Below are 110,784 nucleotides of genomic sequence, written 5' to 3'. Positions count from 1 at the left end.
AAGGAAAAGTTTGTTCGTGCTGCAGTACAGTTGAGTTGTGAGCGTAGATAGCTGTATCAATGTGGCTGTGGACTCATCTGCCGTGGGGAGTCGATGTCTGTACAGGGAGATGTCCACCGCGTCCTCGCTGCATGTGCACCATGCATGTGGACGTATGAATGCAGTCTGCATCTGTACCATATTTTTGTCGGTTGACAGACACCCGACTGTAGCAGCCTCGTTTATGCAGCCGCCGAGGCTGTGTGCTCACGTTCGTCCGCCTGAGTCCGTATGGACATCTCTTTTTTGAAAGTGGATTCAGGGGGCTTACGACACACCTTTTTATTCACATGCGCGTGTACAGTTATCGTTGCGCGTCTGTTTATGCGTCTGTGTCAGCCGCGTCGGCAGAAAATGCCGTCTTGTTCCATAGGCATTGTCGAGCGAAGCAGCCTCCACGGTCCTCTCCGCAGGTGTGCTGACCGTTAGACATGTGCGAGAGAGAATGTATCGTCGAATTTGAGGAAACACGGTCACCAGGCTCCGTTGGGAAGCCGGATGCACGGGGGGCGTTCGAAGACGCTCCAGCCGGGGCTGGCGCCAGGAAAAGGGCCTCACCTGATTCTTTTTGGTGCTCCGCGCCTCCCTCTCGCGGCTGCTTTTGTCCATTCGCTCTCGCTGAATAATCGCTTGCTGGGAGCGGTTTATACACAGCGGGCCGCCGTGTAGCTCCGGGAGAGGCCGGTTTCCTTTTCCTCCCGCCCCGTAGGTTTCAAGGAATTTTTTTTTGCTTTTTTGCGGGAAGGCAGGAACGGGGCGAGTAGTGTTGTGAACACACCCTGTTCCTATCAGATGCATTCTCTCGCTTTCCGCTTGCCTCCACGGGAGGCGCCTCGGGAGAAAGTTCTCGGTGGAAGGGGGAAAGACACACTTGGCAAGCGCCCCCACGCTTGCTTAGTCGCAGCTGGACTCCGATCCACAGTGGGCTGCTCAGCTAGGACGATCGAAATCGTGTAAATTTTATCTAAATACGATTTTCTCAGCGTGGAAGAACCACGGCGCCCCTCGGATTCAACCTCACGAGCCACAGATCCGCTCGCGACGTGAACTGGAAGCTGGAGCCGCCGCAACGGAGAAAGAAGCGTGCGGGAGGCGGGATGCACCGGTTTACCAGAATTTCTACAGAGCGCGGTATCGGCAGGTTGCCAGGAGCCCCGCTCGTCAGACCGCCCAGCAACATGCCTTCACGCTCCTCACAAGGTTGTAGAACTCGATTCACGACCGGACGTATCCAAGACATAGAGATGACCGTCCCAGAGATACCGGTTTTTCGTCCTCGGTGACAGACACGTGGGGGAGATCGAGAGGCAGTAAGACGTACCTTTTTGTGAGGCGTCGCGACGCACCACCAAGATTGAAAGAAGTCTCTCTCGCCGTTTCTACCAATATATATATATATATATATATATATATATATACATATATATATATATATATATACATATGTATTTATGAATCTGAAAAGGGGTACCGTGCAGGAGCTTAGGACAGAGGCGAAAGAGAAGGCGCACAGCGGAGTGTTCGGACGGAAAAAGCCCTGTCAATGGTTTTGTGGAAAGACAAACCTCGTAACCAAGGTTATATACGGGTTCGTTTCAATGCCCAAGGCAGAGCACGGGATTGGTTACTTAGAAAACTGTGCTCCCAGTGTTCACGGTGGGCCAGCTTATCACCGGTGTCCCTGTTTTCGTGCCGGCTGTCCTGGCCCCGGTAAGCCGACAGCGTGCGGTGCGGCCGGAGACAGCTTCGCAGTCTCTCTTTACGCCTCCGCGGGAAGAGGAATGCACACCGCTCGCCCGGATTCACGCAAAGTATGTGTTTGAACGCTCTCCAACTGCGCTGCTTCCCTCTGCGTTGCTTCGTGCCCAGACACCCTCGCAACCGTTGTACGACATAGCTTCGCACACAGGTAGACCTAAAAAACGGACGCTGGTCCTAACACACGAGCACCCCAGACGACAGATTTATTCCGCGAACTTGTCCTTATAAATGGATACGCGACCGAATCGGTTGCTCCATGCCCACGACGTCTTTTCTCAGGGGAGACATGCATATATATATATATATATATGTTGATGAACCGTCCGAAGCACGGCGAGTTAGACGCGTGGAATCTTCGGAGCTCCGGTGTAACAGCCTGGGAGACAGCGAGCGGCCGGTGGCTTTGGGTTCCTCCAGACTGAGCCGGAAAGCATGTGTTTTCTCTTTCCGCGATTTCACGGTTGACCCGGGATGAGCAGAGGAGCGGACGGCGGTCACCGCTGACTGCATGGGTTCTCCGGTGATGCTCACGAGGCCGAAGCTCTCGACACTTCTTCCACATGGAAGCACGAGGACTGCGGAAGCACAGCAGAAAGAGAGTCTCCCGCCCCTTCCTTCCCTCTGCCTTTGTGCCCCAGAGCGGCCTGGTGGCTGCGGAGGCCTTCGATCCAGTCGCGTGAGCACGCGTGGGAGGCTTCGAGCTGCGACAAAACAACGCAAGGCGACAGGACTCCGACCTGTATGCACACTGCGTGCGGCGATCCCGGGCAACATGCAAGCGCGTGCCAACCTGCCAGAGAGGCTTTTCGCCACATATGGCAGGCCTCGAGACCCGGGCACGCAAACCGACACCGCCTCCTGATCGACAAACTGCGACTCAGACGTGCGACTGCAGCGCAAGACCAACTATGCATTCGTCCCAGCCTACGGTGCATCAAGCACCGATCGCTGTGTGAGTGGCGGGTCCACGCCTGAACACGTGAAGGGAACCATCCATTTGGTCGTAAACGTGAGCACGCGTTACAGTGAAAACACATTTCCAGGCGGGCATCTCGAAAACCCAGAGAGCGCTACAAAGTTTCCTTCGTCTCGCACCTTGAGAAGAGCCTCTGCGATTGCCCGCTGGACGTGGAACGGGAATCCTTCTGCTTCGGTCGCGGCGCTTCCATCTGCATGCTGAAGTCGCCGGGAAACGGACGCGAGAACGCCTTCATGGCGGTAGTCGAGACCAGCCAGGCCTTGCAGGAGTCTGACGATGTCACAAGGATTGAACCGTTCCATCTGGAGACGGCAGCAGAGACGCGAATCAGAGGAACATCAAGGGAATACGCGGCATAAGAGCGCGCAGGGACGGACGTGTGTGGACGCCATCTTTGTGCAGACAAGAAACGACGGCGAAGAACCCCGGGGGGCAGAACCGCGCAAGCACCCGAGGAGGGAGACACGGACACACAGGAAGGACGAAGAAAAAGCAGGAAAGGAGAGAAGGCAAAAACCGAAAGCATGCACGACCCCGTGGAGGGACCTTGGCGTCGCCTGTGCGACGCAGTGGGGACGAAAAAGAAATAAAGACTCCCAAGGAGTCCGACGCAGCAGCTTGCGTGAAGGAAGAGCAGAAAGCGCGACGGACAAATGTGACAAAGCGGAAGGAAAGCACCGACGCATGCTGCGTTCGCAGTGTCTCGAGAAAAACGCCCCCGATGTGCGTCTCGCCCTTCTCTCTCGAGCTGCCTGCTTCCCCTCTTACTTCACGAGTGGCGAAGTCGCAAAGGTCTCTGATCAGCTGGCGCCTCGCGTGCCCGCCCGCTTCTGCGCTTCGTTTCTGCGAGACAGCCAGCGTAGTCTCTCCAGAAGACGACCGGAAAACAGAAGGATCAACTGGGTCTTCTCCGTGCTCTCCAGTCGTCTTGCCTAGAGCAAAGGTGAAGTTTGCGACGTCGCGCGGTGTCCATTGAGACTGATCTTGCGCCGCCATCGCCTGCAAAGGAAGCGGGGCACATCCGAGAAAGATGCACCAGCAAGACAGCCTCTTGTGAAACCGACGGGAAACACAGGAGACTCCACCTTAACGCGGAGACCAGGATCTGTCGACACGAGCCGGATATAAAAAACGGAGAACACAGGACGCCCGCTGAACAGGCAGAAACACACACACGACTCCTGAGAACGCCACGATACACCCCGTTCAAGTGTTCATCGTGGGCGCGCCTGCACTGTCTCATCGCTCGCGGCGAGAGACTCGCGAAGACCTCGATTGGCCATGGGATGGCGAGAAGTACCAGACAGACCGCCTCCACGTGTTTTGTTGCGCAGACACACTTTCGATCCTCCGGCTGTTTCTATCCTCTCGTTCTGCCGCTTCCTGCCTAGGAGAGAGGAGGTGAGTCGCTGGATGTGTGCAGCACCCGAGACTTCTGTGATCGACGAGCAAAGAATCTTCGGACGACACCAAGTGTCGCTCTAGCTCGCGACCCCTCGCGCTGATGCTGTCTCGCGTGTCCTGTTTTTCTCGCAGCGCGAGAGCAAAGAGAAGACGAACCGTGACGGCGACTTGGAAGAGAGGAGCGCGCCAATCGGGGTTCCCCACGACCCGGACCAGAGGAAGGACGGCATTTGCGATTTCTGCCGCGGACCCAGTAGATCGTAGCCTGTGGGAGACGCAGACCAACGGAGGCCGAGAAGACAGAGCGAGTGGCAGCGGCAGTTTTCGAGGCGAGATATCGAACCCGAAAAGAACCCGCACGGGGTGAGGCCTATAGTTCCGGACCCTTCACGGCAGATGCGAGAAAAAAGGAGGGACACGATGGCGACCTAACTCGGGGAAAGGCCGAGCGAAGCCACGGAGCCCCGCGAGCGAGCGAGGTCTGCGTGAACAGATAAACAGAAGGACAAAAAAACGAGCGAAACAACAAACGCGGCACACGCCCCGGACGCACTGAAAAGAGAGACCGAGGTGCTGGAGCCCAGCCCGTTAGCTGGCGCGGGGAGGGGGGTGGAGGGGGGTGGGGGACAAAAGGAGACAGCAAAAAGTGGAGCACACGTCGAAAAGTGGACGAAGGAAGGTGAAGTCTGCAGGAAATGAAGGCCGAGAGAAGCGACGGAAGACCAAAAGACACGCGAGACTCACGTGGCTGCGAGTCCTCCGCTGATGTCGCTCCAAAACGACGCCATGCCAAATGCCTCGAGGAGACCAGCAGCCTGCGTCACAGACCAGCATGCCTCAGCGCGGAAAAACCATTTCATGCGAGGGAGAGTTTGCATGCTCCTGCCCATAGTATGACTTGCATGCGTCCCTGAGTCTCTGGCCGCCTTCGGCGAGAAGCGGCAAGACGGGTGTTGAAACAAGCTAAAACAGACACCTGTCGTCTCCACTCGCGCAGACCGGCCATACACCCGACCTGGTTGAGCGCACGTGATAGACAACCCAAGAAAAGTTGGGCACTATACATGCCGGAGGCTCCGCCGGCTTCGCTGTATCACCCCGCGAGCTGAAGGAGGCGACGTTTTCAAGCAAACCCGGGGGCGAACTCGAAAAGGAACCTTCTTTCAGCCAGAGGCGCGAGAGGATCAAGCAAAGAAAGTTCGAGTTTTTAGCTAGGACATCACCCCGGCGAACAACCTCCACACCAGAGGCGTGCAGACTCTGCATGGGGCATTCTCTGCATCCGCGAAAGACAGAACTCGCTCAAATCCTCCGAAAACGCGAATCCTACCACTGCCAGGTGGAGCACATGGTGGCTGGGGGCGGCGATCGCATTTGTTGCCACTAGACGGCCAGCGTGCGTCAGGAGCTGGGACGCGACGGGAGAGTGTGAAACGCGAAACCCGAGACGGCTGAGCGCTAACAGGCAGAGAACGAGCTAAACGGATACACTTAACGTGGACAGGAAAGAGCCAGGTCCCCGGTACCCGGTGAGGGGGGACAACGAGAAGCAAACGCACACAGGAACGTTCTTGCGCGGGACATACGCGGAGACAGCCCTACACGTGAAGCGGATGACGATTGGCATCCCCACGCGCCGTTCGTGACATACATCTCGATACAGATACATGCACTTGCACGTATAGTTGTATCAGTGTGGATATATATGTATGTAAATGCGTCTGCCGGCATGCACACGAATGTATTCATTTGTACACGCATGGACACCAGGGAGATTGGACGGCGAGACCACAGGAGAAACCTTGGCGTGTGAGCTTCTGCTCTTTCGGCGGAAGTGGCAAGAGCACGCTTGGGGGGGGGGGGATGGGAATTCTTTGTCGAAGCGCACGCCGTCCACACGGTTTCCGTTTTCAGCAAACGCACCTGTACAAACCAGAATGGCATCTACGGGTTCGAATTTCTCGATATTTGGCTTCACCAGGACGTCGACGAGGAGTTTCACGCGCGGGTGCTCCACGCGGAGATTGCCGAGAGGTCCCAGCACGGAAGCGACGTAGTTGGCATGGATGACGCGCCTGTGTCGACAGGGTAAGAGATAAGGTGTGCGGGAGAGAAGAAGCGCTCTTTGTTTTTTGGGACTGGGCGGGTACGTGTAGACCCCACAGGTCTGGAAGCGCACGAGGAAACCTCCACTTTTGGGTGGCGAGATTGCATTTGACACCGGTTAGTCAGCTGGTAAATCCCATGCACCGGCTGGAGGCGACGCGAGAACAGGGTGACCCGAAAACGCGCAAGACGGACCTAAGGAAACCAAACTGGATGCGCGTCTTGGACGGCCGACGCCTCTCCCGAAAACACAAAAGGCGAGACACCAAGGCCGGCCAGGCAGCTTAGAATTTGAATTCACACAGGGACCGACGCAGGATTGGCAGTTCTCGGGGAAGAGAGGACTCCGAGACTGCAGAGAGAGAACCTCCAGCAGCCCTTTTCTGTTGTGAGAGATTCGACCGACGGCGAGAGCCACACACTTCGTGCCACAGCTCGAAGGGCCGAAGCATCTGCGACGCTGTGAAATGCACGTCGAGATGGTGCGGAAACCAGAAGGCAGCAAACTGGCGACCAGAGAGAAGAGCGGGGAACACGGTGTCGAGAGGACGCAAGCCGAATGTCACGGGAAAAAGCAAAGTGTGGCAACTTCAGAGACGCTGCTGCATGAAAGAACGCTCGGCTCACGAGTTGCTGATGCGCAGAAGCTGGTCGATGAACTCGCCAATCAGCGTCTGGTGGCGGACGCCAACTGCCCCGAAGGCCCACACTGCAAAGACAACCCACAAAAAGCGCTTTTGCACGAGTCCTCCATATTCCGCGAAAAAAAAGGTGAAGGAGTCAATCCCTACCTCGACATCTGCAGCGTCGGGGGAGGTGAAGAGCGAGCGGCGAGAGGCAAAAGGACGGATAAACCAACACCGAAACACGGTTTTCGCAGGCGCAGAACGGAAACGCCGAGGACATGTGCATGCAAGGATTTCCCAGCTCGCCGAGCTCGAGAGATACGCACAGGGGGCCACCACAGCAAACTGGTAAAGCACACAGCGGGGTTGCCTCGAGTCGCAGAGCGCGCGTGAAAGAGATGGCATTTCGCACAAATGCGGAGTTGTGGGTTCTACCACAGAGCACAGAGACCCAGCGCTTGCAGGCGCCGGAGAAACAGAGAGGGGGGAGGAAGCACCCCTCTTCAAGGCTCGATGTTTACACACTTGCAGACAAACTGTGTACCTTTGCGCATGTGCAAAGGTACATTTTGTGAGATACTCTCGGAACCATTGACCATTTCCATCTCCATTTTGTCGAAGCCCTTCGGAGCACGATCCACGTTACGTTCATGGAGTTTTGTCGTTCAGGATGAGGCTACAGATGCGCCATACACGAGCGTCGGAAAGAAAAAAACGGAGAGCGACACCAGAACAGTCGAGACCCGCACAAAGCCAGAGCAGCCAGAGAAGCAAGCGGGTAAAGGACCAGACGCCGGTACCATGAGAGAAGTGAGTCCACGCACAGAACGTTTCCCGAACCTCCGGCGATGTTTCTGTGTGAGGCGCGAAGAAGCAGAGTTTCGACTTACGAATCATCGACACATTGTGTTCGTTCATGCGAGAACACTGTCGAACTGCAGCGTCTCCCAGAATCGAGTAGAACTGGAGCTCTCGGTACCCCAGACGCGCTGCAGCGTTCACTGGGAAGCCACAAAACAACCGCAGGGTTTTCGCGTCAGGACTTCTTCCGTGGGAAACTCGACACACCACCGCGGCTTCCTGGTCCGGAAAAGAGAGAACAAGAGCGGGGAAAAAGGAGAGCGAAACAAGCACCGCCCACGAATGCGGTGGAATCGTTCTCGCTCGCCACGGCGGTGAAAGGGGTTAGGGTGATTGCCACCCTAACCCCTTTTTTTCGAGAAGCGGTGGGCTCTGAAGCCTCCCTCCTGCCACGAAATCGCCGTCGCTCCTTTGTGCCTCTCGTCCATCCGCCTCGTTTACCATCTTCTTGGGGCTCGTTTCGGGTGTTTCACATGGGCTGTTCTGTGTCGGCGCGTTTTGGTTCGCTGCCTCCGTCTGTCTTTATGTGTGCGTCTTCTTCGTTTCCATTCGTTAAGCAACAAAGCAGATAGCTAGCTATCGCTTCGGCTCTCTCCTTTCTCCGTTAGCCTTCCTGTTGCGTCTTCCTGCGGTGTCCTCCTCTTTTCTTTCTTCCAGTGTACCTTGCTCCTTCCTAGCTTACGAGCCATTGCGCAGTCGATATGGTTGAGGTTCTTCGCTTCACTCAGAAGACGGAGACAGCTGCGCTCGACGGCTTCGCTGTCTCGCATGTTCAGCCTCGCCATGGCGTTCACTGCAAACAAACAATGCGTCGGTGCATAACGCTGCTCAGCCCCATCTGCCTGGACGGGCGGCGAGGCCTCGTCAGGCACCACAGATTCACAAAACCACAGACGCATGCAGTCATCACCGCTACGCCACTGAGAAAGCGGGCCGTCCACGGTTTAGGGTTCAGGGCGCTGGTGGAGAGTTGCTTGGCACTCCGCAGGCACCACTGCAGGCGTGCGTGGACGTACAGATGACTGCCGTGTTGCGGAGGGAGTTGTGAGGAGCCCAGGCTGCTGTTTCGCGGCTGAGACACGCGAACAGCGTTTCGTGGTGGAAGACTTTGGCCGACGAAAAGGCATTCAAAATGAGGGAAATGTGCTGGCCATCCGCGTCGTGGAGAAGCTGAATGCATGCAGGAGGAGGGGAGCCGACGCCGAATAAGGGAAACAGCAGGCGACAAAGACACGCCAGAGAACCCACAGAGCGACGAGAAGGGGGAGACAGACGAGGAAGCGAAAGGACAAAGACGAGACGCACACTCTCGGAAGGTTCACCCGGATCCGGAGAGGGGAAACAGAGACGAATTCGACGCATGACGAGAAGAGGCGAGCGCAGGACGGCACGGAGAAGAGAACGTTCAGGTGCATACCAAAGGGAGACGAAGCAAAAGCGAGAGAAGGCGTTGAGAGAACGGGGCGAACGACAACCCGCGTTTCAGAGGTACTGGGAAAATCTAACGACTTTGGCAAACATGCACATGGAAACCGGATGAGGTATCCGTGAGGCGCGTACAAACGCTTCTTCACCAAGGAATGGCCGTAGCTCTGCGACAGGATATCTGCAAAAACCTGGCCAGGTTTTGCACACATGTGAGACAAGGAAGCAAGGCGCTCCCGAAACCCCTGCAGCGTCGGTGCGACCGACAGGCGAGCTTGGAAGAGCAAGCACGGGAGAGACAAGGCGAGGAAGGGGGGAGCAGAGATAGAGAGAAGCCGATCACGAGACGAGCTCTTCCACAACGCAGTCAACAACTCGAGAGACACCGCGGCTTGCCGAAACAGGTGGCAACGCGCGCGTGGTGCGGGCACACTGCACGGGCGTTGTCCAGCGACGCCGACAGCCGATAATAGACGAGAACGACCATGACCCTTGAGGAAGCATAACAGTCTACGTTTTCCCTGTCCCCTCCGCGGCGAAACGTGCGTCTCCTGTTTCGATGTAGCCCCTGCGCTCCGTGTCGCACACCGTGTCACCCGTTGAGTCTTACATGCGAGATCGCGTCTCCAAATACACCCCACCACCGCTTTGCGCGCCTTTCGGCTCCAGCATTTTCGGACTCGGAAACGAAGCCTGCCTCGCGCCTTCTGTCTTCTTTCCGCTGCGCAGAGAACCGCGGGGACTTGAGAGGGATCAGTCGACTCGCGTGGTTCGCGAGCATGGCGATTTCTGCCGGCCGCAGGCTGGGGACGAGGTGCAAGGCGTCGTCGAGGATCGAAGTGAGCTCTGGATATCTGAGGACGCCCAGGGAAGAAGCGAGGGACGGAGCGTCGAGAGACAAAGGCAAACGGGAGGAGAACGAGGCAGATACAAAGGTAAAAGAGAAGAAACAATGGCGGGGCAAGGAGGGCGAACGACACCCTAAAGGGAAGACAGGTAAGACGGGACACGGGTGTCTCAGGCAGTTGGGTGTTCCGGAGACAGGGAGAGTGCAACCTCTGGCGTCTTTGCACCCGCAGCTGCGGTGTATGTACACTTCGCGAGACGCCTCTGAGGTGCCGTCACGGCTCCACACAGACCACTGGGCAGCGAAAGGTTGGCTGGGGCATCAACTCAGCAAGACGAGGAGAAAAGACCGAGAAGCGAGCAGAGTAAAGAAGACGCGAGACACAACCCGGAGCGAACATCAAGCAGGGCGAACTGGAAAAGCACGGGAACAAAGAGAAAGGCAGGCACGTATGCACTCAAACGCGCGGTGCTCCTCTCTGCGCGTCCATTCGGGCATAGCTCCGGTGGATTCATTAACAGAGCACACAGAGCGGAGCTTAGCGATGCGGGCACCGGACGGAAGCATTCGAGACGGACAGAGAACCACCCCCGGAGAAGAAGACACCTCAGAGGGCCGCGCGCGGATGAATGTTAGAGCCCGGAGGAGCGACAGAGGTGACCCACAATCCGCGAGGCGAACCTTACCTTTTCTTCCGGTAGAGAAAGTGGAAACTTTCTGTCCACTGATCCACGACTTCCACCGTTATTTGCCGCGTGTGTCGGACCCACCAAAGCGCCTCCCTGACCAGCGCGTCCTCCTCGCCTCCGGCCTCTCGCTCGCCTTCCCTCGTGGTGCACCCCTGTGGATCGTGCGCAGCAAAGCTCGACGCCGGAAGAGAAGCGCGAGACGCAGGCGGCCCTCGACGCCACTCAGGGCGGGCTAACGCCTGGAAAGGAGACTTCAGCGTCGGATCAAACGGCGAGAACAAACGCGAGAAAGGCGCGTCTGAATGCCGCACCGACCCCTGCCGTGTGTTTTTTGGTGAAGACGCCCCCGGAGACGGAGACGCCCCATGGCTGTGCATGGCTCGGCTGCACCAAAGGAGACACCCCGAGGAAGAAGAGACACAGGCGAGAAGCGACAGCGAGGACAGAGGAGAGACAGAGGACGAAGGCGGGCAAGGAGGGGAAGGAAGACGGCGCGAGAGGCACCGAGGCAGACACGAAGGCTCAGCAGAAGAGACAGCGGCGAGTGGCCGACAGGCGCGAGTTTTCGCCGGGTTCACATACGGAGAGTCCCCGGAGGGAAGGCGTTCCTCACACACCAGAGAAGAGGCAGCCGGTCTCGAGAGATGCGGGGAAATCTGCTGGATCCTCCGGCGAGCGCAAGACGCCGGTACAGAAGAAGATGGGGAAGAATAAAGTGGACGGCTAGAGGAGACAGGAGAAGCGGCCGGGGAGCAAGGAAAGAGAGTGTGAAGCGAGAGGAGAGACGGGCGAGAGGAAGAAGGCGCGCGGGGCGCGCTGGTACAGTCGACGGAGCATGGCCACAGAGACGCACGATTGGCGAACGCAGAAAACGACACACAAGAGGAAGACAAGCACCTACGCGGCTGAGGGGAAGGAGAGAAGAAACCGACCAATGGGGCACTCGTGGGCGAACCAGAGAACGTGGGAACAGCGGAGAAAGGATAGGAACTGACGGGAGGAGAGCAGGCTGAAGAACACTCCCTTTTTCTCTGGTCTCGGACTTCCTCAGCGGACGTTCGCGTTACTGCCCTGTGACGGTTTGCTTCTCCCACCGCCGTGCGGAGGCAAGACTCGCGCTGACCTTGCCGCCACCGACTGTTTATGACTGGGCGTCCAGAGAGTCCTCTCCGCACTTTTCCCGCGATCTTTCGGAGAGGCGCTTGAGAAGAAAACTCCGAGGAAACGTTCGGCCTTCTCACCTCGCGGACCACGGCGCGGGGCAGACCAACGTCGGCCTTTCCTAATCGGACGAGGCCGTTAGCGCTTGCCATCTGGGGGCGAAAAAGGGTCGGGCGAGAGACCGGGAGGGAGGAAGGGACGACGTGGGCGGGAGGAGAGGTAGCAAAAGTGAAGAGGCGACTGGGGCTGAGGAGGAACGGGGCGAAGCAAAGGGGAAGGAAAAAGGCTACGCGGAGAGTCCAGTGCTGGAGGCGCGAGTGTACGCGAGGAGCAGAGAGCGTCTGTCCGTGGAGAATAGCGCGAGGGAAACACGAGAAACTGCCAGGAGAGAAAGGAGAGTGAGGAACAGCGAAGACGCGCCGACAACGGCAGAGGAGACAAAGGGGATCCGGGAAAGGTCAGCAGTCCTGGTTGGCTAAAATCCCCAGAGCACGCTCACGAGGCTTTCCGCTGCCCCGATTTGGAGAGAGAAACAAGAGAGCGAAAACCGACGAGGGAATACAGTAGAAAAAGCGACGGAATTGTTGGATACGCGCCGTTCGCTGGTGTATCGACAGCGATGCATTTCTCTGCGTGCGCGACTTGACCTGGCGCGGGGCAGCCCCAAGAAGACGAGTGTGCTGCTTCCAGCAGGGACCCTCCAACACCACCGCGTTCCTTCTTCGTCCCAGCAGAATGCAGAAAGACAAACGCGAATCAGAAGAGGCGACCGTCAGAAGGTTCTTCGCTGAAAGGAACGAGAGAGACGCGCACGCCCTGTTTTTTGGCCGGCGAGCCCCGATGGGGCCATTGCCACACACTGCATCGATAACGTGGGTTGACTAGCTCTGTCTGGTTGCGCTAGGCGAGAGAGAGGAGGCAGAGGAACGTGAAACCCGAGAGACCCGTGGAAGCAAGAGTGCTGTGCCTGTTCGTTTCCGCCTTTCCCGAGTGCGAAATCTCAGACAAAACGAAGGGAGATGTCGTGTGGAGGGTCGAACCTCGCTCGACAAGGCAGTCGAAGCGGCAACGCGCACACGCACAAGGTTGTGTCAACTTCTCTCCGGAAGCTGCGCCGCGCTGAGCACCGCAGAGTTGCGTGCGTCTTCCGCTGTATATAAGTCGAATCCGCCCGGTGAAGGGGGATTCTTTTCCCTCCCTTCCAGGGGGGTGTGTAGTGACAGAGAAGAACGAGAGAGCGGGGACGGGGCGCTTTAGCTGATTCACACATTGCGTGCGCTGGGAGACGTGGAGAGACAATCCGATTCAGAGGCGGGCTGGTGACACCCACCTGACGTCGATTTTTTCAGGAGGGAACTCGGCTGTTGCCTCTCTGGATTGGATATGGCGAGAGAGTCGAACGTCTTTTTTGGTGTCTTTTGCGCCGTTTCGAACCGTTTGTCGTAGAGCTCGTCCTTTTCTGCGGACTGGAGCGCAGCTGTTTCTTTTTGACGTGACAGTTCCCGGTTTAAAACTTTTCGCCAGCCGCCCGGCTCTCTCTCCCCGTCCATCCTCGCGACTCGCCTCTAGGTAGAGCGCGGCGGCAGTGCTTCCTGCGTTGCAAGGAATCGAGGAAGGTGAACGGCAGCTTTTTGCATGGAAGGGTTCGGGGTTGGGAATCCATCTCCTGGCCCATCTCCCGCTCTAGCGAAAGAATTCGTCTACAGCTCTCCTGTTGTTTCCTCCGCGAGAATGGGAGAACGGGGCGCCGAACCGCACGCCGGGGCATCGTACTCTCTCTTTTCTAGCACAGAGCAGCACGGCTGCGAAGGAGCGTGCAAAATTTTCAGACTTTTTCTTGCATGTTTAAACAGGCCTTTCCGCTTCTCACCTTCTCCTGTGACGACCTCGTGGCCTTGTGTTGTGGAAGATGAAAAGCGCTGTAATTAGTAGAGTGTGACCGTCGTGCCCTTCCGCCTAGTCGCTTGTCGCTTTCGGACAGGCTAGTAGTACGGCCACAACCGGGGCCGTCGTTGGAGAGAAAAAACTGGGGAATGCCGACTCTCCCGCGTCTTCGGAGTCCGACAACCCTCTTTTGGAGCACGGGCTGAAGAAGCTGGTTTTTTCTCAGGACTTTGCTTTTGCAGTTAGCCTGTGTGACCATGTGACGAGGCCGTCACCGGACGAGGCGGTTTCCCCCTGTGTGGCGCAGGGCGCGGCACAAGTGGCCAAGGATTTGTCCGGTTTTCCTTGCCTCTTTTTTTCCACATCCTCTCCTTTCCTCTCTCTTTTTCCCTTCCGTCGTCTCCTTCCCTTCCGCCGCCCAGTCCTTCGCTTTTGGGAGTGCCAGGCGCCAAGTTCACTTGCCGATTTGTTGGTTTTCCCGCTGCAGCCCGATGCTGTCTCAGCACCGTGTGCACGTGTTTCCGAATTCCGTTCACGATTCACGCGCGAAGGCGGCCAATTTCCCCGCTTTTTTTCTCAGTTATGCCGCACGGCACGGAGATTCCCATGGAAACTCCCACTGCGACGGGCAGCAAAACACGGACGGTCCCTCCCGAGAAGATGGCGAGCGCCCCGCGGTCAGCGACAACTCCCGCCTCCGGTGCGTCTTCGGCTGTTTCCTCTCTCGACTCTTCTCTGCACGAGACGTCGCCTTCTCGAATTTCCACGGCGCATTCTCGAAGTCGGCATTTCTCAGTGCAAATTTCTCCGCTGTCGGAGGCGTCTCCCGACAAAGACAGACAGGGCGATGGGAGGTCGGTTTTGCCACGCACCTTGGGAGAAACGCCCTTAGAAGCCGAGAGCGATTCTTCCGGAGAAACTCTGGAGCCGAAAGACGAGGAACGGAGAAACACGCGAAAACCTCGCCGAGGAAGCGCGACCGGAGAAGCGGTGCTCGATGAAATTTCTTCGTCTCTTTGCGAAGACGCCGTTTCTCCGCAGCACGTTTCAGCCGATGCAGAGAGTGGGTCGGCTTCTCCCGCCGGGTCCAAACGCGGAAGAGGAAATCCAGCCTTGTCAGAGGCCACAGAGACGCCTGAAAGCCGCCAGCAAGAAGGCGCGTGTGGGAATATGGATATGGAGGGAAAAGATGGGACTACGTCGCCCGAAACACTCCAGTCGGACAGTCCATCCGCCGCCGCGACTCCGAACCAGATGTCTGGAGGTAGCGTAAGCGAGGGAGGAAAGACTCGGGATGCCCAGGCCGATTTGACTGTTTCTGAAAAAGCAATGACACCGAATCGCTTTCGATCGCCGTCACCCGGTCCTCCGGCTCACGGAGACGCAGGCGGTTCCAGTGTACATGCAGCCAACTCAGGTCGCTCTTCGCCGAGACACGGCCCCGGCTCCGCGAAGCAAGAGGGCGGAGTCGCGGTGAAGATGGAAAACGAAGTGCAGGAGGATGAGGCGAGCTGCAGTCTGTCTTCGGACACGAGACCCGTGTCGCCTTCGCTCCATTCTGCCGCTGCATCGGCCTGTTCCTCTCCTCTCATGGGGTATCAGGCTCGCGCGCGGCGCGCCTGCCGGCGACCGGAAGCGTCGCCGCCGACTCTCAGCCCGTCGGGCGGCAGCTCTCGGGAGCCGTCCAGTCCTGGCGAGGCCGACCTCGTGAGTCAGTCCTACGTGGGCTCCGCATCTGCCCCACCCGATGGCGAGAAGCCGAAAGTCGCGCGTCCGATTGCGGCGGGAGACAAGCCGGGGGAGCCTGGCCGGCCGGGCGTGGCAAAGGGCGGCCGGAGTGTGGAGGCGGGCAAGGAGAAACGTGCCAACGGCGTGTCTTCTGGATCGCTCGAGGGGAGTCCGGCTGCCGACTCCCCTGCAGGCGAAAACGGCGTCTCAAAAGGAGAGCCCGCGGCAGACACACACAAAAAAGCCGTGTGTGATGGGGACGACGGCGACGGCTCCAAAGGCCCTGTCCTCGCTGAAAATCTCTCGCTCTCTGCAGAGGGCGTGCGCGGGAAGGTGGCCGACCACGTCAACGGAGTCGCTGACGGGCTGCTCCCGAACGCCAAGCGGAGGCGACACGGATCCAGGAACGCTCGGCAGAGCCCGTCAGCAACGTCGACTTCCCCTTCGTCGGCTCACCTCGGCGCCACGAAAGCGGAGGCTGCGTGTTCGCACACGAGCGCACCCGCGAGTGAGCGCCTCGCCTGGCCCCCCGAGGCGTCTGCAGCCAACCCGGCGGAGAAGGAGCAAGAAGACGGGAGGCCCCAGGCGACGACAAACCGTGATGCGTCGGCCGCACACACCGACGGAGTCAGCACTGGCGTGGCGCCGGCGGCCGCGTCTGTGGCCGGTGGACCTTCCGGGCCCCCTTCTGTCTCGTCTCTCTCTGCTGGGTCGCGTCCCACTCGAGAAGGCGCCGCGACTGCCGTCTATTCGGGGTCGGGCATGAGCACTCGAAAGCGGCGAGCCCAAAGCGCGGCAGCTGCCGCTGGCGCGGCGGCCGGTGAGACCTGTGAGGGCTCGTCTCCCGGCGGCGAGAAAGGCGGCGGGTCGGCCGTACGCGATGGAGCAGATCCGACCAGTCCCGGTCAAGTGTGTGTGGACGCGAAGGCGTCCTCGAAGAAAGTCTCGGGCCATGTGGCTGGCGGGAGTGCAGAGAAAGGCAGTGCAGGCGTGGGGGGCGTGGCAGCGTCCTCGAGTCTCGGCGGGACGGGGTGGAGCAGTGGCGACCCGACGGCGTCGCTTGGGGCCATCTCAGACCCTGGGGCAGCGGCGCGCTTCTCAGCTCGGCTTCGCCAGCGACCAGGAGATACACGAGCGGCGCTGGCCGCACGGGCTTACCACGTCCTGCCGGTGCCTTCTCCGTACGTGAACAACAAGGTCCGGTGTTGCTGCTGCGGATCTGGCGTCGGCTCTTCCACGGTTCTCTTGGGGGGTTCGGGGCTCGGGCCCGAAGAGCCGTCTCTGGCGGCGCATGGAGCGGGGACTTTCGCGGGGGGTGCGGGGCCCGAAGGACCAGCGGTCGGAGACCCGAGCGCGTCGTCCAGTCAAGCAGTTCCTCCAGACGGCGTCCTCATTCTGCCGCGACGTATCTCTGCAAGTGCGTATAACAACCTCGAGATTCGCGCGCGCTACGACATCTGCCAAAGACGGATACGGAAAGTCGAGGCGTGGCTTCAGATGATCGAGGAATGGTATTTCGGCGCGGCGGCGCCAAGGTGGCAGAGCCTGCACCAGCAAACCGTTCAGCAAGAGCTCGTCGCGGCTGTGAATTCGACTAAGCGAAGTCGACGAATCGAGGCTGTCAGGGGAGGCGGAGACGCCTCGGCGGGTCTCGTCGAGGCCCCCGCCCCCATGTCTCCTCCTCCCTGGGCCGGCTCTGGAAGTTCAGGGACAGGCAAAGGTTCGACGGACTGCGGGAAGTTTGGAAGTGGGGGTACGTCGGGTGGGAGCAGTAGTGGCATCTACGGGATCTACTCCGATGGAGGAGGCGCTTTAGGGGCAAGTGGCGGAGCGAGCGGGGCGGGCTCTTTGTCTTCAAGAGGGTCGACCTCGAACAACTCAGCTGATTCCGGCAATGTTGGGGTAGTCCGAGAGGGGCGTGTGAACCCAGAGGGAGGCCTGTCAACCACAGACAGCGTCATCTACGCCCTCATTGTCAGCAACAATGTTGGGCGGAGTACAGCCGCAGGTGTCTTCGGAGGAACCCATGGGATGGGAGGCGGGGGCGGAACTGGCGGAGACTCCGGGCGGGGAGACAGCAGGGATTCTGGTGCTTCGAGTGCAACAGGAACCACGGGTGGAGGGGGACGGAAAGGTGATGGCGGGTCTTCGCATGCAGCAAAGAATGCAACTGGCGGAGGGAAAGGAAGCCGAGGCGGAGGGGGGGGAGCGGCTGCAGCGCCACGGCTCGGAGCGGTAAAGTTAACGCCGTTAGAGCTCCTCACGTCGCCGTTAAGGAAGGACAATGTAATTGATCTCTGGGGACCGAAAGAAGTGGCGCTTTTCGAGGCGGGTATCTGTAAATACGGCAAAGATTTCAGCGCTCTTCAGAGGCTCATTCAGACCAAAACAACGTGCGAGATTGTCGACTTCTATTATCTGTGGAAACAAACGAACCGCTATCTGGCGTGGAAGCAACACCGGCACCTGTCCAAGACAATTCTTCACTCTGTGTTTGGATAAGACAGGCGACGGGGATGTGTGATCAAAAGCAGCGGCAAAAACCGGCCCGCTTTTCTCTTCCGTTTCTTGTCTCGTGAAACATCGTCCTACGGCACTCCTCCTTTCTCTCGAGTGACAGAAGGAGCGGCTTTTTGGTTGAAAGTGTCAACAGACAGCCGCGGTTCAACAAAGCAGGAAAAGAACAGATGGGGAGGAGGGTCCAGCAGGCAGTATCTTCGGTTGGTAAGTCGGCCAGGGGTGGGCGGGGGAGTGTAAGCGAGAAGGACTAGTGTTCTGCTATTATGTGCTGGTACTGTGGGACCAGGAGATTCAAGATGGTCCCGGTGTCAGCAAAGGACAAGGAAAGCTCTTTCTCCGGAACAGGGGAAAGGAGAATCGGGGGGAAAGGTCAAATTGAGCGTTTTTCGCGTGAACAAGGGACCGCTTCAGAGATCGTTAGACTAAGTGGAGACAGCACACGACGGGAACACAAGTGAAGGCAGTGAGGTGTGTCGAGATGGTGTGGCTAGCGAACGAAGCGAATTCATCGTGCGGGGACATAGCCTGGTGAATAGTGCAGGCGGAGTGCGTTTTACGTTGTCCGCAGCTTCGGGTTTTGTATGGTTTTTGAGCTCGCTTACGGAGAGGCAAGCAGAAAGAAATCTCGAAATGTTACCTTGACAAAAACGCTGCAGCGCCCACTGATACGGTGGCTGTCTACTTGTTGGTCCTGTTTTTCTCAAGACTACAAGAACCGTAATTATTGCTTTTTTTGTTTGACAGCTGACGTTTTCCCTTGGGCAGCAGTCAGTTCAATTCCCCTATGTACGTATGTGTAGAAAAAAGCGCGCATAAGGGGTTCGCTGCGGCTTATAGAGATGATATCGTGGGACGCATTTCTGATTTTTTGTAGGAAGCACAGGCAGAAGCGGGTTCACCTCCGTACAGAGCAAATAGCAAGGTCGAAACCAAACTGCTAGCGTTAACACCAGGGTGAAAGAGGGTGTTTGGAGACATTTTATTTGTAGGGGATTTCAGAGAGAAGCCAGCTCTGCGAAGAAATGTCTTATGTCGAGAACTCTTGAAAAAGTCTTTCCCGATGGCTCTTTCAGCACATCTCATCTTCTTTCATGCGTTGTTTCGAGTGGAGCGGGAGCGGCGGGTCCGCTTGCCGTGCACACATTCGGGTGTTTCAAACTCAAATCTCAGATAATAAACCTAGACTAATAAGGGAAGACGAATATTAACAAAGCACCGTGGCCTACCCTGACAGCTGCTGCTCTCGGACAATTTTTTCCTTCTCACGAGACCGTTAGTCACAGACACCAAATAACGTGGTAGCGCAAAACGATTCTTCAGAAGAGCTGTAATATAGCGAAACGCATTCTGTGTCCAACGGCGTGTATTCTCCAGCAAAGAAGTGCACTGTCTGATGTCAGACTTTTCTGAAACTGTAAAGTGCGAAAGGTGACGGAGACGGACTATCGGTCTCCCCGGTTTACAGCCTTCGATGCTCCTCGTGTGCTAACTGACAAAAGCACTGCCAAGTGCGCTCAATCGGCCCCATTCACCCTGGTGACGTGGCGAAAGAGCTCGAAATGTCCGCGGCTTTCGCCAACCACCGACAGTATTCCGAAACACTAAATCAAGGCAAAGTCCTCGTTCAGAGCGATTTGAGAGCGATGTGGGTTAGCTCCCTTGCTGCTGCTGCTGCATCTTTTCACATCGAAACGTTCTATCCCCCCACTTGCAAGAGACATTACCGGAACTGGCGCAGCGAACGCACTTCACTGTGGGAAAGTTCCTGGTACGCATCATGTAGTGGGCGGGTTTTACTGGGGGCGACCAGCTTCTGTTCTGGTGGAGCGTAACATGTCCTTGAGAAACAGTTGCAACTAACACCGAATCAAATATTCCACTATGCTGACATCGCTTTGGATCATTGTCAGAGGGATGCTGAACGTCATCAATCTTACTCAACTCGCTTCGTGGATGCAAGTCCCGCGGTAGGAAACCACAGATACATTGTGACGGTTGCCAGAAATTGCTCGTGCCCCTCAGTGCTCTGAGCAAGGTCATAAACTGAGAGTGTGCATTGACTCACCAAGTATAATTTCATGTCAGGGATTCTTTCTGGAGCCCCAGAGATATAGCTTGTGTCCTGTCAACGTCACTCGCCCGCGTTGCCCAATCTGTCCGCTGTGATAATGAGGTGAATACAGACAGGCGTTGGGGTTTCCACGCGAGGGAGCTCAAGGATCCTCCCACTTGCAGTCACATCTCCACAGGTACGCGGGGGCTCGAGGCACTTCAAAAACCACAATGGAAAAGACTGGCAGCAGTCACGTATGAGTGGCGTGGTACTTCATTTGGCCTCCGTATTAAGCCGGGAACCATTATTTCTACAGTATTCCCCAAATTGGACCGGCTACCTATAGATCGGTTCCTGGCGAGGAAAGGAGCCATACTGGCAAGATACATTATTTGCACGGCTTCAGTTCACCGATGAGGAGAATGCCGCCTGTGTACTCTTCACTGCTTTCCAGTGGCTTCGCAGAATCTGGAAAACTCTTGCAGCAAAAAGGAGATTCACAGTTGAACTGGCAAACCCTCCGGTGCCACAGCTGGGTACATCGCCCCCCTTGAGGTCACGCCAGCCATCGTCGAGAAGCGAAACGGATATACCTTGTACTTCCCTCTAAAAGTCAATGCATATCCTTGGACTGTAAGAACAAGCGTCTGATCAGCCGGTGCAGTTGACTTTTCTCATACATGCCCCGAAGCTAATTTGTTCGGGTATCACTGCCCTCCACCTCTGACTATGAACAACTGGAGGCGCTGCTTGTGTGAGCAGTCCATCTCTGCAGACGGTAAGGTTGCAAACTGTCAGCTAGAGGTAATCGACGCCTGCAACGGTCGGTAGTGCCCCTGTCCATTCAACGCTTATATGCCCACAGTCATACGCTACTATGCCTGCTCTTCAGCCCGTACGTGAAGCCATGACTACACTAGATACACCAATACAATCTTCTGTCCTTGAAAAACGTTTTCTCGCTTGCCGTCGCTGGGGAAGAAGCTCCAGACAAACAGATCAAAACATGACAAGCTTCGTCGCATCACGCGATCCTTCTGTGGGAAAAGAGAACCAGAAGCAGCCCCTCATGCAGCAAAAAGCCAGAACACCGAAGGCCCCATACAGTGTTGGGGCTGTTTCCCTCATGGTTTAGGTGCGGTCATCAAGCAGAGACCCGCAACTCGTACAGACCTTCCGCGGTGGCCCGGTGTGTTTCAACGAAGCGGGAAAACCTCGCAATTCTCCTGTGGTGTTCTCTCGTCGTGATTCTTTCCAGTGCACAAGGAACTCCGAGCTGTAGCTCACTTCCAAAGTGAAGTGACTTTCGCGTGCGTGTGACTAATTACAAGGAGGAAAAAGCACAGTGGTAACGGGGGTCCGCCAGAATGGGACCTCGGAAGTGAGGCCACGGCCCGGAAGAGTGCGGAATCTAAACGTGCTGGCGCATTGTTTAGTGGCGGAAAAAGAACCTCGGAGAGAACATTTTTCTGATTTCGTTTGTCCGTATCTCAAGGAACGGTATTCCCAATGGGCGAGACACAGGTTCTTTGTAGTTGCTTATACGTTTTCGTTCTCTTTTCACCACACCGTCATCAACGGATGTTCTCGGAAAAGAAACTGCTGCTGCCTTCGGAAGAAATGCTGATCCCACGAGAGAACCCTTGACGAATCTGCCTATACCACTGTGGGTATCGCTCTTCCTCGGCGTTACTCGACACTGTATGGAACACCGTTAATGTCTCACTCCTCAAAGTTCTGCTGGCACAGAAAGATCGAGGAGATTCTCTCGATTTTTTCTTTTTCCAGTAACATGCGGGGAAGAAGGGTGTGAAGGCAGAAGATGTGCACACAGGAAGGTATTTCCTAACTTTATGCGGCAGAGGGATCAAAAAGAATAAATCTTCTTCCCATCTACGACAAAAAGCAAGACATATGAGACTCAACCGGAGTGTGCTCCCACGCTCCCCCACTCTGCTTATCCTGTCCGTCCAAAAGCCTCAGTTTTTTTCCTAGCGGTTGAACAGATCAGACTACTGCGCTACACGTATTTGTGTGCGTTCTTCGAAGTGGTTGCTCCTTTTTCTGATGTCCGTGAAGTGAACAGTGTTAAGTGCTTTTTTTCATCTTCCTTGTGAAACATGGTTTCGATTGTTGCCTATCTTTCATGTTTTCCAGATTAAACGAGCTTTTTGCTCGTGCTCAGCGCTTTACCCCTTCTGCGTTTGAGTGCCCCCCATGGCAGTGAGAGCTATGGGAAGCAATCATGCAGAGATGATAAGCACAACCGTGTGCCGGTAGAAGCTCAGAACACGAGTGGAAGTTTCAGTAGTCAGAGGCACAATATCCTTTTGCTGGCACACGTGAATCGAAAGTCGGTGTGCTCCTGAAAAGTCCTCGTCCACCTGGACATGAGTCAGGAGGTAATCGCAGAAGCGGAAGAGCCACATAGGGAATAGCATACGTTATAGTTTTCCTTTTTAATCTCTCGACCCGGGTGTCTGATCCATCAGTTCATTGGACGCACCTGTACATGTACCCAAGTTCCAAGTGCTCATGTGACTGCTTGATTTGCCTTTTTTTCTCATCCATGATTCCTATTTTAGAAGGTGATGAACCCTGTTAGACTGCAACTCCACGCCAACAGTAACGAAAGACGTCAATGTGATTTTCTGTTCTCTACGGCACGGTTTGACGCAACAGAACATGACAACCTAACGCTGTGGGTTGGGACTGTTACATCTTTGTCGCCAGTTCTTTTCTGTTTTTTTTTTCGAGTTCAAGTGTTATCGCCCGAAAGTAGTGATCGGCGGGAATCAAGTAGCAGCAGGTGTGATAAGTTTTGTTCCGCAAGTGAATGTCCACAATTCTCTTCCTGCTATAATGACCGTTGCGGTAATCAAGCCTTCACAAATCACGCGTTCAGCCTTCGTTTATCGTGCGACCCAACAGTTGGAATATATGGGTGCGCTGAAATGCCGAAGAAAGGTTTCCGTTTTTTTGTGAATTTTTGGGGGAGTTGAAAAAGTCGCGCCTGGAGGGAAAACTGGGGACTGTGGAGTATCCTTGTGTGCAACACACCCGTGTCAACAAAAATATTTCTCTGCGAGTTGGTTCCAAAAACGGCTCGGATCCCCAGAAGTATATGCAGATCCCAGTAACACGTTCCATCACTTGATGAATCACGCCTTTCTCCCTGTGAACGGTAAAATTTCCCGTTGTGAATCAAGGCATATACGCTCGTGGAGCCCGAACCGTGTCGAGCTTGAATACAACGGAGGATCTGTTTTGCACCCAAGCAGGTTTGCGTTGAAGAAATTGACCACTTACTACCCACGTCGACATGCAGTTGCATAGAGTGGAAGTATACTGACTATGTGAACGATCTCGGACATTTGTTCGATCTTCTAAAACGAGTCATCAAAGGCTCCAGTGCCCAGCCGGTTCTGACGTGGACCAGCGCAGTTCGCATGTTTAGAGAAAAGGAGTATTGCAAAAATGTCTGACTCGCCTTCCTCTGTCCTCTCGACCCCTCTAAACCCAAACGTTTCTCGCTCTCCCCCCCTGTCTAACCTCACGCCGCCTTCTTCCCCTCTGCCTCAGTTGCCGTCCCGTCCACTCCTTGTAAAGTTAGCGCCGCTGTCGCCTCCTTCTCCGGCGCTTCATTCCAGTCGTCGGGCAACTGGAAGTGAGGATCCGCCACCAGTCGACGTCTTTGCTAACCGCGAAGCGAGTTCTTCGTATGCTCATCCGCGACGCCACAGTGATAGTTACATTCGCAAACCAGTCCGACGGCCGAGCAGCAAAGGCAACGGCAGCAACAGTGAGGCTATGCCCGACGAAACTACCGGCTCGGCTGCAGCCACTCTTCGTTCGTGTTGTCTCTCTCGTCAGGCTGCTGCCGCGTTCCATCGGCAACCGTTTCCCACCCCAGGGCGCCCGCCTGAGCCGGAAGGATCGTCTCCAGGCCAGCGGTACGTATCCGACGTTCGAGGTGTTTTTCCGGACATGAACTCTCTGACTGGCGACCTTTCCGGTGCGAATGCTGGCCCGAAGAGTTGGCGACCGCGTCATGAAGGGGGAGAGCAGTGGATAGAACCCACTGGCTCTTTCGTGCATTACCTTAAACACCCCAGTTCTGGGGCTGCGCCGGACAAGGATGGCAACCGACTTCACACACTTCCCCTCTTTCGTCTTCCGGGGGACGCACCTGCTCCTAACACTGCCGCCCCCTCGTCGGTGGGTAACTCAACAGGAGGCGGCGGAGGAACAACCGCAACAACCAGCTACTACAGTGGAAACAGTAGCAGCAGCAACATGATGACCGCAGACGAGGGTTCCGGTTGCGTATTCACGTCGCCAGCAGCTGCAGTGGCCGCGGTGGTGCACACGGGAACAGGTGAAGGCAGCATGGGATCGACCGGTGAATCGAAAGACGGCGAGGGACCTTTCAGCTGTCAGAGCATTGCTCAGAATGCGAATCGCAGGAGAGGCCGTAGCAAAACGTGTAGCGCAGTGCATCAGAAACTGCTGCAAGAAGCTGCAGGAACCATAGATGATGTGACCTCTGGAGATCCCCTACGGCGCGTACGCTTCAGTGTCGCGGATGAGTGGTGTGACGACGAAGGTCCCCGAAGAATCTTCCCAGGGGCTGGGCTCGGCATGACTGGGCCGCACTTTGGCGGGGACGGAGGCGCGTTGCTCGACTTCGCCAGTGGACAACTGACCATGTCCTTCGATGCAACCAGTGGCGGATTTGCCGCTGGCAGTAGCCTCGTACCGCCCAGCGACGCCTTCAGCAAGGGAGACTTCGCTTTCCTTCCCGACGCCCACACAAACATGTCCTGCTACTTCCACAGTTCCCACCCTTCCGTCAGTTACTGGTGCGCCCCTAAAGCGGCAGCCGCAGCAGCAGCGGCAGCGGCTGCTGCGTCTTACGAGGAAGGAGCTGGAGGGAGTCCGGACGATGAGGACGCAGGGGGTTCGAAGGGGATGTCCTACCGTTTACACACCGCTGGGGCACTGCCTTCGTCCGAAGCTTTTCGGCGTCCGAGCAGAAGTGGTTCCCGACGCAGTAGTGGTGTGAGCTACGCAGCCGCTTTGACCGCGGCTACGAACGGCGGCAGGAGAGGGTCCGAGCGTTTCGCGCCTTGTCTGTTTTGGGGACTTGAGAAGAGAGTGGACGCTGAAGGTGATGGGAGAAACGTTCAAGGAGACTTCCGGTCCGAAAGCGAGATGCAGAACACTTTTCCACGAAACGCAAAAGGCTTTCACCTGGTTGGTGACGCGTACTCGCCCGCGCAGTGCAGTCATATATATGGCTACGAAGACTGGCGCAGTCTTGTTGGGGCACCGTCGAGCGCATGCAAATCCTTGAAAGCCCAACAGCAACAACAGATTCTTCTGCACCAAACTCTTCTTCAGCGTCACCAAAAAGTAGGACGGGCTGGGGAAGTTTTTGGAAGGAGGAATAGTTGGTGCGCGTGTCGCCCTCTAGGCAGCTGCAGCTGTTGTCCGCAAACTGCCGCCGGCGGGCACGAAAAAGAAGAAACGAAGATAGAGAGACGTTGCGAAGGCGTGAGAAGAAGCGCTTCTGGAAGGGATCCGGCACTCTTCGACACGCGCCTGCTACATGGAGAAGACGATGAAGACGAAGAGGTCGACGCCTCAGCGGAAGGCGAAGCCTTCGTGGAAGAATCCACCAGTCGAGAAGAAGATGAAGCAGCGAGAGAAGATGAGGACCCGGATAGTCGGCTCTTCATCATGAGCCGTGTGAAGAGAAGCTGTAAGTTAGTGTGTTTCTTTCCATCAAAGCCAGAAGGAGCTCCCTAAACTATTTGCAGGGAGGCGGGAGAAAACGGGAGGGCAGGGTGCTGAGGCACACCCTCAGAGAGTCGCCAGTAGCGCACCCTCTCCGCATTATTTGCCGCTCAATTTGTATTTTGTCGTGTGAATGACCAAAGGAGAGCTCCCGGTCCCTTGCTGACGACGTGCCGCTATTACCGCCCCCGTACCGCACTTCGTTGCGCTCTCTTCTTTGTCCTGCAGCGTCGCCGCCGCACACGCCTTCGAGCCCGACGAACGGGCGGATCGCTCACCACTCATCCTTGCCTGCACGCCCTCACAGTAGTACGTGCTATATGCTGGGTGGAGGGGTGTCTCGGGCCGGAAGAGCCCCAGTTCTCTCAGCTACCCTTCGCGCTGGCCATCCGACGGAAAGGAGCGGACGCCCTTTCCTCTTATCGGGCACAGCAGCGACGGCTATGGTGCCTCCCTCGCTGTCGTCGCCGGGGGTTGCGGCGTCCCGTTCGCCTTCCGGGGGAGGAGCCCAGGAAGGAAATTGCGCGGGAAACAAGAAAGCGAGTTTGTGGACACCTTCGTCTCTGCTTAAGTCGCTGGCCAGAGGCAGTGGAAACTCGAGCGCCTCGAGCAGCGGAAGCACCACGGCCTCTTTCAAGAGTGGCGGCACAGCGAGTCATGGTGGAAATGCAAGAAGTGGAGCGTCGGGCGATTTTTCAGGCCCTGACCCAAGTCCTTCAAAATCCGGGAATTCGTCCCGTACTTCCTCTTCAGGGAGCGTATATACACAGCCTGGAAGCAAAGATGGAGCTGGCGTCGTTCTTTCGAGTAGTGGTATTGGCTGTGTGGCAGCTGGAAAAAAGAGTAGAACTGTTGGGGGAGGAGCATCCTCTTTCACGTCTACCTATGTCGGGTTTTCCTCCTTAGCTCGTGTCCTCCGTCCTCGACGTCATTCTCACCACCACGACAGCAAAGGCACCACCCTCCCAGATTCGGGCACTCCTCGTCAAGCTGTTCTTCCCCCGTCGTGTCCGACCCAAGGTCCAGCAACCTCAGCAGATGACCATCTTCCACATGATATTGGTAACACGGGAGCGGGACCTATGTCTGGGTCCTGCGAACCACTAGCTGTCTCACAGACGGGATCGCAGAAAGTGATTGAAAGTGTGTCTCTTCATCCAGCTTCGCTCTCCTCGGGGAAGACTCGAGCTGCCACAGAGTCTAACTGGGGAAATAACTCAGAAGAAGACAAGTCACCACCGCTTTCGTCGTGTGTCCGCACCTCTCAGGTGTCAGTACACTCTACGCGTGCAGGTGTTTGGAGTGGGAAGGATGACGCACGTGTCTCCGGTGGTCTTGCTTCCACACAGCGCTCTGTGCTTTCTCGAGACAAAAACGACGAAGAATGGGACATTCAAAAAGAGGGCAGTCAACCAGAAAAAGAAGAAAACCATGTTTCTGATGGTGGCAGAAATCCAAGCGCCTCTCTGTCAGTCGAGACTCGTAGAGGCCAACGAAGATACCACACGGCCCCCTCGAATTCGGATCTCCACGAATACCAAGCGACAGCTATTGCTGAGTACGAGGCAGCCTTAGCCGCTGGAGATGAGCAGAACAAGAAGGCGGCTGCTGCTGCCCGGGCAGCAGCAGCCGCAGGTTCCCTCCTCGGCTCTTCTTCCTCGTCCAAAGACTGTATCCTGGCAGACGAGAAAACCCCAGGATTGCCTGTTTTGTTGAACTTTCCCCATTCAGGAGACTCTTCTCTGCTAGAGCAAGGAGACGGCAGCAAGCCTAGCTCTTTCGGGGGAAAAAAAGCTGGCCTCATTCGGCAGCCGGGAGGCGGCCTCAGCATAACGTCAGGGCTTACTGGAGGGGTGGATGTCGAAGAAGGGAAGCCAGGATCTCCAGCTTCCCAGTCCGAGAAGATTAGCGGAAGCAAAACGCTCCCTTTCCGGCGTAGTCATAGGAGTAATAGCCAGGTCAACTCTTATGTGCGCCCGTCTCCTCCACAGGGAGGCTACGCATGCAGCCGTGATGGCAGAGCCGGCGGCGGAACTGCATTCTCTCTCACAAAACTATCTTCTCACCTCTCGGCTGGTCTTCAGGACATAAGTGCGCCACCCGTGCAAGCGCCTCAGCCAGGCGTTCTCCCCGGCATCATTCAAACGGTCTCTCAGCGTTCCTCAGACGAGATCCAGCTTCAGCGTGGCTCGAAGGTGACAAGTGGAGGAGCTGGCGACTGTGAAAAAGAAGAATATGACATCCAGTTCGGGGGGCTGCTCGTGCGGCTACACCGGAAATTGAGCGCAAAATGCCATTGCCAGTTCGATGTTTGGGAAGGGGAGGCCATCGGTGTGGTTGCGCAACAAGAACAAGCAGCCGCTGCCGTAGCAGCCGCTCAAGTCAAAGAGAACCCTGCGGGAAGTTCTGGATCTTCTCAGGCGCAGAAAGGCGAAACGAATGGAAAGAAGCCATGCAATTCAACGAGCACGGCGGCGGAAGAGGAAGAGGCTGCAATTGTTGATGACGGATTAGCTCTTGCGAATCTGCATACATCTATTGTAGGCATTGGAAAGCGTTTTGCGATCAAACTTCTCGAGATCGATGGCTGCGATGCGTCAAAACTGAAGTACAAGACGCACTCTGTACTGCAGGAGGGAAAACAGCTGAGAAGTCTGTGCCTCCAACTGTGGAGATCCCGGGCAGCCGCTGCCGCGCAAGGACCGAACAGTTCGCGGCTGACAGCGCAGCAACGCCTTTTGCTTCTCCAACTTCAGCAACAGCCCCAGCCTCTTCACCATCCGGAGGTGTACGTACAGCAGCTGGACCGCATGCTCTCTAACCAAGGCACCCTTGCACCCCAGAAGGGAGGGAGCAGTCGCAGTTCAGGGGGGTCTTCGACCGCTTCTCCAGGCGTCCAGCTTCCTCTGCTGCCCATCCCACGATATCTGTGGACAAGCAGAGGCATCAAGAAAGACGGAACGCGGGTTCTGGGAGTGAGTATGGAGAGAATTGAGGGTCGCTCTCTAACACAGATTCTACAACAAATGCGCGTGCCTACAAAGAAGAGTGCAGCGCTTCTCGCTGTCGAGATTGCAATCAAGCTTGTACGGGCTCAGGCACTACTCGCGTCGCCCTCTGCTCTTGAAAAACCCATCATAAACTGGGATACGAAGCCGGGGAATGTCCTTGTCGAACTCACTAGGAGCGTGTCCACACAACAACTACACTGTCTCCGGTGCGTCATCATCGATCTCGGAGATGCTCTTCCAGGTCCAAACTTCTCGTTCCCTACGCGTCACCAGCCCGGAGTGTCACCCTCGTACATCATCTGCACGAAGGTAGGCAGAACGGTTGCTGAAGCAAATCCCCAAAGGGTACACCGGGACGACGTTGACGGGAAAACGAAATCCACGAATAACAGAAGAAAAGCTGGGAAGGAATTCTCTGCGTCAGAAAGGCAATAGCATCTCACTGAAAAGAACTTTCTCTGCAAAGAAAAATTCACCCCCCCCCAGGAGTTGAGTGCGAAGTTGCAAAAAACCGGAGGGAGACAAAGGCGGCGGGTCTGCATGGCGGCCGCGGGAAACTTGGAGAAACAAACCAGAGCGTCTATGTTGAAGGCATGGCTCCTGACTCCTACGCTCAACTCTATGTGACTAGCGCAACGTTCCGTGCCCCTCGGCCGACCGTTTATCATTCCTGATGCATTGGGCCACCGCATAAAAGAAAGGCGAACCTAGAGTGATAGAAGAAGACCAAAAATAGCGAGCATTACAGCTATTCTCGTCTTCGGAGTAGTTGTGGACTGAGTCACGACTGAATCACCACAAGGGTCAGACGAGAATGGAGAACACTCGAACACCGGAATAGCCGGTGTAAGGAAAGCCAGACTCGCATGTTCACATATATATTATACAGCCTGTAGAACCCTCCTCTCTATTTACCGTTTCTCTCCCCTGTTTTTTTTGCTCTCTGCAGGGTTACTGTTCGCCCGAGTGTGCAATCCTGGTGTTCCTGCTGGCGGCTGGGAGCAAGAGCTCGGCATTCCGCAAAGTTTGGTACGGCCAGAAAATCACACCCGAGGAGATGCTGGTGGCGAAAAAGCAGCGCCTCGACTGTCGGTGGCAGTCGTGGATCCGAAACGGGTACCTCAAGAAAATCTCTGCGACTTCTCCACCTGCGGGCTCTGCTTCCGAAAATGGGGGCGGGAAAGACTCTGGAGCGGGGAAAGAGGAGGAGGCGCGCGGAACGAAAGGAAAGAAAGACTGTGGAACCCCTGAGGGGGCCGGAAAGGGTGATGCAGGCGGCCATGGGTCGTGTGGAGGAGGGGCGTCTAAAGCAGCTAGCAGCTACTGGGAAGTTCTGCTGAGTGAAAGCAGCGTCGTGTTCAGTACAGGGCTCGTCATCGGCCAGCTGTTTGGAGGCCCCAATCTCTTGCAGGTTGTGAGTCGAGACGAAGTTGCTGCCCTAGACGCGCTTTGTGAGTGGGGGTGTACAGACAGCCCAAACGTTCTTCTAGGAGGGAAAAACTTGCACCCCGATGTTCTGCTTCCTGCCCAGGGTGTCTTCGCCACCGAACCCTGGCGGGGGTACCTGAAAACCATGCTCAGACACACGTTGGCCTTCCTTCCGAGCGACAGGTGGAGTTTCGAGAAGCTCGAGGCATTCCTAATTCGCCTGCATGCAGAGCTTGCTGCCGCTCAACACGTGGTCGGGGTCTCATCGTACTCGAGCTCCACAGTCGCGGGCGGAACCGCAGCGCAGTCCAGCTCTGCTGGAAATGGAGCGCCGTCAGGGGAGATCGGTGGAACTGGCAGCAGCAGTGGAACCGGAGCGCAGAGAAACCCGCAGTGACACAGCAGATACGTTGGCACGCACAGCTCGGCCGAACAAGTTTAGGTATGCAGAGAGCGCTTGACGAGAGAGGCTAGTACGTTTCAGATGGGCAGAGTCTGGGCAGGACGGGAGACGCAACGCGTACGACGACAGGAAGTGAGGGGACGACGAAGAAGCAAAACAGACTGCGGTAAACAAGAAGAGACGAAAGCAGACAGAGGAAACCCGACAAAAACGCCCGTCGATGATGCCGTGTCCGTAACACGGAGAACAGGGCCGAGGAAATGGACGTTCACGAATCCGCGTGTGAAAGGCGCCTACAGGCTCGGAGAACAAGTGTTCGGAATGGTCTTTTTGGCGTGATGAGTCTGTTACCTATTGGAGAGGACGGAAACGCGAAGTTGATGCCGAGGCGTGGCTCTGAGGTCAACGGGCCTTCTGCTCGACGCGCACGGAAAGAGTGGACGAAAGATGACGCGGAATGACGCGGAAAGCGCACAAACCTTCAGGTTCTTTTGCCGGTTGGATGTTTTTATGGTCACGTTAAAATTCTTCAGATCTTGATGTAATCTTGGTCGCTCGCAGTCAATAAAGGCATACACCCAAATTTTTGTGAATACACCCAGAAGGTTCAGCGCACTGGCGGCACGCTAAGACAGGTTGTTCCATATTTGCTCTTTTTCTTTCGCGTGACGTTTTTTTCGTTTCTTCGCTTTTCGCTTCTGTTGGGCTTTGTATCCGAGATACACTGCTGATGCGCAGAAAGAATATCGCCAGTGCATGTCGCGTCTTTTGTGTCGAGTTCTCGGCAACCCATCTCCACACCGTGTTTACCGTTTCGCAACTGCAGCGCCTGACGCGTTTTTTGCTTGAACTGGGGCAAAGAACCCGCGAACCCGCAGATCGGTGCCTGTGTCAAAAACTGGTCTCTGCTTGCACATCCAGACACATGTACGACGTCAGCTGTCCAGGCGAAGGCGTCCCCAGAGAGGCGAGGCTCAATACGCTGCAGCCCCGGTGCTCTGGTATGAGTGCCGAATTACCATATTGTCTGAGCCAGAAGCGTTTCATTGGCGAAGTCGCGATTCACTTCCCGTTTTCGGAAATGGTCCTGGGAAATTTACCGACGGATTTTATTGACTCGGGAGAGAAAGGAATGACACCAACAACGCACCTATACATGTATCTGTTTAGGTGTGCATCGGTTTGTCTTACATAGTTGCGCCTCAGTAGATGAGATAAAACACAGCTGTGTCGTGTCCGTTTGGGTTGGGTTGGGCGGGCCCCGAAGAGAGAGAAAACACCTGTGTTCTTTTTTCCTCTCTAAGAAAAAGAACACGTCGAACGCGTCGCAACAGTGGGCTTCTTTTCTGCGTAACGAGAAGTGATAGTGGGAGGATCTCGAGTTGATTCTGTCGCTAGCGTAGAACGGAGACCTGTTGCCGCGTTTTCTCCACCTTAATGCCAGAAGTCTCGTGAACCCGAATTCTTTTTTAAACCGCTGAGCATTTCACAAATGACCGTTAACTAACCTTCCCCCACAGCTCGTTCACGCTCCCCACTGTGTAGGTTTTCAGGCTTATGCTTGCGGCGGCAGAGAGCCGTCGGTTCTCACAGTGGTAGAAGGAACCATAACTAGCACCCGCAAGCTTGAAAAGTCGTTACTCCGTACAGAAGCCAGATCCAGGGCGGACGCGGTAAAATTACCCCGAATTCCCCCCTGAAAAGGTTTCTCACAGTCTCCAGATTCTCTGCATTTCCATAGTGCCGTTGCACACCAGGACGATGCCAAACGGTTCTCGAAATGAAATCTGCTGTTTGATTCACGGAAGCGCAGAACGTGAGGGCACAAATTTGTCGAGCCAACGCAAAATTGACAGGGTTGTTCCACCTGAGGAAAACGGTCTCCCCTGACACAGGAACGCAGAGAGTTCTTTGTTCAAAAGTCAGATAGGCGAAAATCACGCAAGTGTAATGAATCACACGTCCCTAGTCTCATATATATACACGGGCATACACACGTATATAGGTTGAGTTGGACATGCAGCCGCACACACACCACACGCCCACCCCGAACAAACACGACAGCCTCCGCATCGTTGCACCGCTTCACAAAATGCGCCGTTGTGACATTCGTTTCAAGCTGTCTTGATGTCACAACTCGTTTCGGTACACACCGTCGACTGAGGACGCTCCTCTAGCCTTCTGCACTGAATGTCAGGCACAAATCACGCGTTTCCATCCGCTCCTCGAGCAAACTTCGTTGGAATCCATTTCATCTTCATTTGCAACGAAGCAGCGCTGGCCGTCTCCAGCCTACACCCCAAACAGCGTTTGGCCAAGTTGCTTTCCGACATCGAGATCCGACACCGCAAGAAGGAACTGCGGTGTCCGCGCACCCTCCACAGTGCCCCAACGCACTCGTCGGAGACACGGAATCCCGGATGAGATCCAAACGATCAATTCAACCTCTTCCCTCCGCTTCCGTTGCCCAGCCGCGCGACGCCCGACTCCCTCACCCTTCTAAACGCCTCTCTCGGACCTTGCTTTCTGCATGCCTTCCTCGGCACAGCTCGAGAGGCACCTGGAGGTGCGTGCGCCACACCACGAGCCCACCCGCCGCACAAGCCTTTGGCACGTCTCAGCACGCTTCCACTCCGTCGCTTCTCTGTACACACCCTCCGCTCTCTTTCTCTCACGGGTCTCAACGAGACGACTGACGCTACAAAACCTACGTGGGAAGGGCGTTAAAAAAGTGCCCCGCGACCTCCCCGTCTCCCCTCGAGCCAAACCGATCGCCAAAAAGGGACGACCCACTTGCAGATCAACAACATGTCTTCCACTCGCGAGACCGCATGCAATTGATTCCCGCTCGAGGGCGTTTCCTCCTAGATCCCATAACGAGTTGTGTCTAGCGTATATTAGAAAACCAACGTTTGCACTCGACCGCAGGTTCTCTACTTCCCGCGGCTCGGGTTGCTACGATCAGACGACAGCACAGTCGTGGTTTCCCGCTTCCAACGTCCACGATGTTCCCCGCGCTCCTCCGTCTCTCCAAAAGACTCTCTCCGAGACGCCCAACTCCGCATCGACGGGGAAGCGCGGGAGAGAGATGCTATGTAGAAAGGCCTGAGTCGGCGAACGTATCTGGTACGAAGAGCGAGACAGCGTGTGCGTACACAAAAGCCCGTCTTCTCACACGTGTACACACTTCCCTAGTTCCGCCCCACACGCGCGCAAGCGCTGCGGGTGTCTCGGCCGGCGGCATGGTGTAAACGGGCTCTCCTTTTGGCGAGGCTTGCCCCTGTTTTCGTGTGGACCGCGCCTAGCGGACTCCAGAAGGCCGCTCCGTGCACTCGCCAGCGGTAGTCCCGACCCTCTTTTGCGTCGCGAACCAGGTGAGTCGACCTTTAAAACAGTGTAACGGTTAAAGGCTCCTTTGCAGGGTGCACGGCAACAACGCCGTCCGCCGTCCGATACCCTCTCACCATCTCTCCATTCACCACGGCCGGTTGCACTTCCAGGTTGCCTGCAGAGGAACACCGCAGGAACGCGTCCGGGCCGCATTTGCAGAAAACCGCGGCCGGAATCGAGCGGGCGAAAACACGAAACACCTCGCGGTCGCTCGAAAGACAGTGACTCAAAGCAACGGCGTGGTCAGACACCCCACCTGGGACATACAACACTCACCGCCGCGACCACGCGGAATGGCCCGGCGCCACAGAGAGAGAGAGACAGAGGGAGCCATGCATTCCTTTTACGAAAGCAGAGGAACCCCGAACGCGTTGCTTCAGAGTCTGTTCTCCCAGCTCGGTTGCTTCCTCCAGAGACAGGGAGGACTGCTCAGGAGTCGTTTCCTCGGATACACAGCGCTCCTCGTGAGTTCCTCAGTCGCGTCGAGAAAGCGTTCGACCTCGCACATACCCATCTCGAGTTTTGATGGACACCGGAAACGTGAAGAGAAATCGACAGACGCGAGCACGCAGATCAATCGTAAGAGAAAAGGAACTGTCCTCACCAGACGCGTCGTAGTCAAATCTGCTGACCGTCGTCGTGGCTGACCGCAACTCCGCCAGACGAGCAATGATCACGCTGATGTTGTCTCCCGAGCCTACGCAAGAACCCACCAGGGAAGAAACACAACTCCGTCCGTGAACTATGTGGACAGCAAGACTCCGCTCAAATGCATTTAACGCAGCATATGAACAACACATCTTGATGCCTACGTATTTGTGTCTTACTCTATATCATCTCTACGTACACATATGTGAAGCACAATTTCGGTGCGGGACCGAGAGAAGTTCTGAAACGCTAGCCCGTCTGCTTGTCTCTTCTTTAAATAGATACACGTACACCGATATATACATCCATATCTCTATGCCACAGATTAATACAAGTTGAGATACATATACACTTATATACAGATAAGTATCTATGTATATATATATATATATATGACAAATATCCGCGTGGATTCACAGAGGAACAGATAGAGCTTAAAAAGAGAGAAGCTGGGTCTGGCCAGTTGAGCAGAGACTTGCAGAGGACGAGAGCCGGGTTGGTGGATTGATCTGGAGCCGCAGTTTCGAGACAGCGTGAGAAGGACAGAGGCACACGCAGCTGCTTAGCGTGAGACCTTAGTTGTATGGGCAGAAGAGCCTGTTTGCATGGATTTTCGCAGCAACTTGTGTGACTGTGAGATTGGTGGCGCAGCCGCAGTGGATTGGCTCTTTGCACACCTCTGGTGAACGCCGAGTCGAGCAGCTTGTACGCGACTTTTGGGAGGTCGCCTTGTGTCTCGTCCAAGCTCTCCTTCAGCAGACTCGCGACGCCTGACCACGTCATGCCCCGAGCCTCGAACATGCCTGCAAAGAGCGAGGAAGGAGACAAATCGCCACTTGATCGAAACCCGCTCCGTCGGTCGACGAGCGAGTGCGAAGAGAAAACGGATACTTTTGCCCGCTTGTCGCAGCCAGCGAGTTCTCAAATCGCCAAAAACGACAGCCCCGAGGGACCGCAAGCTTCCTCCTGCGCAGCGGCGGGGACAGGCGCCCCATGGGGCACTCAGAGAAAAGACAGCACGCGGCAGAGAAGAGACACGAGCGCGCGCGCATGTGCGTGCAGACAAATCTGAAGACGCACATCACCTGGTGCAAACACATCGAAAAAGGGAGAAAAGCAAGCTCCCACACACACGCACGGGGACGGACAAACGCGTCACGTTCGTAAACAGCCGCCCGTGACGCTTCGACCGAAGGCGTGTCGCGAGAAAGTCGAGTTTCAGAGAGAGAAAGGGAAAAAGAGAGCGAGGGAAAAACAGGGAGAACGGGAAAGAGAGAGAGGAAGGGAAACAGAGAGTGAGAGAAAAAAAAACAGGGAGGAAGGAAAAAGAGAGCGAGAGAAAAACAGAGAGAAAGGGAAAGAGTGAGAGAGGAAGGGTAAACGAGGGACGACAGAACACTGGACGGCTTCTCCTCTTCCTCCCAAACTCACCATCACATGCGAGGAAGAGAATGTCTCCGGGGTACGCGATGGTCTCCACCACATCGGGGACCGCCACGACTCTCTGGGCATCTGCCGGGAGCGAGGGCTCCTGCTTCAGTTTCTGAAAGGAGAGCTCAAGGTGACATCGCAGATGACAGACACTGCCTGGTGTGGACGGAGAACGTGGGGGAGGAGGCGCACGCAAGAAGCATTTTGAAGACGCATGGTTTGAAATCGATGCCCGCGCAGCGAGCGAACAGGAAAACAGGTCACCAAAAACGAGCTAACGCGCAAGCGCTGCTGGGGGAGAGAAATTAAAAAGCTGCGAAGCAACAACGCAGCAATCGACGAGAAACAGCGGGAGAGGCGGAGACAAAAGGAATACGAAGCGCGAGAGGGGCGTTGACACCCAAAGCGATCACACGTACACACTCCCCTACACAGAGAAACATCCCACGACCGTATGTATATCTAAGCAACCGTAGATACCTGAATGTAAATACGTATACAAATATATATATATATATATATATATTAGAACCTGGGGATAGGGGTGAGAGAGGAACCTACAAAATCTCCGAAAGCTCGAGAGAGAGCCAGAGAGCCGTCCAGTCTCCAGATACCGTTTCCCATTCTCTTGACGTGGCCACCGGCAGACTCGATTCTCTGCCGCTCGTCTGGGTCGTTCGGTTTGTGGTCTATCGAAAGCGCGAGAAAGGAGCCATCGCGGCGCAGGATGAAGGCGCGACTGTCCCCTGAAGGCCCAGAGCACCCGACAGGCGCACACACACGCTGACCAACTGCTCTTCGCCCATCGCGATGAAAGGGCAAAAACCCACACATACTCATTTATACGCCGAACAAGTACAAACACCCAAGAGAACATATGTACATATATATATATATATATATGTATATATATATGTATATATATGTATATGTGTATGTATATGTATATATATATATATATATATATATATACATGTGTATACACACGTATTCAACTTATTGATATAGAAGTGTAAAAGGATATGTAAAGAAATGGAGGAGAATCCCTGGAGGTAAGGGAGAGGATGGGAGTGCAGCTAACGTTCCCCAAGATGAGGTGCCGCGTCAGCGCTGCTGCATGCAGATTCGAAGCGAATCAGCGCCAGTTGAGCAGTTCAGAGAACCGAGAAAAACGGTGACGAAGAATCAGAGGAAGGACAGGCAGTGGACGGAAGAGGAACAGGTGGAGAACAGAAGAAGAAAGACACATCACGATGATTTACACTGACAGCGGGGCCGGAGGAACGCGGAGGCTGGATCGGCTCTGTGGGCGCGATTGGCAAGAGGGAGCGTTTTTCCGTGAAAATTCGCCATGGGACGCAAACACTAGAGACAGCACGAGCTAATGAAAGACTCCATCAGAGGCGTTTCGTTTCCCTCCTCACCGACGTTGGCCGCATGCACTCGGAAAAAAAGCCGGCCGGCCTGGGACCAATTTTGCTCGATGACCAGCATGATCCCTACGAACAAAAAAAAGGGATAAAGGACACCGCAAAGGTACGCCTCTCGCCAGAAAAAAAGAAAGCACCCGCCCTATCGCCCTAAGAAGCTGGACCATTCTCCACACAGATAAACGGATAATTGCCATGACGTCCTGCGTTCTCCGTTGATCCCCCTTGATCGCCGTACAAAACGACGTTTATCTTCCAATTACACTACATATTAAAATGAGCGCACTTCAGCCCTGTATTATTTAACCCAGTTTATTAGTGTTAAGCTTGATATTCTGTACCAACCGATCTAAAATCGTGATGTCTTTTTGTTACGTGACGAGCAGTGTAAATAAACACACACATGTACGCGTATATATGGAAATCTCCAGACACATACATGCAAGTAGCCCTTTCTCTAGGTTTGCCTGATTTCTAGTTCGATAAACCGGAGAAGTCAGTGCAGATACGCGTTCTGGAGCAGCTGGTGATTCGTTCTGGTGACTGCGGAAAACCCGGTGTTGCCTGAGAGACGACTCATTCCGAGAACGGAGCGGCAACCGATTTCCTCCCCGCGTCGCCTCATGACCCCACACCCGCTCTCGCCTGAGACGTGAGATGGTGTCTCCGACTCAAGCAGGCCCGCAGATGCGGCGGCCCTCGCCGCTGGTGCCAGCTTCTCTGGTGAGAGCCGCGAATACAGGTTTTTGTGGAGGCAGAGTGGCGAAATCGGACAGAAAAGGAGACTGCACGACTCAGGGGCCGAAGGCGAGAGAAAGCGAAGCCGGATCCGAAAACAGAGAGAAAACCGTCCATTCTCACCTGTAGACCCTGACCGGCGCAGAGGCCCCGAATGGTGGAAGGCTGCATCGTCCATTGCGAGACACGCCGCCTTGAAAGAGGCGGCCGAAAAATCCGCCATTGTACCTAAAGGAAAACACACAACGCACACGGGGCTCGTGCACCAGCAATTACGCATAAGCACACAAACATACACCTGTACATAAATACTATTTGCATATGTATAGGCAGATACGCGTACATGTCCACCCATGTGTACAGCTCTGTTGAGATATGCACATGGGCAACAAAAGGTTGTCTACTCGTAAAAAGGCCATGAGATATGCACGTGTGTGTACTGTCTTCCCGGCTGAGGAGCCAGCGACCCGCCGCCTGCCTTTTTCTCTGTTCCGGCAGGAGTGGCGAGTCAACGCTTCGTGACTCGAAAGCAGTGAATGATTTTGATTCGGGTACTCTATATGGAATGGGATCCTCTGACCCGACGGCTGGTTTCCATCTGGAATGGATTTGATTGGATCGGCCTTTGACTGTGTTAGCGTGGCTCGACAACTCTCAGGATAGATATGGGTCTATTCCGGGCACACCTTGTATGGGGTTCAAAAAAATCCAAATGAGATCCTCTCGGCTTTTTAGTTGCGGTTTACACTTACCTAAGAAATTCGAAGCGTGTGTGGCGCAGAACCGCGAAATCTCGTAACCGGCGTGGCCGTCAAAGAGGCCCACGAGTCGCGCGTGGGGAAAACCGGCCAGAGGCGAGTGGACGAGGAGGGCCTGGTGCAGTGGGGATGGCGACACGAATCAAAACACATGCAGAGGAAAGGAAGAATATTTTAGCAGGAGAGAACACGAAACGCCTGCCAAGCCGGTTGGAGAGAGCGACCGGCACACTGCGACGAGAGGAGTTCGAGACCGAGGGAAGAAGCGCCGACGGGATCGTGAGACTGCAGGCGAAAAAAGAAGCGTTTTCTCTGTGAAAGCAGCCGAGGCGCCCTCCAGAAAGGCTTGTGCTCTTCCGTCGGACGCCCGTCTCCGACGCTTTGTCTCCTCTCTCCGGACTCGGTTACCCATCGCGCCTGCCAGTCTTTCCCCCGCTTCTTCCCGCCCTCTCACCCCCTTGGTATGTGGAAAAAAGCTGCAGGGAAGCGAAGAACAGGCGCGTGTCTCTGTGAGTACATACACAGGACCCAGCTGCTTCTTTCACTCTCTCCAGCTGGAGAGCCCGAACGAGGGGGACGATACAGTCGGAACTTCCCGACCTCACACGAACCCGCGGGGGCCGAAAAGCCGCTTACATCTTCGTCGTCTTCGCGGCGGCCATTCATCGTTGCACCGAGGGAATGCAAGTACCACTCGCTGACGGTTACCATCTTTTTGCGGACCTGAGAGAACAGGATCACCGCGAAACAACCGGGGTCGGCCTGTGCAGGCTCCTGACCTCGTAGTGCCACAAACGTCGACACATACAGACGCATGAATATACACTATATATACACCGACTGTACTCGAAGAACGTGGTGTGAAACGTCAGCAGGCCGACAGAACCAGACACTCGGAAGACTATTGGAAGACGCACGCGAAGGTGGTTGTCTCTTCCCTGATTTCGTTCACTTTTCTCCATCATGGTACTGTACGCTGGACTCTCTCCTCTCATTCTCCATCGAGAAAAAGCTGCTCTCGGGATGACACGATAGATCTGCGTGTGGGGCTCCGCACTGACGGTCCCCCCTTTCTTCGCTCTCCTCTGTCCCCTGTGCTGTCGGTTTCCCTCTCGTTCACTCCCCAGTCTGCTTCCTTCTCGCCTTCTCTCTGGTTCGAGCATTTTGTCGTTTTCTTTCGCTCTGCAGCCTACGCATGCTCGCCCCAGTGTACAGACACCCGCACGCCTCTCTGTACCTGGACCTGGTAGGGAGGAGTTCTCCTTTTTCTCCTTTGCGGCGAAGGCGGGGGAGGAGACACGGGCTCGGCGTCCTCGAAGCCCAGGACCTCCTTCAATTTCTGAAGGGCGTGCATCCCGGTTGCGAACTCCTCCTCGAGGCCTAGACTCGCAAAGATCTCCGAACCGACTCCGCCTTGCCTGTTTTCTTTCTGGTGTTTGGCGCCGCTCTCGCCTCTTCCCTGCGCTTCGTCCCGATCGCTCCGGCGTGCTTGCGAGACCGAAAGGACGTGAGAGCCCGGGCTCTTGCTCGACTTCCTTGTCTCTGCGCTGAGAGACGCGCTGTCTCCCTCGCTAGGACGATCTGGAGAGAACAGCGAGTGTATCGCCATTGAAAGCGAGTTCAACCCTGGGTGGAGATACGCCTTCCGCATTTCTCCGGTTTTCCGCAGCACCGTCGCCTTCACTTCGCTCGCCAAGTCGGGAGATAGGACGGCCTCCAAAAACCCGCCCGGCCCAAAAGCAGATGCGAATGTGGGAGCTCTCCGCTTGCTTGCGTCGCGTGCTCCCTCGGCGAAATTCGAGAGAAGCCCTCCACTGTGTCGCTCGGGAGACTCTTTCTCACCTCTTCCGTCTGCGTGGACGGGAGGATAGATGTGGTCGTAGAATGAACTCGACTGAAGCGGAGAGAAGGCGTCGTGGCGCGGACTCAGAGGCAGGCCTTGGCGCCCAACCTGGGCCAGTCTCAGGCTGTCACTCGCAGGCGCCGACGCGGACGCGCCGGGTCTTCCAGCGAACCCCGAATCTCCGCGTGCCGAGTCCGATGCAGCCACGAGGAGAGCCGGCGGTTGACCCTCGGAGGGTGCATGCATGAAATAGGACGCATCGGATGGAGACTGTCCAGCTGGAGAAAAAGCGCCGCCCCCAGGAATTTGCACTGCAGAGAAATCGTCACTCCCCTGGTTCGCCGCGCGACCGAGAGGCAACTGGGAAGCGGCCACATGCTGAGGAAGGCTCTGCTGCGTCTGTGTCAGCTGGGACTTGAGTACTCCGCTCGACACGTCGCTCTCCTGAGATTCTCTGCTGTCTTGTGCGATTGGCTCGAATCTCGGCGTCTCCCACTGGCCGTAGTTCCGGCCGGCTCCCGCGCCGAACGACTCCTGCTTTCCGCGAGCGAGAAGCAGTGAAGGAGAAGGCTGCCCAGGCACAACGCGCGCTCCCTGCCGATGCTGGCCCCCGCGGTGCTGAGACACCAGAGGGCCAGGACCGGCAGCGTGGGTGTTCTCACTCTGGGAACCGGCTACAGACTGGGGCGGTTGTTGGGACTCGATGAATCTCGCCGAGATGGACGCTCCGTTTGTGTCTTTCGCCTTAGAACCGAACAGGGAAGGCGGAACGAATCTGCCCACCTCACCTGGTTCACGGTTGATGCGGACGTGCCATTCTTCGGGAAACACCGCGTGGTCTTCTGGAGAAGACTGCGGAGCGCTCGCTTGCGAGCGCTCCACAGTCTGGGAGTGTGCAGCGCCACCATGATTCTCCGGAATGGCAGAGGAAGACGAAGACTGGATTGTCTCTTGAGTCTGCGAGGCGACGGAGTCATCAGCGATCTCGGAGTCGGCAGTAAGCACGGCGCGGCTGGCAGCCACGGCCTGTGGTTGGTCGGAGAGCACAAAGAGAGGCGACAGGGAGGCTCGGATGACACAAGGCGAGAGAAAAGAGGCACAGAAACACAGGAAAGCGGCAAAAATACAGGTAAGACGGAGAGAAAGGAGTGGGAGAGGAACCGGCAACCGGTAGAGCCGCCGCGCCCCTGGAGGAGCCGGCGGCAAAAACACTGGCATGGCGGCGCTGAATGTTCCTAATATTCTCGATAACGCCTTGGCCGGGAGTGAGGACAACAAAAGGAGCCTCCACTGAGAGTAAAGCTACTGACACAGAACCAGTCCCTCACAAAAAGGCGAAAATCTTAAGGCGAGCCGAGCAGCTGTGGCGTGTGAACAAAACGAGTTTCTCTGCGAGCCGTTGCGCGCGAATGGGAGGTGTGCTGTTGCCGAAACTCGGGAGACGCTGCCACAAAAACACCGGGCGAAAGCACTTCAAATGACGCAGGACATCTGGACAGTGGTGCAAAGCAGCCTGGCCACAGGAACTCTAAGCCAACAATGAGAAAAGGCAAGAAGAAACGTGACAAATGGGGGACAGAGGGCGGTGGCGTCTTCCCGAGCAACTGGAGCAGCGTTGCTGCAGCGCACCGAAAAGATACCGACGAGCGCTGATAGGAAGAAAACCAGTAAGAAAGCGCACGGAAATGTCGAGGAAAGGCATGTCTGATGTGAATGCCTCCAAGCGATTCTTTCGTGTCTCGTTCATCGCGAGAGTGTCCCTCGAAGCGCGGAAGAAAGGGAGACAGCTGAGCAGAAGAGGCCGGAGCAGCACGAGGTCAAATATGCCCGCTCACCGCAACGGCCACAGCGGGAGAAGACTGGAGCAGGGGAAGGCAGAGAAGAGACTGTTGCCTCCCTTAATAAAACCGAAGCATGTGCAGAACCAAGCACCCAAGGCAGAGAGACTTCGGCGTATAGGGAATGGAACGGACAGAGCAGAAAACACTACCGAGTATTCTACGTGGGTAACGTGTTTCCAGGGGAGAACAGAAAAGGCGACTCCGTCGATCTGCCGTCCTGCTCAGGACTGCTTTTTTCTCTCAGACACGAAAGGGCAGTGGTCGTTTCGATTGGACAGAGCGACGCAGAAACTCGGTTTGTGTCAAGGGATCCCTGTCGAGAAGAGGCGGGCAAGTGGGGGCCAGGCGCTGACTCCGAACCCCTGCAAGACTGGTACGCCACGCAGAACGGCCCTACAAGGTACACATATTCAAGCCTGTATACAAGCTCTATGTCACTGAATTCATATACACATATATTTGCTCTATGCAAGCAAACGCGCAGGCGTTAAGCAAGACGAGCTAACGGACTCCTTCAACGCAAAGGACATCCGTTTGCCATAAACGATGTCCAGTTTGAGTCGGCGTGCACAGATGACGCGAAAGCGACACTTCAAACGCCTTTCCTTCTTCGGTTTGTAACTTTCTGAGTTGTGTCTGTTCGCCGCATATCAAGCGCGGTTCCTTTTAGGACCGATATGCGCCTGCGAAAATCTCACGTGCGGAGGCGTCAAATAGACGGCACGGTCCCGATCCCGTGGCACCATGTGGCAGTGGAACCTTTGCCAACACTGCTAGTGACTAGCTTACGTGGTCATCATAAGAACTACCTACGAACTAGAACGTGGAAGCCCTTACAAGGACGCCGGTGGACGCATGAACGGTACTGAAAGATCTAGTCGTATGCACGTCAGCTTCTGTTTGGGCACGCTCAAGATTTTGAATGTATCCGCTTCCACAGGCTGTTGCTTGGTCCCTCACTCGCTGCTGGCGGCTTGTGCTATTGAGAATGAAAACATCATGGAAAAACACCCTGAGAAAATGCTCGGGTGTATACCAGAGGTGTCACGTAGCTGGTGTCTGACTGTGGTAAGTATTGCAGGTAAGAGGTGTTATGATATCCGCAGAAGGGATCTGCGCTCCGAGGTGGAAAACCGCTCTAGCGACAGCAAATCGGTAATGGAGGGCGTGTGTACCAAGCTGCAAGTCTCGTCACAGCACACAAGTTCCATACCAGTTCCTTGTGTTTTTGGTTGCGCTGTTCCTGAAAGTTGGCTCCTGTTCCCTAGCCACGATGTGTCTTTGGTGGCAGCGAGTTGAGGAATTTCAACGAGAGCTGACAAGTTACGCTGGAAGGGAACCTGGGAAACAACGACTCTTTGTTTCCCTATCTCGCCTCTGCACAGAGACTCGTGGAGTGGGTCAAATGTACAGCAGAAATCATAGTCGAGGGCCACCGCCCTTTTTTCACTGTTAGTATAATCTGAAAGGGCTGAAGGAGTCGAAAGCCATGAAGCCGTTTTGGTGTAGTTCTGTGCACAAAGGGAGGCTTTTGTGATTATGCGTTGTCGAAGAAAATAGTGAAACCGGGATCAGCACCTGCTTTCTTTCACTGGCCGTAAGAGGACGACACTTGCTTTCCACAGAACTAACAAGTATTGCCACGCTTGCAAATAACTACGAAACGAATACCGTCTTTGAACCCCATAGGTCTTGCACATACATCCAACTCGTTCCTCAACCTGCATGGTCGCATTCCTGCGTTACTTTCTCCTATTTTTTTCTTCGAAGCCTCTCTTAAGAAACCCCGCCGCGAGCAATGGCTGCTTCGTTTCCATCCGGTCGGAAAACAAAAGCTGGCGACCTGCTGCTTCTACACGCAAGATTGGAGCTGAACCCGGACGTTGTAGCACTCTACTGTTGCTGTTTCTGGGCCTGACTACGAATGCAAAATCGGATGTCACTCTGAAAAGGTCGAGGATAGCGTTAGACCCGGAAAAAGGATTGAGGTGAGAAATCGCTTTAAATCCTGACCCTCTTCATCCACTTCTCGGAAGCACGAAAAGGAACCTCATTTGTGGAGCATGAATTGCACCTTCGGATTTGATGTGAAAGAGAGAGAGCCGCGTATATGATACACAGCGGACGCTTCTGAGACCAGCACAAAAGCTGACTGTTCCGTGCCGTGCAAGTTGACACGTATCGTCCGAGACGCAATGGCCTTTTCCTCTCGCATACAGTTGTTTGTAAGGGAACGATTTGCGGCTCTTCTAGTGCTGCTTTTCGTAGTACGATGGCTTTAATTTTACTAGTCTTTCAGGATGTTTTTATCAAAGAGAAGAAGGGTCAGGAACAGAAGAGGACAAAATGAAATATCATGGCAGGACACAAGAGAACACTACGGAAGGACGCATCCTCCAGCTGCCCCACAGCGGAAAAGTGCTCGCCGTCCTCCGCGTGTATGCCGTTTGGGAGAAAGTAGAGGAGACGTGAGAAAGCCTGTTTTGGAAGCAAGCAGAACGGTGAGGAGATTTCTGCGTTCCGTCGGCAGACCACATAGCGGAAGAGCACAAGATCACTGTGTTCCAGCGCAGCTACAAAACAATTAGAGCAACACACGATTCCTCGGGTACCTTCCAGACTACTCAAATTTTCACAGGGCCTTGACCCTTCAGCTTCCACTTCTCACTAGAGTGAGTCAACAGAAACAACTTTCTTTCTTGACTTGTCTCCGCAACTGGGCAGAAAGGCCGTGCGCTTCCGTGTTCCACTTTCGTTCTGTTTGACGAACGCTTTGCCCGTTCAATTTCTTTGGCTCTTACTCTCCTCTCTCTCCACTCCCTGTTGTTGCGCTGATCGCATCGATCCCTGCCCCTCTCTCCATGCTCTCGAGTCAATGCCCATGGGAAGGGTGCCATCGGTTCTTGCTTGCCGGAACGTCCGTCTCGACAAGCGAATCTTTTTTTTGTCGCTAGGTGAGAAGCAGTGAAAGTCGCACATTACATGTTCGGCAGGTTCACTAGAGAGGAGGAAGGAATGCGTGACGGATCTCTGTTCTCAGAACAAATAGGGCCGTTGAAGTCTACACTAGTGCCAGCGTCCCTGTCCCCGAGTGCAGACCCCTGCAGCTTTTCAAACCGCTCGATTGTCGAGAACGGGACTCAGGGTCTTGTCAGGTCTTGAACCAGTTCCTCTGATCGTCTCGGGGGACTGTGAGTGACTCTCTTCGTGGCCGGGGCATACGTTTGAGGACTGTGTCCTCCCTGGCTCCTGCGTTCCTTCTCGTCTTCCAACTGAACACTCTGAATCACCGCTGCTGATCGAGGTTGGACAGGATGGCCACTGTCGGCGCCACAGGCAGCACCTCACACGGAGGAGGTGGACCAGCCGCCTCTTCTCCGATGGGAGGCGGCGGAAACAGTCCCTCTGCGGTTGGAGGGGCTCCTGGGGGTGGCGACGAGACAGGGGCGAAAGGCAGAGGCCGCAGCCGAGGTGGAACTGGATCAAAGAGTAGGAGAGCTGCCCGCGTGGAACTCACTGAAGAGCAACGGAAAGATATCAAAGAGGCATTTGATCTGTTCGACACGGATGGAACAGGCAGCATTGATGCGAAAGAGTTGAAGGTTGCTTTACGCGCACTCGGGTTCGAGCCCACCAAGGAGGAAATGAAGAAGTTGCTAAACGAGATCGAAAAGAAGCGACGTGGACCAGACGTCGTCAAAATGATATCCTCCAACAACCCAAATGTAGCAGCGGCCGCTGTAGCAGCCTGTAAGTGTACCACCAAGCGTTCGCGTTGGTCAGTTCGTGCCGTTGTGAGATGAAAACATTCCCATGGCAAATCTTGCTCACACAGAATGTGCAGTGCCTTTAAGGTGGCTACCTCTGTCTTTAATTGCGGCGATGAATCCGTATTTCGGTATCCGGAAGCTGCAGTCGTGCCGGACTGCACGTGTGTCATTCCATGCTGTGTATGTACAGCTGCGACAGTGCCGCAAACCACAACGACTTCCCTGGGCCAGTTGGACTTCAACGAGTTTCAGGAGATTCTCACAATCAAAATCAACGAGAAGCCGACCAGGGAGCAGATATCTCGAGGCAAGGAATTGACATGGGGTCCTGGAGCTCGGCCGGTGAATGCTACGAAGTATAGAGTTGTAGCGAACACGACTGCATGGATTCAAGGCTGCGCCTCGTTTGTGCCACCGCCGCACACTTTCTGCATCTTCCCCAGAACATCGGCATGCAGACTTTCGTCTTGTCATAGAGTCGAGATACCGCTTTGCCAAAATGCGATGAACAACTCTATTCCTCACCCTCAGATCCCCCACCAGTTCATGCGCAAGTCTGCCAGCAGCACTTCTGACAGGGCCTGATCTCGTATCCACTTGTCGCCAGGACAGGAAGAGCTGGATTTCTCTATTGCTTGGGAACAGTAGAAAGAGACAGAGTCTGCATCCGATGGAGACTTATTTTTTCTTTCCGCGTTACCGGTGCTGTTCCGCAGGCTTCCGCATGTTAGCCGGACCCACGGGCGTCATTGGGTGGAAAGAGATGAAGAAGGTGGCAGTTGAACTAGGAGAGAAGCTCACAGACGAAGAGTTGCGAGAGATGCTCAACCACGCTTCACACTCACACAACAAGGGGGTCGTGACCGAAGAAGATTTTCTTCGCATCCTTCGAGCTTGAGAATTCATGCATTAAAGCAGCAAGTGACCTACTTATCATTTTGCCTTTCAGTCGAAACATGTTGGCGAAAAACGTTTACTGGCAGCCCCAGCGGATGTGGTCTGAACTACCCGCGAGACGTGTGGTTGAAACTTCTCAGGACAAACAAGAAACAACGGCGCACGCTGAGGGCAAACACTAGGGCGCCCCGGCTAAGCTACAACGAACAGTACAGCGTATAGTCAGCATATAGCGGTAAAGAAGCAGTTTCTCTCCAATTGACAAATAGTTTCAAGCGGGGTTTCCGCCACGGAAGTTGTGCCGTTTACGCTTTTGACTTCCTCCAAATCAACACCGCTACCCTATTTCCCTACAATTGGAAGCGTCCTCCATCGGTTCCTTCCGATTCTTGCAAAGTATGGATGGCACAATTTTTCGAACGGAAACCGTCCCGTGAGTGAGCGGGCGATAGCTACACTTGTCCGACTCTCCCACTCTGCCCTGCATCGATGACTCAGAGATAAGCTTTATTCTTTCACTGCCGTGGTATATTGTGGCAGTGGAATGCAACAGAAAACCTGCTTTTAGAAAAACCCAAGAAACGGCTAAAAAAACGTAGACGCGGAACAAGCAGTTCCGGCCGTTCAACAGAAGTCGATTCGGTGTCGGACACACTTTCTTGTACTTGTGTCTAGAAGCTACACACGGCCAGGTTTCAACTGTCCACGCATGCATACTTCGAGGCACAGTGTATGCTGGAATTATACCTATTTGGATTTCATGTTCCGGTAGGATGACTGGCAAAACGATGCTAGGGGGGTAGGTCGGAACGCAGCTCCCGGGGGCTGAAAGCACAACTTCTTCACTGCGCAAGTTGCGGGAACAGTTCGACACAGCAGACCTAAACACAGATAAGCCCTGTATCGGTAAGAAGCTAGCATAGGACTCGCCCCTGGAGTTGAAGAACGAAGACGGCGAAATGACCTTTCAGAGACCTCTCAAACCCAGATCGCTAGCTGCACGTGTGCCTTGCTCATTTTCAGATAGTGGGTGTGCCAGCGTGGACTTTCCCCGATTCTGTAGAGGCAATACTGAATCCATCAGCGTTGCGTCTTTCCATTGCATTTGTGAAGATATAGCGGAATTTCGAGTAGCGAGGTGGCTAAAAGGACGAGGAGCGAGATGATCCGGCGTTCAATACACTCCTTTCCTTGACGCGAGGGAAGGTGACCAGTCGAAGTCTCGAGACTTTTCGATACGCATCGCTTGTCTTCCTAGTTTCACTTTCTCTTGACGACCATGAATTTCGTCCCTCGACCCCCTTTCTCGGTCCGCTAATTTTTCTCATCACCTACACGTTGTTCGGTACACACTGTATCAGCGTCATTGTCTTTCCGCTGCCCGCATCTCTCGATTTCGCGGCTGTGTGTGCTGCTGGATTCCGTTTTTTCGTGGTGCGCGACCAACGCGTCTCTCCTGGGGAACCTCGCCTTTTCTGTCTGACCATGGATTTGACTTCGTTTCACTTTCCAGAATGGGGCGAGGCCACGGCTTTTTCGGCGGCGGGAAATGGAACTCGTACGGGGAGTATTTCCGCCATAAAAACCAAAAGATGCACCAGCAGATGCAAAACTCGCTGCGGCAGCATCCACAGTCACTTGGCGAAGAAGATGCGACTCCTTCTGATGAATTAAAACATGCTCCATCACGAAGACAAGGGAGGGAACACGAGCCGAGTAGTGGCACAGAGGGACCTCGAAAACGCGAGAAAAACGACACGGTAGTGGACGGCGGTTCAGCCGTGATTTCTTCTTGGGATTCTCACGCTTGCGTTGCATCGACCTCTGCGGCGTCTCCGCCCAACACAGGAGAATGCTTGTCCTTGATTCCAACCCCTGGAAAGGAGCTGCGACAACTAGGCAAGTCTCCCCCCGGCTTTATTCCTGGTCTCCACATATGCCCATCCTCCGCCTCATGTTCCGGTGTACATACAGCGTATGAGGAGAGCCGCTACGCTCGCCGGGTGCGCGAGTTACTTTTGAACGAGAGCCCGGAAGCGCGCAGCCTTCTCAATTCGTTCCTTTTCAAGAACTGTGTGTTCTATGTTGACGGAGACACTCTGGGGATGGACGACATTTGCTTCAAAAAGCTTCTGCTTCTTCTGGGAGGACGCATATGCATGCTGCCTGGCAAGGGATGCACGCACATCATTGCAGAGACAGTCGCGATGGGAAACCAGAGGTGGCGGCGCCTGCGGTAAGCTCTCAACATTTTTCTCTCGCTCCGCTTGCAGAAGGGGGGATCGTCTCGTAGACACACACGTGCAGACTAATCCATAGAAGGATATCTCCACAAACTGCCAGTACAACCCCATATGTAAATACACGTCAGTGCACACATGAGTATAGAGAGAGGAAGAAAAGGAAGAGACGAATGAGGCTGTACACTCGTTTTCTGTCCAGCTCCTTCTCAAAGCCTCTCAGTTTTCTCCCACAAGCAGACGCGCCAAATTGGTCGGCGTGTGAACTTACACCCACTCATGACATACGTAGAGCTGAAACCCGATGACCAAACAGTCACCGTAAAATCAGAGCGGGATAGAAAATGCATGCATGTCTTTAGGGAGAGACGGAGAAACTCCCAAAACTTCCCCTTCAAGGACCCAGCGTATGCATTTTCTGCGCCGCAGTTTGCTGCGTATTGGCAGCCCTCTTTAAGCTTTCTTTCGTTCACCTTTCTTCTCCCTTCCGTCGCCGTCATCCCTTCGTCCAGCCCTCTCATTGTCTTCACCGTAGTGTCACATCGTGAAAATGTCTTGTTAGTGACTGGATTTCTTTTTCCGCTGCATTTCTTCAGCGAGCAAGGAGGAGAAGGCAGAAAGTACGTGGTCGTGACTGTAAAGTGGGTGTTTGAGTGTATCAACAGAGGCAAGCTTCTACCAGCCTCCGAGTTCCGACCCGCAGAGCTGCAGACGAGACGACGCTACGCCAGTAAATCGATTGACTCCTTCTATGCCTGTCGCACGGGCGATGGAGAGACAGGAATACCAGCCAAATCGCCGCGTTTACTCGACGCGACTCGGCCGAGTGCCGACGCAGATGAAGATGCGCCAGGTACTGCAAAACGAGGTGCTGGCGACAGAGCAGAAGATAAAGGAGATCGGGGAGGAGAGGAAGAAGGAACCAGGGATGCGAAAACAAAGCACCTTGAAAGCGCTTTCGGTTTCGATGCACGAGTTTCCATTGTCTGCATAGACGACGTGGAGGATGTGACGGAAATGAGAGGGCGAGACGATCGACACACGGAAGAACAGGACGAAGGAGAGGGTGAAGAGAGCGACGGAGCAGGAGATTCAGACATGGTGGAGCTACAGTCACCAACTGGACAGCAGAGGGTGGGAATGTCTCCATGGTCAGCTACGAGCGTCAGCGCCGGTAGCAGGGCCGTTGTCACTTCCTCTTTCTCTGACCCCCTCTTTTCACGCCGTTCCCAGTCTTCCTTTTCTTCCATTCCTTCTTGCTCTCCGTCATCTTCCTCTTCCTCTGCTGCATCGCAGTTTGCCTCCCCTTACTCTGGTCTGACAGAGAACGTCGTCGCGAAGCGTTTCAACGGAGGTTTTTTAACGGATGCCACATCCCTCACTGCTTGTTCCTCGTCAGCCTCGTGGCGTCCTCCAGGTACTGTCTTTGCCTCCCATTTGTCTCCATTTCCTTCGTCTTCTGTTTCTTCATCGCTTCTAGCCGGTGAGAGGGGGGCGGCGTCTCCTGCAAGGACTTCCTCCAAGGAGAGCCCCAAGCGTTCAGAGAGACCAGACCGCAGAAGGGAGACTGCAGTGTCTCTTGTTTCACCTCTTTCTCGACCACGGCCAGACGGAGCCGCCTCTGCGGCGGCGACGGAGAGGCCACCGCGGATTCTGAGTCCTCAGCATCCTTCGTTTGTCTCCTCGTTCTTCGAAAATTCGCGTCTCCATTTCATCGGGAGATGGAGAACGCGATGCATGAATACGCTGGCGACGATTTTGAGCAAGGAGTGCCGAGACCAGCAACAGAGTGACACTCCCGCCTCTTCTTCTTCTTCTTCTTCTTCTTCTTCTTCTTCTTCTTCTTCTTCTTCTTCTTTGTTTCGACTAGAGGACCCTAGGGCGCGTCCAGGCGTGCTCCTACCCTTTGCACTGCCTCTGCTCTGTACGCCCCCGGCACACTTGGATGTAGCAGTATCGGCCGAAGCAGCCGCAGCTTTTCCGGCATCTCCTTCACTTTCTTCCTCTTCTTCTCCTTCCTTGTCTCGTGCGTTTTCTGGAGGAATGCTCGAGAGGCTTTTTCTCGCGCCGAAGGGGTCACCTTCCCGCTTTCCGCGTGGACAGGCCGCAACGAAGAGGCGCGGGGGAGCGAAGGAGAGGTCGCCAGGAGATGAGACAAAGAAGGACGAGAGCGGGGGAGAAAGAGCTCGTGGAGAGGAAGAAGATGAACGAGCGAGAGAGAATAAGCGAGAAGGTGATTGTAAACCTCATTTGCGATGGATCGTCCACGTCGACTTCGACGCCTTCTTCGTTGCTGTCGCTCTCAAGAAGAGACCCCACTTGAAGGACTTTCCAGTAAGGCCGAGGATGTAGTGCAGGAAGGACAGAGAGAGACTCAAACAGAGCACGGCAGGAAAATAGACGGAGCGACCGCAGTTGCGGGAAAAGAAAGGCACCAGAGACGAGCTGCGTGTGCAGCCGTGCGGAACAGAGAGGGTTCGCGGGATGATGCCTGTTAGGGGCCGAGGGGAAGGGACTGAAATCGCGAGCAGAGAGGGACACTGGAGGTCATGGAACCGTGGATCTCTCTTCTTGAATTCGGAAACCCCTCTTGTCTCCGTCTTGTGCCCCGCTCTCTCGCAGTGTCTCGAGCGCGCTCGAGCGTCAATTCCACTCTGGGGTGTCTGGACACGACACACTGGGAAGACAGCCGTAGAAGTGTCCCCCTTTTGCGGCCACGCCTGTCCTCTCTTCTTGTGATTTGTAGTCGCTCGCGTTGTCACCCTCAACGTACGTACTGTAAACGAACTTGATTCACGGCCTTCCAGAGGTTCTCGTCGTCCCCTGTCTCTCCTTCTGTTTTGTAGGTTGCTGTAGCCCATAGCCGCGGGTCGGGAATAGGGAAGGTTGCATCGTCGACAAGCGAGGTCGCGAGCTGTAACTACGTCGCGCGAGCTAGCGGTGTGTTCAAGGGGCAGTGGCTGGGCGAAGCGAGGGAACGGTGTCCGGGCCTGATTGCACTGCCTTACGACTTTGACGGCATCGAAGAAGCTAGCGAAGGACTCTTTGCATGCGTGCTCCAGATATCCCGTCGGATTCTCCCAGTGTCGTGCGACGAGGTAGGCTTGAAGGCGGAGCGACTCGATCTTCGCTGTGGTGGAGAGGAGAGGAAAAAAGCAGGAGGACGAAAACAGAGCAGCAGCGAAGAGACGAAACTGAGGGAGTCTCCGCTGCTCGTGCGATGCAGTGACATCGGGACAGCCATTGATGTTCACCGTTGATACCCCGAAGAAAAGGGAAAACTGAGGGAAAAGAAAAATAGGTGAACGGGGGAAACTCCTACGGAGTTCTGGTGTCGTGAGGCGAGGAAAGAAGAGACAGAGACGAAGAGAAGATTATCCCAAACGGAGAAACCACACAGGTCAGAAGAGGCCAGGCGACACAGAAGAGGTTACGGATTTGCGTATCGACAATGGTGCGTGCTCTTGGAGGACGTCCATCTTCACGCTTAAAACGCATGTATCAATTTCCTTTGGCTAGTTCGACGTCTCGGCTGACCTGCTGCACGAGAGACGTGTATTCTGTTGCACGCGCGCTCGTATCCTTTTCGTTCTGTTGCTCCCCGACAGACCTACGTCCAGCTTCTTCTCTCTCCAAAAGAGGACGGAGAGAGAGACGCGCAGACGCCGGGACTTGCCCCAGGATGCGCGCCCGACAGAGAAGCAGAGAGAGTCGTTCTCCACGCATGCACCCAACTCCGCCAAACCATTTTCGAGAGAACAAGGTGTTGGGTCTCCGTGGGCGCTGGCCCGAATTTGCTCGCTGCCAAACTCGCTGGTCTTCAAGCCAAACCTAAGGCAACTTCTCCGCAAACCGTCTGTCCATCTTCTCCGTCTTTTTTTTCTTCTTCTTCTTCCGCTTCGTCCTCTTCTTCCTCGTTTTTATCTTTTTCGCGAGGCCCAGTAACTTTGGAAGCTGATGGCGTTTGCGTGATTCAGTCCCACGAGAGCTCGCTTTTGTCTTTCATGGAACACGTGCCTCTTCGCAGGCTACCTGGAGTGGGGAGCGTTCTGGGAGACAAGGTGGAGCACGCGGGGCACTTGCGGAACTGCGGCCACGTCGTGGAGAAGGGAATGCACAGTCTGCGTCTTCTTCAGAATCTTCTCGGTAGGCGCAGCTCGGTGAAATCGATGTTGCCACATCGCGATGTCCTGTTACCTCAACCCATTTGCACGGCAGGCGTCTCGCAGGCTCAAGCGTTTTCGCGAGTTGGACTCACCTTTCTTCTCTCTCTGTATAGACGTAGTGTTGAGATCTTTGCGTCAGCAATCATGATTAGATCCACACGATCACCATGTGTTTCACCTCGTATCAAGTGCATTCACCTACTGATTGCTTTCTAGCTATCCATATATCTACCGATTATTATATATATATATATATGTATACATGTACCTTCAAGTCTTTGGAGGAATTTCAGAGTTGAGGGAAGTGGCGGTTTCTCCCGTTGCGGATTTTCGTTTCCCTCTTTTCTCCAGGAAGGAAACGTGGCGCTATGGTTTGGTGGATGGCGCATGGCTTTGACCCTCGTCCACTTCCCCCCTTCTGCCCTTCTGTCCTGACTCACTCTTCTTCTTCTTCCTCCAACTTGCGAGTTTCTTCGGACAAAGCCGGGCTCCGCCCCTGCAGCCTGTCTCCGCTGTCGTCGTCCCTCATGACCGACGACTCTCGATCGTCGGGCCAAGCATCAGGAGAGGCTGGATCTTCCGTTACCGTCGCTGCCTCTCCGGCCCTGGCCTCTGCTGTGTCGCCCGCTCTGGGGGTTTCCACATCGAGCACGTCTTCCTTCTTGGTGTCGCCGTCTTCTTTCTCTGGCGAAGAGACACTCGAAGCAGGTGCGACGGCGGTTCCCAGCTCGCGCAGTTTGACCATCAGCGTCAACTGGGGCATTCGACTGCACGAGGAGAAGGACGTCGTGGATCTGCTCAGACAGCTCGCCGGCGAAGCGCACACAAGGCTCCGCATGCATCGACTTGTTGCTCCGCGCCTGGGTTTAAAGGTAACTGCACACGCATAGAAACCTCACACCGCACAATGCATGGGCAGGCTCATATTTCTACGATAGGGTACATATATATATATATATATATATACCTGCGCATGAATGTTCATATATATATATATGTGGATATCGATTCCTGTGGACAGACAGGCGAGCTGCACGTCCCACTTCAAAGCGAATGCACATACCTCTGTATATGAACACACTCTCTCTATGTACACGTGCGTATGTGCACGTTCATGAAGAGTGCTTGAGAAGCTTCTTTTCCCTCCATGGTTGTGTCTGTGAGTCGCAGCCGCTCTGCTGAGCTCGACATTTCCCCCGGTGGTTTCTGAATCTCTGTGTAACGCGAGTGTTTCGCGGCGATGCCTTTTTGAGATGTGAATGCGCCAAAAGCAGAGTTGCCTGCGGCTGTCTTTACAGATTTATCACAGGCGCGCCGGCGTTCCGGTGGAAACTGAAAAATTTCTTGGCGCGGGAGTCTGCGATGTCCTCGCGGGGTACCGCCTCTGTTCGGAGTCTCTCCCCGCGAGCGTGGCGGCGCGGGTGGAGTGTCTAAACGTCCCTGTCCCTTCGGCTTCCGGCGACTGGTGCGTGGAAGGAGGCTCAACGGCAGCGGAGACACAACCTCCAGGGGAACAAGGGAGAGAGACGCGAGCAGAAGGGAGGAGCCGCACGGACGGAAAGACGCCGGCAGCCGTACAGGACCAGGCGGACGTCTTCAGAGAACTTGCCGCCCTCTGGTTCACGCAGTTCCAAGGGTAAGGTCGTCGCGGCAGTGTGCATGCCATTCACGCCTTTGTCCTCTAAGAAACCACTCTCAGAAGACAAGATACAGATGTCAGGTGGCGGAATGTCCTTCCTATATATATATATATATATATATATATATATGGTGAAATAGTAGGAAGTGTATGTACAGCCGCGAAGGTGTGTTTCACGGGCCGCCGGTCGGTGAAATTGACTGCTGTGGTGGGTCCATGGTCTCACGAGGCATTTCAGGTGCGCCGTTGTCACACGGTATCTCTGTTTTTCAACTCTAGAGCTTTCTGTGTGTTCTTCTTTCGTGATATGTGACTTCTTCGTTCTGTCCTGATCCCTCTGGTTCCCTCGATTCTCTCTCTGGCCTGCGGTCCTGCTCCGTAGCGCGTGTCCCATAGAAGATCTTCGAGGCTTCAACGTTCTTCTCCTGAGTCTGAGGACTGAGCGCGAACAAGCGGAAATGGAGGAGGCGGAGTCGCATCGCAGTCTTCAGCTGCGCCGCCAACGGGAAATCATGAGCAACTTTCTCTCTCTCGCCTCACCCGCGACAGCTTGTTCTGCAACCTCGCCGGGGGCTGTCGAAACCAGCAGTCGAGGTGAGGAGAGAGAAGTCGTGGTCGTCTCGTCTCAGGAATATAACGAAGACGCTTCGAGTCAACGCACACGCACTCTGCTCCCTACGGCAAATACAGACAACGCTACGGATGAGAAGGAAAAGGGTGGAGAGAGTGAAAAGGATGAAGACAACGAGAAGGAGGAGACGGGGAAAGTGACAGAGAAGAAGGAAGTCGGGGGAAACTCTCTGGTCGTCGAGAGTCAAACGCTTCTGGGAGGCGAGGCAGACAGCAACGGCGCCGAGGACGGGAAAGGAGCAGGAAAGGGAGAAGCAGGAAATTTAGAGGGAACGGAAAGAGATTTGGAGCGAGAGGAAACTGAAGCCAGGACGAAGCGCACGAGACGGTCGCAGTGCGGACAAGATGCGCCCCGTGGTGAATCTGAAAGCCAGAACTCGCCTGCCTTTCTAGAGCCCAAAATTATGTCTCCGCTACCTCGAAGGTCCGCTCTTCTTTCCTCGCCCACCTTTGCTCCTCCGCCTGTTCCTTCCTCTTCCTCTGCATCCTCCTCTTCCTCTTTCCCCTGTTTTTCTTCTTCTTCTTCACCAAGTTCTTCCTCGTCGTCTGCGCGTGCTGTTCAAGATCAGCAACGAGGAAGGTTCTTTTCCTCTTCTCAGCAGGCGACGCAGCTTTCCACTTACAAGTCGTCGCACTCTGTCACTCCTCAAAGACCGGAGAGAAGTGGAAGAAGAGGAAGCCCGAGCTCAGGGAAAGGGAGAGAAACGTCGCGGACGTGGCGGCGAGAGAGTCGCAAAAGCTTTCCTTCTTCATACGCATCCCTCGACCATTTTCTCCTCTCTTCTCTCCGCCCCAGCTCCTCTCCTCCGCATACACCGCCGCCACGCCGACAGTCCCAAGGCCACGAGGCAGGCGCGAGTATACACACACCGGAGACGTCCCTTCGCTGCCTCTCGGCTTCCTCTACGCCCGCCACGGTCGTGCTGTCTCCTCTGCGTAGTCGCCCGGAGGACCCTGGCCGTTCTGAACCGATTCGAGGGGGGACGTCAGAGACTCAAGAAGGGAGAAACGCGGCTCGAACTGGGTTCCTGTCTCGGGACAAGGAAGGCGGACGACGCACGCCAAGCAAAAGCCCAGCCTCACTGGTGCGCGCGACGAGGAGAGAGAAGAAAAGGGGGCGAGAAGACGGGAAACAGCAACTGCTCCCGCCGCTGCTGACGGACCAGGCCGAGGGGGGAAGAGAAAGAAGAAAGAGAACCTCTGTCGTTTTTCGAGAGGTTATCTCTCTCTTGAATGACGAGGAATCCCAGGAAGGCCCAGGGAATTCCGATCCTGTACCCAGTCGCTCGCCCCACTCGGAAGGCCGCGACCCCGCGTTTGGAGCCCAAGGCAACGGAGACACTTTCTGGAGGCCAACGGGGACCCGACACCAGGCACAGGGAAGCGACGGCAACGCGGTGTGCAGCACACTGGACAGCGACAGCGAGGACGAGAGTCCTGAGGGAGAATGCGGTAAAAGCGGACAGGAAGGAGACAGGCGCGAAGGGGTCGGCCGTCGACCAGCCTCGGTTTCGAAGACATCAATAGCGCCTAGAGAGCACGAGAGCGACGGCAGGGAAAGCGAAGAAGGAAGCTACGAAGGAGACAGAGAACATAGGGTTGACTCACCCGTCGTGCCGAAGCAGGTGATTGAACTGGGAGACGAGGGCGAGGCCCGTGGGGAGGAAAGGGGAGCGGAGGGAGCCGGCGGTGAATGTACAGCGGAAATGGAGCCGGAGGAGGGTGAAGTCTTTCTCTCCGCGCGAGAAGAAATGGAGGTCGAGGCTCTACCTCGGCAGGAAAATGCTGATCAAAAAGCAAGCGGCGGCGACAGGCTCGAAGGAAGAAGAGCATCGCGCCCCGCTTCGCCTCCTCTCGCTATTGGGAAAGCAGCCGGCTCACATCTCTCTTCGACGCCTCGCACCGCTCTGTCGATTTCGTCACCATCCGCGCCACGACTCGGGCCCGTCCCAAGCTCTCCCCAGACTTTCCGCTCGTCGACATCTCTGCCTCGGCAAGTGCCTTCCTCCACCATGCCCGTTCCATCTCCTGCGTCTTCCTCTCCTCGACGACGCGAACGGAGCAGACCAAGGGTGGGAAGGAGAGAGGGAGACGAGAGGAGACATTCGGCTGCCTCTCTCGTTCTTCGCGACTCCCTGCATGCCATCACGGAGCTGTGGAGAGAGAGCGATGGCCTGCAGCGTGCGTCGCCCCTCGCGTCTGGTCCGACGAAGCTGGCGCTTTCCCGCGTCGCCGCGCAAGTCCTCGTGGTGGGGTTCCTCCGGGCTGCTCTGTTTGCTGCGTCTGCATGCGCGACGGCTGGGGAAACCAGGCGCTCCGACAAGGGCCAGGGGCAGAGACCAAGCGGCGGACTCGAACGCGACGGTCTCGACGAGAGCCGAAGCGAAAAGAAAGACAGAGAAGGCAAACAACCTGAGAGAGTGATCATACTCGACCAGGTGACTGCCGACCGCAGCCCCACGCCCTCCTGTCCGCTTTCCCATCCGTTCTCTTCTTCAGCTTCCGTTTCTTCACCTTCCGCACGTGTTCCGTCCCTGTCTTCTTCGGCTGACCTTCGGTGGCGCTCTGCGTTCCTTCGGGGCTTCGACAGGGGAATTGCAGAGGCGCGGTCTTTCTGTCTCTCGAGCGCTGCGCCAGGATCCGGAGTCTCTCTCGCGTTTCTTTCTCGCGCAGTGCATCGACGGGCTCGTCGAGCTGTCTCGCTCGCTCTTGCTTCCAGAGAGGCCGCTCGCCAGATGAGGGCTTTCGACGAGCGCGGACGAAGCAGCCGAGAGGCGGTAGGAGGCGCACAGACGCTGTCGCAGGCGGAAGTGGGGAAGTGCGCAGCAGGCGAACAAGAGGGAGGAAACGGAGCAGAAGAGGGAGACGGCACATGCGGTGAAGGAGACATCGACGGACCAGAGAATAGAGAGGGGGGGAGAGAAGAGAAGGAAGAGGATGGAGCAGAGAATAGAGAGGCAGAGCGGCGAGAGAGAGTCAGGGCAGGCGCAGAGCAAGGCGGCCGTGTGCGCGACGCGGGGAGCGAGAGCGAGACGGGCACTTTATCGGGAGAGGAAGACGAAGAGGGAGACAGACTGGAGTGGGCGATGAGCCGCGAACTGCTCGCTTTTTTGGGTGGCGAAAGAAGGAACCAGCCAGAGAGAGACTTGTCCACGGAACGGAGGGAACGAGAAGACGAGGAGCATGCACAGGAATTCGAGAGCCCCTGGGAGGAAACGATCCAGTCACCCCACGATTCTCCAGCTCACCAGAGGTCCCCAGACACCGAAGCGGGACAGCACGGAGCGAAGGAGAAGGAATTCGCTGCGTTAGAGCAAGAGAGGGAGTGCGAACTGATGGGCCTAGCACAGGTGCTGCCGTCTCGTGTCAAGCTCCTCTTCAACTTTAACCTTTGCTGATCTGTTTAGTGTCACAGAGGCCCGGTGTCGAAGAGATCTTGCTTTCGTCGCTTCGCGAAAGTGTGCTGGGCGTGGCGCTTGCATCCCCCAACTACCAACTCCTCGGATTTCATGGGAGCGCTTTAAATCTCAAAGAGCCTCGTTAAAGGAGAGAAAAAGCTCTCCACACGGTCCTTCTAGCAACGGTTTCCTCGCTTTTCTCCCTTTGTCTTCCAAAGCTAGGGCACTACGCGTTTGCGTCCTGGTGATGCCTCTGCGGATAGTGCAGTGCCTCGCTACACCCGCAGCCACCACGTGGCAGGGATATGCGGAATTCTAATGAAGGTTTCCCGTGTCGCTTACCCTTCGGTGCGCCCTCAGACAAATGCATTCGTGTGCTTTCTTCGTAAATGAGGTCGTAGACGTAGCGTGGCGTCAACAAGACACGATGCGGACGTTGGTACGATATAGAGAAGAGTCGTTCCTTGGTGACAGAACGAGCAGAGAACTGTTGGAGTCTAGGTCGCGGGGCGTTCCCTGTCGAAAAGCTCAGGCAGTCCCAGCCGGTGGAAGCGAACGGAGAGATCGTCGTCCTTCACTCTGTTTTTTCTCTCCTCTCCCCGACTTGAGGGCAAAAAGAGTCACGAGAAGCACGCACATTGCTGGACCACAAAATGCGAACGTTTGCGCCTGCAAAACCTCAGATACACCGGCCGACAACCCCTCAACCCCCCCTTTGACACTCTCCCTCGTTGGGCAGTAGAGACGAGCAGCGCCTCGCGATGGATGCAGATTGCGAACACGGAAAATAGAAAAAGGAGATACTTGGACCCTCCTGGGCTGTTTCCGAATCTCTGAGACGACTCGCACGGACGCGTTCTTGGCGACTCCTGAGAGGTTTGCTCTCTGTCGGGAGCCTCGGCGGCGCCGATGGAGAGTTTACGGTTAGACACCTCTCGAGACGATAGAGTTCTAGAGAGGAAGAGGGACGCGGTAGTAGGCGCCAGGGACGAAGGGCATTTTGCACACTTCGACGTCTTTCGTCGGGCGGGGAGTGTCCAGCTGAACGCGCGTCTTTGGCTGCAGAACGGACAAAAACATGAAGCGGGAACCTCTCCAATCTCCTGTCTCTGCGACGGCTCGCGAAAGCCTCTATCGCCTCGCGCCTGCGACCGGATTCTTGAGCTCGGGCAACCACCCGAACGCCTGCAGAGGCAAGGGTTTTTTTTTTATCTTTTTTGAGAAAAAACGAGAACACCGCATGTAGTCACGAGACGGCGTTGGACGGACTCTGCCACACAGCAAGGACGTGTTTGGCTTCTGTCTTTTTTTTCCCTGAAAGGCGGTGCTCCTCCAGAGACAGCAGCGCAAGGAGTCGCAGAAACACTCCCTACGAGGTACCTCTCTACTACTACAACCGCACAATCCTCAACCCGAGAGCCACATCCGTCCATGCAAATGTCTCGCAGCTTCCTATATATATCTATGTATATACATTGTTGTAACACATGTACCGGCAAACACAAATATATATATATATATATATATATATATATTTCCATATATACTTGAATGTACTGGAAGCCTACCAGGGTGTACGGGAGATCTAGGTACGCCATGCCGATGGTTCGCTGCAGCGACGGGGCAAAGCAGCTGCTGGTCACCGCGCCAACTTTCTTTTCTCCCTCGAGGCTGAGGACGGCGACTCCTCCTGCAAATGGCCATGGGACGAAAAACCGAAAAAACCTGTCGAAAAATACCCTGAAGATTAGAGTCCAGACTTCACAAACCGCGCCGACGCAGGATCTCGTGATCTGTCCCGTCTCACGCTGTCCCCTCAATAACCTGCAGAAGGTTTGTTCTCTTCGGCTTTGAGTTCGTCGATGCCACTCCATCCTTTTTCCGTCGTATCCGGTCGTTTTCAAACACCTTTTCTCTCCACCGCAACGCCCCGAATCTCGCTGATTTCCTGCCAGGCCGTTCTTCTTCTCCTACTCCTTCGTCTCGCTTTCCCACGTATCTCCGCTGTGCGTCTCCCCAGTTCTTCTCTTGCTCACCCTTGGTTGTCGAGCCGCCCGCCGGGAGCGCGAGGCCGACGCGTTTGCGGCGGAGGCGGTCGACCTCGAAAATGCCTGCCTTCTCAGCCGCCTCGTCCAGCTGAGCTTGCAAGGTTTCCGCGTCGATATGGACCCGCGACTTCGCCTGGCTCTGCAGCAGCTGCAGCTGCACGAGCTGCGCGAGAATCCGCGACGCCCCCGGAAAGTTCGCTTCCTGGCGACGGCGGCGACCTGGCGCAGACAAGGCGGGAAGAACGAAAAAACCCGCGCATTTGCAGAGTGCAAAGAGCGAAACATCGAGTCAAAACCCACCGCGAAATCTACACACCAACTGTCCCTCACAAACGCATCCTGGAAATTCACAATATGCGCACGCGTGTGCATGCATACCAACTATGTACGAAGGCCTGGACCGACCTACCCACCATATCATATATATAGATGCATACATGGAGACAGCACACGACAACGATGTTATACAAATAAACAATATGCATATACATCCCGCATATATATATATATATATATATATATATATATATAGTTCCGTATAACCTAGATGTAAATATCGCAATATGGCTAGACGCAAGTTGAAATGCTGGCATATTTCGACACACACGCGAGCATACATTTATATATATATATATATGTAGATCACTGAATGCAAGTGACGGACTTATCTCAGTATCGACAGATCCTTCGAGATGGATTTGTATGTGCACAGGCGGAAAGGTGGAGACGGGAGTAGGCCCGTGAGACGGCCATGACATGAAAACAAAAACGCGAGTTTTTGCTCACCGACAGCCCATCCCAGGGAAGCCTCCACAGGGGTCGTTTCCTCGTCGATATCAGCCCCGTACAGGCAGAGACCCGCTTCTTGTCGCAGAGTCTCTCGCGTGCCGAATCCCGCTGGGCGCAGCAGCGATGATTTTTCCAGCAGAGCCGAGAAGACCATCGACGCCTCCTCCGAGAGCAATGAAATCTGCGACGTCGCCACAGACACCACCCACGCCCATCTGCATCTACATCTCTCTCTCTTCTTTCCATCTAGATCTTTCAACACCCCCATATATACATATATATGAACATGCCTCGGTCAGTCTGTAGAAGCCGCTATATAGAGAGAGGTGTATTCGAGGAGGCGATGAAACGGCTTATGCTGCGAGGAATGAGCAACTGAGTTCGAGAAGAGAAAATTGCCTGTTTTCGTCCTCGCTATGCGCGTTTCTCTTACCTCAAACCCGTCTTCCCCGGAGAAGCCGCACCGCGTCAAAACGCACTCGACACCCTCCACGGTGCACAGGTAACCTGGAATCCGCAGCGGATTCAGAATACACAAGGAGAAAAAAGTGTAATCTCCCCACGAGCAAGAAAGGAGAACCGAAGTGCACCGCAGCCTCCATGACAAACTGCGACAGGCGAGCGGCACACATCGGCACCACAGGAAAGGCGCGATCGTGCACGGTGAAACGCTTGCTAGAATCCGCGCCAGGGTAATAACCAGCCACGGGGCGACAAAACGCGAACACCGGGCGCGAAGACGGGAAGAAGGCGCCACCACCGTCCCTCGTCCTGCGTACTGCTCATAAAGGGCATTTTGACGAGATCGACGCTCGCGGCATCCACAACCTGGCCCATCACCTCCATCGCCTGTGCGCCCTGGACTCCCAACAGCGTGAAGTCGTCCAGAGCCTCCACCGTCACGCGTTCGCCTGAGGCCACAGCGGAAGAAATACCATCCAGGGCTAGGTTTCGCTTCACAAACCCCTGGGCGAAAGCCGCGGAGACACGAACACGCGGTTGAACGGACTTCTCTAAAAGGCGCCGTGGACACGCAATCACAAACGAGCGCGATTTCCACGAAAAAAGGCGAACATCTTACCTCAACTGAGCGTTCATTCCCACAGCGCGCGCGTGTGCATCCACGACAAACCGCACACCCACAGAGAATTAGCCACGGAAGAAGTACACCAGCTGAGAGATGTGTTTTGAAACCTCGTCGTGATGGTGGAGACCGTCAGACAAGAATGCACACCCGCAGACGCACGCGCGCAACATAAATAAATAAATATACATATACATATAACATTTGGGTATGCAAGGACGGGTGTATGTACCTCTTCCCCGCGCTATAGCAGCCTCTGCCTCAAGCCGTTCGAGAACTTTGGCTTTATTGCATGCATTGCCCATGACCAGCAGGAAGCCTGGATGCACTGCAACGATCACGTCGTCCAGAATGCCACCGTCGTCGTTGGTGAAGAGCGTGAAGCGGCTCTCGGTTTCGAGAAGGCCTGTCGCGGAACAGACAAACAGCGAGAACCACATTACGAGGGGAAAGAGAAATAGAACGACGAGAAGCATACCACGTCGACTCACAACCAGCCGCGAAGCAGTGACGGACTGACAGGAAACAGCGCAAACGCCGGCCTCGTGAAAAATGCAACAGCTGATAAGAGGCAACCGATATGAAAACACTCCAGCCCATCGATATACACCTCTCACTCTGACACTCCCCACCACACATATATGAGTAGTTGCGCAAACAATAGGAACACGCTTATATACAAATATATATATATATATATATATGCATGTATGCACGAATATGAAAATGCAAGTTTCAGGGTAAGAGCAGTTTTTTTGTTCATCTGTTTAGCGAGTAGATGCCATTGCGCATTCGTCCACGCACAAGTGACGACGAATGACTGGTCTGTTTCTGCAGCGATGAAAAGAGGGCGCGTGGGGCTCTTGCTAACTCCGCATGCCTTCACCAGAATTTTCTCTCTGGCCTTACTCTGGACATCACCGACCACTAGACGTTCGAGGAGCTGCGCGGCCTTCTCGCCCCAGATCCTTCAGCATACAAAAGCAGAGAGCACGACTTTCATGGGAGGTCGAGCCTTCTGATCCACGAGAATCCAAGTCAACGCCATTCTCTTGGCTTGGTGTAAGCGCTGGCTCTGCTGGGGCCACCCCTCATGTCTCTGTCTTTTGGTGTGGAATTTTATCCTTCCTTCTTTCTCTCTTCTGTCCATCCTCTCTCGCTTCTTGTGTTCGTCTCCATTCTTCCCCGTTCTTTCTCAAATTTGGTGTTGCGTGTGCTTTTCAGCTTGCTTTCGCTGCAGACCTCACCGATAGTGTTGGCGGTAAGAGAAGTCGAAAAGCGAGGCACAGGTCCGCGTGTGGAGGTGGGAGCTCATCACGCCCTCGCCCTCGTAGGCGAAAGGCAGGAGCACGCCCTGGAACCTAAGCGCATGGAACACGACCGCCAGAGACAGCGAAGAACATCAAAGACACAGAGCCGTGGCAGAAGCCGCGGACACGCGGTTCCGCCCGCCGCGCGAATGCAAGGCTCTTCCTTCGATTTGGACTGTGTTTTTCAGAACCGGAAAATAAAGCGTGCGAAGCACGCCTGCAGCAACAGGCTCACGCCAGTGCACAAAGAACAGCTCGGGGAAGAACAGACCCGTTCACCAGCGGGAGCGTCCTGTTTGATTTGTATGGGAAAGTGTACAGAGGGACCAGAACATATATTATAATATATATAATATGAATACGCGTTTATGGGCACACACGGGCTCCTTTTCACACACAGGGGTCTATAGCAACCGTCAGGAACATGCATGCATTTACATTTGCATGCGTTGGTGTATCGTAAGCCGCTACATAAGCATTCAGATGACGCTGAATTGATGAACGGATTGAGTGTGTATGAATGGATCGACGTCAGGCAGCGCATCGCGTTCCCCTCGCCCCTTTTCACTTTTCCTCTCACTTGCCGAACTTCGCCCCCAGCCCCGCATGCACTTCGTGCAGAGGTGAAAGGCGCACTGATGTCGCCGGAGGGGCTCGAGAGCCCGAGGGAGCGGAAGGAGAGGCAGACTCTTTTGCCTGAACAGAGGGAGGTGAAGAGGCTGCGGCGGGAGAGGGAAAGGTAGGCTGGGAAACTGCGTCTGGTGCTAGAGTCCGTTCAGCAACCACGACCGCCGGCCTGACGGTTTGAGGTGTATGCACAACCGGCTCCGACATAGAGGGGACGCGCCCAGAAGCGGGCATCCTTTCCAAGGGTTCCGAACTTTTCACTGCGGTTGCGTTGTCGCTACTCGGTGACTGTGGCGACAACGAACTCCTTGCCTGCCGGTCGTTAAGGGCTTTGCTCCCCGTTGTTGAGGTGTACATACACTGCAGACCTGCCCGTTCTGAAAATGTGGCACGAATCTCGCATTTCCATGGCCGAGGAGACGCCGAATCGCGCGCATAGGAAGAGATGAACACCCGGGATCCACAACTGGACTGCATCGCACTTCCTTGCCCGGAAGACTCCGCCCTTATCGCATGGAACAGGAACCTTGGCTTCCGAGTCTGTGTGCCGAAGACAGGCAGGCGCGAAGAGGCGCTGGAAAAGCTGGCGGAATCAGCAGATTGCAGCGACAGACCAGAGACAGAGCGCCGAGACACCACCCGAGACGAAGAAGAGACAAGGGACGAACAGTTGAAGACGAAGTTCTGCGAAGAGTGAGCTCGTGTGAGAGCAGGCGACGCACGCGCTAGGCCGTGCGTCCAGCAGACAGGCAAACAAGACAAGTAAGACAGCCCATGCGAGGACGCCCGTGGATGAGAGCAGAAAACTGAGGAGGAGGTCTGCGCCGAGCGCCTTGGACCTTCCTCGTTGAAACGCAAAGTTTCTGTTTCAGTGAAAACGGAAGTGCAGGGAGAAGCTCGAGCACGTCGGCTTCTCAGGAAAACTTGGGACGCATGCAGTTGCAGCCCCTGTGGGGGGGTCGAACGAGCGGCGGAGGAAGACAAAGAACGTGAAGGAAACGCACAGGCAGTAAACGAGGAAGGACGAGACGATGCAGGACACGCCAGCGACGCGGCTCGCGCCGGAATTTGGGGAAGATGGAAAGCGTCGAGGCCGGTTGGAAGGCGACACAGATTTGACCGAGGGAAGATGGGGCGGGAACAAAGGGAGGAACGAGGGGCCGGAGAACGAGCGGCGAGAAAACTGGCAACACCGTCGTGTCGAGGGCCGCCGAAGCGGCCGAGACGTCGCATTTTTGCTTCTCGGCTTTGAAACTGGAAAATAGAGGAGGGAGAGAACTCTGTGCGGATGATTATTCACTGAGGCCACGGAAGCCAACAGGCCTGCGTCGACTTGCATGGATACAAGCAGAGAGGGCACGGTACAGACACGCGCGCATACCTGGGGAGCATTTCATCGGGAACACAAGCTGTACACAAGAGAGAGTGATGTGCGTTCAATCAGCCACAGACCTCCAGGCAGACCGGCTAGGTTTCTGTCTGTTTTGCACGCGCATCCAGTGCCGGGCGAGTACAACGCGATGGGACTGGGTTTGACGCTCCTCCTGTCTGTGTCTCCGCTCCGCCCAGCCGCCTTTCTGCCGCTGAGTCAACCGTACAGCTTCGCTTTCGGACTGAAAAGGACACGTGGGGACCACAGCCGCCCTTTAATTGCGGCCAAACTGAGCCGCGTCCTTCGAATTCGCGCTTCAGTTTCCCAAGACGACCGAGCCTTCTCCGTCCAGCCGCGCCAAGACAGCCCGAACCGGACGCCTCGAACTCCACAGACAGAGCAGTTTGGAGGCGAAGAGGAACAAGTCCACCGCAATCATGTGTTTGAGAGAAGTTTCTGGAGCAGAAATGCACAGCACGCGAACGCGCAGGGGTGCGATCCTGACCCGCATGCATACGGGAAGCTCGCCAACGGCTGACGGTCCTCCTTTTTGCCACGTGAAGACCGGAAAAGAGAGACAGAGAAAACATGGAGGCGAAAATTAACGGGAGAGCGAAGGCCAGCCGTTAGAGACGCGTGAAACACCAAGTCATGCTGCTTCGGATTGCCACACCTCGCAAAGCGCTACCACCAAAAACATCTCGGGTGTAAAGACACCTGAAACTGGTAGTTGCCCGCTTGCACGCAGACGCGCTGTGCGGGCGATTGCGTCACCAGCACACCGTGGCGAAAGACCGGAATGGACAGAAAAGAGAGGTCCGGAAAATGGAGAACGCCACAGGCGTCTCCCAAACAGTCGTTCTCTCCTTCAGCTTGAAGATGGAACGAGCATGTTGCCCGAGACTGCGCGGGTGAGTCGGACGCAGCGTCGACGCTGCTTCTGCCCTCGAGCAAGACACTGTCTTTTTCTCTGCCAAGCGATGACGCGAATGGTTCCTCCATCAAGATGCACGTTGGCTCACCGACACTGCCTGACTCCCTTTTTTACCGCTTCTTCCCTTTTTTTTGCCCTGAGTCTCCCCGGTTTACGCTCTCGAGCTCTCCAGCTGTGAATGCCTCAAATGCCGGGGTGGTACGATGGGTTTTGAATGGACGCGGCAGCTGGCGTCTCGTGCTGGGATCTTGCATGCAGCCGCCGGTGTGCCGCAGTCGGGGTCAAGTTTCATTTTAGTCTTACCACCTCGTGCTGCCCATTTCGCGCAACTCTTTCCCGTCTCGCGCGTCGTTACGACACAGTCGACTTGCCGGACCCTCCGTGCGACATTTCTTCTGCTGAGGCCGCTGCCAGTTGCGCGCACTTCGCGGCCGCTGTCGTCAGTGGCCAGGCATGTCCCCCAACATCGTCGAGGAAGAGCCCCTCGAATCGTCAGCGCGAACAGAAAACTTTGTTTCCGGTGCCGGCTAGCAGCTGGTTGGCGGGGGACTCCCTCGTAGGTCTGAAGTTCGGCCCATCTGGCTTCCGCAGTTTCTCGGCTGGCGTCTTCCCCCTTCCGTCCTCGCAAATCTTTCTGCTGCCTTTCGTTTGCACGTTTTGTCTCCTCGACGCCCTGTTGTCTCTCAGTCCAACGAGGATCGCTCCTCTCTGCGTTGTGTCGATCCTCCCCTCAGTCTTTTCCCCCTGCAGCTTGTGTCGTTCTGGCTGATCCCCCGCTCTGTGTGGCTTTGTGCGTTTCCACTTTTTCGCCGATCTGTTTCTTCACCCTCCCACTTTTCCCGGCCACCGTTAACGACCTCGTCGCTTTCTCATCTCGTGCTGTGGCATTGACTCCTCGCGTGGCTTTCTCTCGGTGAATGACGCACGTCCTCCCCCCGCTTTGACAATGGAGGCCTTGACAGCCCACGCGGCTGTCCAGGCTCTCTCCCCTGAGTTTCCCCGTCACCTGGGGCATCCTTCTTCTCGTTGTTCTGCGTTGCCATCTTTGTCCGTTTCGGCGTCTTCCGTCGGTAACGAGGAGAAGGACGGCGATCTCTTTCCGTGTTCGGGGCCTCTTCAGTGTCTGCCTTCTCTGGCGCCGCCCTCCACCAAGCGTCGTCTTTTGTTCTCCGCCCCTCCGGATGCGAGCGCGAATTGTGCAACAGCAGCGACAAGCGGCTCGTCTTGCGCTGAGTCCTCTGTTCTTCCGTGCCGGGTGGCCGCCCTCTCTGTCTCTCTTGTCTCTTCCTCGTGCTGCCCTGCCCTGCGGCTCCTCGTCTCTGTCTTTCTCGTCCTCTCTCTGCTCCCCTCTCCTGCACAGTCTCACCTCATTCAGCTCTCCAGCGACGCCCATGCAGGCCCTCCGATCCAGCTGACTGCGTCGAGCGTACACCGGACCAGAGTCTCGTACACTCGCCCATCTCTCGCGCCCGTTGCGTCTCTACCATTTTTTCCTTCTTCCTCTTCCACTTGGAGGCGTTATGGTTCTCTTTTCTCTCTCGGCCACCCGCGAGCGACTTCGTTCTATGCTCGTGACAGCGAAGGCCTCAGTAGCAGTCCGGCCCTGCCTTCTCACCCGGCGACTCCATCGCCCTGTGTTACCACTGAAACCGCCTGGGAAACGGCCTCCCCTGCTTCCCCCGGTGATCCGCAGCCGCTGCCCTGCTCTTCGCTGTTTCCTTCCGATGAGGGAGAGGAGAGAGAACAGGCGAGCGATGCATATGAGGCTGATGACTCGCCTTTTCGCGTGTGTCCTGCCGGGGAATGCAAATCGGACGGCAGGTCTAGCGAAGCAGACGAGCGGCTCAGCTGGCTTTTTTCGCTGAGAGGAGGGGCAAGGGGTGGCCTTGCGTCTTCTTTCTCCAGACGAAAGATGCCAGCCTTCCGCAGACGGCTGGTGCTGAACAAAATCGGAGCGCGTGTGGCGACCGCAAAGACCCGAATCGTTCAGCCTCTCTCCCACCTCTCCTCCTTCTACTTCTCCGTGCCTCCCCTCACGAGGCTCTACTGTTCGGCGTCGCTGCTGCTGACTCTCCTTTCGTCTCCGACTCTCGCGACATTCCTGCGCACCAAAGTGCCTGGCCCCGCGCAGCCTCCATCGTTTTCTCAGGGCCCGAGACACCCGACGCAGTCTCCTGTTTCCTTGGCTCGCCCTTCAGCCGAGCCGGAGGGCCTTCTTCCACCCGAGCAGCTCGCCATGCACGCGCCTCGGGTGCTGCGGGCCTTCGAGTTCTGGAGGCCGTTCACGGCGGGGACGTTCTTCGGGGCGCCGTCTCTTGGGACGGTTCTCAGGATATACGGGGCGTACACAGCCCTGCGACACATGGAGGAGACTGTCGCCCTCTCTCCAGGCTCGTTGGGTTCCATCGACGATCCCGTGCTCCCGCGCCCGTCGGCTTCTCGCCGCTTGAAACCCGAAAGGCGGGTGTTGGGACTGGGAAGGTCGGCGAGTTCTGCCTGGCGCGCGTCTCGATCTCCGTCGTCGCCTCCTTCGCGCCCCCAATCCGAAACCGACAGAGAAGGCCATACTGCGAGGGGCCTCGCTGAGGCGTCCAGCGGCGCCGTCGCGGCCGCGCGGTCTGCTGAGACGCTCACGTTCCTTCTCTTCCAATTCGCCAGCCTGTCGTGCATTGCGGGCTGTCTCAAGCTGCCGTTCTTCGCTTCTTCGCTCTCCAGCGCGGCTCTCTACCACAACTGTCGGACGAATCCCGAAGCACCCGTATCGCTCATCATGGGCATAAAACTCCCGCAAAAATACCTCCCCTACGGCGCCTTAGCCGTCGACGTCTTGCATGCGCAGGCCCTCCGAGCGGCGGTCCCGGGCCTCCTGGGCATCTGCTCCGGCGAGCTCTACTGGTTTCTGACAAAGGTGAGGAGGCGCACGAAGCGTGGTAGACTGAGAGAGGAGACTTTACTGGCTAACTGTCAAGCAACCACGCGAACAGTAGGTTTTCCGCGACATCCAACCGGAAGAAGAGGTCAGGAAACGAGAGCCGGGGAACTTCCACAACGCAGAGAGCAAGGCGATGAAGAGATCGCGCAGGGAACAGGCAAGATCTTCAGTGCTGCGGGGTTCGCCTGAGGGGGCTAGCGTTCAGCCGCCGTCAGCAGCTGTGAACATGAGGTTGTGCAGCGGAAACAGACACCTAGGCTAGACAGAGTCTGAAGCGTGCTTAGGGTATATTTACACGTGTGGATATATATCGAGAGGGGTTCTGGGAGCAAGGACAGTCCTGCGATCGAGGAGTCACGCGGTGAAGTCATTCGGAAACGCTGGTCCGTTCGATCATCTGCAGGTTCCGCTGTCTGGCTACTCTTGTCTCTCCCGCCGACGACTCGCCAGTCTGCCTGCAGGTGTTGAAACGTGGTGCTCAAGCGCACTTTCCAGGACCGGTTCCATCTCTTCTTTTTGCCTCCGCTTTTTGCTTCAGACCCTTCCGATGCACTTCGCGGGCCCGCGCCCCCTCAAGACGCCGAGGGCTTTCCGGCGCTTCTTCATGCGACTGCGGAGCACATCTTCTCCAGGAACCTCGAAAGGCAAATGACCTTTGCCAGCGGTGTTTCCAGTCTTTCTCGAGCGAGTCCTGCTCGTCCAGCGTTGCCGTCAGATTTTTCATCTGTTTATTCAAGCGATTGAACCTGGCGCCGGGTCCAGGCTGTTTGCCGGCCGAGAACCGACAGGGGCAGTTCTGCATTCGGCATCGGATCGCCGTCGTCCCGGGAGGGGCCGCACACATGCGAGGCATTCTTCGCCTTTTCTTGTAGCCTTCTCTGTGCTACCACGGGCCTCTTCATCCTTCGAGGTGGAGAGCGGTCACTCTCTGGACCTGTCGTGTCAACCTGCTTGTCTACAAAGATTTTTGACTCTCGCTCTCCTTTTCAGATGCGGCGTTGCCACCTATCTGCAACGATCTATCTGTATTGACCTGTCCAGTTCCCGATCTGCCTGGGAAGCTCCCTAGAGTCGACTCTGTCTCCTTCGTATCCTCTCTCATCACTTTCGCTCCTTGCTGGTGTTCCCTGCCTGATCTTTTTCGCTGTTCTCTTGCGATCTGTCTCACTGTGAGTCCTGCCTCGCTCGACGTCTTTGCGGTCTTGGTCCGCTGCGATCCGCCTTTCTCGCGCGTTACACCTCGGCCGCTGTCTCGCAAGGCAAAGACGGCAGCAAGTCTGGCGGGTGAGCCGCCGGCGAGAGGCCAACACGAGAATGCAAACGCGCAAGAGAAGCGTTCTTTACTCCACGCTGGCGGTGGCCCATGGCCTGTGGCCAGGCCTCACATCAAATCGCGCCCGCCTTACTCTCCACAAAGATCCACGTTTCGTCCGCAGAGGCTAGGTCGAACGTCCTTGGTTTGACGCCACTGCTGTAAACATTTGTTCGCTTTGGTTTGGAGAGACGCGCAGCCGGGCAGGAACAACCAGCTGCCTGCTGATCGCACAAAGGTTAAGATCCGCCGACCAAAAAAAATGGTGTACGCAACACCATCGTATACATTTTCCTGCACCGAAGGATCTGTATTACTGTTGTTGATACACTTCGGCAGCCACTTTGGACATCGACCTATGTTCTGCGCTTCGCTTCGCTGCTGCAGCTATACCAGTATTTAAGGCGAAAAACGTTTGTTCCCGAGCTGGATGTGTGAATATGGGCACCGCCGTCAGAATCCAGCGACACATCGACGTAGGTCTGTGTCTCCTTGCGTTTGTTTGGAGGGCGTGGAACTCGTGCGAGAGCGAACTAGCTAACGCGGCACGTTTCAACGCGCTGCCCACCCCACTAGACGAGTCTCTTCATTTCCGTAACCCCTCCACTGTAGGACACAGTCACCTTGTAATACATACACCGTACCTACGCTGTACTCCTGGATACCTAGGTAGGCAAGAAAGCCGAATCGATAAAGGAAGAGAGGACGACTGATGCAGCCGGGCCAGAGACACACACAGACCGAGGCGAAAAGTCCACATCGCCATCCGGTTGGGTATCCTGGTAGACAGCTCGCCGTCGTGCACGTTAGAGCCACGGGAGGGTGGTGAAACCCCTCGAGAGGCGGCCACTCCAGACTTGGCAGTTTTACTACGGCACTAATCAGTACGCTGTCTTTCTCTCCCCGGGGAAAGTTTGTTAAAGAGTCTGTCGACTGAAAAGAGGGAGAAGGGAGAACTCACAGGGGCTGCACATTGTCGGGGCCTGTCGCGGTGGGTTCTTCAGCCCCGGGGGGTTCCTTTGTCCGCCGGCAGTTGGGCATTCGGCAGCCCTTTCGAAAATCGGACGGCACAGGAGAGCTCACGTCAGAGCAGAGCTCGGCGTCCTTTTCTCCCCCAGACAGAAAGGTGCGGGGAAGTGTTGCGAGAAGACATAAGCCGCTTTTGGGGGAGCTCTCTGGCCACTCCCTCCACCGAGACTTACACACTAAGCGGAACATCCCGACACGCTCGTGGGGCCCCGGACGTACACTGCGCTGGTTGCAGCGGATGGTCTCTCTGCCTTTGTTTTGTTTTTTTCTGGTTTCGAGGCCACCCATTCCACATGTTTTGTTTTTTTCGGCTGCAAGTGCTTTTCGCAGCAACCTGGCATTCTGCGGTGTCTGTTATTGGGAAGAAGAACGGCTCGTGTTCCGCATCTCCGCCCCAGTTACGTGCCCGCCGTTTTGCATACAACAGAATTGAGGAGAGGGCTGGCGGTGTAACCGACCCGTGCTGGAATGCGCAGTCGAGAGAAAACGGTCCAAGCATGCCTCGTAAGAGTTTGCAGCGGGGACTGTGAACCTCTCTGTAGGGGGGCGGACTTCTCTCCTCTGCAGGCAATGCAGCTCTCCCCGGCTGGCGGTTTTCGGGTAATCGGCTCGGGGCAATCCGAGACCGGGGCATCGACGCCACCCCGGTAAAAAGTCTGCATGAGGGTTCCTGTTTGCCGAAACTCGATGACGTTTGGGCCTCTTTCGTCTCGTTGGGGACCGCCACGAACTTGAGTTTCGCCCTTTTCCCGCTGGCGATCGGCAGCGGCTGCGAGTGCTTCGCGGTGCCGGTGGACAGAGAAGATATGGGCTTCGAGATTCGGTTTTCTTGTCTCGAGTCTTCACCTCCTTCCTCCGACTCCGCAGGGCTGTCCGCGGCTGTCTCCAGAGGAAACCCTGGAGCGGCCGCGCATTCCTCAGCGCTCTATTTCTAGAGTCGTCGCCCGTCCCGCCGTAAAAGCGCGAGGCGGGGCGCAGCACGATGGAGCGCCGCGTTCTCGAATCGCTAAATGGGGGGAGACCCGATTGGCCGTGGACGGTGAAGACGCAGCGTAAGAAGCCGCAAGGAGAACCCGAAAAGGCAGGTCGCAGCGCGGTTCGCCGTGTCTCGCCTCTGTCTGGAGACCCGATACCGCGTCCACTCGGCCACGGAACTGCTCTAGCGCCTCGACCTCTAGCCTCACGCAGCCCATCTTCGACCCTGCATGCTTCCTGTCTTGCTGGATCTCCCTTGCCTGCAACTTCGTTTTCTCCTTGCGCCTCCCCTTCTGTTCCTGCGCGTCCTCCCGGCCCCGCCCTTCTGTTGTCTCCCCGCCGTTACCTTGCCCGCCGCGACGCGCGCTCCCTCTCACCCCGTCGGCGACGCTCTCCCTGGGGCTTCTCGCAAGTCGCCTCTCTCTGCCTTTTCGTTTTCTTTCTTTCGCTCCTGAGGCCTCAGGCTCCTCGACCCTCCCCCGACCGGTGGGACTGTGGAACCCACGAGGCGACTGCGTGTGGCGTTGTTTCCCCGCTGGCACCACTCCGGGACGTCGCTGTCCCTTCCGGTGGGCGGCGTGAGGTCCGGCGCCACGTAGATTCTTTTGCACTATCGGGCTTCGCTCTCGCGGCTCCAATCCTCGCAGATGAGCCTGAGACCACTGGCCTTGCGACGCCGTCGACCTCGGAGCTCCCGGGCGAGGCCGTGTCTGTCCCTCAGGCTGCTGCGGGGGCATTAAGTCGCGTTGTTCGCGACGCGGAGGGCGACCGCGGTGGCCACGGCCAAAACCAGAGAGCGACAGAGACAGGAGGCGACCACCGCTTGTCTCCGCAGGCAGAACGCGTCTCGCCGTCGCCTTTGCATGTGGAACCGCAGTCAAACTTGCTGGACTTTTCCTCCATGCCAAGCAGCCACGAACCCGCCTTCACCCCCCAAACAGAAATGCGCCTGCGAAACCGACCCATGAGAAAGTACCTCCGGAGACGCCTCCGCCACCTTCCGCCTCCCACCCATCTCATTTCTGGCGCGGGTCAGCCGTCCGCGTCGGCGGAGCACTGGGTTGATGTCGAAGACGTCACAGACAGTGAGACGAGAGAGAACCTCAACATCTTCTCTCACAATGACGCACCATCACACCTGCTTATATATCAGATGCATATTTATCATTTTAGAGCTACCTACGTGTGAACTGCATATATACATATACATATACATAAGTTTATTTTATTACCTACTTGACGGGGTGGCTGCATTGGCGGCACTGGAAAAAGGCTGGTAAGATGTGTGGACCTGGGAACGCTTCAAGTGGAGACAAAATCTCTTCTTCTTCGCTATGCCTCGCCAAGTCCTGTTCAGACGTCGAGGTCGTCAAAATCGACGAGTCTGTCTTCATCACTTCTGCTCTTACTCTCTATAAATACGTACGTCGTCTACATGTGTATATATAAAGGTATATATGTTCATGCAAGGTCGTATGAACATGCATGTGATGTGGTTCAGTGAGCAGAGTCTCTGTGTGTCGCCCAGTAGAGTTTGCTGGTTGTTTCTCCGGTTCTTTCGTGTAAAAGGAAAATTCGCTGGCTTGCATCTTCCCCATTCTTTTCAGAGTGCCTGCGGTACATAAACTGGTACCGCCAAGAGGGCCTCGAACATCCTCTCGAACCGATCAAAGCTACGACGACCCTGCGAGAAGACGCGGCCGCACTCGTGCGGCGCCTGACGTTGACGCACTGCAGAGGAGCGTACCCTTTTCCCTCTCCGAGACCCCTCGTCCCCGGGGTAAGTCATGAAAGCCAGGCGCAAGCACGAAATTTTCGAGCAAGAGTCAGCTTGCACATATCCGAGAAGACTACATATCCATGTAACTTTATATATATATATATATATATATGTAGAGTGGCAATGTGCAGGCTTACCTGTGTGCACTTCCGCACCGTCAAGGGATCGTCGTGGAAGGTTTTGCGTCTGTACGAACACTTGCCGGTCACGCGGTCCCTCCAGCTCAAGCCATTTTTCGTTTTTCTGTCTCACGGGTGTTCGCGTTCAGGCTTTCGATGCGAACTGGTTTGGCGCCAAAGAGCCTGATTGCAGTTTCGCGGCTCTAACGTGGTTCTCTCAATTTCGTCACTTCGACGGGTAGGCTTCAGAAGACGAGAATCACCGTTTCCAAACGGGAGCGAAACGCCAAGCATGGGGAGTGCATGAAAAGGACGGAGCCCACGAGCACCAAAAAGAGCAGCGGCTGTGACATGTGTACAAAGCATCAGGGTGCACCTGCGCGTTGTGGTTCAGGCAATTTCCAGGTGCTCCAGTTGAGGAGCTGGCTTCCGGGTTTCGCGTCGGCGAATTTGCTCGAATGATGCACAGAAGAGCGACTGGCATCGGCTGCGCGCGGACCCGAAGCTGCGCGGGAGGCGTCAACTGGCTCGTGTGTCTCTACGGCTCGGTCCCTCACCGCCCGAACAACGCGGATTTGCGTGCAGAAGACGTGATTTTTGGGTGCGTTCACAAAAATCTCCCCGGCGTCCGCTCTGGAGCCCTGGAACATATATGCTGGTGGAAGCATGATGCGCACTTGCGCGCAGTTAAGACCGCATGCACATAAATAGATAAATGCATCCATGTATATCTTTAATGTTATCCATATTTCAAAACGTGCAGAGCTCGGTCCCCGTGTGCTTTTCCTGGTATCTGTAGTACGTTACTGGTGCGCAGACTGACGGAAGTTTGAGTGTGCAGCAACCGGAGCGTGGCCCCACGACGGAGAACTCGTCCTCCCTTTTTGAGTTCAGTGCCTTCTTGCTTCTACATACGCCTGTGTGTGTGCAGGTGTTTCTCCTGGTGTCGAAACCTGCCAACAACTTTGCTTTCCGATGAATCGACCGTGCTGTCTCCGCGTACGTGTTGATGAGGAAGCATGCGTGTGGGCTTCGAAGGCCAGCTTTCTCGTGAATGTTGATTTTGGGTGGTGTGTTTTCCTCTAGGCCGGAAGTGTGGGAATCGATTCTGCAACGCGAGGCCTCAGCACCCGGCGGCACGCAGGCGAAGGAAGTGCTATCGGCTTCCTCGGAGGAGGCAGACGTGTCTCTACACATTCGGTTGAGCGGCACAAGCGAAGACGCTTTGCGGGAAGGCGGTGGCGCCATTGAGCGTCCAGCCTCCGCATCTGAATCGAGTTTTTCGGAGGCCGGCCGCCAGTTTGCGACTCAGAGCAGCTCCATGGTGGGCGAGACATTCGAAGGTCACGACGAGCTGTGGCGGGTCTCCTGGCCCGGCCGCATGGATCTGAGGCCCCGCGGGATATCTGGCCTCGCCCCGCGGCCAAGGCTCGCTGAAGTGTGGGGTCAAGACATATCGGAGGAATCAGTCATGGACATAGCCAGGGGCGGCCGCCGGGGTGTGACGATCGATGAAAAGGGCGGGATCGATAAACTGTTCATGACGCTGACGGGACGCGACGGTCAGGACGAACTGCTGGTGGTGGAAGTCGACGAGCACAGTGCAGAGAGAGAGAATGAGGCAGAGCTCGACATTGCCAGCTCGAATCAGTTCCAGACAGCAGAACAGAGCGATGCTGACGAGCCGTGAGCCAGCACAGAGCAGCGAGGGGACGTCCCGCGCTGCAGATCTTGAGATGGAGAAGGGCGGTGAGAGAAGGAACGCATGCTCGAACACACCCCAGGAAGAAGGAAAGACTGGCATTCGGTGACGAATAGGCCAGTCGTTTTGTGTACATCCGAGAAGGTGTCCGTCGTCACGCAATCCGGTATGTGTATTTCTCATCCCGTACAAGTCTCTAAGTTGTCAAGTGTCGAGCCATGGTACGGATACCAATGTCGTTGAATAGAGTGCAGATGTGTGTCTCGTCACCTTCGACCCAAAATCCTTCAAAACGACAGGATAATCTGCCTTCGTTTTCCATCCAATAAATGCGGGCTTCCCGGGTTGTTAACTGGAACAGCCAAGTGTTTGCCTTGAAGCCGACCAAGCAGGCAAGCATTGTCTCTGCTGTCGCGATGGACGATTGTGCCTGGGGCACTTTGTGTTGCCAATTTTTTTTCGCGGTGCGTTCAACTGAGGAGAGCCGTGAGTGTTCCACTCCTTCCGTCTTGGCTGATCGATGTGGATCCAAATCGTCGCGTGGAAACCAAACGCGAGTTTTTCCGAGTTGAACATACACAAGCGCCACACCACCACTCGAGTGCATGCGTGTGGAAGCTGGGTAGAAATCACGGAGTCTCCAGCTGTGTGGGACGGCTTCGAAAGTGCCTCTTGGCCCCCAGCGGCCTAGGCAGAGCTACACCGGACACACACACGGGACAGCCCCCAGTAGAAGTTAAAACGGCAGGGAATCGAATGTACATACCGCTCGTCTCCCGCGTTGTGTTTATCTTGGCTGGTATCCCCACAGCGACGGTGCAAATAGACAAATCTAGAGATGATGGATGTGAACAAGCATACGTGCAATAACGTACCGCAGGATATGCACGTGATTTGTAGCCCGTCGTGTAGTCTTAAAGCTTCGCTCGTTGGAGAGAACCGCGGAGCAGGAGATAGGCGTTTTTCTGATCGAGAGAAACACTACAGGTGGTCGGTTCTGCCTAATAACGGATGGTGCGTTTCGTCAGTGCCAGGCACGGCAGGCATTTAAAGGAGGACGAGAGACAATCGAGCCAGTGCCTGTTTCGTACCTGGTTGGGACAAGAATGAGTACGTGACAGAAATGCACAAGAGAGGTCAGAGAATGGCAAGTGCATACGCGTGTATACGTTGACACTTACGTACCTGCATACTACTTTTTCCCATCCGTGTACCTTGATTTGTCCCCTCCTCCTCCCCCCCCCCCCCCCCTATACGTATATATAGCAAAACCCGCTTGTGTATTTACGTCTATACACGGGGTGATACAGCACTGTATTCTAGCACTATATTCTATTTTAGTGGATGTTTATGCTTCCGTCTCTCTGGCAGACGGCAAAGCTAATTGCCTGTGGAGTATAGCAGACGGCGGGAAGCCAGCTTTCCCGGTGAACTGTGCCCTGCAGCTGTTGCTTGACTTTTACCAAATACTCGTTGGAGGGCTTCTCCAGACCCCAGCCTAATACCCAGTCGTAAATAGGTGGAGCTTCTAAAGAGATAAACCCATCATTTCCTTCGGTTCCTTGGTTTTCCTCCTGCTCGTTGCTTTCTGTGGTATTTTCGCTCTGTTCATCCTTGGTAGTATCCTGCGTTCCTCGAGGTAGTTCTTCCTCTGCTTCTCGGTGTTCGTCCTGTTCTAGAGGGTTGGTGTCCCGTTGTTTATTTACCAGTTTTGTTCTTAAAGCATCTGCGCTGTGCCTTTCTGCAAAGTGTGTTTTTAGTCTTTCTCCGAAACTTCCTCCCGTCTCTGAGGGAGGGTTCGTCTTCTCCATCAAAGCAATGGACTGTGAATCTCGCGTTTCGATTCTGCGAGAGAAGAGTATCTGTTTCTCCTCTGTCTTAGTCGATGTAGATGATCCGCGTTTGATTCCTTCTGCGAGTGCTTCCAGTCCCTGTTCGGAATCTGCTCCGGAGTTTTGTGAGGGAGGCAGAGCACGGCCGAGCGGCAGACCTCCTTCGAGCACATTGTATTGCTCGTACTTTCTCTCCCGGCGAAGGATCGATCTCCATGTGTCTCTGCTGCGAATGGGAAAGCCATGACAAAAGGAAGCACGTGGTGCCTGTCTTTCAAAACGCTGATTAACGAGTGACAGTAGCTGGGGCGTCTCTCAGGTAAGTGGAGCCACCTCCAGCGCTCTCTGACGGAGAAACAATTATCGACATCGACAAAACCGGATACATACGTATACACCGCACCACCACGGACATAACTGGAGGAGGAAGGCATTGTCTATTGGAAGTGGGTTCACAAAAAACGGTGGCACTACAGTACATAGGATATTAAAACGATTCCAGTTATGAGGTACATGCATCACTCCAGCATTGAGTTGCAGACTATCAAGTGTCTTCTTCCAGATGTTCGTCTGTTTTGAATACTTAGATTGGATTTTTTGTCGCATTGGCACCTGTTTTGTAACCGGGTGAGGGCTTGTGACAACGGGCGATAACCACGTTCTTTAGGGATGCGTACAGCACCGCCCCACGGGACAGCTGAAGACAGCTAAACGCATCCACGTTTATCCACATTGGTGTTTACAGATGTGTACCTGTTAAAAGGTGCACGCCTGGGTATGAGTGTTTCGACAGTTTCAGAGAAGGAAAACGAAACTACGTCTTTAGAGCTTTTTCTCGACGTAGCAAAACAGAATTGTTCTAGAAAACGCATTTTTTCTGAGCGACGAACCTGAAAGGCGCTTGCTTGGCGATATTCCCCGAAGGCTTGTACAGACAGAACAATTGGTTATTGTCATTTGTACAGCCTCGAGTACGCGCACATGCCATATACCTCGCTGTGTGCCACATCATCTGGGTGAAGTGTCCAACCACCAGGTGAAACCAATCCGTCCAGTTTGTCCCAGGGTACGTTCTGTGGCAAAACAGCCAGGGGCAACTTGATAAAAACGAGTGGCGTGCATCCCGTATTTCATTCGCAAACAGGTATATATATATATATATTTATTTATTTATTTATATGTGTATATATACATATATATACATCCGTAGTTGTAACACATGAACCAGAAAAGAGACAAAGATATATATATATATATGTACTTCTGCTCAACTATATATAGAAACAAGAATCCATTCATTCCCCTGTCCACTCGGGATATGCAAGCACATCCGGAATCCTGAATCAGTAGACGGGTTGCCTTCATCTTGTGGCGCCGGTTTTGCCGATCTCAGGCTGCTACCGAATGTTTGCAGGCACAACACACACCGAGTCTTGTTGTTGTGTTTTTGCTTGCATTCAAGGATATATCATGAAAGTGCTCAGGCGACAAACGGTTTCGTCGCAGAGAAACGTACCCTTGAAATTCACGATATTCCTCGAACCACAGAAAGACGCCTCTTTCACACCGCGGAGGATCCTCGAAAGTGCCGTAGAGATTCTCTGCAGCCTGGACGCATATGTGCGTAAGGGCAAGATTGTTGGGGAAGGAAAGCAAGCACACCAGCCTGAATCGTGATCACCGATTCCTGATGTTTTCCTCGAAAGGTAAAAAGGACACTATTTCATGAGGCGAATCAAACACGAGGGAAGAATCGTCCACCAGCGGAAGAATCAAAATTACATGCGGTCAATACTCGCCACTGATCTGTCATATTCATAAGTGGGTACCTGAGGTACACACGAACGACAGCCTGTAGCCCCACAGCAGTTCTGAAACAGGGACACCGTTGACACCGAGGATCAATCAAGTGTTTTCTCTCTCTCTCTCGTCGGGACTGCACAATTGCGATCGCGCACTTACATGAAAATGGTACCAATCGTTGTGTAGAAGGTCTTGAAGTATGGGGACAGCAATTTTGAAGGATGCCACGGCCGAACAGCGTCCATTTCAGACACAAATCTTTCTCTATCCGTCTTCGTAATATGTTCAGACGTCACCGAACTATCTCAGCACCTTTTCCCCAACCCACGTCGTCTTACTTGTGCCACTCACCCCTGGGCGTAAAGAACGATCGGAGTGTCCCCATACATCGCAATTCCCATCTGCGCGTGCCTGCGCGATTTTCATCACCATATCCAGCAGCTCTTGACTGAACTCCAGAGGCTGAAGTGGGTGATCGAGCTCTTCGGACCGGTAGTAGTTGTGATAGGATAGGCAATCTGATACGATCGACGTAACCAAAGCAGAATACACGGACATAAAACTTTCTCGCAATTCTTCTCTGCAGGACGACGAGGAGCACCTGTCGTCTTCACAGGGGTGTGGGAAAATGAAAGTGAGCAAAATAAATATGCGCCGCTGCACACATGTGATACTCGAATACCATTGCACTAGGCCGAGAGCCTCGCGGCTTCCATTTACCGATGGAACACTGCAGGACAACCAAGGGAAAAGTGGAAAAAGAGATGAGTATTAGGGAGAGAAGAACGAGGAAAAACGAAGACGGAAACAGGCAGCGCTGTATGTGTGGAGAGAGAAGAAGGAACACGACAAACCAGGGAGAAGGAACGAAGAAAAGACATTAGACGGATTGAGAGACGGGAGGTAAAACGAAGAAAAAAGAGTTCGGTAGCATTTGTACAGACCGGTGTCTGAGGGGGGGAGTATATGGCACAGCCTCTGCAGACATTAATGCTCAGTTTGTATGGGTATATATGTGCATTGTATTAAAGTTTGAATATACCGAGATAAAGCTACGTATACATATATATTTACACCGGTATCCATGTTGATCTGATCATAAACGCATACATATTCGTATGTGAATTTGGATGAGAAGAGATGCTCACTGACCGTCTGTGACGTCTTCCGCGTATCTACGCCCCTCTTGCTGGGGTTGCTCTTCCGCAAGATCGAGTCGTGCCGCGTGTGGGGGTCCCTCCGCCGAAACGCCATTTCCTGTGGTGGCTTTTTGGTCGCCCCTTCCGTCTACCTCTATTCTTTCGCTAGAGAGTGTAGTAAACGTGGTATCTACACTAGAAGAGGGTGGACTGCGACTGTCTGTGCCATGTCTTTCGTTTGTTTCTTCCGCAGAAACAGGAGGAAGTACAGGCGTCCTGTTGTCGGTAGAAACACTGCAGCCCGGCGCTTCGTTTTGAACCTCTTTTGTGTCTTGGTGGCTCTTTTCTCCAACGCACGGCAGAACAGTTAAGGTGTTTTCAAGAGGTGCAAGAGCGCCGAGGCTCGACCAAAACGATGCAATAACACAGGGAAAACAAAGCTGGGCAAGCTGCATGTTTCTCACTTGAATGAAAACGGCTGGCGGAACAGCCAAGGGGGAGAGTGGAACAGAAAAAACAGACTGAGCCGGATGTGGCAGACGCAGACTTTTGGGATAGTGAGAGGGGGTGATAGGCCTACTCCTCTCGCCAGGTTCTGCTTGCGAACAACATCGTCCGGCACCCCCGTACCAGACAAGCGTGGATTTTCCGAGCGGGGTGTTTTGCTGGGACAGACGCTTCTTCGTTTCGACCAGGCAAGGGCGCAGATTTTACTCCTACGACGCATAGCAAAACGGCTGTCTCCGAGTCACGTTCGTGGGGAAGACACAACGAACTGAAGTAATAACCACGCTGCCTACGTTTTTGTAGAAAGGAATTCGACACGCCGGGGTTGTACGAACAATAGTTTGACGCTGCGATGGTCGACAATATTTTCCGCGTGGAATGCAGTTGTTGATGGAGGAGGTGTTATGTGTCAGTGACTTGTCTTGAAGACATAAGGACGGCGATGACGGGAAAAGCGATCCTGAGGTTGTTTGCGTGTGCATACTGGTGAGCCACAAAAGCTGCTGCGTCTTCGTGTTTCAACCGATGCTTTTTCAGATAGGTGATTAGGACGCGTTTTCTTCATGTTTCCATCCTATGCCACGCGTTGTTTTCGTCAGTGCAAATCTCATAATCACAGCGGCGAGAATATGGATTGTAGGTTGCCTGTTGGCCGGTGACAGCCGATACCAACCGATTAGGGTGTTGTTAAGCGTTTTCACAGCCAAAACGTGTTGGCTGCGTGGGTGGCTCGAGTGGCCGCAAAAGCATAGAGATAGCTTATATGAAAGTACTCATGGGAATTCGTCTTTCATGGTTCTTATTTACTCGGTCGGTCCTTTGGACCACATTATATCTCTGCAGCCTTCACATCACCTGAATGTTTCCCCTTTAAGCAAATATACGAATTATGTCTTTATTTATGGCATTATTTCTCCTCGAGAGACATCAACACGCAACAAAACGCGTTCATGATGTCACCCCATGATCGGCGTCTTTCTCTGTGGCGGACGTTCGCTCCTAAACACTGGTGTCAAAAAGGGTGCGTGCCTCAGAATCTAACAGAGATGGAGAATGCGGTGTATAGTGGATATAACGCAGCATGTAGAGGTGGGCGGCGAACGACAGGCCACGTGACGGCGATCTAGTGCAGTAAAATTTTGTTTAAAATTTGGTATCTCTTCGTCGTCGTGACATAAGTCTGGTTAAAGCCACCTGGTAGCGCCTGTCGTGAGCAACAATTGCTTTGCTGTAGCCGGCTCAGAGGACGGTCTCGAGTTGGATTTGAGATAGGGGGATTTGAGACAGCGAAGTCTCATCTAAATTATATGAGCCGGGCAGTTCAAAGACTGGACGGCTTTTTAGCGATCACAAGAGACCACAGGAGAAAACCCTTCACGGGTAAACTCTCTACCAAATGCTATGTGTTGTTTACCGATGCTCTGCGTTTGACGGTCAGCACGCGATGCGACAGCATGGAGGGCAGGGGCTAGGGGGGCACGAGTCCTCATCACTTCAATTATGGATAGGCAGAAAAATGCTAGTGGATCCGTGTATTCGTTCTACCAGGGTCCGTATCTACCGAGTTCCTCCTGTCAGGTTGCGACAGGTCTCGTCAAACATGCGACATACTTCGTTTTCAGAGATTTGCATTGACAGTTATTCTGGCACACGGTTGATGAAATGTCTCCATGCTTTAAGTCTGCTTTGTGTTTTGGGTTCTCTGGGAAAAGGAAAACCGATTCGTGGCGCGGAGGCACCTTTTCGAACGCAACACAATCTCGCAATAACAGTAGGAGAAAAGAGAGTGCCGTACGTCACAATGCCACTGGCGGTGGACGGGAACATATTGGAATAGTTCGGCCTTGCGCAATCAAGGATCCGGCCAGTCGTCCCGCAACAACCATCGAAAAGATATAAAAGAATGTTATAAAAACCCAGACTTAAAAAGATTAGGGAGTGGGACGTTGGCGCAGACGGCCCCAAGCACTCTTCGGTAGAACATGAGCAGCTCTGTTTGACTTGATAGCATGGACCTCATGTCTGGTGTCGCATCCGCCTCGTACGTGACGGCTGCTTACCACACACACAGGGGAAACGTCGAACCCAAAGACTCGATTGAATTCGAGTGTAGCGTTAACGGATAAGGAAAAAACCGAAAATCTCCTACAGTCCCGCAGTAATTATATGGCCTGAAACCGACATCGTCAGCGGCGTATCTTGTGGCCGTATTCAGGTCTTCCGCGGATGCAACCGCAACCGACGGACTCGGTAACAAGACCAAAACAGAGTTTTCCTTAAAATTATCGACATACACACGAGAATCGGATGTGCGGAGAACGTAGAGATGGAGGCACTCACTGGGTGCCCTTCTCCGGAAAAAGACATTTGGGAACCGCGATATATATACAGAACAGGTAGTAGGCGCTGTAATTTGCTGCGACCAAACGCCGAGCGGCATACACAAAGTTCCTCAACTCAGGGTGTGCGATCAAGACAAAACGTCCGGGAGAGAGAAAGCCACTCACCCCGTAGTCTGCCGATCGTGATTTAAGGCACGACAGTGTTATGTAGAACGCGACAGAGTTTATGCTGGCACAGGGACGAGTTGCGCATTAAGCGCTGCCGCGAATAAAGACAACACCAATGAGCTCCAGTGTTTCTCTTGCGGCGTGAACTAAGCTCGAGTCGAACAGAGAGAAACACCGGATGAAAAACAGCAAAAAGCCCTCAATGAGGCAGGCACAAACAGAGAACACACTATGCGGCAACGTAACGTCGGCTACTTGGCCTTACAGCCAATACCGGTTATGTCGTTCACGTACGATTCCACATGAAACGAGCTCTTTCCGACTCGGCTGACCGAACCGGACTGCTCAAGCAGATCTTGAGGGAGCAGCGCAGCTGGGAAACACATGCTGGACAATAACAAGGGCATGACCGACAAAAAGGCTGAACAAAGGAGCATCGCGAAGCTTTGCTCTGTCTGTCACTCTACTGAAGGGCTTGCGTACATGATTGGCGAATGAGAGGCGAAGGAAGTCAATAATATTAATCCACAGAGCATAAGATAGCAAAGGGAGGCAAAATATTTTCCTACTGCCAGCACACCTCAAAAGATACCGGCACCCCAAGGGACCCATTCACTTGGAATAGGTCTGGGATCAGAACATCTACCACACGCAAGCGGTGTGTGGAGTACGGTTTTCGATATCTTCCCTTGAACGGGTCAGATAGAGGATCCAGACGTTTACTGCTGTTCCGAGAAAATCAGCGTATTGCTCAGCAAAACGCGTACCGTGAGTTCAAGCGCTCAATTACCCTACGACCGTTAGTCTGTCTTTTCAGAGCTTAATGAGTACTCGCTGAGCTCAGAACACAGCATACTCAGCAAGCGGGGTTCACGGCCGTCCTTATTAACTCCGTATATTCGGCGAGGATTCGTTCTTCTTGTTCTCCATCCATCTTTTCATTTACTGTCTTGATACTAAATCGGGAGCCAATGTCCTGAAGCGTCGTCTTCCCTGCAACCACCCCAAGAAAATCCACATCGTGGCCTGGCGCTATTACTAACTAGGCTGCCGGTGCCAAATGGACGAGTCGACAAGCTCCTCTAACCTCGAATCGGCACGACCCTGCCCTTGGAGGTTTTCGGAAGACATGTCGTGCAGGTGCCGGGACTGTCGCTCCGGGTGCTCCACTGGACTGGCTGTGACGCACCGAGGAGGCAAGGCTTCACATCCTCTTTGTAGCAGTCGCGAAACTGTACACGGTCGAACGGATGCATCTTGGAAGACCCGCCTAGATAGCAATTCTTGATGTTCCTGACCTCGGCCTGAAAGCTCCCGAGATGCCTGTAGCCGCCGCTCGGTCCATTTCAGGTCACGGAAATCACCAATATCCTGCCGTTTTGAAGAGCTAACAAATGCGCATACACGATCGGCTGATGGTAAACAGTTGGTGTCTTCTTTCGAAGAGCCTACACCCGCGGAGACCCCATATGATCCTGAAGGCACACGTGGACATACTCATCATCGAGAAAGAGAAGTTGTCCTCACGTGTGTCAAGATCCTACGGGCTGCCCCCATTAGGTGGTTGGGACAAATCAGCGGAGTTGCCCGCTTATGCCAGAAAGGAATCATGGGCGCGTACCTGGTTTATACTGTGGTACTTCGTCATGTACCTCGCGGTGATTTCTCGATTCGATCGGAACAGAACACACAACAGTCACTGCATCGTACCCACCACTTCAGTAAACTGAGCAGCTGTTCCCAAACAATACCCAAGTTATCTAGAGTCTTTTGTACCTGTATGGCCCTGCGAGGGAGGCCCCAGCAGGTGTGTGAGAGCACCTCCGCCACAGTCCACAGATTGCCGTGGCCGCTTGATAGCTTGGTCGTCAACCGAGCCGCCATCCGTGAAGCAATCGATTGGCTGCATGCGTAACGTCCCCGATGACATATCTGGATCCGATCCGTTTCCGAGTGAGGCAGCTGAAATGGTCGAAGCGCATTCATATGAGCGACGACAGCCGAGGCGCGAAGGCGTCTCGGCCCCTGGGAACAACGCGTCTCCTAGGCTGGAGCATGTGTTGCTGTCCATCGTAGTGCAACCCCCTGAACGCAATCCTTGTCTGCTAGAAACCGCTTGAGAGCCCCAGGCAGGCCGGTCTGTCGTCGGTAATGCATCAAGTTCTATCCCCTTGTAATCGTTTGCCTCCTCCGTGGGGAGAAACATATCCTTACTGCCCGAGCACCCAACGTAGAAACCGCTTCCACAGCTGCTGTCCCGAAGCCCAGCCACGTCGGTCCCCGTGTTGTCTGCAGTCCCCTTTACCACCTGATGCTTTCTGTCTGTAGGTTGCCCGTCCGATATTTCCGGCTTAGCGTCAGTAACTGGGGATGGCCGCCTCGGTTGTTCATTCAATCCACTACACTCGGAGAAGGGAGATGGCTTGGGGATTTCTAATTCTGGAGATAAACTGTGCCGTGTTTCTGGCTCCCGTTGTTCTGCTGCCGCGTTTTTGATATTCAGTGCACTGTCAAAACTCTGTCCACGCTCCGGAGCTGGAATGCGGGTAAATGCACCTTCTGCGAAGCCGTACGGACTCGGCAACCTGTCTGCGCGAAACCCATTCACTGTTAGCTGCTCTGGAGGTCCTGCAGTAAACGAGTGGACCTGGCCAATCTCCGTGGCAGCTTCACCAGGCAGACGCGTGGGGAACGATCCCTCATTTTTGCCTTGGCAGTGCCCGGGTAAATACTTTTTTTCAGCTTCTCCCAACAGAGCGCCTGCTCGGTGCCGAGTGCCCAGTTCGAGTCCGAGTGCGTTTCCAATTGCGCTCGTCAAACTTCCGTCTGTCTCAGGTTCCCTTGCCGGATGCTCCCTAATTTCTCTCTCATACACTTCTGCCCATGAGCGGGTTCGCTGTTGACTTCCGGGACCGTCCCTTCTGTACCGTTCCAGGCCACTTCCAACACTCACAGAAGACTCCTGACTTGCTTTCGCCTGTGTTACGGGACTTGCAGGAGCTCCGCGCTTCCGCTTCTTTTGTACATCGCTGTCACCCCCCTGTATCGCCGGCAGTCTTGCCTCACCGCACAGGACCATTTGCCGGCAGGCTCCTCCAGGGTCAGCTCCAGCCCTGTTGCGCGGGTCGTAGCCAAAGCGCTCTTGCGCCTCCTTGATCAAATGAACAGGCACACAGTTCGCCTCGCAGAGGGCCCAAAGGCACATTGCCCGTGCGCGTTCTTCGCCGTGCTTGGGCGCTGCGTATTGTCTCGTCCTCCTCTGGCCGCTGGTCTTCTCATGCCACTCAGCTCTCCAGCACCGGACGCCTCTCACGAGAAGGGAGTAGATTCGTCCAGGTGTTCGCGTGCTGTGCCGGGTACTGCTTGTCCCGCTGCCGTGGCTACCTCGAGCACCACCTGAAGATGAACTGGCAAAAGGCGCTTTGGGGCCACATGAAAACGCACCGTTGGGCCGCAGTCCGGCCGAAGCCGAGAAATGTACGGAAGAAAGTGGCGCCAGAGGCACGTGCCCCTTCTTGACAGCCCCGCACAGGGTGCTGCTGGCTAGCGGCGGATGTTCACCTTTCTCGAGTTCCCTGTCGCCCAGATAGAGCAGCGAATACTGCCTATAAGGCACTCCAAGAGCATCAAGAGAGGCGTTCTGTGTGTGAATCCCTTCGGAAGAATACATCAGTTCAGGGGCAGCGTGAGAGAGAGATACAGGTGGAGCCGGCCGTGGCATTGCCTCATTGGGTGAAGCGATTCCGCTGGCGATTTCCTGAGGTTGGCCCTGTTGCTGAGCCAGCTGCAAACCTCTCGGCGAGGGAACACCCGACAGGGATGAGGGCCACGAGCTGGCCTGTGAGTGTACTCCAATATGTTGAGATGACAGCAAAGTATCTTCTCCCCGCAGTACATACTTCGGAGAAGAGTTGTCTTCGTCTGCTCTCCAGGCCGGCCTTCTAGCCGCGTGGGCGCCCCGTTTGTGAATCAGCACTGATGTCCGAGGAGAAGCCGCAGGGGTTCCCGCAAAGTTGTGTGTCCACGTCGACGACCTCGAAAAGGCCCCACACGTCTCCAATGATAGAGACAAGGAGGGAGCTTCCTGCCCTCCGAGAAGTCCAGCAGCATTATCAGTTGCAGAACGTGAGACAGACAGCGGAGGCACAGACGCAGTAGATGGAGTGACGAGCGCTGTAGGCGAGGAATCTAATCGGGGACCGTTTGGTACTTTCTTGAGAGGAACTGAGCAAATCGACTCTGACCCGCCCTCAGTCCCGCCAAGGGAAGAAGGGCCGCCGCGAGAGAGGGGCAACTCTCCTGGAGTTTGAGGGCTGAAGCCCACGTGGCTGACGACGGCCGGAGCTGCGTTGATAGACGGCAGGCCAGCTCTTCGATCCGAACACACGCTGGATTCGATCCGTGCAGGCGGGTTCCCCGCCTCCTGCTCAGGCTCCTTCACTACCTTGTTCTTGATCGATGCATTTGGGGAACCTAGGTGTAGATTCGTCGAGGAACCCATTTCATCCGTTTCTACGAAGGACTGGCCTAGCGGTTTCGCTGCCGGAGCAACTGTGCCGGCAAATTGTCTTCTCGAATGGACGGTCTCTTGAGACCGCAAGCAAAGCGCATGGCCACCGCCACCCTGACTATCTGAAACGGCAGGTTCGGTGCTCTGCACAACGGGCGAAGACGCCACGCCTACGCAGCCGGGTGCAAACCCTCTCGTGGCATTGGTCAACCTGACCGTGGATCCGCTGTTACTGACTGTTGTTGGGCCGCTTGGCTGTGCTGAGACAGTCGACGGAGAGTTCAACGCCTCAGGGGCACTCTGTTGACATTTCGCCTGGAGAGGTTCAAGTGGACGTGACAGGGGCGAGGCAGCCCGCGGAGTGGAATCGACAGGCAAACTCTCCGAGCGTTGCTCGCCTTTTATACTGCTGTTCATGGCCAGCTGCAGCAGTGCCTGAGAGAAAGCGGGGTCGTGCAGAGTGCGTGGAAGGTCGCGGGAGTACTCGGACAGAGAAGGTGGAAGCAGCTTTGAATGAAACTGATCCACACAGGAATTCGTGGACTGCGGGTGGCGGGAGGACCCCGGCGACGTCGCCCGAGAGTTGGCAGCCGTCGACGAAAGAAACGACGAGAGGGGAGACGCTGGAGCTGAGGCTCCGAAGTCTCTGTCTTCAGCAGAGGGGACCAACGGCGTGGCGCCGCTGATGGATGGGCAGATATCCGACACAGGTGGGGAAGCCTTATGCTCAGACGGGTAGTTCTCAGAAGACTGCGTACTCGCGCGCTGTTTCCTGGATCTGAAGTCCTGCGACCTGCTGTCGCCTTCGCCAACTACGTTCCGGCCACCATCTTTTTTCCCCTCCGCCGAAATCTCGGCGACCTCGAATCCAGATGACCGGCCGGATGCACCACACCCAGGTTCTCCGAAAGGCTGAGCGTCACGTCCTCCGCACGTGGATCCTTCCTGAGGCCGGCTGTCGCCTTCACCCGTAGATGTCCCATGCACGGTTCCTGAACTATCGCTTTCAGCCTTTCTCAGCGAAAAAACAGAGGGAGTTCCGCCTCCCAGCCTAATATCGTTCCAAAATAAAGAGATTCCCCCCCCGTCCTGACCAATCGGATGCAGCCGTCCCGGGGCTTCGTTTTCGCAGTTCAGCACGGCTTCCAGCTGGAGAACTCGGCCTGCGGCTCCAGATGAATGGCGCTGTGCGTGCAGCATGACATCGGCATTCGCCTGAGGTATCAGTGGAGGGCCGTGTGCGGCGTCTGGAGGCGCCCACTCTTGTGCGGTGCGGGCCAAGCCAGGAGCGGCTACCGGTTCGCCGCGACGAAATGCCGCCGGGACCGTCGACAAGAAAGACTCCGCCCGGTCTTCCTCTTCCCCGCATGCGGGCTCTCCTGGCATACAGGCGTGGAAAGCTGCCGACGACAGGCCACTTATCGGTGCAGCTGTCTCGTCTTCTTCCTTCGCGGAGGTCGCCTTACATAGTGAGTCGTCTCGTTGGTCCTGTTTAGGGGGAGAGAGGCGACCCGTCGCCTCACGCAAACCGTCGCTTGGCCCATCCCTCGGAAGTTGAGCGGGGCCGAGGCTACGCGGGGGAGTCTGATTGGTCGACTTCGCGTCGACGCAATCGGGCATCCCTTCTTGTTGCCGTCTTTCCTGTGAGTCTTCTCTCGGCTCGCTGTGCGCGACGTAGGCAAACTGGCAGCCCTCTGCTCCGCTTTGAACGTGCCCATAAGGCTTTTCTGACATGCGTTTCGCACCTCCGAAAGCGCCTGTCTCCCTGGTACGGTTCAAGTCTAAGAGGCACGCCGGAACGGTAGTCTGTCCTCTAGGAGCTGTGCTCCCGTCTCCACTTGGGTTCGCATTCTCACTGCTGGCTTCCGGGGGACTGTCAGCCACTTCTCCCGCCGGTGTCCAGGAAAAGGTGTTCCGCTCATAAGCCCCAGGCCTTTCTGAGAGCTCGACCGGTGTTGAGTCTGCAGCAGTCCACAGATTCCCTTCAGCCCCGGCAGCGGCACGCAGCTCTCTTTTGGGGACCCAGAGAGAGTCTCCTTTTGCTGTTACGCTTTTCGGCTCGTGCCGGCCCGCCAACCCTTCAGAGCGACCAGCGCTCTCGGCTGCCGGTACCGCCCTTGCGCACAATGGAAACGTGCCGGTGACGGCTGCTTCCTGGGTGTTAGGGCCTCCGTCGCAGTTCGTCTTTTCGCATTCGCACGTGTTACCAAGAAGCGCCCTGTGAAGAGCTGCCGTGTCACGGGTAAAGGCGCCGACCGTTTTCGGCTTGTCGGGCACGAGGGTTTCAGCCGCAGTCGCGGCAGACGTTACCACCTGCGGGCCGTCCACACAGGCACCAGCGGGCTCGTCGGTGAGTTGCAGCACGGGAGGCTTTTCTAAAACCGTTGGGTCATCTCCAAGAGCCCAAAACGTGCCCGGGGCTGGTGCACGCTCTGGATCCTCGGCTTCTGTTGCGTTCCACTCTGCTTTCCGTTCTGAAAGAGTGACGCTTCCCGCCACGTCTTCTGGATGGATGGCTCCACAGGAGCTTCGCTGCTCTCGTCTGGTTTGTTCCTCGCTTCGTTCACAGGCCGCAGCGATAGTCGATTGGCCTTGCTCCGTTTTCAAGGTTGGGGAAACTCTCGCATTCGAGCAGCCAGAGTACCCCTGCAAGCTGAGTGTATCTTCTTGCTTTGGCAAGAGATGAAGCGCGACCCGCCCCGGAGGCTCGTCGCCTGGAAAACAGCCTCGAGGGCCCGTGTCTACAGGCCCCGAACAGCAGCTACTCCCTCCGTCGGTTCCTCTTCCCCGCTCGCCAGCCGCTTGAACGCTCTCCGATTGCATCGTCGGGCTCACCACCACGTTGCCGTTCGCCGCATGCAATTGGGAAGTCCCCAGACGCGTCTGCAAGATGTTCACGTCCGAGTGTGGCTCAATAGTATCTGCTGGTACCACGCCAGAAATGCGCTTCTGTGCGTCGGGGGCGGCCACGGCTTCTGTTGAGCTCTGAAGGTGCCTTGGACGAGATGCTGGGAAGAAGCGGCTACCGCCTTGACAGTCGCGCAGCAAGGATGGCGTTTCCGGGGGAGCGGCCGGTTTCTGCGGCAACACAGCACCCCAGCGGTCATTGCAGCCTGAAACCGCTTCGGGGGTCGAATCGGATTGCTTCGTCGAGGATGGCTGCTGACTGCCTGAAACTCCACAACACCCCTGGATGGCGTCTTGCAAAACCAAGCCAGTTGAGCTTCTCATCTGAGAACTGTTGTACGCAGGAAACATCGACAAGCGCTTGGGAGACGGCTGGGCTTTGACCGGCGTCTGCCCAGTATCAATTTCCACGCAGTCATCCTGCGACACCCCCGGGGATCCCAAGAATCCCGGGGGCAGATGACCCGTTTGGAAGTTGCGAGAAGTCTTGAGTGCGCTCTGGTCATCACGTAGCTCACGCGAAGGTTTTGAAAGCTCTCTCAACCGAACATTACCTCCTTCACAAAGGGGAGCGTCCCATGTCCCACAGACAGTCTCAGCCTGTGCGTCCGACGAAGGATGTCCTGCGAAGCATTCACCCTCATTTTGTCTAGGTTCGTGGGACGCCAGACCCTCTCGAGCAGCTGCAGAAGGCTGCGGGCCACCTTGTTTGGGGGCCGGCTCTTGCAACGAAACATCCAAGTCGCCACCCCCACCTCCACTGGCGACCTCGTGGAGAATTCGATCCACCCCTTCCTCTCGGACCCTCCGCGTCACCTCCTGCAGCCCGGCCCACTCACCACGCTGAACGCCATCTACGGATCGTCTGCGGACTTCGTCCCAAAACTTCATTGCTACCTCGCGCGCTTGCTCTCCGCCACCGTACTTGTTCTCTCCAAAGTGCTTGTACACGCGACGGCCGGTATCCGGGCTGACCCATTCGACTCGCCAGTATCGGCGCGTACACATGACCACGTGGTAGACTCGGGGAGGGGACATTCGGCAGGAATTCGATGCGAGTGGCACAGAAGAGGGCGCCGATTGCCCGAAAGAAGCAGGCGGGGCACAGACATTGGGAGATAAGTCTGGACACGGGCGCGACATGAGGAGGGGGGCAGAACACAGACCAGATGCGCTTTGAGGCGACCCGGAGGGCTCAGGTTCCAGCGTCTCGGCTGCGTTGCGGCGAACGCTGAGGGACATGTGGGGCCCAGGAGGGAAAACGGGACGAAAAGCTGCGGACCTCATGGCGGCTCCACCAAACGGCGGCGCACCCCCTGAGACGCTGGTAAGCTCCCACAGGGGCGGGTGCTCGTCTCGAGTCCCCGGAATGCGGCGCGGAGGTCCAACGACCTCCAGGCAGCCGTTTCCGATGCCTGCGGGCCGAATCAGAGGAAATACCGGGCCGCGGTCACCCCGAGCAACAAAGGTGGAAGGCGCCTGGCCGCTGTCGACAAAAGGCAGAATTGCTGACGCCCCCAAAGGAGAAAACGGCGGCGTCGACGCAAGGGGCGCAGCAAGACATGGAAGTGTCTGCGGCACTGAGGCAAACGGTTGGAACCGGCTCTCGCCGACCATGCCAGAAAACGCTCCTGACGCCAGGATGGGAGGGAGGAGTTGCGGATTGGGAACTCCTGCTTGCACCCGTGCCGGCGAACCTCGCAACTCCATCGCACTGTTGAGGGGAACCACGTGGCGTCCTGCCCCAGTACCGTAGATGAAGGAGCTCTTCGTGGGTGCATGGTACGTCGCCTGGCCCTGTGCCTGGTTGAGAGGTTGTGTGCCTGCTGACAGCGGTTGGCGCCCAGCCGCCGGACTGTTCACACAGGACTCCGACTCGGCCTGTGCAGGCGCCGGGACCTCCGACATGGCGGGGCTTGGAAGAACACCCGGAGGTTGGCTGCGTGAGGCACGTATTTCCGAAGACAAGCAGGGGGGTGTGAAGGCTGTAGAATCGGCAGCGTCTGGGTCGCAACCAAGACTGTACTTGTGGGTCGGCGCCGGCTGTTCCTGATCCGAAAGAGCATCGAAACGAAGAGCTCCGCCACGTACGTCCGGCGCCGGAGCCACGCTTGGGTCAGGCTGATGCGCTGATCCAAGGGCAGCCGTGTCGAGCGAGAAGGCAGCCGCGCGTAGGTCCTGAGAAGAAGCAAAGTGTGAAAACGCTTCTTTTGCCGGGTTACCACCGCTAGAACCAGACCCCAAAACGCGTCGTCCTCGACAAGTGAGCCGGTGCCTTAGTGCTACCAATCTGCTTCACTTCAAGGTCTCTTCTCTCGGTTCGATGCACAGTCGGCTCTGACTAGAGGAACTGGAAACACACCAGCTACGCAAGAAACAGTCTCGTGGCGGCCGACCCTACACAGCTCAGGATACGGTCCGCGCTGAATTGCAGGGAGACAGAGCAGTAGAAAAGAAGATTATAGAGGGTGAGTTGCAAACATTTCAATTGGGACAGACGAGTGTGATGAATCGTATTCAGCTGACAGACGTACTGAAGCTTCCACCGTGGCGTTTGAGCCTGTGGAGGGGCCAGTGCCCAGGGGAACATCAGGCAACGGAGTCCGGGAGTCCCCGGTGTTTTCCGAAGACTTGAACAGGCATGCCTGAAGCGTACTGTAGCCTGGAGGGCATGCACTGGTGGAAGGCATGGAACCTGACAGAGGAGTCAAACCGTCGGGACGCGCAGAAGACGCCTTGGTAGCACCTCCCGGATGGCCGGAAGATTCTGCCAGCATTTTGCCACCAAATCGATCCCCCGTCTGTTTTTCTGTTGCTTCTGGTGCAGCATCATGGCAGGAGCTGGCCAACGCTGCGAGTGGCTGAAATCCGGTCAAGTCTTCCGGAGGACAAGGAGATTGGAGATCCGCCTCGCTGCTGGATAGGAATCCAAGGCCTCCTTGGCCCGTCGCTTGTGCGTCCGAACTTACGGAACAGCGCCCGGCTTTTTCCGAGACGGCTGTCGACGCGATCCCAGGCCGAGGCGCTGTGGCCGGCTTTGCCGTCAGCTCAGAGTGCAGGAAAGACGAAGGCGGCTGCTTCCCTCGTGACAGCGGCTGTGCTGCCGCTCCGATACTACTGTCGGTGCTTGTCAGATGACGGTGGACAGAAGCTTCCGAGCCTTCGTCACAAGACCGTCGCGAAGCCGCGTGAAGACCTAGAAACAGGGATGTCAGCACCGAGACTGAAACGTTATGGCGAGATCGGGACTTCGCGTAAACACGAACCACCGGTGGCCCTTTTCAGTCATTGAGTCAGTGTGGAGATACTGCATGTGTCCTAGAAAAGCTTCCATTCTGCACTGGGAGATTACCGCCGTTTGTTCTATTCATAGCCCGGCCTTTCAGGTCCTGGGAGACAACACAGCTAACACGACCCCATCGGAGACCTCCCGTGGGGTCTTGCGTCCCTTGGGATGCGCGAGCGACTCTCGCGGAAAACGGCAATAATGGCCGCAGGCATAGGAGTCCATGCAAGACAACCTCAGGTGGTTTGTTTTCGCGAAAACGATCAAAGTATATCCTGCACACTGCCCTTCCAGCTTTTCACGTCTGCCGCACCTGCCGGAAGCACATGGTTCTCTAAATCCCTGGTCAGTCCCTTGAGGCTCTTGTCAAGTGCACCGAGTTTGGTGCGTCCTAAAACAATGCACACTACAACCAACAATGTCCCGAGATGCAATACGCTCTCGTAGAATGGCCAACAGCAGCTCACGTACCAGGGAGGGGAATGCCTTCAAGAGCTAGAGCATACGCTGCTGGAACACTGCAAGCTTCCGGTTCGAGGCCACCAAGACATCGCCAACGCCTCGTTGATGCAGTCGGAGACACCGCTTGGCACGAAACACTCAGGGAGCCGAAAAGAGACGGTGCGGAATGGAAACTCGGCGGAGACGCCGAGTGCCATGGCGTCTCGCGACGCCACGTTGAATGCCCGGAAACGTCTGCCTTGACGCCGGAGGCTCCTGTACAGTCCGAGGCGACTGGAGTTTCGTCTCGCCGGAGAGGCGCGTTTACGCGGTAGACCAAGAAGGGTAGAGGGACGAAGGGAGAGCCGTCTGCCTGAGCACTGCTTGCAGCTGCGGGCAGGGTGCTTTGGGTCAGGCACGTGGAAGGCAACGGCTGAAGAGAAGGAGACTCCAGTGCCTAAGAGAAAGCAGACAGGATAACCAACGGGGACGAAGACGAGCCGTGAATCCATTGGGTAGACCGGCAGGCATGCGAGATGAACACACTGGAGGGGAACTAGACGCTCACGGACACCCTCGAGCGGCAGCTCCCAATCTGTGTCTTTGCTGGTCTTCATCTACGAGCCAGTGCAACTCTTTTTTTGTGGGAGGATGATCCGTCTTTTAGGTTTGGAGTATCTCTTCGCCGGTGTCGTTCCCTGATACTGTGTGTGAAGCCCCAAAACTTCCTGCCAACTTCGCTTCTCTTCTTCTCTTGGTAAACAGGTTTGGGAAGCAAGTCTCAGATTCGAAGAACCCACCACTGATTCCCAGCATTGAGAAGCAACGCTGGATCCTTCGTTCTTACTCCGTCAACGCAGAACAGCCCTGCGACAGACTCTGTGGCGGTTCGCCTCGGGGCCTCCAGAAGTAGCTCTCCTTGACAGCCTCTTAAAGCCAAGCTCTTCGTCGCGCCTTGATCTGCCTCGCCCTCTGCCCTCTTTTTTATCCGCGTCACGTCCTGTGGCGTCGTTCCATCCACCGAGCTGGGACAGTATTCATTGCCTATGCCTTCCTGTTTGGCCGCCCGTAGCGCAAACTCTGTTAGACATCGTGGGGACGCATGCAAACAGCTGAGGCCAATCTCTCGTGTGTCGCCCTTCGGGTACTCGGGCTCGTCCGATTTTCTGCTCTCGCCACGTGTATATTCAGCGCTGACCCGCCTCTCTGTTGGGCTGCCCGCCTTCCAACAATGAGGCGCTGGGGCACCTCTTTCGGTTGCATTCCCGCTTAAGACCTGTGGCTCTTCGCCTTCCTCTACGCGGTACGAGGCCGCGGGGTGGCTTCGGCCACCAGGCGGAGCTGTACCTCCTCTGGATTGCAGCATTCCAGCTCCACTGGAAGTTAAATCAGCCGCCGTCGGGAAAACGTCTTCCCGCCACGCGGTTCCCCCGTGTCCTTTATGCCCGTCGCTATCCCGGATCCAGGCCCCTCCGCCGAGTTCGAACGCTGGACGGTCTCCTGCGTCGTTCGGGTGTAACGACGGTCGCGCCGGCTGTGGAAGCAAGGCGGCAGTGTCTCTCGGTTTGCCTTTTTCTTGCCCCTCTGTCGAGAAGATGCCCGTCGCTTCGGTACTGGGGGTACTCTGGCTGCCAGCCCAGGTTGAATCCCCGGAGGGGCTCGCCGCACCGCAGCGATCCCCAGGTAGAAGCCCGGAGGCCTTTGAAGCTCCCACAGGCGCAGAACAAGGCGGCGTTCCCGACGAAGTGTCGTTGAGCGTTTTGGAGGAACGGAAGCGAGTAGAGGAGTCGGCCAGCGGGAGAAGCGTACAGCGAGACAGGTGCACGTTGTCCATGCAGACAGGGGTGCTTGGAAGTTCAAGGCGCGTCTTCTGTTCGTGCGTGGATGAAGCGACTATGGAAGGCTCACCGTGTTCTAACGGGCACGAAGGATAAGAGGAGGAAAGGCGGGGGCATCGAAGCTGACAGAGTTGCAGCTCATCACGGTGACAACTTGGGCTGCGCTGTCCTAGAACGTCAAACACGGGGGTTTCTCCTAGGTTTTCCAGCGGACAGCAGGACTTTTGGACCGTCTCAGGCATGGCAACAGTCTGGTCTCCCCCGTGCGGCTGCGCTTCTCGACTCCAGCGTGTCACGCAAGGAGCAGGGGATGCCTGCACAGACGGGGGACAGGAGAGAGGATCGACGACTGCCCATCGCGAGACGCAGTGAGAGTCACAAAACGGTAAACAGGAACACACAACTCCGAAGAAAGACGTTCCTTTCTCCCAGCCGGAAGCTCCTTCTTGGACCGGGACTGGGGCCACGGGGTGTAAGAGGTATGGCGACAAGCTGAAGGCGCCCGCCTGCCTCGTAGCGGAAGCCGCGGTGGGGGAGAAGGTGTGTTTCCTGATATGACCGGAAGGCGACAGAAACGCAAAGTGGTTTCCATCTCCAAAGATGTCCCCGTCACGACAAAAGTCTGCTGTCCTAGCTTCATCTCGAGACAAGCGGCGACACACTCCGGTGCGGACCGCTCGGAAGTGGGTATCCGTGCCGTCGGCTTCCTCGTCGCCTTCCCAGGACAGGGTGCCTGTGTCGGGGAGTACACCGCAGTCTGTCTCCTCGAGGGACAGGGCCCCTGCACTGAAGAACTTTGTCGCCTGAGAGGCTCCGAACAAAAACGACGGACGAACCTCCGAGGCCCCTACTGAGATGGGGCCTTCGTCCGTTTTGCTCCCGTTCGACGAACAAGGCGTGGACGGGCATCCTAGCTGGTTCCAAAGACCACTGTCCATCTTGTCAGATGATGTATGTAGAGACGGGGAAGAGAATGCCTGGAAGGCGAAGCCTGTTATCTCCTCGTCGCACACATCTTCAAAAGACAGAGACCTCGTCAAAGCCAGCTGTAAGCCAGGATAGACAGTGCACTGGCGTGCAATTTCCCCAACTCCTCCGTCATCACCTGGACCAACGGAGGCGCTGGTCAGGTTGGTAGCTGGCGTCGGTTGCTCACCCACTCCCCGCGACGTAGGCAGAGGGCAAGATGGACAACCGCGGTCGCTGGCGCCGTGCTTCTCTTCGCTGATTGCTTGCTGTGGAGTAGCTGCTAGCATCGCTGCATCGTCAGGCGATGCGTGTTTGGCTGACAAGTTCGACTGTAGACGGCCTGCGTCCAAGTTTGGAGCGCACCGCCGTTCCTCGGATTGAACGTCTGAGGCAACGCTGATCTCTGTCTGCTTCTCGAGATGAGCGTCACTCTGCTCTTCCGAAGACGCCGCAGCAGAAACACTGCGAGGGGCAACCACCTTGGCAGGGCGCCCCACGGCGGCGCGGGACACTGAACGGTTCTCATCGCAGGCATGTACTGCAACACAAGTGCGACACAGAGCACGAGGAAATACACATACCCGGTAGAAACCGACTGGCGAACACGCGCGGAAGACAACGAGGCACTCGAGTGACTGGCAGTAGACTGCATAGGCGGAGCCTCCCCGCTACGAGAGGGCCTCTTCACACGCGGCCGGGCAGAGCAGAAGGCACGGGACAGTATCGAGTCTGAGTCCGGATACGGAGGGACGGCAGAACCCAATCGACGAGATACACCGACAGATGCGGCAGACAGGTACAATGGGAGTTGGGCGCCCTGGCACCGACCGTCGGCCGATGATGTGTGTCCTGCTATGGAGAGTTTGTCAAGCGTACAGCTGGGCATTGCTGCACACCACTCTCATGCACGGGGGTTGAAATTTTTTTTTCTCCGGAACGCAACCCGTTGAAATAGATGTGCACAGCTGAAGAAGAACGTAGTCTCACAGCACTGGTTGGCACCCAGTGGAGGTTGCGCGCGTGACGCGTCCGCTTTCAGTACCTCCTCTTTTTGCATAATTCGAAACCACGGAGACATGCCTACTGGTGAGTCCCAGACTTCTTCCTAGCAGGTGTCCGCCGTCGATCAATGTTTCTTTTCCATCCACGGCGCAGGAGTGGGAAATGGCCAGGAAACACATAACCTGTTGAACTTGCAGCATTGTCCCAACGAGGACTCAAACGAGGGCACAGAGAAGAGAGGACATCGCGGAAGCAGAGACTTACCTTTCTGGCTTCCTGCCCATCCAACTTTTGGACTTTCGGAGAGCGCACAATGATTACCAACCGAAGGCTGATCACCCCGGCCGGTCTCCGAAGGCACAAATGGCGCGGCAGGCTCGTCTCCAAAGCCCGTAGACACTCGCGTTTTCCGAAGGAGGCACGTCGCGTTCCCAGGGGCTTCAGGTGGCGCTTTCTGCCCAGTTCCTTGGTGGGAGGGAACGGCCTGTATCATGGGCATGTTCTCTTTTGTGTGTCCACCTGGCTCTGTGTGTGTCGTCAGTTCTGGCGATTCGATCTTTGAGTGACTACCGGTTGCTTGCCCTCCGCTTTGGGGCAGGGAAGAAGACCGGATGTAGTCGGCGGCTTCCTCTGAACGAGAGAGAGACGCTGATTCGGCAGAGGAGTCGAACGATGAACAAGAGGCAGAACTAAGAGGACTGTGAAGAAGCCGAGTGTTGTTTAATGTCGGTGCGGCCGCAAGCGGCCAGTCTGGCACATGCCCTGACGGTACTCCAGCAAACTGGTCATCTTCGATGCTGACTCCTAGGTTGGTTATACGCCTGTTTTCCGGTTTCAAGGTGGCTTTTTCGCACATTTCTGCCTCAAACAAGGTGACGGGGACGAGCGTGGCACGCGAAGCAGACGAGACAGGAACGGGTTCTGTTTCCCGGGGCCCAGAACGGCCACCGTCGCTGCTGATGTGGGTGAGTCCTCCGTCGGCCACGACCTTCCAGGTGACCTGGCTCGACGTATCGCCCAGGGACGAGTCCGCGCAGGTAGGAGAGCCCTCAAGGTTTCGTGCGTCACAAGGGGAGGCCCTGGGCAGCGTCAAGTTCCCCCTTTGGGCCCGTACGTAGCTGGCTGCCGCACCCACGGACATTGTCGGTAGAGAAACCATCAGTCCCTCGCCCCAGCGACGAGGCACTCAGATTCGCCAGAAAGGGTTCTTCGTTCCAGTTGATCCCAGAGACTACAGCTCGAATCCGCCTAGGAGTCAGGAGAACAGCTGTCGGCGGCAGACTGTGTCCACCGTCGAAGGAACCCAGAGGGACGGGACAGGAAAGACACAGTGTTGCAGGTGCTGCACAGAACTGTGCCGAAAAAACGTGTTCGGTTCCACACGCCGAGGTGGATCGTCCGACCAGGGTGGATGTTTGAGCGCTTCGAACACAAATGAAACTCCTAAAATTGAACCGGCAAGAGCAAAACACGTTTTTTGCAGGCGCTGCGAAATGAAAAGCAAGGTTCATAATAGGACTGTTTGAGGAAGCAGGCGTTCGCGCAGGCTGGGAGCCTTCAGCGGACACAGCCCCTCTTGCGACGACACGAGAAGAGACACTTTTCATTTTAGAAACCGACAGCACCGGAAGTGAGTATGTGCGCAAAGGTCACGCAACCGAAGGACACCAGCGACGAGGCGCCGAAGCAAAGGGCTGCAGTGAAGCAGGAAGTGGACACAAGGACAAGAGACAGAGAGGAAGAGAGGGATGTCGAAGAAAAGTAGAGTCGGAGAAAGAAGAAAGGGAACATCAGTGTTGGCGCCTCGCATCGTCACTCGTCTCTGCACATTTTTTGCCATGAATGAGAGCTGGGAACGACAGCACCTGCACCGATGCATAGACGAAAAAATGGTACAGAACTGTTCTGTGCAAACGAGATTCGCCCACTACCGGAGCGGTTTCGTCGTGCCAACAACCCCAGGCGAGCCATGAGGTCGAGGGAGTCGCCACGTTAGTTTTGTGTGGCGTCTTCCCTCCCACGTCCAAATTCCGCGGTATCTGAGGGAAAGTTAGAATCGATATCTCAGGTGCTTGGACATTCAGCGCCCGATAGAGGGCAAGTGACCGAAAAAAGGCAATGACGGTAATTTAAAGTGCAGGAGCTGGATCCGGCGGGGCAAAAACGCCACGTTGTCCATTTACAGATCCAGTCTCAGAGCCTGGCAGAACACACAAAGTGCCGGAGACACACGGCGAGCGCACGGCAAAAAACAAGCATTCGGAAACGCGTACCGGCACAGCCGCTTTGGATCGTTCTGTGTGTATACGCTGGAGCAGAAAGGAACGACAAAGAGAACATGGCAGAAAAGGGTAACAGCCAGAACATGCCAAAAAGGCGATTTGCGTCGTGTTGCCCTGTCGTGCTTTTTTGGAAATCCATCAAGGGCCAGGAACGAGAAGGCAAGTTGGCAGCACGTAACAACCAAGAACGTCTGTTCAATGGAACACTGCTGTTGCTCCACGCGACTCCGTTCACATTGTTTCCCAAATGATCTGAGACATCCGAATAGATTTCAGTCCGCGTCCTTCGGTGCTGTTTCGCCTCTGAACAGCTGCCAGCTGCGAGGCTTGGCGGCTCGTCCAAGGCATGCTGTCTCCGAGCACGAGACAATGTTCTCTGAAGGCCTCGACCCTTTTCGGGAGAAGGCGAACAACCAAAGGTTGGCACAAGCCGCCACAAGGCGCAGAAAAACTGTCGCCTGGGCTGAAGAATCTGTCCCAGTCAAATGCTGCCGCCGTTTCTTTTGGTGCGCGAAACGGACCGTTTCCACTTGCAAACCCGGGACAGCGTCGAAAACGAGAGCGGCGGATTCGTCACGCTGGATTTTTTCGCCCAACCGACCGCACCGAGAGACAGCGCAATGCTGTTCTCCACGAGAGACGGCTGTCTCGCCGACCAGCCGCGGGGGACACACAGCGACAGCTCAAGAGAAGTTGCAACTGTGTGCCAGGGAAGCAACTCTTTTTTTTCGTTTGAATCGTAAATACGGCAAAAGTGCCTCTCAAGCACTTCACAGAGTCGCCTCCCATGCTGGCCAACCCTACAAGCGAGCAACGACCTTGGCGGGCAGATCGATGGGCAATCCACGAGACCACATAGCCGGTGATTTCCGGCTGTGGTGCATGTTCCACAGCAACTGTACTACGATCGACGATCGACCTCGCTGTGCCTGAGCTCACTCACCGTATAAACAATGAGCATTTTCCCGAGCCTGTTTCCGCCCACAAGGGCGCCGTGTTTCGCAGGAGATGAGACGACGCGCTGCAGTGTTCAGGCACAGCCTAACGACTCCCCGTATATTGCTGACCCCAGTCCTATTCTGCGAGCGAGGAATGATTTTTAGGGAATTGTCGTGAATCGTGGAACGTGAATCGTTTCCAGTGTCGAGGAAGCAAGTCTCGACAGAACACAGCAGCACTCGTGCAGCACCCCGGGAGAGACTGGAGCCGATTTTAAGAGCTTCACTACTATCCAGCACTCCAAAGTCCAGCTGCATCTATCAGAGGCGACAGGCAATGTTGGTAGATTTAGGGCTCTTGCCAACCCCCTGTCACGAAATTGTAGTTGCCTACCCCCCAAATACCATGCATTATGATTGTAAGTCCCTAACGCGGCCGACACCTTACCGGGGCAGCACTGCCGCCGACGGTTTGTGATCCGAGCTGGTCGCGCTGCCCGGCAGTGTCAGAGCACGCCCCTGCATGTGCGTCTAAGCAAAAGTAGTAAACGCTGCAAGTTATCGGACCAGTCCGTAGCGTGCAACTGAAGCGGCCAAGCGGAGTTGGCAGGAGTGGGAATGTTTCTCACGACGGAAAGCATCCACCATGACGAAGTCGTCAGCTTCCACAGACAGGAGAAAATATGTCGCCTTCGCTTTTCAAAACTGGTGTCGACGATCGCTGAACTAGCTTGCAAAACTGGCCCTCTGGCATAGGTGGTACGATACAGAAGTGCATCCCCACAATCACTTACGGCCTTTATTGCACGTTCCTTCTCGAGGCGGAAGGCGTCACTTCGAATCTTTGAAGTACGCGCGACGCTCGCATGATCGTGCGGAATTCGCATTAGATCAGAGAGTCAGATATTGGGAAGGAAGCTCTTACGAACGCACTGAAGTGTCTGGCAACAGCCGTCAAGCTGTTCGCGGGGGAAGAAGAGAGATTGAGCCCTGAGCACTGGGAATCTCGTTCAGGGACGTCTGCGTAGTGCGTCAGTTTTGTGAGGGACCCGCGCGGCTGTAGGTAAGAGTCAGAGGGACGACACGAAATAGGAGAGGCGCCGCGAGCCGGCACTGTAAGACGCACGTTGGTTGTCGCTGGAAGGAGGTAATTTGTCGAAATTAGAGCCAGAAATGCCAACAAGCATTGCCGGTCCATTGGGGAATGGGTATGTTCATATGTGTCCTTGAGAATATCACGTTCGACCGCGCGGGTGCCCCTGCGTGGTTCACTGGGCCGTGTGGAAAAAGAAGTGCGAGACAACTCATGCTGGAGCCTTAGGGCCGACCCGTTACGTCCACTGATTGAGAAACTTCGACGGTTGCGGAGTCTGTAGTATTTTGGGCTTCACAAGATGTCGCAGCTGTGCTCCTCCTAAACTGTACTGGCTGTTCTCTGTACTTTGGACGCCCGCCGTTTACCTGCATCTCACGGCTGGCGGGCAGCAATAGGTTTGAATCCCAGAAAGCCACTGCTTTCGGCAGCAACGAGGCACAATCCGTTAGATGGCACCAACAAGAATTCACGGTGACTCCTGACTTTCATAGATCGTCTTGTCCCGGTTCGCTTTTCAACGCGCCCGCCACAGTGTGGGGCCACGCTTGCTGGTTGAAAAAACGGCCTTCGCCCGGGCCGTCGAGTTTCCCACAGCGTCGATTTTTATTCGTGTGTATCGTTATTTATCAACTACAGCAACTGCATGAGCAAGTTCCACCTTGACAAGACCACTCCCCCGTAATGTTGGAGTATTTTGCGGTGTGCAGACACACCGCCTCCGCCACGCACCGTTTGCGGACTTACGGTCTCAGCTTATTCTGGACCGGTCCTTATGGTGATAAAAGCACAACGCCCTTCCGCTTTCCCTGTACAACTAGTCTACAAGGGGTGGTATCTGCGCACTAATCTTCTGATTTGCCTGCGGCGAAGAAAGGCGGTCGACACCACGACCGTCAAAGAGCACCGGGGCTCGAAAAAAGAGTTGGTGTTCCGCCGGCGCGCAGCTTTGCTCTCGTGTTTACCTGGAGAACACGAATCACCTGTGGTAGCTGGCGAACACCGTCTGTGACCGTTTTTTGAGGATTCTGAAAACCATCCCCGTCGGCTGAGGCAGAGGCACCAAGGGTGTCGAGATGTGCTCGGCATGTAGTGGCGTTTCGGATTCGCGTCCGTCACTGGCGCTGGTCCATAGCATGCACGCGTGAGCGCCGGAAAAGACACACACAGAGTGCTGGCCTTCCTCGTCAGGAAAAGATTCGAGCGGATGCAAGGCGAATCAGTCAGGAGGGAACCTGTTTATTACACTTGGACATGCATGTCTACTTCAATTTTCCGTAGGTGCTGGCCCCGTGACACGCGTGGTGCAAGACTACGTCAAGTTTTCGACTGGAGCTGTCAGCTTATTAGGCTCTGTTTGGCTGAACTGTTCTGGACGGCAGTCCTTCGGTGAAGGCCTTTGAGCTTTACTCGACTCTCTTTTTCTGATTCTCCTTTTCTCTTCTCAGCCCAAATGAAGCTTGCCGGTTGACTGTGAACGGGGCTGCCGACACGGCCTCCATCTCACGCTGCGTGCCAACCTTACGTTCCCCGGTGCGTTTTCGTCTCCCATGAGTAAAGTTGCCTTCGTCTTTTCTCCCTCCTAACTCACTCTCCACCGTTTACACGGAATCACTTGTCGGGTCCCTCAGTTCAATTTCCGCACCTGACTGTGTCGTGAGTTTTGTTCACGAAAGTTGCCAACTCAGCGACTCTCGAACAGTTCCAGACGTGGGACTTTTCTCTTGCCCTCTTTCCAGTCTCTCAAAGAAGAGGAACAGTCTGGCCTTTCATCCAACAAAGCTACCCATTTGGTGCTCCGGACTGAACTACGATGGGCGTCTTGTGCTGGGGAAACGCAATCGTAGTCGGCAATGCACGTCGTGCACACGAACATGCCGCATTTCCGTAAACACGCAGCAGCGCCAGAACGGCGGCCTTCTTTTCTGCGGGTGGAGTGTGTCACGATGCAACATTGCCATCTCGATTGTCGATCTTTTCCTTTTTTCGTCAATAGACTTTCCCTGCCTTGGCCGCGGTGTCTTGCCGTCTTGTCTTTCCACCCTTGACGTGTTTTCCACCCGTCGCCCATCCTCTACGATTCTTGCCGCCAAAACATGCTCCTAGTGGAAAAAAAGCGCGTTCTAAACAGCCCCAGATAGCGACGTCTACGCCCATCGTCGCTTGTGCCTTTCTCTACGAGGATCTCCAAAACCCCCTCGGCCACTTTTTTCCCCGTAGAGTCTTTCACAAATTCTCGAGTACTGCGCGACCAACGGACGAGCACGATTTCAAAAGGAACTCGAAAAGGCGAGTGTTTGGACAGACGAGCGAGGGCGAACGCTCACCTCGTTCGGCAGAAACCCGGTCGCGTCTTCCCGAAGGCTATGTCCCAACGCAGTGGCCGCCCTCGGCTGTTCGCCCCGCCGAGTCGAGCAAGAAGGTAGGTTTCCTCGGCGGATTTTTTGTTGGCATCCTGCGCCGAAAAGAGGCTCAGTGTCAATCGCGATCACGTTTTCGTGCATGCAAATGTGTGCCGTAAGACCCGAATTGTGTAAATGCGGAGAACCCCGGCCGGTCTGCCGATCTACAGGCTATTCTGCCGATCTACAGTCCACACGAAGCGACGCGGTTGCGGCTCCGTTCGGTGCTTGCGTGGGTTGGCTTCAAGTGACGGGCGTTCGAAGGGAGGGCGTGTGTCCATACACCGTGGCCATAATGCGTGGCTTCTCCGGTTTTCTGGTCGTCAGCCTCGGAAGGCAGACTTTTTCGTGACGCGTTTCGCGCAAAGGCTCCTTGCAATAGCGCTGTCTATCCCGTGGAGAACGGCCTGTACACTGAGGGGGGATGCTCCGCCCGTTTTCGCCATTCCATGATGCTAGAAAACCCGACGAGTCGGCTGCTCCTGCCAAGCTCGACGTGGTATACTGGCGCCTCGTCGTGTGTGGCCGCAAGCATCACCGGAGGATCCGTCTTATATTTTCCCTGCGAATGAGAGCTCGCCGGTTGGCGCTCCTCTCTCTCGCCAACCCTTTTCGAATGCAAATCCACCTCCCTCTCGTTGGGGATGTGTGCCGGCGGAAAGCCCCGCGGTCACGGCGACGCGAGAGCTGTGGCTGTCGTGGTGATCGCCGCAGCAGGCGTGTTGCTGGGTGTCTTTTTCGTGCCAAGGCCCCACTGCGACTGTCTCAAGCAATGCGTGAGCATCCGCTCTCCCTATACGCATGCATCCAACGCATGCGCCGCAGGAGCTGCCAGCATCACTCCTGTCCTTCCTGGGCGGCGATTTACGCAGTGTCTCTGATTCGGAGGGGGTCAGTAAGGGTTACCTGCGGTCTGCCGTCAAGTTTTTGCCTGAGAGTCGCCGCGAGAGCCGGGACTGAGAGGACAACAGCCGATGCACACGTGGGAGTGTTTTGGATCTTTGACGGTGACACGTGTTCAACGTGTGCGCGAGCAGCTCTGTGGTCGTGCGATCCCTGGTGTTGTGTGATCTTTTCTGCGTCCTCTGTCTCGTCGTTGTTTTTCGTCTAGTGGTCTGCTTTGCGCCTGCGTCCACATCTCCGATGAAAACCTGCCAGCAACTCCGGCGCTGTGCAGAGACCTCTTTTCGTCTCCTGCGCGTGGTTCGCATGCGCAGGGGTTTCCGTTCGTCTGTGTGTGGTGTATCTTTGGTTTTCCTTTTTTCGCCGTGCGTCCGTTGTTGGGTGTGCTGCGGTTCAGGGCGTACGAACGCCATCGACGAGAACTCGCTGAATTTACCCTCAGCCGACAGCAGCAACCGGTGAGTTTCTCACAGGTGGTCTGGAAAGACCAGTGTTTTAACAACGGGCTGATGCGCATCTTTCCGCGTGGCGTGGGATGGAGGTTCGAGGTAGGCAGAACGCGACGACGAGAAAGTGGGGCTCTCGTGGGGCGGGTGTACTCAGTTGGCAACGAACGGCTTCCACAGCCGGTCTCTTAGGACAGTGCCTTACCTCCGAAATGGCCGGGCGATTGTCTCCTCGCGCCAATTTCCCGTCCACCCCTCTCTGTGTGAATATGCCTATATTTATACATACGCATACATACATACATACATACATACATACATACATAAATACATGCATACATCCATACGTACATACATACATACATACATACATACATACATACATACATACATACATACATACACATATATATGTATATACATATATTACCTGTGTGTACATGTATATACATATATATACTTATATACATATATATATATATATATATATATATACATGTCTATATACACATGCATATATATATATATATATATATATTTATATTGTTCCGATTTTCCGTTTGCGTGCACACCGTTGAATGTATATGTGTATCAACCCATATGGCTACCTTTGCGAGTTTGACGCGAATATGTACAGTGTGGCATGCGCGTGCGCGTCCACAGTCGGCGGATGTTTGCGTTCTGCTCCTTCAGCCGCCGGAACCTCTGGTGAAGCGACTGACGACACTGCAGTTGATGAAAGAGAAGGCCAAGGAGGAAGACCGGAAAGAGAAATTTAAGGTCAGGATGTGTTATATTGGAGGGTCAAACAGGTTTCCAGTGTGTGGCAGGTGCGGACATGCGTGTGCTGCTGCGTGGTTGGAGACGCCGAGCAGCTGTGAGCTGTCTGAAAAAAGGTGTATGGTTGGACCGTCTGCGTGGGGAGGAGGCAAACGCGGGCACGCGCATTTCACGAGATACCGCATGTGGGCATCTACGTAGGCATGTCAAGCGATGCGGAGATCTGCCACTTCGCTACCAACCACGACAGCTCGAGGAGGTTTCATGCGTGGACGAGAACTGACCAGCGGTGGTGGACTTGAAAGGCGTTCAGCCTTTCCTAAAGGGACTCTGGCAACCGCTGTCGGTGTAAGGAGCCGCCATGTTCGAGTGGCGTGCGTGCTGTGTCCCTTCGAGCGCATGCGCCTTGGGGGGAAATGCATGCAACTTGATGCGAATATTCTCTTGGTTTCTTTCTTCAGACGGAATTTTCGGTAGGCCTCGTCGTCAAGAAGAGACCGCGAACAGCAGACGAGCAGAACGCAAACAGCGTATCGCCTTCTCGGCCACCTCGTTCCTCGGTCGTCTCTCCGTCTTCTGTCGGGCCTCTCCTTCCTCTTCCACGCGGAGGAGCGCCTCGTTCTTTCTCAGCTTCTCCGTTCCCCGCTCTCTCTTCCACTCAAGGCGGTCCCAACGGGAGACCGAAGGAGCAAACCCTTTCGCCGCCAAAGCGGAACTGTCATCGTGACGCACGACGTGACAACGGGCCCGATCAACTGCATCGCAAGGCCAAGCATTCTCCCACTTTCCCGTGTCATCTCGCTGGTCAAAGTGTTGAAAGACACACGTGTGACATCGCCGCTTCGAAGCTTTCCCCGTGTGCGCGTTCATCTTCCCCTGCCTCTGCGCCCGGCCATTCGTCTCCTGCCTCGTCATCCGTTCCTTCATCGCCTGCGTCTTCATCTTCGTCTTCCGATCCGTCTCGTTCGTCTTCGTCTGTCCGGTCGTCTTCGGCTGCGTTCCTGTCGGAGATTCTCAGCGCGTACCCCGACGAGGAGAGTCTCATTCCCTCCGCCTCTACACCGTGCGTTTGAGTCTGGAAAAAAAAGGCCGACGCATGCGGCCATGGACTTGCCAGTTCCCAAAGGATGGCCGCGGTGTCTTTGTGTGCGTCTGTGAGGAGATGAGACAGCGGAAAGCTCGGCTTGTTGGTTGCGAGCGGGAGTTTCGTGGTTTCTTGGTTCGGGCCGTCTTCACTTTCCAAATTTTCCTTTGAGAGGGTCAGCCCTTTGCCCGTCTCTTCTGAACCCAAGACAGGGTCTAAAGGTTCTCCCCTGTATCTTTTCTGTCGGCCCATGCATCGGTGTACCGAGAACTGCTTGCCTGCGTGGGGCGTATGCCTCTTCTTGCTTCACGTCATCGTCTTTGTTCCCCTGTCTTTGTATCGATTCTCGTTGTGGACATTTCCCCTCCAGTTGTTTTTTTTCGCTTCGGCCCTTAGCGTTCTCGCGCTCTGCATGTCTCATGCTTCGTAGACCGCCATGACGGCTGAGGCGTCGTGCGGCGGAGAGCCGCCAGCAACCTCTTCTCTGTTTCCTGCCGTCTCTTCTCCCTTTGCTACGTCCTCGTCATCCACTTCCTCCTCGTCTCCATCGTCCTCC

The 110,784-nt window shown here is 55.4% G+C and overlaps 12 protein-coding genes across 12 annotated transcripts in view; 7 read left to right on the top strand and 5 right to left on the bottom strand.

Moving 5' to 3' along the window:
- Nucleotides 1-2,327: 2,327 nt before the first annotated feature.
- NCLIV_051270 (conserved hypothetical protein) lies at nucleotides 2,328-12,050 on the bottom strand (the record flags this gene model as incomplete). The annotated part of the gene is made up of 14 exons (XM_003884681.1): nucleotides 2,328-2,501; nucleotides 2,896-3,081; nucleotides 3,548-3,778; nucleotides 4,340-4,448; nucleotides 4,928-4,998; nucleotides 5,514-5,641; nucleotides 6,107-6,258; nucleotides 6,917-6,998; nucleotides 7,806-7,916; nucleotides 8,459-8,569; nucleotides 8,793-8,946; nucleotides 9,812-10,055; nucleotides 10,735-10,889; nucleotides 11,979-12,050. The coding sequence occupies 14 exons, from the start codon at nucleotides 12,048-12,050 to the stop codon at nucleotides 2,328-2,330; spliced, it is 1,980 nt and encodes a 659-aa protein (XP_003884730.1).
- Nucleotides 12,051-14,364: 2,314 nt separating this feature from the next.
- On the top strand, nucleotides 14,365-18,012 carry NCLIV_051260 (conserved hypothetical protein; the record flags this gene model as incomplete). Its single annotated transcript, XM_003884680.1, has 1 exon — nucleotides 14,365-18,012. The coding sequence occupies one exon, from the start codon at nucleotides 14,365-14,367 to the stop codon at nucleotides 18,010-18,012; it is 3,648 nt and encodes a 1,215-aa protein (XP_003884729.1).
- A 5,548-nt stretch (nucleotides 18,013-23,560) lies between these two features.
- NCLIV_051250 (conserved hypothetical protein) lies at nucleotides 23,561-30,718 on the top strand (the record flags this gene model as incomplete). The annotated part of the gene is made up of 5 exons (XM_003884679.1): nucleotides 23,561-25,498; nucleotides 26,111-26,191; nucleotides 26,789-26,944; nucleotides 27,232-29,202; nucleotides 29,843-30,718. The coding sequence occupies 5 exons, from the start codon at nucleotides 23,561-23,563 to the stop codon at nucleotides 30,716-30,718; spliced, it is 5,022 nt and encodes a 1,673-aa protein (XP_003884728.1).
- A 3,392-nt stretch (nucleotides 30,719-34,110) lies between these two features.
- NCLIV_051240 (putative protein phosphatase 2C) lies at nucleotides 34,111-42,180 on the bottom strand (the record flags this gene model as incomplete). Its single annotated transcript, XM_003884678.1, has 10 exons — nucleotides 34,111-34,370; nucleotides 34,719-34,811; nucleotides 35,440-35,565; nucleotides 36,194-36,305; nucleotides 36,755-36,939; nucleotides 37,618-37,692; nucleotides 38,485-38,589; nucleotides 39,114-39,234; nucleotides 39,756-39,842; nucleotides 40,357-42,180. 10 exons carry the CDS (start codon nucleotides 42,178-42,180, stop codon nucleotides 34,111-34,113), a joined length of 2,988 nt encoding a protein of 995 aa, XP_003884727.1.
- Nucleotides 42,181-46,117: 3,937 nt separating this feature from the next.
- On the top strand, nucleotides 46,118-47,471 carry NCLIV_051230 (Calmodulin long form, related; the record flags this gene model as incomplete). The annotated part of the gene is made up of 2 exons (XM_003884677.1): nucleotides 46,118-46,553; nucleotides 47,290-47,471. The coding sequence occupies 2 exons, from the start codon at nucleotides 46,118-46,120 to the stop codon at nucleotides 47,469-47,471; spliced, it is 618 nt and encodes a 205-aa protein (XP_003884726.1).
- Nucleotides 47,472-48,984: 1,513 nt separating this feature from the next.
- On the top strand, nucleotides 48,985-59,543 carry NCLIV_051220 (ImpB/MucB/SamB family protein, related; the record flags this gene model as incomplete). Its single annotated transcript, XM_003884676.1, has 9 exons — nucleotides 48,985-49,706; nucleotides 50,307-50,563; nucleotides 51,320-52,044; nucleotides 52,557-52,808; nucleotides 53,688-53,856; nucleotides 54,228-54,748; nucleotides 55,175-55,512; nucleotides 55,898-56,569; nucleotides 57,086-59,543. 9 exons carry the CDS (start codon nucleotides 48,985-48,987, stop codon nucleotides 59,541-59,543), a joined length of 6,114 nt encoding a protein of 2,037 aa, XP_003884725.1.
- Nucleotides 59,544-60,494: 951 nt separating this feature from the next.
- On the bottom strand, nucleotides 60,495-65,635 carry NCLIV_051210 (putative aminomethyltransferase, mitochondrial; the record flags this gene model as incomplete). The annotated part of the gene is made up of 10 exons (XM_003884675.1): nucleotides 60,495-60,602; nucleotides 61,112-61,233; nucleotides 61,580-61,810; nucleotides 62,378-62,561; nucleotides 62,814-62,887; nucleotides 63,160-63,393; nucleotides 63,697-63,870; nucleotides 64,374-64,432; nucleotides 64,712-64,825; nucleotides 65,355-65,635. 10 exons carry the CDS (start codon nucleotides 65,633-65,635, stop codon nucleotides 60,495-60,497), a joined length of 1,581 nt encoding a protein of 526 aa, XP_003884724.1.
- Nucleotides 65,636-69,619: 3,984 nt separating this feature from the next.
- On the top strand, nucleotides 69,620-70,615 carry NCLIV_051200 (conserved hypothetical protein; the record flags this gene model as incomplete). The annotated part of the gene is made up of 1 exon (XM_003884674.1): nucleotides 69,620-70,615. A coding segment is annotated over one exon (996 nt), but the record flags the coding sequence as incomplete, so codon positions are not given.
- A 2,907-nt stretch (nucleotides 70,616-73,522) lies between these two features.
- NCLIV_051190 (putative SCP extracellular domain containing protein) lies at nucleotides 73,523-77,544 on the top strand (the record flags this gene model as incomplete). Its single annotated transcript, XM_003884673.1, has 6 exons — nucleotides 73,523-73,627; nucleotides 74,419-75,040; nucleotides 75,563-75,735; nucleotides 76,004-76,092; nucleotides 76,249-76,455; nucleotides 76,941-77,544. Coding segments are annotated over 6 exons (1,800 nt in total), but the record flags the coding sequence as incomplete, so codon positions are not given.
- Nucleotides 77,545-78,893: 1,349 nt separating this feature from the next.
- NCLIV_051180 (hypothetical protein) lies at nucleotides 78,894-82,785 on the bottom strand (the record flags this gene model as incomplete). The annotated part of the gene is made up of 5 exons (XM_003884672.1): nucleotides 78,894-79,614; nucleotides 80,279-80,461; nucleotides 80,905-80,996; nucleotides 81,543-81,709; nucleotides 82,371-82,785. The coding sequence occupies 5 exons, from the start codon at nucleotides 82,783-82,785 to the stop codon at nucleotides 78,894-78,896; spliced, it is 1,578 nt and encodes a 525-aa protein (XP_003884721.1).
- A 1,958-nt stretch (nucleotides 82,786-84,743) lies between these two features.
- Nucleotides 84,744-100,500, bottom strand: NCLIV_051170 (uncharacterized protein; the record flags this gene model as incomplete). The annotated part of the gene is made up of 8 exons (XM_003884671.1): nucleotides 84,744-84,889; nucleotides 85,613-85,720; nucleotides 87,562-94,942; nucleotides 95,299-95,960; nucleotides 96,364-96,456; nucleotides 96,522-96,948; nucleotides 97,339-99,836; nucleotides 100,383-100,500. The coding sequence occupies 8 exons, from the start codon at nucleotides 100,498-100,500 to the stop codon at nucleotides 84,744-84,746; spliced, it is 11,433 nt and encodes a 3,810-aa protein (XP_003884720.1).
- Nucleotides 100,501-106,979: 6,479 nt separating this feature from the next.
- The window catches only part of NCLIV_051160 (putative protein phosphatase 2C), a gene marked incomplete at both ends in the record, with an annotated part of 8,832 nt that continues 5,027 nt past the window's right edge, over nucleotides 106,980-110,784 (top strand). Inside the window, 5 exons of the mRNA XM_003884670.1 lie at nucleotides 106,980-107,035; nucleotides 108,316-108,376; nucleotides 109,058-109,144; nucleotides 109,606-109,617; nucleotides 110,659-110,784. The exon at nucleotides 110,659-110,784 is cut by the window's right edge and continues 2,444 nt beyond it. Coding sequence (XP_003884719.1) covers nucleotides 106,980-107,035; nucleotides 108,316-108,376; nucleotides 109,058-109,144; nucleotides 109,606-109,617; nucleotides 110,659-110,784 — 342 coding nt within the window. The remainder of the gene's footprint in view (nucleotides 107,036-108,315; nucleotides 108,377-109,057; nucleotides 109,145-109,605; nucleotides 109,618-110,658) is intronic.

Source organism: Neospora caninum, chromosome X (genome assembly GCF_000208865.1).
Source record: "Neospora caninum Liverpool complete genome, chromosome X".
Classification (NCBI taxonomy): Eukaryota; Apicomplexa; class Conoidasida; order Eucoccidiorida; family Sarcocystidae; genus Neospora; species Neospora caninum.
The sequence above is the reverse complement of the archived record's forward strand: the minus strand, read 5'-3'. Positions and strand labels throughout refer to the sequence as shown.